General features: G+C 43.0%; 1 protein-coding gene across 2 annotated transcripts; it reads right to left on the bottom strand.

Moving 5' to 3' along the window:
* Window positions 1-13,979: 13,979 nt before the first annotated feature.
* Window positions 13,980-117,712, bottom strand: LOC121545086 (glypican-4-like). 2 transcript variants are annotated; one of them, XM_041855480.2, is made up of 9 exons: window positions 116,893-117,712; window positions 58,851-59,009; window positions 27,680-28,077; window positions 18,372-18,537; window positions 17,807-17,937; window positions 17,513-17,659; window positions 17,250-17,374; window positions 16,824-16,996; window positions 13,980-15,595 (listed from the first exon to the last, which is right to left on the bottom strand). In XM_041855480.2, exons 1-9 carry the CDS (start codon window positions 117,038-117,040, stop codon window positions 15,369-15,371), a joined length of 1,674 nt encoding a protein of 557 aa, XP_041711414.1. In that variant the 5' UTR covers window positions 117,041-117,712; the 3' UTR covers window positions 13,980-15,368. The 2 variants fall into 2 exon arrangements, with proteins under 2 accessions (XP_041711414.1, XP_041711407.1); XM_041855473.2 differs by having other exon boundaries at window positions 16,815-16,996.
* Between the last annotated feature and the right edge of the window lie 13,329 nt (window positions 117,713-131,041).

A 131,041-nucleotide genomic window follows, 5' to 3' on the forward strand; every position in this document is an offset into this window, starting at 1 on the left:
GTGGGAGACTCCTCAAACATATGGAAGAAGGTACTCTGGTGAGATGAGACAAAAATTTAGCTTTTTGGCCATCAAGGAAAATGTCTGGGGCAAACCCAACACCTCTCATCACTCCGAGAACACCATCCCCACCGTGAAGCATGGTGGTGGCAGCATCATGCTGTGGGGAAGTTTTTAATCGGCAGGGACTGGGAAACTGGTTAGAATTTAAGGAACGATGGATGGCGCTAAATACAGGGACATTTTTGAAGGAAACCTGTTTCAGTCTTCCAGAGATTTGAGACTGGGACGGAGATTCACCTTCCAGCAGGACAATGACCCTAAGCATACTGCTAAAGCAACACTCAAGGGGTTTAAGGGGAAATATTTAAATGTCTTGGAATGGCCTAGTCAAAGCAAGACCTCAATCCAATTGAGAATCTGTGGTATGACTTAAAGATTGCTGTACACCAGCAGAACCCATCCAACTTGAAGTAGCTGGATCAGTTTTGCCTTGAAGAATGGGCACAAATCCCAGTGGCTAGAAGTGCCAAGCTTATAGAGACATACCCCAATATACTTGCAGCTGTACTTGCTGCAAAAGGTGGCTCTACAAAGTATTGACTTTGGGGGGGTGAATAGTTATGCACGCTCAAGTTTTCTGTATTTTTGTCTTATTTCTTGTTTGTTTCACAAGAAAAAATATTTTGCATCTTCAAAGTGGTAGGCATGTTGTATAAATCAAATGATACAACCCCCCCCCCAAAATCAATTTTAATTCCAGGTTGTAAGGCAACAAAATAGGAAAACTGCCAAGGGGGGTGAATACTTTCGCAAGGCACTGTATCTCTATTCCACTGCTCCTGCCATCTCTGCACCATCACTGTCCATATCAGGCTTTTCACCCTTTGATTTGCTCATTGAAACTACAACATCAACATCCCCACTAATAAGTGCTTGTTTAGCCAGTACATCAACTGCCTCGTTCCCCTCCACCCCCACATGGGCTGGGACCCAAGTAAATCTTATCTGTATACCCATCTGTCTAATCCTGCCATGGGTTTGTAGCACCTCATAAAGCAGGTCTTGTCTGCTACGTGAGCTAAAGGACTGGAGACTCATTAACACTGCACATGAATCAGAGTAAATAACAACTCTGTCTGGCTTAACTTCCTCCACCTACTGCAAGAACAACAGTATGGCCATCAGCTCCGCCGTATATGCAGCCAGATGATCTGTAATACGTTTCCTGACTTCCACCCCACATTCCTGCCCTACAAATGCTGACCCAGTACGTCCTGTCATTGGATCTTTTGAACCATCTGTGTAACTGGCCACAAAATCCTGATACACAGTATCCAGACGTCTCTTAAACAAATCAGGTGGATCAACACTCTCCCTATCTTTCTGTAGTCTCTCCAACACTTCTAGATCAACTACTGGAGGCAGGAGTAGCCATGGTGGATTTACAGGAATAGCTACCGTTGGACTAAACTCCCTTCCATACAGTCCCATCTCCTTCGCCTGGGTATTAGCCACCCACCCAATGCTTGTGTTCTGTCTTTGCTCATGTTCCCAGCATGCCTGTAAAATGTATTTCGCAGGATAAGACACCCCATGTCCCTGTAGGTTGAACAATAATTCATTGCCAGCTGCTGTCTCCTAATCTGCAATGGCATATCCCCCATCTCCACCTGTAATGCAGCCACTGGGGACGTCCGAAACGCCCCACTACATATTCTGAGTCCTTGCCCCTGTATGACATCTAGCCTTTCCAATGAGGTCCGGGCTGCCGAATCATACGCTATACTGCCATAGTCTACTACAGATCGGATCAATGCAACATACATGGTCTTCAATGAGGAATGCCCAGCCCCCCACTACTTCCCCGTCAGACAGTGCATCACATTTAGCACCTTCTTACACTTTCCCACCACTCTCTCAATGTGTTCTGCCCAGGTCAGTCTAGTGTCAAAGTATACCCCAAGGAACCTGAAGGCCCCCACCCTCTCCAAGTTTCTCCCATATAACCTCAAGCATTCCTCATCCCCCACTTTCCTCCTGGTAAAGAACACTGTCTGAGTTTTCTATACAGAGAACCTGAATCCCCACATTAATGCCCACCGCTCTACCTCATCAATTGCTTCCTGTACCTTCCTGACTATATATGGCACATTTCTTCCCCTCTTCCATAAGGCCCCATCATCTGCAAATAACGACCTCCCAATATCCGGCTGTACCTGAGAGTAAACATAATTGATCATGATTGAGAACAACAGAGGACTAATCACGCCCCCCTGTGGTGTACCGTTATCCACCAGGTATCTGCCTGATAGAGACTCCCCACCCTCACCTGGATAGACCTTCCAAACAGGAAATCCTTTATCCAGTTTTACGTTCTTCCTCCTACCCCATAATATCAAGTTTGATTAACAACCCCTCCTTCCACATAATATCATACGCCTTCTCCACATCAAAAAAGACAGCTACAACAGTCTCCTTGTTCACCTGAGCCTTCCTGACCTCTGCTTCTAAGCAGAGCACTGGGTGCATAGTTCCCCTACCCTTCCTGAACCCACTCTGATATGGCGATACTAGCCCTCTGCTCTCCAGGAAGTAAGTTAGCCTCTCCGTAATCATACGTTCGATAATCTTACATACATGTGATGTTAAAGCTATTGGCCGATAGCTTGTTTGCCTCGTTGGATCCTTCCCAGGCTTCCGGATTGGTACCACTACTGCCTCCTTCCAACTGCCTGGTACTTTCCCCTCCTCCCACATTCTGTTGTACAACACCAATACCTTATCCAGTGCCTCATCATTAAGATGGGCCAACATAACATACCACACCTCATCTTTCCCAGGTGTAGTTAACCCAGCCTTACCTATTGCTCTTTTCACCTCTGCCATGGTAAATGGTGAATTCAACGCCTCATTTACATCCTTCCTCCTATCTAGCACTCCAGGATGCCCCTCCTCTGACAAATTTGCCGAGCTATGCACTTGGACAAATGCTTTGGCCATCATCTCTGCATCCTCCCCACTCGTCAACACTGGATAATCCCACTCCCTTCTGACCCCACTCATCCTCTTAATCATCCCCCACACTTCTCCCACAGGTGTCGCCCTTCCAATGGTGTCACAGAACCGATGCCAACATGACCTCTTCGCCTGACGGATAGTTCTCCTCACCAGGGCCTGGGCCTGCTTATACTGAATCAGATGTTGGAAGTTTTGTGTCCTTTTCAGTACTCTAAATGCCCTGTTCCTACTCCTCACCATTGCCCCACACACCTCTGTCCACCATGGGACTGCTTTCTTCCTCCTCCTCCCTGAATTCTTAGGTATAGCCTCAGTCGCTGCCCCCACTAATGCTGTTCTCACCCAGTTATTCATACTATCCACATCCCCTCTCATATCCACCCGAGCCATTACCTGCTCACTCAGCTTCTGAAGCTGATCCCACTTTGCCCTTCCAAACACCCACCTCCGGCCTACTGTGCATACTATGGGGTAATGATCACTCCCTACTGTCGACTCCTCCTATATCTCCCACTCACAGATTCCTGCCATCGCACTAGATACTAGAGTGAGGTCCAAGGCAGACTATTTCCCTGTGGCTACCTCAATCCTGGTCCCTCGGCTATCATTCAGGCACACCAGATCTTTCATTTCTATCAGATTTTCCATCACTTGGCCTCTGATGTGAGCCAATCCATAAAGATGTATAGGTAGCATGCTGCCCAGATTTGATATTATGACTGTATGACTTTGTAGATGCATACAACATTGTCAGAGTTTACAGAACCATACAGATTATTTTAAATTAAGCTATCCCGCATCTAGGATAGGACTGCCGAAATAGCTCAGTTGGGAGACCGTTAAACTGAAGATCTAAATGTCCCTGGTTCGATGCAAGGTTTCACTTTTTTTTGACTGAATTGTTGGAGGCTGCTTATATAACATTAGGATATCCAATGTGCCATGGGTTGAGAAACGAATACTGAAATCAGAGTCAACATGGGCTTCCTCTTTCTATGCAATGTACTGATGTGAAAGAACTGTAAGCCTACAGATGTTGGCAGGTTACAGGCACCATAGCATCACCTACCCCTTTGTATTTGTATTTATTATGGCTGCCAAGGCAGCAGCTACTCTTCCTGGGGTCCAGCAAAATTAAGGCAGTCATACAATTTTAAAAACATTACAACACATTAAGTGTGTGCCCTCAGGCCACTACTCCACATACAGTGGGGAAAAAAAGTATTTAGTCAGCCACCAATTGTGCAAGTTCTCCCACTTAAAAAGATGAGAGAGGCCTGTAAATTTCATCATAGGTACACGTCAACTATGACAGACAAAATGAGAAAAAAAAATCCAGAAAATCACATTGTAGGATTTTTAATGAATTTATTTGCATATGATGGTGGAAAATAAGTATTTGGTCAATAACAAAAGTTTATCAATACTTTGTTATATACCCTTTGTTGGCAATGACACAGGTCAAACGTTTTCTGTAAGACTTCACAAGGTTTTCACACACTGTTGCTGGTATTTTGGCCCATTCCTCCATGCAGATCTCCTCTAGAGCAGTGATGTTTTGGGGCTGTCGCTGGGCAACACGGACTTTCAACTCCCTCCAAAGATTTTCTATGGGGTTGAGATCTGGAGACTGGCTAGGCCACTCCAGGACCTTGAAATGCTTCTTACGAAGCCACTCCTTCGTTGCCCGGGCGGTGTGTTTGGGATCATTGTCATGCTGAAAGACCCAGCCACGTTTCATCTTCAATGCCCTTGCTGATGGAAGGAGGTTTTCACTAAAAATCTCACGATACATGGCCCCATTCATTCTTTCCTTTACACGAATCAGTCGTCCTGGTCCCTTTGCAGAAAAACAGCCCCAAAGCATGATGTTTCCACCCCCATGCTTCACAGTAGGTATGGTGTTCTTTGGATGCAACTCAGCATTCTTTGTCCTCCAAACACGACGAGTTGAGTTTTTACCAAAAAGTTCTATTTTGGTTTCATATGACATTCTCCCAATCCTCTTCTGGATCATCCAAATGCACTCTAGCAAACTTCAGACGGGCCTGGACATGTACTGGCTTAAGCAGGGGGACACGTCTGGCACTGCATGATTTGAGTCCCTGGCGGCGTAGTGTGTTACTGATGGTAGGCTTTGTTACTTTGGTCCCAGCTCTCTGCAGGTCATTCACTAGGTCCCCCGTGTGGTTCTGGGATTTTTGCTCACCGTTCTTGTGATCATTTTGACCCCACGGGGTGAGATCTTGCGTGGAGCCCCCAGATCGAGGGAGATTATCAGTGGTCTTCTATGTCTTCCATTTCCTAATAATTGCTCCCACAGTTGATTTCTTCAAACCAAGCTGCTTACCTATTGCAGATTCAGTCTTCCCAGCCTGGTGCAGGTCTACAATTTTGTTTCTGGTGTCCTTTGACAGCTCTTTGGTCTTGGCCATAGTGGAGTTTGGAGTGTGACTGTTTGAGGTTGTGGACAGGTGTCTTTTATACTGATAACAAGTTCAAACAGGTGCCATTAATACAGGTAACAAGTGGAGGACAGAAGAGCCTCTTAAAGAAGAAGTTACAGGTCTGTGAGAGCCAGAAATCTTGCTTGTTTGTAGGTGACCAAATACTTATTTTCCACCATAATTTGCAAATAAATTCATTAAAAATCCTACAATGTGATTTTCTGGAATTTGTTTTCTCAATTTGTCTGTCATAGTTGACGTGTACCTATGATGAAAATTACAGGCCTCTCTCATCTTTTTAAGTGGGAGAACTTGCACAATTGGTGGCTGACTAAATACTATTTTCCCCCACTGTATCTACAACACAAAATCCTTCCCTATAAGCGTGCTTAAAGTCTGTCGTCAATTTGTTTACTGTAAAATAGCATTGTATCTGGTCAAACAATTTCTTCCAAAAGTTTACTAGGGGTTGGTAACAGGCTGATTGGTCGGCTATTTGAGCCAGTTAAGGGGGCTTTACTATTCTTAGGTAGCGGAATGACTTTTGCTTCCCTCCTGGCCTGAAGGCACACACTTTCTAGTAGACTTAAATTGAAGACATGGCAAATAGGAGTGGCAATATCGTCCGCTATTATCCTCAGTAATTTTCCATCCAAGTTGTCAGACCCCGGTGGCTTGTCATTGTTGATAGACAACAATAATTGTGAAGGAGAGTAGACAAGACCTGTAGTCTCTACACACAAAGGCATGTGCATGATTGAATATTCATAAGTATTATGGGTTTAATTTGTCAAAGTGCATATTTTTAAATAGGAAGAGGTTTAATTGTTTGGGTAAACTAGCCAGTATTTAGAGGACCATCATGTCAGTAAATCAGAAAAGAAAACATTCAAGACCATGTAAATATCTGTCTTTATTTAATCAAGACCAGGAAATGTTGTTTAATATACCTTTTACAATGTAGCATCTATCTCATCTTGTTTTTCTCATAACATTTAGGAGATACTCTTGAGTAAAAATCTGATGGATTGTTACGGCCTCTTTGCAAAGACATCTAAAACGGCTGCTCGTTATTAACACAGTTTTAACTTGACTCTTGTCAGTCCCTCACTTCTGCGTCCCAAATGGCATTCTAGTATTCCCTATGTAGTGCACTACTTTTGACCAGGGCTATGAAGGGAATAGGGTATCATTTGGGACGTAGTCATACTCTCCTCAGGCGTCATAAAGATGACTTCATGCTGTTTTTGTGGGCCAAAGACAGATGGGGGTGTGTCGTCATATATCCATCTCCTCAACTATCAGGCTGTGTCTGAAATGGAACCCTATTCCCTATATAGTGCACTTCTTTTGATCAGGGCCCATAGGACTCTGGTCAAAATTTGTGCACTATGGTGGGAAAAGGGGGCAATTCCAGACGCACCTCACCGAGGTTGTTCCATGGATCAGATAAAAGGAGAACCCTACCCCATATCACTGTAAGGTAGACTAACACACCACTGCCGTGCCTACTAGAATAGCTGCTGCCATGGCCCTCAAGCAAAGACATTTGCGATAACTGGCCCACAACATTGATTTACCATTTGCGATAACTGCCCCACAACATTGATTTACCATTTGCGATAACTGCCCCACAACATTGATTTACCATTTGCGATTGAGATGGAAAATAGTGTTTGATGATTACTTTCCCCACATGACACAAAAACAAGCAGCACAACCCTTTGCAAATACATACAGTACCAGTCAAAAGTTTGGACATACCTACTCATTCCAGGGTTTTTCTATATGTTTACTATTTTCTACATTGTAGAATAAGACTTCAAAACTATGAAATAACACACATGGAATCATGTAGTAACCAAAAAAGTGTTAAACAAATCAAAATAAATGTTATATTTGAGATTATTCAAATAGCCACCCTTTGCCTTGATGACAGCTTTGCTCACACTTGGCATTCTCTCAACCAGCTTCACCTGGAATGCTTTCCCAACAGTCTTGAAGGAGTTCCCACATATGCTTAGCACTTGTTGGCTGCTTTTCCTTCACTCTGCTGTCCGACTAATCCCAAACCATCTCAACTGGGTTGAGGTTGGGGGATTGTGGAGGCCAGGTCATCTGATGCATCACTCCATCGGTCTCCTTCTTGGTAAAATAGCCCTTACACAGCCTGGAGGTGTGTTGGGTCATTGTCCTGTTGAAAAACAAATGATAGTCCCACTAAGCCCAAACCAGCTGGGATGACGTATCACTGCAGAATGCTGTGGTAGTCATGCTGGTTAAGTGTGCATTAAATTCTAAATAAATCACAGATAGTGTCACCAGCAAAGCACCCCGAACCATAACACCTCCTCCTCCATGATTTATGGTGGGAAATACACATGCGGAGATCATCCGTTCACCCACACCGCGTCTCACAAAGCCACGGCGCTTGGAACCATAAATCTCCAATTTGGACTCCAGACCAAAGGACACATTTCCACCGGTCTAATGTCCATTGCTCGTGTTTCTTGGCACAAGCAAGTCTCTTCTTCTTATTGGTGTCCTTTAGTAGTGGTTTCTTTGCAGCAATTCGACCATGGAGGCCTGATTCACACAGTCTCCTCTGAACAGTTGATGTTGAGATGTGTCTGTTACTTGAACTCTGTGAAGAATTTATTTGGGCTGCAATTTCTGAGGTTGGTAACTCTAATTAATTTATCCTCTGCAGCAGAGGTAACTCTGGGTCTTCCATTCCTGTGGTGGTCCTCATAAGAGCCAGTTTCATAATAGCGCTTGATGGTGTTTGCGACTGCACTTGAAGAAACTTTCAAAGTTCTTGACATTTTACGTATTAACTGACCTTCATGTCTTAAAGTAATGATGGACTGTTGTTTCTCTTTGCTTATTTGAGCTGTTCTTGGCATAACATGGACTTGGTCTTTTACCAAATAGGGCTATCTTCTGTATACCACCCCTACCTTGTCACAACACAACTGATTGGCTCAAATTCATTAAGGAAAGAAATTCCACAAATGAACTCTTAAGGCACACCTGTTAATTGAAATGCATTCCAGGTGACTATCTCATGAAGCTGGTTGAGAGAATGCCAAGAGTGTGCAAAGCTGTCACCAAGGCAAAGGGTGGCTACTTTGAAGAATCAATAATATAAAATATATTTTGATTTGTTTAACTTTTTTGGTTACTACATGATTCCATGTGTTCTTTCATAGTTTTGATGTCTTCACTATTATTCTACAATGTAGAAAATAGTGAAAATAAAGAAAAAACATGGAATGAGTAGGTGTGTTCAAACCTTTGACTGGTACTGTAGATGGTGGTAACCTACAATTCACAACATAGGGACTGCACTATTAAAAGGCAATGATAGTTGAGTGTGGAAGGGCAGCATAGATATTTCCTCTTCAAGGGCTACATAGATGTTTTCGCTGCATGACAATGTCCTGTCGGCCATCCAAGCATAATCCTTGGGGACATTAAGGTTTTAGGGAACAAATATCTCATGTGGTTTCAATGTACAATCAACTTGATAAATTAAATGGAGCTTCCAGCACCAGGGGGGACGCAAGAGGCACAAAATGCCTTGAGCAAACAGCCCTGTCCAGGCATCATCACCATTCATCATACATCAGCCAATCACATTAGAAGACTTGACAGACAACTGCAACATGCAAATCAGTTTTTTTCTATACAGAATGTAAAATAGGACATCTGAAACCAATACAAACACCTTCAGTTAATTTGCTAAATTAATATATTTTCATCTACAAAATATATCAATACATTCTGTATACTGTATTTTTTGAAAGCATGTTTGTAAATGCTTTAAAAGAAACATGCAATTAAATAATTTACTGTACAAGAGCAACCAGTGGATAATGTGAGAGGTGAAACTATCAGGTGACGTGACTTGGAGTTGACCAGGACTTCAAATTCAAACAATAACTAATATTGTGCTTGTCAGTCATCCAATTCAACAAATTCAGGGACATTGTTCTGTCTTGAGACATACAGTAAAGTACAACAGATACAATTTACTGTTTCGAGAAGTAGTTACTAACGTACCGAGGTTTCATTTTCCATGCAAGACAGAATATATAAAATGTAGTTGCACTCGAGGAAACAGTTGAACTTGGATGGTGAGGGGATACATGTAGGTCAGACAGAGATGCCTCAACTCATACAGATGAAGACTATAATGAAAGCAGAAGTAAATGTCTGTATGGGGTGCAAACAAGCGCCCAAAAACATAATCTGTGCACACAGCCACTCCCACCAGCTCCTACAACTAGCAGTAAAATTCACTGTTGTACCTAATATATATATATATATATATATATATTGTGATGTCACGAGAGGCTACACAGCTTTTAGCGGGATTGCTCAAGTAGTGCAAGGAGACCAGGTTCAACCAAAACAAGGATTTTATTAAAGGTCTTGGGAAACTAACGAAAGTATAACACAATTCTGTTCTCTGGTGGCTCTTTAAGGGTTAACAGTTCAGGGATGTCTCTTCCACATCCAAAATCATAACTCTCCCTCGCTCAAATAACTTTTCCCCAGTCTTACTGTATTCCACGTTGCAGCTAGTGGCCAACCCAGCAAAACGTCCTTCCAAATGTCCCACACGTATTTCCACAGGTGCATATATCCAAAGGTGAGTATTTCCCCAAAGGTAAGTATCTCCAAATCCTTATATTCCTCATGGAAGTGGACGTGCAGCACTCTTGTCCTCCAGAGAGCCCAGCTTGGAGACCGTGTCTCTTCCCTTCCCAAACCTTCAGCTCATCAGCTCCTCATTTGTTTCAGCTGCGTGGGAAGATTGGCCATAGAGGGGTGGAGTTCCCCGACCATACCAGCAGATGGAGCCATAGCTGTCTGGGTTTGCAGCCACCTCAGGGGGATGTAACGTCCCTCCAGGACACAGCCTCTCGTGACATCACACATCCCCCTCCTCGGGACCGACGTCCTCGTCGGGTAAAGGCAGCGAAGAAGGCATCACGCCGGGAGAGGGCGTCCGCATTGCCGTGGTGCTTGCCAGACTGCTCTCTCTTCAACTCCTCCAACTCTAGGACCCGGGACTCAGCCTCCTGTTGTCTCTCCTTGAGTTTCTTACTGAACGCATCAGCCTTGGTTTTAGCAGAGTTTAGCTTCTGTTGAGCAGCTTTCAGTTCCTTCTCTCTCTCTGCCTCCGCATTCTTCATCTTGTTCTCCAACACCTTGTACTTCTCCTCTGCCTTCTTCTGGACCTCCTTACTACTGCGCAGGGTCTCCTCACACTCCTCGATGGTCCTGCGCAGCCTCTCCAGCTCCTCCTGTTGCTTAGGGAAGGAGCTCTGTTGGAGTTTAGCCTGGAGGATATCTAACTCTTCTGTCTTCATGTCTAACTGTTGCTTTAACAAACGATACCTCTCAGCGGTCCCCTTCAGACCAGACAGTTCTTTGTCCAGATTCTGTAGCTCCGTCTCTGTGTCGGTCTGGGCACCTGCCATCCCTATCAGAGCCCGGGCGGGAGTGAGTAACTCGGAGGATTGCACCGGAGCCTTCCCAGGATGAGTCTTGCCTCTCCGTTTCCGAGGTACTCGGGTTATCCTCTCCTGAGACTCTCTCCAGAGTGGGTAAAAGGCTGGGCAGTCTCGTCCAATTAGGACAGGGACGGGGAGGGAATCAACCACCCCCGCCGTCGTGTGTATGGTTCCCCGTGTGCTGGTCATTGTAAGTTCAGTAATGGGGTATTCTCTGGTGTCCCCATGGACACAGGAAACTGGGAGGACTTTCCCCGGGGTCAGACACGTTGGGCCCACCAAATCCTTACGCACCAGGGTGGCCCGGCTACCAGAATCCAGTAAGGCCTCCACATCATGGTGATTCACAGTTACCGGGCAGGTGGGGGGTCGATCTGGGCCGCCATCTACGACTCCCAAGAGCGAGGCAAAACGATGTGTGGGTGCTGAGCTGGAGGACTCCGCAGTGGGCATAGGTTCCTCGGCTGGTTTCCCACACTGCCAGGAGATATGTCCCATCTCCCCACACCGGTAACACTGTCGAGGTTCCCCATCCTGGTGTACTCTTCTTGGACCCGCCTGGTTTCTGGCTCCCCCTGGAGCCGGGATAAGTCCTGACGCGGCGGGGTTCGAGACCTTGGGGTCCTTTGGACGGGTTTTTCCCCATTTGTGGTGGGGCCGCACTCCTGGGGTCTTTTCGGGAAGCATTCAGCATCTCCGCTGTGGCCTGGTACTTTTCCACAGCTTCCACGGTCAGATCAGCCGTGGTCAAGGCCTGTTGACTGATGAACCGTTTTGCCTCATAAGGCAGGGGCGCGTGAGGTAACGATCCACCACAACGGCCTCCCACCACCGCCGCTGCTGTATTCCTCTGCGGATCCAGCCATTTCCTTGCGATTCGGACAAGTTCATGCATCTGCGCCCGAGGAGGTTGGTCTGGTTGGAAGGTCCAACTGTGAAAGCGCTGGGCCATACCAAACTTTGTGAGTCCATATCTGCTGAGGATCTCAGACTTCAGGGCATCATAGTCAGTAACCTGGTCAGGGCCCAGGTCCCGGACAGCATTCAGCGCTTCCCCGGTTAGAAAGGGGGCTAACAGACCAACCCACTGTTGCTTGGGCCAGGCTTCAATAGTGGCCGTGGCCTCAAATGCATGCAGGTATGCCTCAATGTCATCGGTAGCTCCCATCTTAGATATAAAGTCACTTGCCTTTATTGGGCGGGTATTTTGGACCACCCTCTGTCTCTGCAACTGCAATTCCTCTGCCTTCAGAAGGTTGGCTTTCTTTTGCTCCTCCAAGAGAGCCACGTTTGCTTGCATCTGGGCTTGCTGGCCAGCAACAAGGGCTTTCAATATGTCCTCCATTTCAGTCGGCGGGGAGCCTACGGCCAACTTGGAAAACTGGGTGATCAAACCTTCGGTATCCTCCTCTGACATGCACTATTAACGCTTGAGCGTGCCCGTATTCTCCACCATCTGTGATGTCACGAGAGGCTACACAGCTTTTAGCGGGATTGCTCAAGTAGTGCAAGGAGACCAGGTTCAACCAAAACAAGGATTTTATTAAAGGTCTTGGGAAACTAACGAAAGTATAACACAATTCTGTTCTCTGGTGGCTCTTTAAGGGTTAACAGTTCAGGGATGTCTCTTCCACATCCAAAATCATAACTCTCCCTCGCTCAAATAACTTTTCCCCAGTCTTACTGTATTCCACGTTGCAGCTAGTGGCCAACCCAGCAAAACGTCCTTCCAAATGTCCCACACGTATTTCCACAGGTGCATATATCCAAAGGTGAGTATTTCCCCAAAGGTAAGTATCTCCAAATCCTTATATTCCTCATGGAAGTGGACGTGCAGCACTCTTGTCCTCCAGAGAGCCCAGCTTGGAGACCGTGTCTCTTCCCTTCCCAAACCTTCAGCTCATCAGCTCCTCATTTGTTTCAGCTGCGTGGGAAGATTGGCCATAGAGGGGTGGAGTTCCCGACCATACCAGCAGATGGAGCCATAGCTGTCTGGGTTTGCAGCCACCTCAGGGGGATGTAACGTCCCTCCAGGACACAGCCTCTCGTGACATCACAAAATATATATATATATATATATATATATATATACATATACACACACACTACCAGTCAAAAGTTCAGAGGTTTTTCTTTATTTTTACATTGCAGAATAATAGTGAAGACATCAAAACTATGAAATAACACATATGGAATCATGTAGTAACCAGAAAAGTGTTAAACAAATCAAAATATATTTTATATTTGAGATTCTTCAAATAGCCACCCTTTGTCTTTGTGAGACGCGGTGTGGGTGAATGGATGATCTCCGCCTGTGTAGTTCCCACCATAAAGCATGGAGGAGGAGGTGTTATGGTGTGGGGGTGCTTTGCTGGTGACACTGTCTGTGATTTATTTAGAATTCAAGGCACACTTAACCAGCATGGCTACCACAGCATTCTGCAGCGATACACCATCCCATCTGGTTTGGGCTTAGTGGGACTATCATTTGGTTTTTCTACAGGACAATGACCCAACACACCTCCAGGCTATGTAAGGGCTATTTTACCAAGAAGGAGAGTGATGGAGTGCTGCATCAGATGACCTGGCCTCCACAACCCCCCGACCTCAACCCATTTGAGATGGTTTGGGATGAGTCGGACGGCAGAGTGAAGGAAAAGCAGCCAACAAGTGCTAAGCATATGTGGGAACTCCTTCAAGACTGTTGGAAAAGCATTCCAGGTGAAGCTGGTTGAGAGAATGCCAAGAGTGTGCAAAGCTGTCATCAAGGCAAAGAGTGGCTATTTGAAGAATCTCAAATATAAAATATATTTTGATTTTCTTAACACTTTTTTGGTTACTACATGATTCCATAGGTGTTATTTCATAGTTTTGAAATCTTCACTATTATTCTACAATGTAGAAAATAGTAAAAAATAAAGAAAAATCCTTAAATGAGTAGGTGTGTCCAAACTTTTGACTGGTACTGTGTGTGTGTGTGTGTGTGTGTGTGTGTGTGTGTGTGTGTGTGTGTATACATATATATATATATATATATATACACACACACATACCAAAAAATGACAAACAATTAGAACACTTCCTCAATATAAAACCCTGTGTTACAATTTCATCATACTCATTCTCCACGTTTCTCTCATCTCCGATTCAATTCGCAAAGTCACTCAACTGTTTCTTGGTTTCTCTTTTCTGCTACATCTCAAACATTTGGACATACAAGCTACTCCCTGTCAAGATCATGTCATTTTATCATATGTAAGACAGACTGTGCAGAGTCTGAGTCTGCTCTGAACTGAATAGACTCTCTGCCCCAGGACACTGAGGACTGCTCTTTGTCAGCTCTGCCTTCTATAGGGGAATGACAGGGAGGGGGGTCCCTCCTCTCAAGTCACCAGCTTTCTCTTCTAGCCTACATCAGGACCTCCCCCCTCCATCAGACACTTTCAATTTCAACACTGCTTGTGTATAATGATGATTCAGAGAACACACGAGGTATGATCTCAGTGGACTGGTTTTGTATTTGAGAGTGTCGTTTGGGATGTGGTACTCCTTCCACATTATGGATGCACACCTGGGCACACAGAATCCCCCAGAACCCCTCGCCAGCTAGTTCAATCTCCTATCGAACCATCTAAACATCAGCCCTGTAACTTCTTAGTATTTTCCCACAGAACTACTGTACTCTTAGCTCAGAGCCAGTCTAGAGCTTCAACATGTAACCAAGATGTTCTCTTTTCTGGCATAGCCACATTCATCCCTGGCCAGCCCGAAGATACTGCCAATATATCTAAAAAGGAAGCACTCTCACTCATACACACAAACAAGCACACAAACAGAAAAACCAATATGGACACACATACACTGACAAACCAGGAATACTTGCTACATTGATCCTTAGTTGTTTTCTTGGTAAGGGGAATGCATTGGTGAATAGAGGGCTTAATTTTTATAACACACTACAAAACACAGAAACACACAAACCATATCCTGCTTCGAATTTGACTAACTCTCAGATACATGGACAACAAAAATTTGAATAATGGGATAAAATGGAAGAACTCAAAACACTGTTGGTGATGTGGCGGGAGGGATTCTAGCTCAAAGGTGCCACAAGCAGTGAATCAGTTAATCAGGACAACAAAAAAAAAAAAAAAAAAAAAGTGGTGAACATTTTTGAAGAAAATCGCTGTACACTATTGTCCATTTTTATAAAAACAAACAAAAAATTAAAAGTTATATAATAACTCAAGAGTCTTCCACATGATGGCGGGCAGACCGAGGTCCTGAAGGCAGTCTTTTTAAAAGTCTCTGACAGTTTTTCCCCTTCTCTCCGTCTTACTTTCTCACTCTCTCTCCCTTTCCCTCCCTTGGCCGTTTATCTCCAGTGGGGGGCGAGCAGGGCCAGGGTGAGCACACAGAGTGCCAGTGCCATGCTCCCATGTGCCACACTGCCTCCACCAGTCGTTTCCTGGTGCACCACCTTGACCACGCGGGGGTTGATGGGGATGGGTGGGGTGGAGAAGTAGATGTCCCGGTCCGCCTCACAGGACGGAGAGTCACAGCCGCTGCTGCCGCTCTCCTCTCCTCCGCTACCATCCTCATCTGAGAGAGAGAGAGAGAGAGAGAGAGAGAGAGAGAGAGAGAGAGAGAGAGAGAGAGAGAGAGAGAGAGAGAGAGAGAGAGAGAGAGAGAGAGAGAGAGAGAGAGAGAGAGAGAGAGAGAGAGAGAGAGAGAGAGAGAGAGAGAGAGAGAGAGAGAGAGAGAGAGAGAGAGAGAGAGAGAGAGAGAGAGAGAGAGAGAGAGAGAGAGAGAGAGAGAGAGAGAGAGAGAGAAGATTTCAGGAGGCAAAAAATGGGAGCAGGTTGATGAGGCCATGAACACAGGAATAGACACAGCATTCAGGGGATGAAAATAGAACTCTTCAAGTCTGTTGTGACATTTTTATGGTAACACCAAAGGTTGTGGTCCTCTCTAGCTCAGCTGGTAGAGCATGGCGCTTGCATCGGCAGGATAGTGGGTTCAATTCCCGGGACCACCCATACGTAAAAAATGTAAGCACGCTTGACTAAGTCGCTTTGAATAAAAGTGTCTGCTAAATGGCATATAAGGTTCCTTCTCTAACAGGGAGGCAATGTTCGTCAAACAGAAGACATGAGCAGAATATCTAGACCAGCTAATCTATAGACAGGTGGGGTGTTTACCAACAATCAAAGGATTATTGACAACTTGTAAGCGAAATTTCGTATGCAAATGTTTATTGAAAACATAAATATATTTGCCCAATAAGTACTTTACTCTCAAATACATTGTTACAGTTGTTGGTTAGTTAGCTTGCTAATTTTTGCCATATTATCATAGATGTGACATGAGTCAAAACACGTCAACATGTCAAAACAAGATACAAATAGTTGTCATCTACAATTTACATTTACGTCATTTAGCAGACGCTCTTATCAAGAGCAACTTACAGTTAGTGAGTGCATACATTTTCATACTGACCCCCCGTGGGAATCGAACCCACAACACTGGCGTTGCAAGCGCCATGCTCTACCAACTGAGCTACACGGGACTATTCACCACACATCAGCTTCTTGTCATTGTTGCTAGCTATCTGACTGTTCAGAAAACAACAACACACAGCCTTTTACCTCAGAGTTACGCGCACATCATTGTCATGATGTTGTCAACACACCAGTCTATTGAAATGGAGAAGATTGCCAAAGGTTTAGTTCCCTGTAGAGGGTGCCAATCAGGTGTCCAACCCAGATACTCTGCATGGGGCAATGGGCCTCAGTAAGTAAGTTAATCTGTTAGTTCTTACCATCCTCACCTTGGTTGATGGAGATGTCATTGCCGCTTTGGGCAGCCTTCAGCCAGCTGGTCATTTCCTTCAACACTGCGATCTGACTGCGAATCACCACGTCTGGCTTTGTAATGTCCACTTCCACATCCGGGTTGGACACCTGATTGGCCAATCCGTTGCCCATGACAACAGACTCGTACCTATGGCAGAAGGTCAAGAATGAATGTGGAGATCCTACCAAGCACATACTGTTAGTTCACCATCTGCAGCAACCTTACTTTATGCCTTCAGAATGTTGGCTTTATTCCAAATGGTACCCTATTCCCTAAATAGTGTACTACGTTTGAAAAGTAGTGCACTAAATTGAGAATAAGGTCTCATTTGGGACGCAGACACTGTTGGTTGGTGTCTGTGTCAAGGGAGTGACCTGAGAAAACAACCTGCCAAACTAACCTGCTCGTTGCTGTTCCGTTCCAACAGTCATCCCTCGACATAATCCTCTCCCCAGTACACACGGTCTCTGGCAGCGTGGACCAGAACTTCTTAGCATGCTTCAGCCTTTTCTTCACGTCTGTCGTCTGGGCAGAAGGAGGGAGGCAGGCAAACAGAGATGGATCATTCATTTATGCCAAGTCCATTTGAAAGACTTTGGATTCTCACGTGAAAACTCTTGAATGTATGCTGACAGTTGGGCCAGATGGCTGACAATGCCTTACCAGTCTGTCCAGGCTGGTGCCAGCAGCAGTAGTGGGCCGTGCGTCGGGGCTGTAGGGACGAAAGCGACCAGTGAATCCTGTCTCCTTGACTGAGCGACGCGACCGGAAACCTTTACTTGGTTTAGGCTGACCACACCCCTGGAACACCTGGAGGGGTGGAGAGGCAAGTGAGTGGCATGTACAGACATACAGAGACAGATAGACACAGGCTACCAGGCAGGCACACAGACAGACAGGTTGGCGAATACAGACACTAACACACAGTCAAAGACAAACAGACAGGAAGTGACTGACCTTCTGTGACACCTGCATGCTGTTCTCCTGCATGTTCATGATGGCCTCAGAGATCTTAACGTCAATGGGGTCCATCACAGACTCAAAATTGAAGGGCCCCTCCAGCCTCTCAGCCAGACTCAACATGGCATCTGATAACACACAACTCAGTTAGTCATGGACACAATAACTGCAACCCCGCAATAACTGCAAACAAACACCCCCAAAACCAAACGAATTATGTGAATTAAAGAAGTGCAAAAATCTTTTTTGGCCTAGATTTTGTCTGCCATTTTCACCATGGGGTGATTTGGCCTGTTTTTACCAACAGGGCGACGCACACCGCAGAGAGTCAGAATGTTGTGATCCTAAGTTTACTTAGAGCACTCAGAGCAGGGGGTTGTTAAACAGTTTGAGGACTTAACAAGGCGCCCAAAGTAAGACCCAGTAAAGCTGCCACACAGGGAGGGGGCAGCAGACCCCAGTAAGGGGTAGAGTGTCAGAAGCCACACACACTCTCTCTCTCCCACTCACTCACTCATTGGAGAATGTTTAACTGGTCCTTGTTGGATATGAAAGCCCTTACCCAGGAAGTTGTTCCACTCTGTGTCGAGGTCGGCCTGGTTGGCCAGACAGCCACGCATCACGTTGAGACAGTAGTTCTGGCAAGGCTTGAGGGCCACCTGGCCTTTGCAGTAGGGACAGTACAACATCTTCATGGCTGCCCGCACACAGCTAGGGGATGCACTGACCTGAGGGGGGAGGGCAGAGGGAGTTAGTGACCAATCAACTGCCTTGGCACAGCCTGGACCACCGCGGCCCCCCTCTGCTGGGCCGTGCTCTCTGGATCAGAGCTCTGTCCCCTTGGCTGTTGTGGCCTGCACACAGCCGGCATCTCAGCAGCCCTCTTCTCAGGTTCTGTGGCTCTGGCCTCGCAATCTGCTTCGAGACACGGGAGAGGCCGGATCATTCCGGCGATTGTGATAGGGAGGTCGATAGTGAGGCATATATCTGTACCTGGGGAAAAGTTCAGCATATCACCAGGTTGCTTCCCGAGGCTGAGTCAGTCATCGGGGGCTGATACTGTCATGGTTCATGTGGGGTCAAATGACATTATGAAGGGCAGCTCAGAACAAGTGAAGATGGATTTTAAAGAACTGATTGGGTCTCTACTTGATACCAACAAATGCCCCATAATATCTGGCCCTCTGCCCTCCCTAAAACGTGGCATTGAACGGTTCAGCAGACTTTTAGCCCTCCATAACTGGCTACGAGACTATTGCAGCTCTGTGGGTGTAACATTTATTGACAATTTTGATACCTTCTGGAAACAAAGCTTGTATTATAAGGAGGATGGGTTCCACCCAAATCATTTGGGTTCCTGGATCCTTTCACAGCATTATAAGGCTGTGTTCAGACAATGACTTATCAATGACCCAAGTCCAGCTCATTTAATCCCTACCATTGTGTCGCTGAGTTGTCATAATGCTTCAGCAAATGTACATTATCCTAGGGGCATTGGAAGATACAATGCCTCTGCTGATCCTACAGCTATTGTATGCAGTAATCATATGCCTATGAACCAGAGTAATACTGTTAGCACTGAGGTGGTGCGCCCTAGTAGGAAGTCAACTGTGTGCCGCTCACCCTGCACTAATAAAAATAACCTGTGCATGTCTACCTCTGCTAAGCTTCCCAGTAAAGCAAGAAAAACAATCAAGCATCCCTGAAAAGTGTTAAAAATAGCCCACGTTAACACATATAGCTTAAGAAACAAGGTTCATGAAATCTGCTAGTAACAGATGACATTCATATTCTGACCTAGGAGTGGGCGATATACCGGTTTGATAGTAAAAACCGGTATTGTGCCGCGCCATGATATGGATTTAGCAATATCATGGATACCGCGATTTATTCAGAATTCATAAATTCGAATTTTGCATCAATATTTTTTTGTTCCAAATTTCAACTGAGTGATAGTACTAAGTAGCTACATCTTTTTTTTTTTTTTTTTTATCCAACCTTTCTTGGTTCTTACGAATAAAAGAATGTATGTTAATATGTTGACCTATTTTTATGAGCGCACGTCGCATGCACTTGTTGCACGCATGTAGTGCTAGCAACAAAGAAGTGTGCAGGCAGCTGCAGTTAGGAGGCAGGTTAACTATTGGGGGAAAACTTTACAATCCAGGATGAGCGAAAACACAGAAATTGATGTTGCTCAAGAGCAGGAGGATAAATTGGTTAAGAAGAAAGGGGGCACCTCTGTTGTTTGGAACTGGTTTGGCTTTTAAAATCTCCGACCCCGACCAAAACACTACCCTATGCAAGTTGTGTCGTCGTGTTGTCTTAGCAAAAGGTGGAAACACGACCAACCTGTTCAATCACTTAAAAACATACATGTCCGTGAGTATGAACAATGCACCAGAATGCGTGAGACAGTAAGCCCAGGAGCTCGCCCGAAGACAAGCCAGACTCGCACTCAACAATCAATTATATCATCATTTGCTGCCGGTACTTGCTATGAGAAGACGAGCAAAAAATGGATAGACATCACAGCTGCGATTACAAATCACATAGCGAAGGACATGGTACCGATTCAAACTGTGGAGAAAGAGGGGTTCAGAAAGTTGATTCAAACTCTGGACCCAAGATATGAGATCCCGAGCCGCAAATATTTTAGCCAAAAATGCCTGCCACAGCTTTACACAGAATGCTGGGACAGAGTTTACAGTGAGATAAATAACATTCCATTCTTCTCCACTACTGCCGATCTATGGTCAAGTCGTACCACAGAACCTTATATAAGCCTCACAATCCATTACATAGACGGTGACTGGAAACTGAAAAGTAAGTGCCTACAGACGTCTTATTTCCCAGACGACCACACCGGGGAAATAATTGCAGGTGGGCTGAGGGACATACTGTCGTCCTGGGGATTAAAAGAGTCGCGTCAAGTTTGTATGACGACCGACAGCGGATCGAACATGATCAAGGCATTGCAGCTGAACAAGTGGGCAAACCTTGGATGTTTCGGACACAGGCTGCACAATGCTATTGGTAAGTTTCAGGACTGTAGCCTAGGCCTACCCTGTATGATGCTTATTATTAAGAAAAAATACAGCTCACATCAGCCATGTACCGTAGGCTAAATCTAAGCACATCAGATTTGTAAAATGTGTAACAGTTGAATGTAAATGCCGTAAATCCTCAAACAAAGATTAAAAGTTATATTGTATTGTGATTTCTATATAAAAATGCATTATTATTAATTATTATTGTATTGTGATTCGATTATTTTTCACCCTATTATTTTGATTTCTTATTCCCAATTTCCAGAGAGGAGTGTCCAAAACGCTCCCGGGCCACAGGGGTGTGCGATTTCCCGGGCCACAGGGGTTTGCAAAAAGGTGGTTAGCACGTTCTCATACAGCTGGAAAAAGCAGAAGGCCCTGATGACAGCACAGAATGAACTAAGCCTGCCCCTGCACAAGCTCATCACAGAATCTCCGACAAGGTGGGGGATCTCGTCTGAAAATGATGGAAAGAGTCCTGGAGCAGGAAAAGGCCATTACACAGGTCCTGGCAGGGGACAAAAGACACGGCACCTTGTACCTACCTGGCAAGACATCCAGGTCTTGGAATCAGTCACAGCAGCACTGAAGCCACTCCAGGACTTTACAGATGCCCTGTCAGGAGAAGCGTATGTGAGCGTGTCCTATTTGAAGCCTGTCATCAATCTGTTAAATGCAGAGGTTCTAAATCTGAGCAAGGACGATACAGAACTGACCAAAGAGATCAAGATCAAGGTTCTTGATTACTTGAATAACAAGTACACTGACCCTGCAACAGATGAGCTGCTCTCCATGGCTACCTTTCTAGATCCAAGGTTCAAGACCAGGTACATGTCCGCTGAGAAACTGGAGGACATTAAGGTATTTATTCATTTGTTCTTGTTTTATTGCTTCAAATGTAAAGCACTTTGGGCTGCATTTATGTATGAAAGGTGCTATACAAATAAAGTTTAATTATTTTCATTTTTTAAGGTGAGAGCTGCCTCAGAGACCGAAGCCCTCCTGGTGGAGAACACAGCCCTGGGAAAATCGTCTCTTGCAGAGGATCACACTGACAGGGAGAAAGAAGCTTCCACTGCTCATCAATCAGGCAAGAAGCCCAAGAAGAGCCTTGGGAGCTTCTTTAAGCAGACCAGCAGTGCACCTGCCTCATGTTCAGAGAGGCAGATCATTGAGCAAGAGCTGAATAGCTACATTCTGGCAACGGCAGCAGACAGCGAGTCTGATCCTTTGGAGTGGTGGCGATTTCACGGATCTAATTTTCCACGTGTGAGTTGTCTGGCAAAGAAATACTTATGCATCCCTGCCACAAGTGCCCCCTCTGAGAGGGCATTCAGCACTGGGGGGCAATGTGGTGACATGTCACAGGGCAGCACTAAAGCCAGAAACAGTCAACATGCTGGTATTCCTGGCACGGAACTTGTGAAGAAAGTTCTAGTGAAGATTTGTTGATATTGTTGATAATTGATGGTTGAGGCTTGAAAGGTTTAGTTTCAAACGGTTAGTTTTTTACATATCTACGGACCGTAGCCAAAACAAACACACGTATTTGAATTTGTAATTACCTTATTTTCTTTATCTCCTGTTATTTTTTATTTAATTTTACTTAATATCTAATTTATATATATATATATATATATATATAGGCCTACCTACCTCATGTTTACGGAATGCATGTTTGCACAATACAAATAAAAACTTTTCAGGTCCATACGGTCCAATGCCTCACTCTTTCTGGTTATATAAGGTTCAAATACATATTTTTCCTTAACTAATATAATTTAACCAAGAAGGGATATTAAAATGTGATTCATATTTTTTTACGTCATATATCGTGATATCATATCGATATCGTCTGGACAGTGGAAAATATCGTGATATGAATTTTAGCTCATATCGCCCACCCCTATTCTGACCATCTCTGAAACTCACTTAGATAATACCTTTGATGATACAGTGGTAGCAATACATGGTTATGAGATCCACAGAAAAGACAGAAATGCCAAAAGGTGGAGGTGTGGTTGTTTATATTCAGAACCACATTCCTGTAAAGCTTAGAGAGGATCTCATGTTAAATACTGTTGAAGTAATATGGCTACGGATTCATCTGCCTCACCGAAAGCCCATTCTGGTGGGAAGCTGCTATAGACCAAGTGCTAACAGTCAGTATCTGGATAACATGTGTGAAATGCTTGATAATGTATGTGATATCAATAGAGGTGTATACTTTCTGGGTGATTTAAATATTGAATGGCTTTCATCAGGCTGCCCACTCAAGAGAAAGCTTCAAACTGTAACTTGTACCTGCAACCTGGTTCAGGTTATCAATCAACCTACCAGGGTAGTTACAAACAGTACAGGAATGAAATCATCAACATATATTGATCACATCTTTACAAATACTGCAGAAATGTGTTTGAAAGCAGTATCCAAATCCATCGGACATAGTGATAACAATATAGTAGCCATATCTAGGAAAACCAATGTTCAAAAGGCTGGGCCTAATATTGTGTATAAGATGTCATGCAAAACGTTTTGTAGTGATTCCTATGTTGTTGATGTGAAGAATATCTGTTGGTCCGTGGTGTGTAATGACGAGCAACCAGACGCTGCACTTGACACATTTATGAAATTGCTTATCCCAGTTACTAATAAACATGCACACATTAAGAAAATGACTGTAAAAACGGTTAAATCCCTGTGGATTGATGAAGAATTGAAAAATTGTATGGTTGAGAGGGATGAGGCAAAAGAGATGTAGAAAAGACAAGCATTGTAATTTTGAATTCCGTAAAGCAAGTGTGGAAGAGGTGAAGAAATTATTGTTGTCTATCAACAATGACAAGCCACCAGGGTCTGACAACTTGGATGGAACATTACTGAGGATAATAGCAGACGAAATTGCCACTCCTATTTGCCATATCTTCAATTTAAGCCTACTAAAAAGTGTGTGCCCTCAGGCCTGGAGGGAAGCAAAAGTTATTCCCCTACCTAAGAATAGTAAAGCCCCCTTAACTGGCTCAAATAGTTGACCAATCAGCCTGTTACCAACCCTTAGTAAACTTTTGGAAAATATGGTGTGTTATAACTTATGTGTTATGGCTTTACACCCCCTGCTATATTGTGGATAAAGAGTTAACTGTCTAACAGAACACAGAAGGTGTTCTTTAATGGAACAAAATCCAGGTAGAATCAGGAATTCCCCATGGCAGCAGTCTAGGCCCCTTACTTTTTTCAATCTTTACTAACGACACGCCACTGGCTTGAGTAAAGCCAATGTGTTAATGTATGCGGATGACTCAACACTATACACGTCAGCTACTACAGCGACTGAAATGACAGCAACACTAAACAAAGAGCTGCAGTTAGTTTCAGAATGGGTGGCAAGGAATAAGTTAGTCCTAAATATTTAAAAAACGTAAAAGCATTGTATTTGGGACAAATCATTCACTAAATCCTAAACCTCAACTAAATAGTCATGAATCATGCGGAAATTGAGCAAGTTGAGGAGAATAAACTGCTTGGAGTAACCCTGGATTGTAAACTGTCATGTTCAAAACATATTTATACAACAGTAGCTAGGAAGAGGAGAAGACTGTCTATAATAAAGTGCTGCTCTGCATTCTTAACAACACTATCAACAAGGCAGGTTCTACAGGCCCTAGTTTTGTCGCACCTGGACTACTGTTCAGTCATGTGGTCAGGTGCCACAAAGAGGGACTTAGGAAAATTGCAATTGGCTCAGAACAGGACAACATGGCTAGCCCATCGATGTACACAGAGAGCTAACATTAATGATATGCATGTCAATCTCTCCTGGCTCAAAGTGGAGGAGAGATTGACTTCATCACTACTTGTATTTGTGAGAGGTATTGACATGTTGAATGCACCGAGCTGTTTGTTTGAACTACTGGCACACAGCTAGGACACCCATGCATACCCCACAAGACATGCCACCAGAGGTCTCATCACAGTCCAAAACAGACTATGGGAGGCGTACAGTACTACATAGAGCCATGCCTACATGGAACTCTATTCCACATCAAGTAACTCATGCCAGCAGTAAAAGTAGATTTTAAAAAACAAATAAAAATACACCTTATGGAACAGCGGGGACTGTGAAGCAACACAAACATAGACACATGCATACAAACACACAATAACATACGCACTATACACATGTACACATGGATTTTGTGTTATAGATAAGTGGAAGTAGAGTAGAGGCCTGAGGGCACACACTTAATGTTGTGAAATCTGTTATGAATGTATTGTAATGTTTTTAAAATGTATAACTGCCTTAAAATGTATAACTGCCAGGAAGAGTAGCTAATGGGGATCCATAGTAAATACAAATACAAATGCATTTCAGACAGACACTTAGACTATATACAGTGCGGTCCGAAATGATTGACACCTTTGATAAATATGACAAAAAATGACTGTATAAAATAAATAATGTCAATACTATGCTCAAATTTTGGGGGGAATTATATTATATTATTTTATACTAATACAATTGCTCATAGAAAGAGATTTGGTTTAACAAGTAATAAAAAAAATTCTCAAAAGGGTAGGGGTCAAAATGATTGACACCCCTGTTTACAATACCTCACCTTGCGAGGATAACGGCACTGAGCCTTTTTCTAAAATGTTTTATGAGTTGGAGAACACATTGGGAGGGATCTTAGACCATTCCTCCATACAGAATCTTTCCAGATCCTTGATATCCTTTGTCTGCTCTTATGGACTGTCCTCTTCAATTCAAACCACAGGTTTTCAATGGGTTTTAAGTCTAGAGACTGAGATGGCCATTGCAAAATGTTGATTTTGTGGCCAATTAATCATTTCTTTGTGGATTTTGATGTATGCTTGGGGTTATTGTCTTGCTGGAAGATCTATTTGCAGACAAGTTTCAGTTTCCTGGCAGAGGCAACCAGATTTTTGGCAAACATTTGATGACGTTGACCTTAACAAGGGCCCCAGGACCAGTGGAAGCAAAATAGTCCCATAACATCAAAGATAACCAACCATATTTTACAGTAGGTATGCAGTTATTTTCTGCTTATGTATTCTCATTTCAACGCCAAACCCACCACTTGTGTCCGTGGCCAAAGAGCTCTATTTTCATATCATCTGACCAAAGCAACGGTTCAAATCCAAGTGCTCCGTACTCCTGAGTGGCGCAGTGGTCTAAGGCACTGCATCGCAGTGCTAACTGTGCCACTAGAGATCCTGGTTCGAATCCAGGCTCTGTCGCAGCCGGCCGCGACCGGGAGACTCATGGGCGGCGCACAATTGGCCCAGCGTCGTCCAGGGTAGGGGAGGGAATGGCCGGCAGGGATGTAGCTCAGTTGATAGAGCATGGCGTTTGCAACGCCAGGGTTGTGGGTTCGTTTCCCACGGGGGGCCAGTAAAAAAAAATATATATATATATACACTAACTGTAAGTCGCTCTGGATAAGAGTGTCTGCTAAATGACTAAAATGTAAATGTAAGTGCCAATGCCGTTTAGCAAACTCCAGGTGGATCACATGAAAATATAGTTATTTGACCACGCACACCAGTGGTGGGTTTTGCGTCTAAATGAGAATGCATGAGCAGAAAATAATCCATCTTTGATGTTATGGGGCTATTTTGATCTATTTTCATGTCATCTGACCAAAGCAATAGTTCAAATCCAAGTGCCAATGTCATTTAGCAAACTCCAGGCATTTACATTGGTTGGATCACATTAAAATATAGTTATTTGACCACGCACACCAGTGGTGGGCTTTGCGTCTAAATGAGAAAGCATGAGCAAAAAAGAACCCCCTACCTACTGTAAAATATGGTGGTGGATCTTTGATGTTATGGGCTATTTTGCTTCCACTGGTCCTGGGGCCCTTGTTCAGGTCAACTTGGTTGCCTCTGCTAGGAGGCTGAAACTTGGCCGCAAGTGGATCTTCCAGCAAGACAATAACCCCAAGCACATATCAAAATCCACAAAGAAATGGTTAATTGGCCACCAAATCTATAATTCAACTAATATAATGTTCTATATGTAATTCTATGCATCAACATCTCTCTCTTTCTTAGGGTTGCAAAGGAAGGGTAAATTACTGGTAACTTTCAAAGTTTACCAGTAAACTACCAGAATTTTGGTAACTTTCAAGAATGTTATGGAATTGTATCACATGACATCTAGTGACCGTATGGGTACTTCAGATTACCACAGGAGTCTAATTATCTCTCGCCCTCCATGTGGCCTTATCACATGGAAAATATATTTTAAAAGATGGTTTTAAAATACAAAATAGAATGACAAAACTGTAGAACATTATCCTAAATATAACCCGTCAACTTAGTGAATATCATATTAATGATATGAGGGTTTCAGCATTAAATATAATTTATATATATATATATATATATATATATATATATATATATATATATATATATATATATATATAATTTATTTTTTTTATTACCATGTCAATATTTTGTTGTCAATGTTTTGTTGCCAAACCGGTGGAAGTTGTGAAAAAAGTCAATCATTGGAAGAGTTGCAGGATTAATTGAAAATAATGGCATTGTTGATTAGATGCTTTTTTCTTTAATTAGGCTTTTTCTTGAACCATATGCTCTATCCACAATAAACTTGTGGATTAATAAAAAAGTAATACTATATATGAATACTTAAAAATAAAAAAAATTCAAGTATACATTCCCAGAGTTACATAGATTGCCATAGATTACCGGTTAATTACCAAAATTACGAAACATTTCTATCTTTGGTAAATTACCAGTAGTTTTGCAACCCTACTCTTCCACTTACCGTGGAGACTTTGTTGACCACCTCGGGCATGAGAGCCAGTCCGCGGGTGAAGGTGCGTGCCGCAACAAAGGCCCGTGTCAGCTGGAGGCGGAGCTTGCGCGGCACGTCACCAAACGGTTTCAGTTGCTCGGTGTGGCGGCTGACGCACTCCATGTAGGCGTCACTGAACTCGTACTGGACGTTGACCAATTGGAACATCCTCTCCAGGAGGTCTTCCCAGAAGTCAGACAGCATGGAGTCCAGGTTGACCGCCCCGCTGCCCGACATGTAGTAGCGCTTCAGCTCCTGGAAGAAGTGCTTGAATAGCTCGGCATTATGCACGTACATCAGGCCGTACGTGCGCACGAACATGTCGTTGAGCGAGTGTTCCGCGTTGTCCAGCAACTCACGGAAGAACTCTGCAGACGGGAAAGAGAAGAGAAAGTGTAAGTACGATGATAGCGCATAGCTAAAACTTTTAATATCAACATCAGAGTTTTGTAATGGTAGCCTATTGTTATGTCTTTTCATAGTGTTGTGGGAACAAGCTTAAATCTATTAGATAGGTGACTCTTGGTGCCACAGAGTCTGAATGCCAGGGATTCCAGTATGTCGAGGGAGCTTACTGGGGTTTATCTTAGAATGATTGATAGATAGAATATACTGACTTGGGTACAAGCTGGTATCATCAGAGTGGGGAGTGCCCACTGATGGTTACCTGATGTTGTTGAAGAAACGTGTAACATGAAGTATATAAACAGAGATTTCCTTTGTCCAGAGTTCGGATGACAAGAGGCAAAGCATGTGCCGTTTGTTAAACAAACCTGGTACCGTGTCTATTAAATACTTTGTATCAACTCTCCATATAATTGTTTAAGTATATTCTTTCATCCTGAACTTCTCGATACCAGAAACCCATCATAACAGATTGGCGCCTGAACGAACAGGATGCAGTTTACAGCCGAACTAACAGGTAAGCAGACTTTATTTATTTTTTTATTGTCAAATTATCTGTGGTAAAGCTGAGCTGTAACGAATGTTTAAAATTCAATATTTTTAAAGGGGGACGATGAGTGGTGTTGAGTTGTGTAGAAGGGATGTAAGGAGAATGATCAAATTAGACAATAACATGGTGCTTTGATTCTAAGAAGGGTTTGTTCAGAGTAATGACTAAAAACAACAGAGGAGAAGGAGAATGGGTTGAACAAGATTGGGCATAGGTTCAAGTCCTGTGATGAAAGAATAAACATTGTTCATAGGTTCAAGTCCTGTGACGAAATAATAAACATTGTTCATCGGTTCAAGTCCTCAAGGAAACAGAATAAAGAGACAGATGTGAAGAGGTTCAAGGCCTCAACCGTGTTTTAAAAGCCCTCTGAGAAAATTAATCCTTTGTGAAGTTACTCAAAACGGTCAGGAAAGAGGGAGAGAACAATAACTCATACTGCGTAAAGAATGAGAGCAGATACAATTGAGCGTGTTGAATCATGGCACCAATGACAAAATAGGCAAACAAAATTTTAATAAAGATCAAGTTGGGGATTTGATTCAAGTATGTGCTTACTAACATTGCATGAACTAATTGAAGTAATGGATGGCCAGCATAGCAGACCGGTATCTGGAAAAACAGTCACCATTAAGAGTAAATCAGAGCTTCATTTACCTCGGAGAGAGAAAGGAAATGACGAAATTATTACAGACAAATCAAGTCTCTTTTAAAAGTATTGAAAATCAGACAATGCGCGAATGAATGTTAAGTAAATTAGGATTTTTCTATGGGGAACAATTTCTCAGTGATGTATCAGCATGGACAGATGATGAGTATCCTCAAGAAGGTGTTTTTAAAAGGGATAAGTTACAGATAGTGCGAAAATATATCACTGACAATATCGTCGTAAGCAACACAAAATGGGATTTAGATTACATGAAAGAGGCATATAAAGCATGTGATTTAATGAGTGCACGATGACAAGGAAATATAATTAATAAGGAGAAAAAGTCAGCTAACGAAGTTAAGTAATTGAATGGAACAACATGGGCTATCTTATGAACAAAGAGCAGAAAGTAATTAGAATCTGAAGGATGCATAATAAGTTATAGAAATGGATATGATAATTTGATATAAGTTTGGATAAGAAGTTTCGATATATAACAGAATTAGGTCATAGAATATTAATGAGTGGTATGGAGATTGTGATGCTGTTTTAGAGAGTAGCGGAAAAGTCTGTATTTTCTGGGAGGATCCCATGACAGGCAGGGCAGTGTCCTGGAAACTACAGTCTGTTTTTTGGTTCCGCTGGGAGTATGTTTGTAGAAGTTGATTAGTGTCGATTGAGAATCGTTAAAAACACGAAGGGATTGTTTGTTGTGAGTACCTAGGAGTTCTAACGTTCTAGGTGGATTATGTGAATATATGAAAATATAATGATGTGTTTAAGCGATTACTCGATATTTGATAAAGTAATAATTGGAAGATTATTAGTATACAATATGTTAACCCCAAAACGTAGACGTACGTCAGGGGTGGGAAACGATAAATACAAGTTTTCGGAGTTGGTGCCGTTTATGGATCATGTGATAGAGATAAGGTTTAAGGAATAAACTGCCCATAAGGACTGGAATTTATAGACATAACTTATAACCTAGTACAAAGCCAATTTAGGGTTTTCTGCGTCATTTCAATAGCATTGGGGCAATGGCATAGAGTAAACAAATCTGGGTTTCTGAGTGTAATTCTACTGTTGGTATGTGTTGCTTAGACAGATACTACAAAGTATTTGGTTTGGTGATGTAGAATGAAAGATTGATCAGCGTGCTTGGTTCAAATTGAATGACCATAATTTAATAGGAATATGAGACGATTTCGAGGTAGTCATTTTTTGGGGGGTTGCATAATGGTGTGCTAGATTAAACGATTGAGAATGGTGGCGTAATGTCTATCAATAAATTGGATATTGATAATATGGATATCAATTCAATATATGCTTGTCAACTACAGCAAGTGTTCAGTTTGTTATTTGTTGCCTACTTGGGAAGGACAGTTACCCAGATCTGCTGACTTCTAGTAATGGCGGATTGGTATTATCTTCGTTGATAAAGGGGATAATAATAGTATAGGGACGATGCACAGAGAAGTGAATGTCTTATCTTCATGGGAAGTGAAGCAAGGGGACAAAGAGAATAAAAAGAGTATTAACAAAACACCAGGGATTATGAAGCAGTGTTGGAAGGGAGAAGAGTATAAAAGATAACATTATGAGGAATATAGGAACTTGTAGCTGAGGTCACTACAGAAATATTACTGACACAATATTGTAACAGATTAATTGAACCAAACATGAAGCTACTGCAGCAATCGATTGTTAAAGTTGTCAAGTTAGTTTTTAAACCAATGATAGAGGTAAACGCAGAACGCTGTTTGAGAATGGGTTTTAATTTTGTCTACTAGTAAGAATAGAAGAGTTTCCATGTTTTTGTCTGCGGTGTTAGCGACTGGGGCTCGCTGAACTCGAGTGGGCTGTAAGGCACATATGGGTTAAGTTTGGTGTATTGGGATCAATGGTTGCTGCAGAAAAGGAGGAGGTCAAAGGGGGGTGAGTGTTACCAGTGGGATATAGCTAGCTAGTTAGTGGTGTTAACTAGTAGCGTTTAGATTGGTGACGTAACTTGCTCTGCGACCTTGAAGTAGTTCCGCGGCTTTTGTGGAGCGATGGGTAACGGTGCTTCGAGGGTGACTGTTGTCGATGTGTGCAGAGGGTCCCTGGTTCAAGCCCATGTAGAGAAGGAAGCAAAACTGTTACATTGATGCTGTTGACCTGAATCACTGGTTCAATTGATAAGATTATACGAAAGAGATTGTCTTACCAAACCATGGCGGATAGGATAACATAGTAATTAAAGTTGCATCCCTGTGAATAGAGGTTTTAGTTTGTTTTGACTATAACTTAAAAATAATTTGTAACATGCTAAAGTACCGTTAGATGGAAAGAGAGGTAGAGGATAATAGAGATTGTAGAGGGTTTTCTGAGTTAAAAGGAAAGTAGGTTAATTGGGAGATGAGACATGTTACATTGGATTGTTTGAGTAGACTGGTATTAAAATAATTATTTATAGTAAGGTCAATGAAAATATGTTATTAGGTAGTAGTGGTTTGTGGATATACTTTACTAATGCCATGATTTAATAAACGGGTGAAAGAGAGTCGTGCTAGTTGTGCTATATCGGGATGTAAAGGACGCAGAGGGTAATGTGAAGCACATATCTAGATAGTTGAATATAGAATGTTCTTTGACAATTTCTAATTATTATTATTACATTTTATAGTTTGTTTAAACACCAGTGAGTTACGCAGAAAGTTTAATTCTTAAAACGATAATCTGTTTCTGGTACGTTGAACAATGGGAGGTCGTTTTTACTATTAGGCTGATGAAGTAGTAAACATTTTTGTAAGTTCTGAAGTTTTTAAACAATAGGTTGTTATTTTAAAACATCAATGCAACAAGTGGAGATGATTACATTACCAAAAAGGGTTTATAGGTTTAGAGAGAAGGTGTAGTCAACTCAATGAAACGTGGTATATTAAGGAAGGCGTAGGAGATGGTCTCAAACAACTTTTTAATAGACACTTGGAATATCATTGATTCTTTACGCGTAGTAAGTGATTATATTTGTGAATGTCTCAAATAGATTGTTCCTGTCACCCCTCTAAACGTACTAAGGGGTAAGTCATCCAGCAACGATACCATGATGATTTGATATGGGATAAAATTAAGCTGATTTTGGAGGTGATAATCATTGTGAGACTTAAAAAGAATGAGGTATAAAGAGTAATCATTTAAAAAATACTTCTTGTAAACTCAAAGAACCTCGAGTGCTTTTCATCTTTTGAGAGATTGTATGTAATCTTCTTCTGGAGTAGTTATGAGAGATTAGATTGATGAAATGATTGATGTGAGGTAGGACAGGGTATATCTGCATCATGTTTTGTGTGAAATTAATATTTTTGGATTGCTGATTATAATTGAATGTTAATGAAATGTATACTTTCTCTTCGAGGAAAATGGGGATTTCCTTATCTCTCATTGGGATGTTTCAAAAGTCTGTGGGCTAGGTGGAGCAGTGAGTAAAATCTGGCATTCTTATAATTAGGTCTTAAGAGGGAGCTACCGAATTAAATAAGGTCTGGCCATTTTTGTTTGTTGTATTCCAATAGGGTTTCTCAAATAACCACACACAACCCACATAAAATAATTGTTATATAGAGTGTTATTTTCATTTTAGGGGGTTTTAACGGGTCAAATATGTTAAGTCTTAAAGGGCACACACAGAATTTTCGGATGTTTTTGTTCTCTGAGTGAGTTTTGGGTAAACACGTGATTTAAAAAAAAATCACATTGTAGGATTTTTAATGAATTTATTTGCTAATTATGGTGGAAAATAAGTATTTGGTCACCTACAAACAAGCAAGATTTCTGGCTCTCACAGACCTGTAACTTCTTCTTTAAGAGGCTCCTCTGTCCTCCACTCGTTACCTGTATTAATGGCACCTGTTTGAACTTGTTATCAGTATAAAAGACACCTGTCCACAACCTCAAACAAACAGTCACACTCCAAACTCCACTATGGCCAAGACCAAAGAGCTGTCAAAGGACACCAGAAACAAAATTGTAGACCTGCAACAGGCTGGGAAGACTGAATCTGCAATAGGTAAGCAGCTTGGTTTGAAGAAATCAACTGTGGGAGCAATTATTAGGAAATGGAAGACATACAAGACCACTGATAATCTCCCTCGATCTGGGGCTCCACTCAAGATCTCACCCCGTGGGGTCAAAATGATCACAAGAACGGTGAGCAAAATCCCAGAACCACACGGGGGGACCTAGTGAATGACCTGCAGAGAGCTGGGACCAAAGTAACAAAGCCTACCATCAGTAACACACTACGCCGCCAGGGACTCAAATCATGCAGTGCCAGACGTGTCCCCCTGCTTAAGCCAGTACATGTCCAGGCCCGTCTGAAGTTTGCTAGAGTGCATTTGGATGATCCAGAAGAGGATTGGGAGAATGTCATATGGTCAGATGAAACCAAAATATAACTTTTTGGTAAAAACTCAACTCGTCGTGTTTGGAGGACAAAGAATGCTGAGTTGCATCCAAAGAACACCATACCTACTGTGAAGCATGGGGGTGGAAACATCATGCTTTGGGGCTGTTTTTCTGCAAAGGGACCAGGACGACTGATCCGTGTAAAGGAAAGAATGAATGGGGCCATGTATTGTGAGATTTTGAGTGAAAAACCTCCTTCCATCAGCAAGGGCATTGAAGATGAAAACGTGGCTGGGTCTTTCAGCATGACAATGATCCCAAACACACCGCCCGGGCAACGAAGGAGTGGCTTCGTAAGAAGCATTTCAAGGTCCTGGAGTGGCCTAGCCAGTCTCCAGATCTCAACCCCATAGAAAATCTTTGGAGGGAGTTGAAAGTCTGTGTTGCCCAGCGACAGCCCCAAAACATCACTGCTCTAGAGATCTGCATGGAGGAATGGGCCAAAATACCAGCAAGTGTGTGAAAACCTTGTGAAGACTTACAGAAAACGTTTGACCTGTGTCATTGCCAACAAAGGGTATATAACGAAGTATTGAGAAACTTTTGTTATTGACCAAATACTTATTTTCTACCATAATTTGCAAATACATTCATAAAAAATCCTACAATATGATTTTCTGGAAAAAAAAATCTCATTTTGTCTGTCATAGTTGACGTGTACCTATGATGAAAATTACAGGCCTCTCTCATCTTTTTAAGTGGGAGAACTTGCACAATTGGTGGCTGACTAAATACTTTTTTCCCCCACTGTATATTGATTGGCAAATGGACAAGACACAATGAGGTTGTAGAGATGGTGGTGACTCGATGAGACATTTCAGTTGGGACATTGTCATGAGCAAGTCATTTTGAACTATGAAGCTGTCTGAAGAACATAATGAAGAGACACCAGAAGATTTAAGTGCCGGGGAAGGAAGAGGTTGGTTAGCTGTGGTAATAATTTTTTGGGGGATGTATCTAAATTTGCTAATTTGGGTAGGAGGTATATACACACTGCTAAATTAATAGTACTAGGAATGAATTGAGAGGATGATCTGTATTTATTCTCAGAATGTGGAAGGTCATAATAGAATTATGGATATTTATACTGTATGTTAATATAAGTGCACATTCTGACAGTTGTAATGGGTGCTAAAGTTGAGGGTTTTAATTTTGAATGATAGGACCAATGTAATCACTAAGAATTGTCATTCTAAATTTGGTTGAGATAAGTAATTCGGTTTTGGTTATAATTCATAAGATGACTGAGTGATTTAAGTAAATCATTAGTATAACTATTTTTAGCATGAAGGGTATTGCTTGTACAATTGAGATAACTGTCTTATTTAGATATTATGGTTAAAACAGCGATACATTATGGTAATGTCTTAGGATACACATATATGATGTATTTCGAGTAGACATTTTGAATCTTAATGTTTGAAACATGTAAGTTAATGTGAGGATTGTGACTGATCATGAACATGTTGGTTATTAAGTTACCGTATTCACATATTAGTCACTATATACATTTAAAGTATTGGGTGGTATTGATCTGGTTGTTTAGAGTGGTACATATCTCTGTTGCTAGGCAATAACTTAATTGGTTCCTATCATGGGGTTTTGGTATTTGAGACATATGAATGTTTATGCTATTTTCATCTGATCTGACTTTTGGTTGAATTCCTCAATCCTAAATAGTCCAAGGCTGTACTGATTTAATAGGGACTGAAACCAGAGTGTTATCCTGTGCATCTCTCCTCAGGCATATTATCAGAACAGAGTCATGGTTGAAAAGAGTTGATATTAGATATAGATATTACCTATTAAAAGTATTGGATTTTCAAGCAATTGGGTCTGAGAGGTCACTCATTGAACAATACACAAGTGATAATCGCATAGCATTGGATGCTATGACAGTAGATAAAGGGGGATGTATGCGATTATAGGGGAGATGCATGTTGTACATACTTGCCATCAATATATATTAGAGAAAGACAGGAGTGGAAATGTGGAAACAAGACTACCTCTTCGATCAGATAGCGCCCCAAATAACCAGAGAAACGCTTGGGGTTCCTCTGAATGAACATGGATGAAGAAGACTGATGATATTTTTATTGAGATATATTCTTCTGAAGATATTATAATCTCCATGTAACTTAGAAAGTGTCATGTATCATTGTATTCGTGTGGAGGATGTCATGATGTTAAGAATGTATTTCTATGTATGTTTTTCTTGGTAACATGTCTAAGAGGATGGGTATATTTGTAAATAATGCATTTTTATTTTTAAATTTTTTTATTTCACCTTTATTTAACCAGGTAAGCCAGTTGAGAACAAGTTCTCATTTACAACTGCGACCTGGCCAAGATAAAGCAAAGCAGTGCGAGTTACATATGGGGTAAAACAAAACATAAAGTCAAAAATACAACAGAAAATATATATACAGTGTGTGCAAATGTAGCAAGTTATGGAGGTAAGGCAATAAATAGGCTATAGTGCAAAATAATTACAATTAGTATTAACACTTGAATGATAGATGTGCAAGAGATGATGTGCAAATAGAGATACTGGGGTGCAAATGAGCAAAATAAATAACAATATGGGGATGAGGTAGTTGGGTGGGCTAATTTCAGATGGGCTGTGTACAGGTGCAGTGATCGGTAAGGTGCTCTGACAACTGATGCTTAAAGTTAGTGAGGGAGATAAGAGTCTCCAGCTTCAAAGATTTTTGCAATTCGTTCCAGTCATTGGCAGCAATGGCGGCCAAAGGAGGTGTTGGCTTTGGGGATGACCAGTGAGATACCTGCTGGAGCACATACTACGGGTGGGTGTTGCTATGGTGACCAATGAGCTAAGATAAGGCGGGAATTTGCCTAGCAGTGATTTATAGATGGCCTGGAGCCAGTGGGTTTGGCGACAAATATGTAGTGAGGACCAGCCAACAAGAGCGTACAGGTCACAGTGGTGGGTAGTATATGGGGCTTTGGTGACAAAACAGATGGCACTGTGATAGACTACATCCAATTTGCTGAGTAGAGTGCTGGCTATTTTGTAAATGACATCGCCGAAGTCAAGGATCAGTAGGATAGTCAGTTTTACGAGGGCATGTTTGGCAGCATGAGCGAAGGAGGCTTTGTTGCGAAATAGGAAGCCGATTCTAGATTTAACTTTGGATTGGAGATGCTTAATGTGAGTCTGGAAGGAGAGTTTACAGTCTAACCAGACACCTAGGTATTTGTAATTGTCCACATACTCTAGGTCAAACCCGTCGAGAGTAGTGATTCTAGTCGGGTGGGCGGGTGCCAGCAGCGTTCGATTGAAGAGCATGCATTTAGTTTTACTAGTGTTTAAGAGCTGAAGGAGTGTTGTATGGCATTGAAGCTCGTTTGGAGGTTTGTTAACACAGTGTCCAATGAAGGGCCAGATGTATACAAAATGGTGTCGTCTGCGTAGAGGTGGATCTGAGAGTCACCAGCAGCAAGAGCGACATCATTGATATACACGGAGAAAAGAGTCGGCCCAAGATTTGAACCCTGTGGCACGCCCATAGAGACTGCCATAGGTCCAGACAACAGGCCCTCCGATTTGACACATTGACTCTATCTGAGAAGTAGTTGGTGAACCAGGCGAGGCAGTCATTTGAGAAACCAAGGCTATTTAGTCTGCCAATAAGAATGCGGTGGTTGACAGAGTCAAAAGCCTTGGCCAGGTCGATGAAGACGGCTGCACAGTACTGTCTATTATCGATCGCGGTTATAATATCGTTTAGGACCTTGAGCGTGGCTGAGGTGCACCCATGACCAGCTCGGAAACCGGGATTCGAAATGGTCGGTGATCTGTTTGTTAACTTGGCTTTCAAAAACTTTCGAAAGGCAGGGCAGGATGGATATAGGTCTGTAACAGTTTGGATCTAGAGTGTCACCCCATTTGAAGAGGGGGATGACCGCGGCAGCTTTCCAATCTCTGGGGATCTCAGACGTTATGAAAGAGAGGTTGAACAGGCTAGTAATAGGGGTTGCGACAATTTCGGCGGCTAGTTTTAGAAAGAAAGGGTCCAGATTGTCTAGCCCAGATGCTAGATTATCTGTGGGGTCCAGATTTTGCAGCTCTTTCAGAACATCAGCTGTATGAATTTGTGTGAAGGAGAAGCGGGGGAGGGGGGGGGGTATGGGCAAGTTGCAGTGGAGGGTGCAGAGCTGGTGGCCGGGGTAGTGGTAGCCAGGTGGAAAGCATGGCCAGCCGTAGCAAAATGCTTGTTGAGTTCTTGATTATTGTAGATTTATCGGTGGTGATAGTGTTTCCTAGCCTCAGTGCAGTGGGCAGCTGGGAGAAAGTGCTCTTATTCTCCATGGACTTTACAGTGTCCCAAAACTTTTTGGAGTTAGTGCTACAGGATGCACATCTCTGTTTGAAAAAGTTAGCTTTTGCTTTCCTAACTGCTTGGGTATATTGGTTCCTAACTTCCCTGAAAAGTTGCATATCGCAGGGGCTATTTGATGCTAATGCAGTACGCCACAGGATGTTTTTGTGCTGGTCAAGGGCAGTCAAGTCTGAGGAGAACCAGGGGCTATATCTGTTCTTAGTTCTGTATTTTTTGAATGGGTAATGTTTATTTAAGATTGAGAGGAAATTACTTTTAAAGAACAACCAGGCATCATCTACTGACGGAATTAGATCTATATCCATCCAGGATACCTGGGCCAGGTCAATTAGGAAGGCCTGCTCGCTAAAGTGTTTTAGGGAGCGTTTGACAGTGATGAGGGGTGGTCGTTTGATCGCGGACCCGTTACGGACGCAGGCAATAAGGCAGTGATCGCTGAGATCCTGGTTGAAGACAGCGGAGGTGTATTTAGAGGGTAAGTTAGTCAGGATGATATCCATGAGGGTACCCATGTTTACGGATTTAGGGTTGTACCTGGTAGGTTCGTTGATAATTTGTGTGAGATTGAGGGCATCTAGTTTGGATTGTAGGATGGCTGGGGTGTTAAGCCTATCCCAATTTAGGTCACCAAGCAGTACGAACTCTGAGGATAAATGGGGGGCAATCAATTCACATATGCTGTCCAGGGCACAGCTGGGGGCTGAGGGGGGTCTGTAGCAAGCGGCAACAGTGAGAGACTTATTTCTGTAAAGGTGGATTTTTAGAAGTAGAAGCTCAAACTGTTTGGGCACAGACCTGGATAGTATGATAGCCTGCAGGCTATATCTACAGTAGATTGCAACTCCACCCCCCTTTGGCAGTTCTATCTAGACAGAAAATGTTGTAGTTGGGGATGGACATTTCTGAATTTTTGGTGGCCTTCCTAAGCCAGGATTCAGACACTGCTAGAACATCAGGTGCCATTTGTTAAACGAACCTGGTACCGTGTCTATTAAATACTTTGTATCAACTCTCCATATAATTGTTCATGTATATTCTTTCATCCTGAACTTCTCGATACCAGAAACTCAACATAACAGCTATATTTGTGATCTAATAGAATATTAATATAGAGAGGTTATTATTATTATTAAAGTGACTTGTTATTCATGTAATTGTATTTGCGGCATAATGGAGTGCTTCCAAAACATGTGGACGGGGGGCAGATTTTATATACGCTTATGTCAATACCATATTTATTCTGTCTGGGCCAAAGAGGATCAAACTATGTACGTATTCTAATAAGATCTGTTAGTCTTAAAAAAAAACATACATTCAGTGCCTTCAGAAAGTATTCATACCCCTTGACATATTCCACATTTAGTTGTATTACAGCCTGAATTCAAAATGGATTAATTAAATGCAAAATCTCACCCATGTGCACACAATACCCCATAATGATGAAGTGAACACATGTTAATAGATATTTTAGCAAATGTATCAAATGAAATACAGAAATATTTAATTTACATTCAGTACCAGTCAAAGGATTGGACACACCTACTCATTCCATGGTTTTTCTTTATTTTTAGTATTTTCTACATTGTAGAATAATAGTAAAGACATCAGAACTATGACATAACATATATGGAACCATGTAGTAACCAAAAAAGTTAAACAAATCAAAATATAGTTTATATTTTAGATTCTTCAAAGTAGCCACCCTTTGCATTGACGACAGCTTTCCACACTCTTGGCATTCTCTCAACCAGCTTCACTTGGAATGATTTTCCAACAGTCTTGAAGGAGTTCCCACATATGCTTAGCACTTGTTGGCTGCTTTTCCTTCACTCTGCGGTCCAACTCATCCAAAACCATCTCAATTTGGTTGAGGTAGGGGGATTGTGGAGGCCAGGTCATCTGATGCAGTACTCCATCACTCTCCTTCTTGGTCAAATAGCCCTTACACAGCCTGGGAGGTGTGTTGTGTCATTGTCCTGTTGAAAAACAAATGATAGTCACACTAAGCGCAAAACAGAAGGGATGGCGTATCACTGCAGAATGCTGTGGTAGCCATGCTGTTTAAGTGTCCCTTGAATTCTAAATAAATCACAGACAGTGTCACCAGCAAAGCACCCCCACACCATCACACCTCCTCCTCCATGCTTCACGGTGGGAGCCACACATGCAGAGATTATCCGTTCACCTACTCTGCGTCTCACAAAGACACGGCGGTTGGAACCAAAAATCTCAAATTTGGACTCCAGACCTAAGGACACATTACCACCAGTCTAATGTCCATTGCTCGTGTTTCTTGGCCCACGCAACTCTCTTCTTATTATTGGTGTCCTTTAGTAGTGGTTTCTTTGCAGCAATTCGGCCATGAAGGTCTGATTCATGCAGTCTCCTCTGAACAGTTGATGTTGAGATGTGTCTGTTACTTGAACTCTGTGAAGCATTTATTTGGGCTGCAATTTCTGAGGTGCATTTAACTCTAATGAACTTATCCTCTGCAGCAGAGGTAACTCTGGGTCTTCCTTTCCTGTGGCGGTATTCATGAGAGCCAGTTTCATCATAGCGCTTGATGGTTTTTGCGACTGCACTTGAAGAAACTTTCAAAGTTCTTGACATTTTCCGGATTGACTGACCTTCATGTCTTAAAGTAATGATGGACTGTCATTTCTCTTTTCTTATTTGAGCTGTTCTTGCCATAATATGAACTTGGTATTTTACCAAATAGGGCTATCTTCTGTACACCACCCCTACCTTGTCACAACACAACAGATTGGCTCAAAATTTTTACAAGTGTCGTGATGTGCCTTTCATTATTGTATTTCCCACGGGGGGCCAGTATAAAAAAATATATATATATGTATTCACTATCTGTAAGTCGCTCTGGATAAGAGCGTCTGCTAAATGACTAAAAATGTAAATGTAAAAAATTATTGTGATGACTATTATTTATCGACTACTATGTTTAATTGTTACTAGATTAAATTAATCATATAACAATGAACTCATTAGGTATTTGGGGCAACACGGGAAAAGTTGTTTAACGAGTTACCATTTCCCAAATTAACTCTAAAGATATCTAGATATCTCATATCATTTAACAGTCATTTATTAATAATTTACCTCATATCAGTCTCATTCTGAAAGTCGTAGGCTCTTTAAGTCTGCACGAACCCGGGTCTTACTGATCATTCCATACCACACAAATTGATGTAATTATTTATTTACTAACTAATTAAAATGATAACACAAGATACAAACACATACACAGTATATGTAGGGATTAGAAACTTCATGCAATGAAAATGGGTCCCAAGCGGACTAACACAATATGACACTTACAAAAGATGGCGAGAGAGAGAGAGAGAGAGAGAGAGAGAGAGAGAGAGAGAGAGAGAGAGAGAGAGAGAGAGAGAGAGAGAGAGAGAGAGAGAGAGAGAGAGAGAGAGAGAGAGAGAGAGAGAGAGAGAGAGAGAGAGAGAGAGAGAGAGAGAGAGAGAGAGAGAGAGAGAGAGAGAGAGAGAGAGAGAGAGAGAAACACTTGGATACACATGGACCTACGCTCATAGTAATCCTAATACTTTGCCCAGAACTGCCGCCCGTTTGGTAAGAAGTAATGCATGTATTTACGTGTTTGTCTTCGTCGTCTCTGTTGGACCTAGGCCTTCGTGGGAAGGGTCGATTGGGCCTTCTCTTTTCGGATGGCCTTTTAGATGTAAGGCTCAGATGGTCCACAAGAGGTCACAATGTCCTTCTTCTTAGTCATCTGTTTACTTTCACTCGTTCTGGAAGTGGTCTTCTGAGGACGGCTAATCAGCCGTGTCGATGATCCCCTATGGGGTGATAAGAGCAGTGTAGTAGATGATGGTTTGAAGAGAGTAACAGGATGGTCCCACTTAAATTCACCTTCTTAGATACAGTACTTAGAACAGCTACTCAGCTGTAACATTGATTGTTAGTGAAGGCAACTTTGTCGTCTTCACCTCGTGTTGATTTTCAGGGTCGGGAACAATATGGACAAAAGCTGCAGCTTGAGGTCCGTCTAGTCTGATCTGATCATTCTTATCTCAGTCTTTTATGCACTCTGGAAAAGAGCGGCGTTTCCGTCATACTGACACGCTCTCTGAGCTCCCTCGGGCGTGGCTAGTTACGAGGCAAAAGTATTATTATCACTGATTTTGTTAGAAAGCTAAAATCACATTCCAATTTTCACAAAAACATTGTCTTCCTCCTTGATATTTTCTACACAATGTAAAGGATGTAAACTTGATATACACAGTGTTAAAGCTCTTCAAGTCACACTGTTTTCGTTCTAATGCCTTTATACAATTTGTTATGACATCACAAAATCGACATTCATTTTCCATATTCCATTACTCATCATTCCAAACGTTTGGATGTTGAAATATATTGTCCCAATGTTCATTGTTGGACGTTGAAGTTTTTGGGCGGCAAAAGTCTCTGAAACAAAGGACATTCCTTTCACCATACTAGAGGGCCAGAGATAGATTATCCTATCTCTAATTTATGGCAGTATTAAGGTGTCAAGACCAGCACACCCTCAACACACAATACCCCATAATGACAAAGCGAAAACTGGTTTAGAAATGTTTGCTAATTTATTAAAAAACGGAAATATGACATTTGAATAAGTATTCAGATCCTTTCCTCAATACTTTGTTGAAGCACCTTTGGCAGCGACTACAGCCTCGAGTCTTCTTGGGTATGACGCTACAAGCTTGACACCTATATTTGGGGAGTTTCTCCCATTCTTCTTTGCAGATCCTCTCAAGCTCTGTCAGGTTGGATGGGGAGCATCGCTGCACAGCTTTCTTTCAGGTCTCTCCAAAGATGTTCGATGGGGTTCAAGTCCGGGCTCTGGCTGGGCCACTCAAGGACATTCAGAAACTTGTCCCGAAGCCACTCCTGCGTTGTCATCTTGGCTTGGAAGGTGAACCTTCGCCCAGTCTGAGGTCCAGAGCACTCTGGAGCAGTTTTTCATCAAGGATCTCCCTGTACTTTGGTCCATTCATCTTTTCCTCGATCCTGACTAGTCTCCCAGTCCCTGCTGCTGAAAAACATCCACACAGCATGATGCTGCCACCACCATGCTGGTGGTGCCAGGTTTCCTCCAGACGTGATGCTTGGCATTCAGGCCAAAGCATTCAATCTAAGTTTCATCAGACCAGAGAATCTTGTTTCTCATGGTCTGAGAGTCTTTAGGTGCCTTTTGGCAAACCCAAGCGGGCTGTCATGTGCCTTTTACTGAGAATTGGCTTCCGCCGTCTGGCCACTCTACCATAAAGGCCTGATTGGTGGAGTGCTGCAGAGATGGTTGTCCTTCTGGAAGGTTCTCCCATCTCCACAGAGGAACTCAAGAGCTCTGTCAGAGTGACCATCGGGTTCTTGGTCACCTCCCTGACCAAGGCCCTTCTCCCCCGACTGCTCAGTTTGGCCGGGTGGCCAGCTCTAGGAAGAGTCTTGGTGGTTCCAAACTTCTTCCATTTAAGAATTATGGAGGCCACTGTGTTCTTGGGGACCTTCAATGTTGCCGACATTTTTTGGTACCATTCTCCAGATCTGTGCCTCAACACAATCCTGTCTCGGAGCTCTTCGGACAATGCCTTTGACGTCATGGCTTGGTTTTTGCTCTGACATGCACTGTCAACTGTGGGACCTTATATAGACAGGTGTGTGCCTTTCCAAATCATGTCCAATCCATTGAATTTACCACAGGTGGACTCCAATCAAGTTGTAGAAACATCTCAAGGATGATCAATGGAAACAGGAAGCACCTGAGCTCAATTTCGAGTTTCATAGCGAAGTGACAGAATATTTATGTAAATAAGGTATCTGTTTTCTATTTTTAATAAATGTGCAAACATTTCTAAAAACCTGTTTTTGCTTTGTCATTATGGGGTATTGTGTGTATATTGCTGAGGACGTTTTTTTATTTAATCCATTTTAGAATAAGCCTGTAACTTAACAAAATGTGGAAAAAGTCAAGGGGTCTGAATCTTTTCCGAAGGCAGTATATATCTGGGGAAGGGCATAGAACCATTTCTAAAGTCTTGAACATTTCCAAGACCACAGTGGTTTCCATCATTGGGAGATTGAAAAAATATGGAACTTCCCAGACTCTGCCTAGAGCTGGCCATCCGACCAAACTGAGCAACCGGGCAAGAAGGACCTGGGTCAGGGAGGTGACCGAAAACCCAATGACAGAACTACAGAGTTCCTTGGCTGAGATGGAAGAATGGCTGCCAGCTGGACAACAGTCTCCACAGCACTTCACCAATCAGGGCTTCATGGGAGAGTGGCCAGACGGAAACCACATGACAGCACATCTGGAGTATGCAAAAAAGGCACATTAAAGACTCCGAATAATTTAACTCTTTGGCCTGAATGCAAAGCGCTATGTCTGGAGAAAACCAGGCACAGCTCATTTCCCATCTAACACCATCCCTACCATGAAGTATGGTGGTGGTAGCATCATGCTATGGGGATGCTTTTCAACAGCAGGGACTGAGAGACTGGGGCAAAAATGTACGTTCTAACAGGACAATGACCCCAAGCATACAGCCAAAGCAACGCTGGAATGGCTTCAGAACAAGAATGTGAAAGTCCTTGAGTTGCCCAGCCAAAGCCCACACTTGAATCCCATTGAAAATCTGTGGAAAGACTTGAAGATTGCTGTTCACCACCACTCCCCATCTAACTTAACAGAGCTTGAGAAAATCTGCAATGAAGAATGGGAGGAAATCCCCAAATCCAGATGTGCAAAGTTGATAGAGACATACCCAAGACGACTGACTCACAGCTGTAATTTCTGCCAAAGGTGATTCTAAAATGTAAATGTACTTATGTAAATTGAATATTTCTGTATTTCATTTTCAATAAATGTGCAAAAATGTCTAAAAACATGTTTTCACTGTCATTATGGGGTATTGTGTGTAGATGGGTGAGAGAAAAATCAATTTAAGCTATTTTGAATTCAAGCTGTAACAACAAAATGTGGAGTAAGTCAAGGGGTATGAATACTTTCTGAAGGCACGTGAAGCATACATCAATCCCAGTTCCGTACACTGCATAATATTAGACTGAAAACGTTATAAATCAAAATAAAGAATATACTGTACGTTAACCAGAGGTTCTTTCAATGTTTCCCTCTCATCTGATTCTCAGAGACACTAACATCGTAGTGTACATTTCCACAACCAGATTGAAAGTGTCCTCAATGTTTTTGGCGGCGTGTCATTAGACAGAGAGACAGATTTAGTAGGTCTACACACAACCAGCAGTAGTACATAAAATCACTCAGGAAAAAAAACTGCATGGGAAGAGAAACGGTTGGAAATTGAGTGAGAAGAGTAAAAGAGTGAGGGGGGATGAGAGGTGGAGTTAGATTTTCTTTGAGGCAGAGAGAGGCAGAGCAAGAGAGTGGCAGAGGGAGAGAGAGAGTGGCAGAGGGAGAGAGAGATGCAGAGCGAGGGAGAGACGGCGCGAAGGAGAGACGGAGCGAGGGAGAGACGGGGCGAGGGAGAGACGGAGCGAGGGAGAGACGGAGCGAGGGAGAGACGGAGCGAGGGAGAGACGGAGCGAGGGAGAGACGGGGCGAGGGAGAGACGGGGCGAGGGAGAGACGAGGCGAGGGAGAGCGAGGGAGAGACGGAGCGAGGGAGAGACGGCACGAAGGAGAGACGGAGAGAGGGAGAGACGGGGCGAGGGAGAGACGGGGCGAGGGAGAGACGGGGCGAGGGAGAGACGGAGCGAGGGAGAGACGGGGCGAGGGAGAGACGGGGCGAGGGAGAGACGGGGCGAGGGAGAGACGGAGCGAGGGAGAGACGGAGCGAGGGAGAGACGGAGCGAGGGAGAGACGGAGCGAGGGAGAGACGGGGCGAGGGAGAGACGGGGCGAGGGAGAGACGGAGCGAGGGAGAGACTGAGCGAGGGAGAGACGGAGCGAGGGAGAGACGGCACGAAGGAGAGACGGAGAGAGGGAGAGACGGAGAGAGGGAGAGACGGAGCGAGGGAGAGACGGGGCGAGGGAGAGACGGGGCGAGGGAGAGACGGGGCGAGGGAGAGACGGAGCGAGGGAGAGACGGGGCGAGGGAGAGACGGGGCGAGGGAGAGACGGGGCGAGGGAGAGACGGAGCGAGGGAGAGACGGAGCGAGAGAGAGACGGAGAGAGGGAGAGACGGAGCGAGGGAGAGACGGAGCGAGGGAGAGACGGAGCGAGGGAGAGACGGAGCGAGGGAGAGACGGAGCGAGGGAGAGAGAGCGAGACAGAGAGAGCGAGACAGAGAGAGCGAGACAGAGAGAGCGAGACAGAGAGAGCGAGACAGAGGGCGAGACGGAGAGCAGAGAACACTCGGCCATTCAACAGAAACGTCTCTCCACATCAAGCCGCTGACCACCAATGGCATTTTCAGTTGACACATTCCATTCGTTTTCCTTTCTCCCTGCTCCTCTTTCAATAGCATTACTGCCCACCCCTCCTCTCCCTCCCCTTCCATATAGGGACCTGTATCCCCCTCCATTCCCACATCTCTCTCTCTCACTCCAATGCTTTCAATTCGTCAGTTCCTTCAGAAGGCTCTCTTCAGTAGAGACAGGAAACAACAACCTACTGAGGAATATTCATCACCCCCCAAAAAATTATACAGCACCCCTCTCCCACGAACCCCCTCGCTCGCTCCAAATCCCTACTGTGTCGCCAAGGATACCGGAAACACTGCAGCCCTTCCATTTACCTCCCAGCATGGTCACACACCCCACACAAAGGCAGGGGAGAGGGCACCAAGCTCCACTGACAGAGATTCAAACTAAATGTTATCCTGCACTGCCTCACCCCCCTGGCCCCAAATGAATATACTTGGTTCAGAGTTCGTTTTGATATTTCAACCAACATGTCCTGATCGCGTCTGGCGTGGATGGCCAAAATCAACATGCGCGCAATGGCAGACTCATGCGCGTGTCCGGTCTAGTCAGCATGTAACAGTGAAATGCTTACTTACGGGCCCTTCCCAACAATGCAGAGAGAAAGAAAATAGAGAAATAATAGAAAAGTTAAACACGTAATAATAAAAAGTAATAAAATATACACAATGAGTATTGATAACTTGTACCGAGTACCACTACTTCACACCCAATCGATTCTCCCTGGCAAAGATGTATATGCTACTGGGGAATAGAGTATCAGGAGGTAGCACAAAACTCCCTTCTAGTTGTAACTTCTGGTACTTTTTAAAGATCGATTAGAGTTGAGAGGGTTTCTCAGGCTGAAGCTAAGGCCTTTAGTATGAAAGCAGCATTACACAGGCATCTTGCTTCGTCATTAAAAAACGGTTTATGACATACAGCCAGCAGTCAGCCAACAGCTAAGCCGTGGAGCAGCACACACACACTCCCTTCAAAAAAATGTGCCTGCTGCTCAGCCATTGGTTAAGTAAAATGTAGGTGAAAGGTTACAGGAGAGAGAGCATAGTGTGTAGGGAAACACTAAGGACGTATGAGGCAGTATAGACCCTTAGCCTATATGTGTGTATGTTTGTGTGAGAATCTGAATGTAGATCCTGTCAGCAAGAATCTTGTTAGACAAAGAGGGCCTGGAAGAATGTTCTCCTTCCTCTGTGAAGTAGGGCTTTCTTATACCTCAGTGACTCGCTTTGTTGGCATTTCCATATGTTCCTCCTGACATCCCTGAAGTATGAAGCACTGATGTTGGGCCCAATCCTTCACCTCAAGAGGAGCTGACCAATCCCCTTTGCACGCCTCCCTCCCCTTCATCCTATTAGGACAACTGGATATCCCACCTTCCCTCCCACCCCACTAAACCCTGCCCCTCCATGTCCCAGCCCAGGCAGTAATTGCACCCTATTTGTGCCAATTAGTCTTTGCAGGGGGAGAGAGGGAAGGGGAGAGTGAGGGAGAGCGAGAAAGAGAGAAAGAGCGCAAGGGAGGGAGAGAGCGAGAGAGAGGATAAGAGAGAGAGTGAGAGAAATGTCTATTATTTTGGAACTTTTGTGAGTGTAATGTTTACTGTACATTTTTTGTATTGTTTATTTCACTTTTGTTTATTATCTATTTCACTTGCTTTGGCAATGTAAACATGTGTTTCCCATGCCAATTAAGCCCTTAAATTGAATTGAAATATCAAGAGGGGGAGAGGGAAGAGAGAGCGAGCGAGAGTGGGGGAGGGAGCGGCGAGAGGGAGGGAGGGGGGAAGAGAGAGCGAGAGGGGGAGAGAGGTAGGGAGAGGCGTGAGAGGGAGAGGAGGGGGAGATAGATCAAGAGAGGGGAGGGGGAGAGAGAGAGCGAGAGGGGGGGAGGGAGCGGCGAGAGGGAGGGAAGGGGGGAAGAGAGAGCGAGAGGGGGGAGAGAGGTAGGGAGAGAGCGTGAGAGGGAGAGGAGGGGGAGATAGATCAAGAGAGAGGGGAAGGGGGAGAGAGAGAGCGAGAGGGAGAGGAGGGGGAGATAGATCAAGAGAGAGGGGAGGGGGGAGAGAGAGAGCGAGAGGGAGAGAGTGATTGAGAGAGGGAGGGAGAGCTAAAGAGAGAGAGTGAGGGGGAGAGAGAGCCAGAGAGGGGGAGGGAGAGCCAGAGAGAGGGAGGGAGAGCCAGAGAGAGGGAGGGAGAGCAAGAGATGGCGAGCGATTGAGAGAGCGTGAGGGAGGAAGAGAGCGTGAGGGATGGAGAGAGAGAGATCAAGAGAGAGGGAGTGGGGAGAGAGAGGGAGGGGGAGAGAGAGGGAGGGGGAAGAGCGAGAGAGAGAGCGAGGTAGGGAGAGAGCGAGAGAGAGGGGGAAAGCGAGGGGGATAAGAGAGCGCGAGAGAGGGAGGGGGAGAGAGAGATCGAGAGAGAGAGGGAGAGGGGAGAGAGAGCGAGAGGGAGTATTGGAAGAAACACAAAATAACTGTCAATCTCCCTCAGCCTGGGGCTCCATGCAAGATCTCACCATGCAAGATCTCACCTCGTGGAGTTGCAATGATCATGATAGCGGTGAGGAATCAGCCCAGAACTACACAGGAGGATCTTGTCAATGATCTCAAGGCAGCAGGGACCATAGTCCAAGAAAACAATTGGTAACACACTACGCCGTGAAGGACTGAAATCCTGCAGTGCCCGCAAGGTCCCCCTGCTCAAGAAAGCACATATACAGGGCCTGAAGTTTGCCAATGAACATCTGAATGATTCAGAGGAGAACTGGGTGAAAGTGTTGTGGTCAGACGAGACCAAAATGGAGCTCTTTGGCATCAACTCAACTCGCCGTGTTTGGAGGAGGAGGAATGATGCCTATGACCCCAAGAACACCATCCCCACCGTCAAACATGGAGGAGGAAACATTATGCTTTGGGGGTGTTTTTCTGCTAAGGGGACAGGACAACTTCAACGCATCAAAGGGACGATGGACGGGGGCCATGTACCGTCAAATCTCGGGTGAGAACCTCCTTCCCTCAGCCAGGACATTGAAAATGGGTCGTGGATGGGTATTCCAGCATGACAATGGCCCAAAACACACAGCCAAGGCAACAAAGGAGTGGCTCAAGAATAAGCATATTAAGGACCTGGAGTGGCCTAGCCAGTCTCCAGACCTTAATCCCATAGAAAATCTGTGGAGGGAGCTGAAGGTTCGAGTTGCCAAACGTCAGCCTCGAAACCTTAATGACTTGGAGAAGATCTGCAAAGAGGAGTGGAACAAAATTCCTCCTGAGATGTGTGCAAACCTGGTGGCCAACTACAAGAAATGTCTGACCTCTGTGATCGCCAACAAGGGGGTATGGGCAAGTTGCAGCGGAGGGTGCAGAGCTGGTGGCCGGGGTAGTGGTAGCCAGGTGGAAAGCATGGCCAGCCGTAGCAAAATACTTGTTGAAATTCTCGATTATTGTAGATTTATCGGTGGTGACAGTGTTCCCTAGCCTCAGTGCAGTGGGCAGTTGGGAGGAGGTGCTCTTATTTTCCATGGACTTTACAGTGTCCCAAAACTTTTTGGAGTTAGTGCTACAGGATGCACATCTCTGTTTGAAAAAGCTAGCCTTTGCTTTCCTAACTGATTGTGTATATTGGTTCCTGACTTCCCTAAAAAGTTGCATATCGCGGGGGCTGTTTGATGCTAATGCAGTACGCCACAGGATGTTTTTGTGCTGGTCAAGGGCAGTCAAGTCTGAGGAGAACCAGGGGCTATATCTGTTCTTAGTTCTGAATTTTTTGAATGGGGCATGCTTATTTAAGATTGAGAGGAAAGCACTTTTAAAGAACAACCAGGCATCCTCTGACGGAATGAGGTCAATATCCATCCAGGATACCCGGGCCAGGTCAATTAGGAAGGCCTGCTCGCTAAAGTGTTTTAGGGAGCGTTTGACAGTGATGAGGGGTGGACGTTTGATCGCGGACCCATTACGGACGCAGGCAATAAGGCAGTGATCGCTGAGATCCTGGTTGAAGACAGCGGAGGTGTATTTAGAGGGTACATTTGTCAGGATGATATCTATGAGGGTGCCCATGTTTACAGATTTAGGGTTGTACCTGGTAGGTTTGTTGATAATTTGTGTGAGATTGAGGGCATCTAGTTTAGATTGTAGGTTGGCCGGGGTGTTAAGCATATCCCAGTTTAGGTCACCAAGCAGTACGAACTCTGAAGATAGATGGGGGGCAATCAGTTCACATATGGTGTCCAGGGCACAGCTCGGGGCTGAGGGGGGTCTGTAGCAAGCGGCAACAGTGAGAGACTTATTTCTGGAAAGGTGGATTTTTAGCAGTAGAAGCTCAAACTGTTTGGGCACAGACCTGGATAGTACGATAGAGCTCTGCAGTAGATTGAAACCCCACCCCCTTTGGCAGTTCTATCGAGACGGAAAATGTTGTAGATGGGGATGGAAATTTCTGAATTTTTGGTGGCCTTCCTAAGCCAGGATTCAGACACTGCTAGAACATCAGGGTTGCCGGAGTGTGCTAGCGCAGTGAATAACTCAAACTTAGGAAGGAGGCTTCGGATATTAACGTGCAAGAAACCAAGGCTTTTACGATTACAGAAGTCAACAAATGATAACGTCTGGGGAGTAGGAGTGATACTGGGGGCTACAGGGCCTGGGTTAACCTCTACATCACCAGAGGAACAGAGGAGGAGTAGAATAAGGATATGGCTAAAGGCTTTAAGTACTGGTCTTCTAGTGCGTTGGGTACAGAGAAAAAAAGGGGCAGGTTTCCGGCCGTTGTAGAATAGATTCAGGGCATTATGTACAGAACAGGATATGGAAGGATAGGAGTACAGTGGAGGTAAACCTAAGCGTTGGGTAACGATGAAGGAGATAGCATCACTGGAGGCACCGATTGAGTCGGTCTCTGCGTGTATGGGGGGTGGGACAAAAGAGCTATCTAAGGCAGGTTTAGCTGGGCTGGGGGATCTACTGTGAAATAGTATAATAAGAAATAAGCGAAACAGCAATAAGCAAGGCATATTGACATGGGAGAGAGGCATAAAGCAATCACAGGTGTAATTCGAGAGAGCTAAGACAACAGCTGGTAATGTCGACAAAGTTTGGGCTGAGGCAAAAAATAAACAGGATGCGGTACCGTAAAATGGAACAGTCCAGCAGGCATCAGCTGTATAGCTGAGTTATCATAAGGTCCGGTGAACAGCAATAGGAGAGTTCGGAGGAAGTTCGGGGGCTGCTACAGCACTAGCTAGCAAGAGGCCACGGCTAGCGTGTGCTAGCGGGCCGGGGCTAGCAGATGGATCTTCATGGTCGACGTCGTAACGGGAAGCCTGTTGTAACCACATCAGACGATTTCGTCGGCAGACCAGTCGTGTTGGATCGGCAGGGCTCCGTGTCGACACTAGGAGGTCCTGTCCGGTTGACAAGGAGGTAGATAGCCGGAAGATGGGCCTGGCTCAAGGCTAACTCAGGGCTGATTAGCCAACCACAAAACGTCCATTTGGTTGCAGCTAGCTAGTAGTGATGAATCCGGTGTTAATGGTTCAGTGATTCCAGCAGAAAAAACGATATGTTCAGGGTCGATAACGCGCTGTGCAGACTGGCCGAATAATAGTCCAGGCTAGAGCTGGCTGGCAGGTATGTATTGCAGGCCACTGCCACGGACAATGGTGAAGACCGCTAAACGGTGGCTAATAGCAAGTAGCTAGTTAGCTGGCTAGCTGGCTAGTTTCAGCCAGAGGTTCTGGATAAAAATGTATGAAGAAACAACAGAATCCGTTCCACATTGGGTGAGGCGGGTTGCAGGAAATTATATTTAGTTAAAGGATGGAAAGTGAGATTGAAAAATATATAAAAAAATAATAATAAAAAAAAACAGGCTATTTACATAAAGGACACTACAGAAAACACGACCGCACTGCTATGCCTTCTTGGATGTGTGCAGCACGCGTGTGATAAATAATCGACATAACGAACGAACAGCTTCGGGAATCCATCTGGTTTTTTTAATCAATCAAATAGCCTAGATTAAAAATGGCATTATTACAATCTTTTTTTCACTGACCTAAGCAGGCCACTGACGGGGATGATAGACTTTCCAAAACCTCCCCTGTATGTCGAGCCCCGACACACAGACAGGGGCATTCCCATGCTGTTGTTGCCTCTTCAGAAAGTTGGTTTATTTTTGGTCAATTGCACATTATTGTTTGAATAAATCATGATGATAAAAAAGTACATTGTGAACCAAAAACTAACATGACCAGGTAAATTGTTTTCATTGGCACCCTTACGACCAATTCAAAATGTGTGTCGCACAGCCAATTCAAACAGTTGCAAATGCGACTGTTTTGGTCGCAGTTTCGAACCCTGCAGAGACATGAGAAGAGTGAAAATGGGACAAAGGGCAGTGAGAGTGAGAGTGAGTGAGTGAGTGAGTGAGTGAGTGAGTGAGTGAGTGAGTGAGTGAGTGAGTGAGTGAGAGGAGCTAAAGCAGCCACCACATTCCGACACGTCAAATTCCTGTTCACATCTGGCTGCAATTCACATGCTTCCTGTTACCAACTATCCCACACACACACACATGCAAAACGCACACACACGCACATGCAGAGTGGAATGTTTACATATTCTACGCCGGTGGCTGGACGGCGTTCGCGCATGTTGGATGCATCTCTGCCTTGTCGTTTGTCGTTATCCAACTGGCCGGTGTTGCCTGGCGCTCCTCCATCTGATAGCGAAGTCAAAGGAGCACAGCAAGAGGAGCAAGGCAATCAACGATGGTCACATGTCAAAAGCCATGGAAGCCGAAGACAGCGGTCTCCCGCAAAGCAGTCTAGCCTCCCAACGAGAGGCCTGGAGCGGATATAAACGGCGAAAAGTTTTGCCGTCCTGGAGCCTGATCTTCCTGCACCTTCGTCGCTTTATAAGGAGGATGGGATCCACCTAAATCATTTGGGTTCCTGGATCCTTTCACAGCATTATAATGCTGCGACACAATGACTTATCAATGACCCAAGCCCAGCTCAGCTAACCCCTACCATTGTGATGCGGAGTTGTCATAATGCTTCAGCAAATGTACAGTGGGGAAAAAAAGTATTTAGTCAGCCACCAATTGTGCAAGTTCTCCCACTTAAAAAGATGAGAGAGGCCTGTAATTTTCATCATAGGTACACGTCAACTATGACAGACAAAAATCCAGAAAATCACATTGTCGGATTTTTAATGAATTTATTTGCAAATTATGGTGGAAAATAAGTATTTGGTCAATAACAAAAGTTTCTCAATACTTTGTTATATACCCTTTGTTGGCAATGACACAGGTCAAACGTTTTCTGTAAGTCTTCACAAGGTTTTCACACACTGTTGCTGGTATTTTGGCCCATTCCTCCATGTTTTGGGGCTGTCGCTGGGCAACACGGACTTTCAACTCCCTCCAAAGATTTTCTATGGGGTTGAGATCTGGAGACTGGCTAGGCCACGCCAGGACCTTGAAATGCTTCTTACGAAGCCACTCCTTCGTTGCCCGGGCGGTGTGTTTGAGATCATTGTCATGCTGAAAGACCCAGCCACGTTTCATCTTCAATGCCCTTGCTGATGGAAGGAGGTTTTCACTCAAAATCTCATGATACATGGCCCCATTCATTCTTTCCTTTACATGGATCAGTCGTCCTGGTCCCTTTGCAGAAAAACAGCCCCAAAGCATGATGTTTCCACCCCCATGCTTCACAGTAGGTATGGTGTTCTTTGGATGCAACTCAGCATTCTTTGTCCTCCAAACACGACGAGTTGAGTTTTTACCAAAAAGTGCCTGCAATCTGGTGCAGGTTATCAGTCAACCTACCAGGGTAGTTACAAACAGCACAGGAATGAAATCATCAACATGTATTGATCAAATATTTACTAATGCTGCAGAAATTTGCTTGAAAGCAGTATCCAGATCCATCGGATGTAGTGACCACAATATAGTAGCCATATCTAAGAAAACCAAAGTTTCAAAGGCTGGCCCCTAATATAGTGTATAAGAGGTCATACAAGAAGTTGTGCAGTTATTCCTATGTTGTTGAATATTTGTTGGTCCGTGGTGTGTAATGAGGAGCAAACAGACGCTGCACTTGACACATTTACAGTGGGGAAAAAAAGTATTTAGTCAGCCACCAATTGTGCAAGTTCTCCCACTTAAAAAGATGAGAGAGGCCTGTAATTTTCATCATAGGTACACGTCAACTATGACAGACAAAATGAGAAAAAAAAATCCAGAAAATCACATTGTAGGATTTTTAATGAATTTATTGGCATATGATGGTGGAAAATAAGTATTTGGTCAATAACAAAAGTTTCTCAATACTTTGTTATATACCCTTTGTTGGCAATGACACAGGTCAAACGTTTTCTGTAAGTCTTCACAAGGTTTTCACACACTGTTGCTGGTATTTTGGCCCATTCCTCCATGCAGATCTCCTCTAGAGCAGTGATGTTTTGGGGCTGTCGCTGGGCAACACAGACTTTCAACTCCCTCCAAAGATTTTCTATGGGGTTGAGATCTGGAGACTGGCTAGGCCACTCCAGGACCTTGAAATGCTTCTTACGAAGACACTCCTTCGTTGCCCGGGCGGTGTGTTTGGGATCATTGTCATGCTGAAAGACCCAGCCACGTTTCATCTTCAATGCCCTTGCTGATGGAAGGAGGGTTTCACTCAAAATCTCACGATACATGGCCCCATTCATTCTTTCCTTTACACGGATCAGTCGTCCTGGTCCCTTTGCAGAAAAACAGCCCCAAAGCATGATGTTTCCAACACCATGCTTCACAGTAGGTATGGTGTTCTTTGGATGCAACTCAGCATTCTTTGTCCTCCAAACATGACGAGTTGAGTTTTTACCAAAAAGTTATATTTTGGTTTCATCTGACCATATGACATTCTCCCAATCCTCTTCTGGATCATCCAAATGCACTTCAGACGGGCCTGGACATGTACTGGCTTAAGCAGGGGGGACACGTCTCGCACTGCAGGATTTGAGTCCCTGGCGGCGTAGTGTGTTACTGATGGTTGGCTTTGTTACTTTGGTCCCAGCTCTCTGCAGGTCATTCACTAGGTCCCCCGTGTGGTTCTGGGATTTTTGCTCACCGTTCTTGTGATCATTTTGACCCCACGGGGTGAGATCTTGCGTGGAGCCCCAGATCGAGGGAGATTATCAGTGGTCTTGTATGTCTTCCATTTCCTAATAATTGCTCCCACAATTGATTTCTTCAAACCAAGCTGCTTACCTATTGCAGATTCAGTCTTCCCAGCCTGGTGCAGGTCTACAATTTTGTTTTTGGTGTCCTTTGACAGCTCTTTGGTCTTGGCCATTGTGAAGTTTGGAGTGTGACTGTTTGAGGTTGTGGACAGGTGTCTTTTATACTGATAACAAGTTCAAACAGGTGCCATTAATACAGGTAACGAGTGGAGGACAGAGGAGCCTCTTAAAGAAGAAGTTACAGGTCTGTGAGAGCCAGAAATCTTGCTTGTTTGTAGGTGACCAAATACTTATTTTCCACCATAATTTGCAAATAAATTCATTAAAAATCCTACAATGGGATTTTCTGGATTTTTTTCTCTCAATTTGTCTGTCATAGTTGACGTGTACCTATGATGAAAATTACAGGCCTCTCTCATCTTTTTAAGTGGGAGAACTTGCACAATTGGTGGCTGACTAAATACTTTTTTTCCCCACTGTATGAAATTGCTTATTTCAGTTACTAATAAGTATGCACCCATTAAGAAAATGACTGTAAGAACTGTTAAATCCCTGTGGATTGATGAGGAATTGAGAAATTGTATGGTTGAGAGGGATGAGGCAAAAGGAATGGCAAATAAGTCTGGCAGCATAACCGATTGGCAAACATATAGCAAATTGAGAAATCATGAGACTAGACTGAATAAAAAGAAGTAACTACACTATGGAAAGATAAATGACAAAGAATGATAGTAAAAAAAAGCTTTGGAGCACCTTAAATGAAATTTGGGGAAAAAGGGCAAACTCCGCTCCATCATTCATTGAATCAGATGGCTCATTCATCACAAAACCAACTGATATTGCCAAGTACCTTTATGATTTTTTAATTGGCAAGATTAAAAAACTTAGGCATGACATGCCAGAAACAAACTCTGACACTGCACATCCAAGTATATCTGACCAAATCATGAAAGACAAGCATTGTAATTTTGAATTTCGTAAAATGAGTGTGAAAGAGGTGAAACAATTATTGTTGTCTATCAACAATGACAAGCCACCGGGGTCAGACAACCTGGATGGAAACTTACTGAGGATAATAGTGGACGATATTGCCACTCCTATTTGCCATATCTTCAATTTAAGCCTACTAGAAAGTGTGTGCCCCCAGGCTTGGAGGGAAGCAAAAGTCATTCCGCTACCTAAGAATAGAAAAGCCCCCTTTCCTGGCTCAAATAGCCGACCTAGCATCCTGTTACTAGTAAACTTTTGGAAATAATTGTGTTTGACCAGATTCAATGCTATTTTTATAGTAAACAAATTGACAAACTTTTAGCATGCTTATAGGGAAGGACATTCAACAAGAACAGCACTTACACAAATGACTGATGATTGGCTGAGAGAAATTGATGATACAAAGATTGTGGGGTCTGTTTTGTTAGACTTCATTGTGGTTTTTGACATTATCGATCATAGTCTGTTGCTGGAAAACTTGTGTTACGGCTTTACACCCCCTGCTATATTGTGGATAAAGAGTTACCTGTCTAACAGAACACAGAGGGTGTTCTTTAATGGAAGCCTCACCAACATAATCCAGGTAGAATCAGGAATTCCTCAGGGCAGCTGTCTAGGCCCCTTACAATATTTACTAACGACATGCCACTGGCTTTGAGTAATGCCAGTGTGTCTATGTATGTGTATGACTCAACACTATACATGTCAGCTACTACAGTGACTGAAATGACTGCAACACTTAAAGAACTGCAGTTAGTTTCAGAGTGGGTGTCAAGGAATAAGTTAGTCCTAAATATTTCTAACTGAAAGCATTGTATTGGGACAAATCATTCACTAAACCCTAAATCTCAACTAAATATTGTAATAACTTATGTGGAAATTGAGCAAGTTGAGGTGACTAAACTGCTTGGAGTAACCTTGGATTGTAAACTGTCATGGTCCAAACATATTGATACAACAGTAGCTAAGATGGGGAGAAGTTGGTCCATAATAAAGCGCTGCTCTACCTTCTTAACAGGACTATCAACAAGGCAGGTCCTACAGGCCCTAGTCTTGTCGCACCTGGACTACTGTTCAGTCGTGTGGTCAGGTGCCACAAAAAGGGACTCAGGAAAATTGCAATTGGCTCAGAACAGGGCAGCACAGCTGGCACTTGGATGTACACAGAGAGCTAATATTAATAATATGCATGTCAATCTCTCCTGGCTCAAAATGAAGGAGAGATTGACTTCATCACTACTCATATTCATGAGAGGTATTGACATGTTGAATGCACCGAGCTGTCTGTTTGAACTACTGGTGCACAGCTCTGATACCCATGCATACCCCACAAGAGGTCTCTTCACAGTCCCCAAGACTATGGGAGGCGCACAGTACTACATTGAACCATGACTACATGGAACTCTATTCCACATCAAGTAACTGATGCAAGCAGTAAAATTAGATTTAAAAAACAGATAAAACATTTTGGAACAGCGGGGTCTGTGAAGCAACACAAACATAGGCACAGACACACGATAACATACGCACTATACACACACGTACACATGGGTTCTGTATTGTAGATATGTGGTAGTGGTGGAGTAGGGGCCTGAGGGCACACAGTGTGTTGTGAAATCTGTGGATATGTTGTAAAGTTTTTAAAATTGTAGAACTGCCTTAATTTTGCTGGACCCCAGGATAAATACAAATACAAAACTGTCCCGTTTTAATTCGTCAGTGACTCAGCATTGTCACATGTAGGGCAGGTAGTGGAAACCCGATCTGGATATTTATTCACACACAGAGAGAGAACAGTACGTGTGTTAAGGGAAAGAAGACTGGTTCTGGGTGCGTGTGTGGTCTGTCTGGGAGCATGTGTGCCTCTCTCTCCCCAGAGCGTAGTGCAAGGCAGGGGAGAGGGGATTGGCCAGAGAGGGGCAGTGACAGACGTTGAGAGACAGGTGGACAGGCCACAGACAGGTAGACTCGGTGTCTCTGCTGCAGGCAGCCAGTGCACAGGCAGGTGGGACATAAATGGACTGATACATTAGGAAGGTAGGTGTGTGGGCATGCGTCTCGATCTCTCCCTTACGGTCAAAGTGTCTGTGCCTCTGTTTGAAGATGCTCTGTAGGTTGGAGCTGAGCTGGGAGACGGGGGCCTTCAGGTCTGAGTGGCTCTGCTGGCTCAGCTTTTCCTCCATCTCCAGGGTACAGCATGAGTAGCCCTGGGGACACACCTTTAGGGGGGCTCCTACAAGCACAGACAGGGAAGAGAAAACACTGTTACACACTATAGATACACACAAACCAATACCAACCATCGTTAAAACAGTTCATACACCCCACATAATTACACAATATGAAAAACTAACCTACTTCTGTTTCCTGTAAATTAAAGGTTGAGTAAGTAAGAATTATGTCCACAAATGTACCAACATTTCTATTAGTGGGACAAAAATTGATTTGTCATTTTTTGTCAACAATCTTCACAAAATACTCTAATGTCAAAGTGGAAGAAAAATTCAAACTTTTTAATTTGTTAATGGAAAATAAAACACTAATATATGTTGATTAGATAAGTATTCAACCCCCCGAGTCAATACATGTTAGAATCACCTTTGGCAGCGATTACAATTTAGTTTTTCGAAGCGCTTTGCACACCGGGACTGTACACTATTTGCCCAATATTCTTAAAACAATTCATCAAGTTGGTTGTTGATCATTGCTAGACAGCCATTTTTAAGTCTTGCCATTGATTTTCAAGCTGTTTTAAGTCAAAACTTTCACTAGGCCAACAGGAACATTCAATGTCGTCTTGGTAAGCAACTTCAGTGTATATTTGGCATTGTGTTTTAGGTTACTTTCCTGCTGAAAGGTGAATTTGTCTCCCAGTGTCTGTTGGAAAGCAGACTGAACCAGGTTTTCCTTGCCAATGACAAGCATACCCATAACATGATGCACCCACCACCATGCTTGAAAATATTAAGAGTGGTACTCAGCGATGTGTTGTGCAAGATTTGCCCCTAAAATAACGTTTTCTAGTCAGGACAAAAACATTCATTTGTTTGCCACATTTTTTGCAGTATTATTTAGTGCCTTATTGCAAACAGGATGCATGTTTTTATTTTACCCATCTACCAATACGTGCCCTTCTTTGCGAACCATTGGAAAACCTCCCTGGTCTTTGTGGTTAAATCTGTTATTGAAATGTACAGTACCAGTCAAAAGTTTGAACACACCAACTCATTAAAGGGTTTTTCTTTATTTTTACTATTTTCTACATTGTAGAATAATAGTGAAGACATCAAAACTATGACATGACACATATTGCATCATGTAGTAAACAAAAAAAGTTTTAAACAAATCACAATAGGTTATATTTGAGATTCTTCAAAGTAGCCACCCTTTGCCTTGATGACAGCTTTGCACACTCTTGGCATTCTCTCAACCAGCTTCATGAGGTAGTCACCTGGAATGCATTTTAATTAACAGGTGTGCCTTCTTAAAAGTTAATTTGTGGAATTTATTTCCTTCTTAATGCGTTTGAGCCAATCAGTTGTATTGTGATAAGGTGTGTGTGTGTGTGTGTGTGTGTGTGTGTGTGTGTGTGTGTGTGTGTGTGTGTGTGTGTGTGTGGGAGGGTATACAGAAGATAGCCCTATTTGGTAAAATGGACCAAGTCCATATTATGGAAAGAACAGCTCAAATAAGCAAAGAGAAATGACAGTCCATCATTACTTTAAAGACATGAAGGACAGTCAAGCACCCCCACACCATAACACCACCTCCTCCATGCTTTACGGTGGGAAATACACAAGGATATCTTCCATTCACCTACACCGCGTCTCACAAAGACACGGCGGTTGGAACCAAAAATCTCCAATTTGGACTCCAGACCAAAGGACACATTTCCACCGGTCTAATGTCCATTGTTCGTGTTTCTTGGCCCAAGCAGGTCTCTTCTTATTATTTGTCCTTTAGTAGTGGTTTCTTTGCAGCAGTTTGACCATGAAGGCCTGATTCACACAGTCTCATCTGAACAGTTGATGTTGAGATGTGTCTGTTACTTGAACTCTGTGAAGCAGTTATTTGGGCTGCAATTTCTGAGGCTGGTAACTCTGATGAACTTATCCTCTGCAGCAGAGGTAACTCTGGGTCTTCCTTTCCTGTGGCGGTCCTCATGAGAGCCAGTTACATCATAGCACTTGATGGTTTTTGCGACTGCACTTAAATCAACTTTCAAAGTTCTTGAAATGTTCCGTATTGACTGACCTTCATGTCTTAAAGTAATGATGGACTGTCGTTTCTCTTTGCTTATTTGAGCTGTTCTTGCCATAATATGGACTTGGTCTTTTACCAAATAGGGCCATCTTCTGTATACCTTGTCACAACACAACTGATTGGCTCAAACACATTAAGAAACGCATTTAAATTCCACAAATTTACTTTTAAGAAGGCACACCTGTTAATTGATATGCATTCCAGGTGACTACCTCATGAAGCTGGTTGAGAGAATGCCAAGTGTGTGTAAAGCTGTCATCGAAGCAAAGGGTGGCTATTTGAAGAATCTCAAATATAAAATATATTTTGATTTGTTTAACACATTTTTGGTGTCTTCACTATTATTCTACAATGTAGAAAATAGTAAAAATAAAGAAAAACCCTTGAATGAGTAGGCGTTCTAAAACTTTTGACCGGTAGTGTATATGGGAAGCAGGCAAATGTCTTTCACTGAGCTGTGTAAAGACAGACTGACAGGGGTGAGAAAATTAATTTAAATGTATTTTAAATGTTATTTTGTTGTTGTTTGCAGGTGCACTATCCTTCTGACCCTATGCAGCCAGGTCCCATCTACTTTTTAACTCCTCGCAAGTGTGGCTTGTTTGGTGTCTACTGTGAAGGAATACCACAACAAGTCAACTACTTGATTGATGAAGGCATGTCATTCAGCAGCAGCGCAGTCATCAACTACATGCACCAGCACTTCAGGTGAATATCATTTTCATTGCATTGTAGCAGGTTATTCTTCTTATCTAAACTTGGGAGGTGAATTGATGTTATGCAAGGTTGTAATGTCTTCAATTATTTTTGTCATTTCCTGTTTTACAGCTTCGATGCTCTGGTGTTGTCGCCAAGGAGCGTTCGGACTCAGTCGGGACCAGGTTTCAGCTGCTGCGCAATGCTGACATCTTTCCTCCCATAGATGGTCTGCCTGTACAAGCACCACCTGGACTGGACACAGCTAGACAAACGTATATTTTTGAGAAGATCAGGGAGTTTTGCGACAAAGAGGCTATGGACATCACATGCCTTGCAAAGTCAAGGGCAGGACAGAAACATTTCCCAGTCATCAGCACTAGCTGCAGTGCCTCTATTCAAATGACTCTCTCCTAATATGTTGCTGCTACTATTCATTTTTTTATCCTGCTGCTCAGCCACTTTACCCCTGATTGTATGCATATAAGTATTTTTTTTTTTTTTTTTTTACATTTTAGTCATTTAGCAGACGCTCTTATCCAGAGCGACTTCCAGTTAGTGAGTGCATACATTACTTTTTTTTGTTTGTTTTTCATACTGGCCCCCCGTGGGAATCGAACCCACAACCCTGGCGTTGCCGAATCAAGGCGGTCGGTCACAAATGTGTAGAATTGCAGCAAACTTGCTTTAAAACTTTTTTTTTCTCCTCACGGCTGTCAAGAGGGCAGATGCTAAAATGCTTTGCTCGCAAGGTGAGAACAAAAATTCTCATATATGTTTCTAAACACTTCTACATTAATGTGGATGCTACTATGATTACGGATGATCCTGAATTAAATCGTGAATAAACATTTGTGAGAAAGTTACAGGCATAAATATCATACATCCCCCCTCCCCCCAAAAAAAAGAAATTATACAAAAATGCTAACCTCCCCTGTTATTGTAATGTGTGTCTAACATTCTCTCTCATCATTATTCACGATTCATTCAGGATTATCTGTAATCATGGTAGCATCCACATTAATGTAGAAGTGTTTAGAAACATTATATTCTTATTTACAATAAAAGTTAATCCAAAATGACACAATACATTATTTACCACTCATTTCTATTGGGCACAAAATAAAACCGATAACACATCTACAAGTTTGTAGAGTAAAAAGCTTGATGTAATCATTGCGTGCTAGGAATATGGGACCAAATAATAAACTACTTTAATACACTACCGTTCAAAAGTTTGGGGGCACTTTGAAATGTCCTTGTTTTCCATGAAAACCTACATGAAATGAGTTTGAATAGGAAATATAGCAAAATGCATAGGAAATGTAGTCATTGACAAGGTTAGAAATAATGATTTTTAATTGAAATAATAATTGTGTCCTTCAAACTTTGCTTTCGTCAAAGAATCCTCCATTTGCAGCAATTACAACCTTGCAGACCTTTGTCCTGTTGTAGGAGGAAATTGGCTCCAATCAAGCGCCGTCCACAGGGTATGGCATGGCGTTGCAAAATGGAGTGATAGCCTTCCTTCTTCAAGATCCCTTTTACCCTGTACAAATCTCCCACTTTACCACCACCAAAGCACCCCCAGACCATCACATTGCCCCCACCATGCTTGACAGATGGCATCAAGCACTCCTCCTGCATCTTTTCATTTGGTCTGCGTCTCACAAATATTCTTCTTTGTGATACAAACACCTCAAACTTCGATTAGTCTGTCCATAACACTTTTTTCCAATCTTCCTCTGTCCAGTGTATGTTCTTTTGCCCATCTTAATCTTTTATTTTCATTGGTCAGTCTGAGATATGGGTTTTTCTTTGCAACTCTGCCTAGAAGGTCAGTATCCCGGAGTCGCCTCTTCACTGTTGACGTCGAGACTGGTGTTTTGCGGGTACTATTTAATGAAGCTGCCAGTTGAGGACCTATGAGGCGTCTGTTTCTCAAACTAGACACTAATGTATTCGTCCTCTTGCTCACTTGTGCACCGGGGCCTCCACTCCTCTTTCTATTCTGGTTAGAGCCAGTTTGTGCTGTTCTGTGAAGGGAGTAGTACACAGCGTTGTACGAGATTCAGTTTCTTGGCAATTCCTCACTTGGAATAGCCTTCATTTCTCAGAACAAGAATAGACTGATGAGTTTCAGAAGAAAGTTATTTGTTTCTGGCCATTTTGAGCCTGTAATCGAACCCACAATTGCTGATGCGCCAGATACTCAACTATTCTCAAAGAGGCCAGTTTTATTGCTTCTTTAAATCAGCACAACAGTTTTCAGCTGTGCTAACATAATTGCAAAATGGTTTTCTAATGATCAATTAGCCTTTTAAAATGATAAACTTGGATTAGCAAACACAACGTGCCATTGGAACACAGGACTGATGGTTGCTGATAATGGGCCTCTGTACACCTATGTAGATATTCCATTTTAAAAAAAATCAGCCGTTTCGAGCGACAATAGACATTTACAACATTAACAATGTCTCCACTGTATTTCTGATCAATTTTATGTTCTTTTAATGGACCAAAAAATTGCTTTTCTTTCAAAAACAAGGAAAGTGACCCCAAACTTTTGAACAGTAGTGTAAGTGAATTTGTCCCAATACTTTTGGTCCCCTAAAATGGGGGGACTATGTACAAAAAGTGTTGTAATTTCTAAAACGGTTAACCCGAACTGGATGAAAATACCTTTAAATTAAAGCTTACAGGATGCACTTCACCCTCAGTCATTGTACTATTTCAAATCCAAAGTGCTGTAGTACAGAGCCCAAAAAATTATAATTGTGTCACTGTCCCTATACTTTTGGCGCTCACTGTATCTCAAGTGCTATTGAGGGAATAATCTTACAATGTTGCTGTCCAGAAATGAGAGCATTACCATCTATGTCAAAAACCTGGGCCTCTTACGGAGACTGTAGAACTGTCATCAACACATGCTTCAGCATTCCCCCTTTGCTCTAGGAGCATTTGTGTGCCCAGGCCCCATAAGCGTATCGAAAGGATCCCACCCTGCTCACCAATGTGCCTTAGCAGAATGCAATCTAAAGCTTGTGTGGTCCAGAAACGAGAACTCTACCATCTATGGCAAAAGCCTGGCTCCTGACGGGGACAATAGAATTTTCACCACGGCAAGTTACAATAGTAAAATAATCTGTTTGTCACCTGTCAAACTGATTCTATATTGAATATAGTATTTGAGATGCTCAAACAAGCACATGTATCTGTAGTTGGTGTTTTTCAACTCTAAAATGCACCAGACTGTGTAAGACAAAACCAACAAAGAAAAGACAACAAACAAATGCATATGTGGTCCCAATGTCTAAATAGCTACAGCAGGGCCAGTTCAAGCTGCAGTAGGATGGTTCTCCTCACAGGTGAGTGAATCAGCCCATGCCTGGTGAATAGCACTTGATTTATCTCTGGGAGCAGGACACAGAAGAGCTGAATAGATCATGTGAGACAAAGGTGAGTGACAATAATTAATAAAATAAATCATCACAGCAAAGGAATGTAGTTTGTGAGCTAGAAAATGAACATCCTGACAGTCTGGGTGCTCTGCAATAATCCTACTCCAACTATTGACAGGGATAATGTGGCATTTCTTATTTGTCAGTATAAATGAAATGAATGGATCCTGCCTTGATGACTGTTTTAGCTTTACACTGCTTGTCCTATAGATTTGTGTATTCTTAAATGATTACTTGGAATAAACTGATAGCTAAAACGCTCCTTGTCCCGGAATGACATGCTAGCTAGTGATAAAGCCATGTGCTCCTGCTAGCTAGCAACATATCTACTTGTTGTAACTAGCTTGCTAACTAGCAAGCTAGCTACATTACTAAGGTTGCTGCGTTCTAAGTTGGGAGTCATTTTACAGCTTGCATTGATGGCATCATGTTTCTATAACTAAATAGATTATTTTTCTTTTTTAAAATCTCTCTCTCAAGCTGCCATCAGCTGTGTACTACCTTAGGTACGGATAACGTGATTGACAGACGTGATCAGCAGAGATAGCCCCAATCCAAATCGACGGGACTGCAGTAGAGAGAGTCAGCAGTTTTAAGTTCCTCGGCGTCCACATAACGAGGACTTGACATGGACCAACACCACCACCACTCTTGTCAAGAGGGCGCAACAGTGTCTACTTCCTAAGGCAGCTGAAGATATTCGGCATGCCATCCCAGGTCCTCTCCAAATACTACTGCTCACCATCAAGAGCATCCTGACCGGTTGCATCATGGCCTGGTACGGGAACTGCTCCATCCACGACCTTAAGGCCCACCATCGGGCAGACCAAAATGCACAGAGATAGAAACTATCTACAAGCCATCAGACTGCTGAACCATTGAGCTGGACCTGCACTGACTCTCCGCACCGTAGCACACATGCACTCAAGCATCCACACACACATATACATTCATGCCACACACACACCACAACTGCTGCTACCAGACTCTAATTATTATTGCTAAATACTGCACAATTTAAAACACTTTCCCCCAATCCCCCTTCCCCAAAACACATGTAAATATTGGACTATAAAAATGGTGCCTTCCTGTATTATACTTATGCAAACATTTCTAGTAGTTGAAATTTGGTCAGTCTGCACTGGCCAGACCAAATCTGAACTAATCATAGACGTCTATGTTTCACAAGTTTGGACAGCACAGTACAGTAGAGCAGGGGTCCCCAAACTATGAGTCTATTCTACTGAGCCATTTACTTTATGTTCATATTCTTATCTTTTATTATTTCTTAATGTTGTTGCATTGTCGAGAAGGAACCCGCAAGTAAGCATTTCATTGGACGGTGTATACCATGTATATCTCGCACATATGACTAATACAACTTGAAACTTTGTACCATGGATAGTACACAAGTTTTGATTGGTTGACAGTTTAGTACTTCGTGGCATTTGCCTGTCCAGCTAATGAACGTACACATTTTCTTTAAACATTTGCAAGAATTGACATTGCCAACAAACGGAAACGTTTTCAGATGAAATAAATATACACAATGTGTAAAAATCAGCTCCTTCCTCGACAGATATGGAGCATATCAAACTAAAGCAGATAGCTTGCTATGCCCCCACCGCCTAGAAGGCATGTGTACATTTTTCAACCATTTTCCATCCAAAAAATTAGGAATAAGCAAGGCCATTGATTTCTGGTCAAACAGATGGAAAATTAATCTTAGACAACATCTAACAGAAAAAGTCTTAAAAAGGTATTAGTAATACATGCAAACACAATAACGGTGAAGTAAAGACCCCTGCCAATTAATATAAACACATATTTAGTTTTGGATAAATTATTAGCTTTCTGTAAGTTTAAAGAAACATTGCCTTGTAATTCCGTTACCAAAAACCCACATATCTTTAAGATATTCTCTCATCTCTCTCCCTCATGAGGAGGGTGGACAATGAAAGTTCACAGAAGTAACAGGTAAAGGTAGACCTACCAATTAGTTCGTGTTTTTACTGATATCAAGTTTGTTTATGATTTATTAATGGATTAAAACTCTATTAAAATTATATTACCAAATTACCTCCCTTCCACTGGCATACTGTTATGTTCAGCTCATAACTGTTTTTTCTCTTTCTGTCGTCTAGTGGTAAAAGCAAGACTGTGAAAACAGTCTGGACAACCCCTCCATTTCACTCTCCAGTTAACGCCACCTCTCTCTTACAGACACCTACCACCTACTCTCTTTTCCATTTACGGTAACAAGCATCCTCACCCACTGAGCACTGACCAACACCGGACGTTCATGGATGCTGAAAAGCAGTTGAAATTTGGTTAGTCCATCCTGGCTGGACCAAATCTGAACCAATCAAGTTTGGACAGCACAGTACAGTGGAGCAGGGGTTCCCAAACTTTTTCCACTCAGGCCCGCCTTCCAGCATTGGGGAACATCTCTCCTCTCTCCAGCGTCCAGACAGGCTACTTTAGGAAACTTTCTGAATGGACATATAGGCCTATAGAGAGAGAATCTGCGTACTCACATGCACACCCCCGTAAATGCACCCGTCAATCAAAGCCACCAGTATATTTCAAACACAAGAGCAAATATTTATCCTTTCCTTAAAACGTATTTAAAAAACTTTCCGAAAGTAGGCTATAAGATAATGAATTGACAAGGAAAGTATGAAGGGGACAGCTATGCTATAGTATGAAGATGAAATTGACAATCATTAAAATATAAACAAATACGCGCAACATGTCCATAGCCTATTTATCTGCAACTGTGATTATTCTATAGCACTCTACACCCACACACATCTAGCGGATTAGCTGCTTGAGCATCAAAGGACAGTTAGTGAACACTCCCGTTATTTTTTGTCACTGGCCAACACACAATAGACAATAATTATGTTTTTTCAAAATGTTTACAAATCAATAAAAAATGAAAAGCTGAAATGTCTTGAGTCAATAAGTATTCAACCCTTTCGTTATGGCAAGCCTAAATAAATTCAGAGTAAACATTTGCTTAACAAGTCACATAATATGTTGCATGGACTCTGTGTGCAATAGTGTTTAAACATGATTTTTTACTGACTACATCATCTCTGTACCCCACACATACAATTATCTGTAAGGTCCCTCAGTTGAGCAGGGAATTTCAAACAGATTAAACCACAAAGACCAGGGAGGTTTTCCAGTGGTCCTCTGTAGCTCAGCTGGTAGAGCACGGCGCTTGTAACGCCAGGGTAGTGGGTTCGATCCCCGGGACAAAAATGTATGCACGCATGACTGTAAGTCGCTTTGGATAAAAGCGTGTGCTAAGTGGCATATTATATTATAAAGAAGAGCCCCTATTGGTAGATTTAAAAAATATATATATAATAAAAATAAATACATTGAATATCCCTTTGAGTGTGGTAAAGTTATTAATTATACTTTGGATAGAGTATCAATACACCCAGTCACTACAAAGACACAGGTGTCCTTCCTAACTCAGTTGCCGGAGAGGAAGGAAACACCTCAGGGGTTTCACCATGAGGCCAATGGCGACTTTAAAACAGTTAAAATGGCTGTGATAGGAGAAAACTGAGGATGGATCAACAACATTGTAGTTACTCCACAACACTAACCTAATTGACAGAGTGAAAAGAAGGAAGTCTGTACAGAATAACAATATTCCAAAACATGCATCCTGTTCGCAACAAGGCACTAAAGTAATACTGCAAAAGATTGTGGCAAAGCAATTAACTTTCGGTCCTGAATACAAAGTGTTATGTTTGGTGGCTGCATCATGTTATTGGTATGCTTGTAATCGTTAAGGACTGGGGAGTTTTTCAGGATAAAAAAAAAATGGAAATGAGCTAAGCACAGGAAAAATCCTTGAGGAAAACCTTGTTCAGTCTGCTTTCCACCAGACACTGGGAGATTAATTCACCTTTCGGCAAGACAATAAGCTTAAAACACAAGGCCAAATCTACACCGGAGTTGTTTACCAAGAAGACAGTGAATGCTCCCGAGTGGCTGAGTTACAGTTTTGACTTACATCTGCTTGAAAATCTATGACATGACTTGAAAATGGTTGTCTAGCAATGATCAACATCCAATTTGACAAAGCTTGAAGAACTTTGAAAAGAATAAAGGGCAAATATTGTACAATCCAGAGACTTACCCAGAAAGACTCACAGCTGTAAATCGCTGCCAAGGGGTATGAACACTTTCTGAAGGCACTGTATATGGGGACTAACTACCTTTGTAAAACAGCTAGGGCTGTGTGTGTGTACGTATACATATAGGATCTTTATTTTTTAGGGGGTAGATCAGCTTTAATATTGCAGATAGATTGTAACTTCCATCAATGTAATTGTCTCTCGCATATATACTTTTAATGGTAGGTTTATTTGAACAGTGAGAGACAGAATAACAACAACAAAATCCAGAAAAACTGTTATAAATTGATTTGCATTTTAAATGAGGGAAATAAGTATTTGACCCCCTCTCAATCAGAAAGATTTCTGGCTCCCAGGTGTCTTTTATACAGGTAACGAGCTGAGATTAGGAGCACACTCTTAAAGGGAGTGCTCCTAATCTCAGTTTGTTACCTGTATAAAAGACACCTGTCCACAGAAGCAATCAATCAATCAGATTCCAAACTCTCCACCATGGCCAAGACCAAAGAGCTCTCCAAGGATGTCAGGGACAAGATTGTAGACCTACACAAGGCTGGAATGGGCTACAAGACCATCGCCAAGCAGCTTGGTGAGAAGGTGACAACAGTTGGTGCGATTATTCGCAAATGGAAGAAACACAAAAGAACTGTCAATCTCCCTCGGCCTGGGGCTCCATGTAAGATCTCACCTCGTGGAGTTGCAATGATCATGAGAATGGTGAGGAATCAACCCAGAACTACACGGGAGGATCTTGTCAATGATCTCAAGGCAGCTGGGAGCAAAGTCACCAAGAAAACAATTGGTAACTCACTACGCCGTGAAGGACTGAAATCCTGCAGCGCCCGCAAGGTCCCCCTGCTCAAGAAAGCACATATGCCCGTCTGAAGTTTGCCAATAAACATCTGAATGATTCAGAGGAGAACTGGGTGAAAGTGTTGTGGTCAGATGAGACCAAAATCGAGCTCTTTGGCATCAACTCAACTCGCCGTGTTTGGAGGAATGCTGCCTATGACCCCAAGAACACTATCCCCACTGTCAAACATGGAAGTAGAAACATTATGCTTTGGGGTGTTTTTCTGCTAAGGGGACAGGACAACTTCACCGCATCAGAGGGACGATGGACGGGGCCATGTACCGTCAAATCTTGGGTGAGAACCTCCTTCCCTCAGCCAGGGCATTGAAAATGGGTCATGGATGGGTATTCCAGCATGACAATGACCCAAAACACACGGCCAAGGCAACAAAGGAGTGGCTCAAGAAGAAGCACATTAAGGTCCTGGAGTGGCCTTAGCCAGTCTCCAGACCTTAATCCCATAGAAAATCTGTGGAGGGAGCTGAAGGTTCGAGTTGCCAAACGTCAGCCTCGAAACCTTAATGACTTGGAGAAAATCTGCAAAGAGTGGGACAAAATCCCTCCTGAGATGTGTGCAAACCTGGTGGCCAACTACAAGAAACGTCTGACCTCTGATTGCCAACAAGGGTTTTGCCACCAAGTACTAAGTCATGTTTTGCAGAGGGGTCAAATACTTATTTCCCTCATCTGACTGATTGATTGCTTCTGTGGACAGGTGTCTTTTATGAGTGTGCTCCTAATCTCAGCTCATTACCTGTATAAAAGACACCTGGGAGCCAGAAATCTTTCTGATTGAGAGGGGGTCAAATACTTATTTCCCTCATTAAAATGCAAATCAATTTATAACAGTTTATCTGGATTTTTTTGTTGTTATTCTGTCTCTCACTGTTCAAATAAACCTACCATTAAAATGATATATATGCGAGAGACAATTACATTGATGGAAGTTACAATCTATCTGCAATATTAAAGCTGATCTACCCCCTAAATAAACCTACCATTAAAATTATAGACTGATAATTTTTTTTGTCAGTGGGCAAATGTACAAAATCAGTAGGGGATCAAATACTTTTTTCCCCCTCACTGTACATACTATATACATTTTATGGACACAGTCAATTTTACAATAATTATATTTTGTTTGTTTTTACTGCTTAACTTCCTCTACCCTCAACCTCTCTGATCATTTTCATGATGTCCATCAGGTTTGCTTCTATATGCCATATCTTTCTAACTGTGCTCTTTCACAAAAGCTCTCAACCTATAACCTATATACTTATTATGGACACAGTATGCTTACATTAGTTATCTTGTTGTTAGTTGTTATTAGTCCCATCCTTCAACTCCATTCAACACCACCCCTCCATCTCTTAACACCATCCATATTGGATTTCTATTTGCCATATATTTTTCAACTGTACTGTGATGTTTTACAAAAGTTCTGAACCTTTCTATACTCATTGTTTCTATAGATTGTAAATTGAAAATAAACATTTTTGCTAAAAGTATTATTACATTATTGATCGATTGACTGACTTTTTCAGATCACCCAACAATTGGCCCAGTGTCATCCGGGTTTGGCCGGTGTAGGCCGTCATTGTAAATAATAATTTGTTCTTAACTGACTTGCCTAGTTAAATAAAAGTAAAATAAAAAATAAAAATAAATAATGCTATCTGCAGGGTTAGCTCCAGGTAAATATTGCAATCCTTTAGCCATTCCTGGACCTGTGTCCAAAAACAAGCTACAAATGGACAGTACCAAAACAAATGATCTAATGATTCTGTCTCTTCGCAGCAAAAATCAGCAGAGCTGGGAAGATTGTATCCCCCATATATATAACATTCTATATGTAGCAATAATTTTATATAATAATTTAAATTAAAAAATGATACACTTTGAATCCGGCGTCGTTTTGCGTATCAGTTCATAAACACTATGCCATGGGATCGGTACATCAAAAATCTCTTCCCAACTATTTTGCAATCTATATGGGACGGCTGTCAATCCTTTGGTCCTTAAATAAAACTGGTATACTTTTTTTTTTTATCACAGTTTTCTTTAACTAATTATGTTCATTAATGCAAGGCCGACAGACAAGTTCCTTACTTTTTCCCCCTTCCACTTTCCTCTTCCATTTTTGCGGTAATGCTGCAATTATTTGGTTGTAATTTTGGGTAGAGCAGATATTTCCATATGTTTTTGTTAGCTGCATGTGCGAAATTACTCCACCAGTCCTACCGATGATATAATTTACGAAGATTATACATTTTTTAAACATTGTCCAAAAAAACGTTTTTTAAAATTAATTAGTATATTTGAGTTTAACCACAATATTTGTTGCATTTTTGTTCTGTCGTTTCTGGAGGATTAAATTGAAATTGCAACCAACTTTCTTTGGCTTGTTTTAGAAATAGTGATATTTGGGAGATGATTTCCTTTTCAAATAACTGAAAGTGAGAGGTTATAATCTGAATAAAGAGAAAAAGGCCATTCTTGAACATTGGGTGAGACAATCTTACTAATTTGCTAGAGAACCAGTTCAGATTTAAGTATAACTTTTGTATGGTAGCAAGATGTTCACCACTCTTTGAAGTCTGTTTACAGTTTCTCAGGCCGTCTAGACTTGACAGTTCATGCAGCTTTAGTATTCTCATCATAGAGTTCTGATCATGGAATTCCCAATGTGTCATGCATCTACACCTACGGATTCCCTTTTTCCGGGCTATATTGAAATGCCAATATGCATTCTACAAACGGTGGAATAGGCCAGTCCGCAAGCTAGCAAGCAATGCTAAAGGGATTGCAAACAGGTTAGCGTAACTCTTGTTTTTCTAAATATTTGCCAGCTGGTTAGCATTTATGAGGCCAGCAAACACGTTCCTCACACGCTAGGAACGTATTTCCTCCAACATTATAATGAAAAGGTGCCTCTCGGAGACTTGTGGGAGGAGTGCTGATGATGTCACCCACTGCGCCTTCGGTAGCCTGATTGCGTCCAGACTGAGGAGAAATCTGCACACAATGCATCCCTGACCACCTCCTGATGTGTTCAGCCAGATCTGAACACAATCAGACCGCAAAGCGACTTTTGTGCGTATAGACCCGTCTTTTCAATGTGATCTTCATATTCTGATAGCAGAAGTCGCATGTAAGTGTCAAGTGTAGACAAGACCTCAGTGTTGCATGAAAAAGTTAAACAATTCAGTCTTGTATTCAACTCAGGCTGTATGATTTAAAGGTGCAATATGCAGAAATCGCGCTGCCATTTCCTGGTTGCAAAAATTCTAATAGTTCGCCTAATTTCAGTTTGTGACAAAACAAGTATAGAGAAGTAAAAGTCGCAAAAACAAAACTAAGAACAGGAAGCATAGAAACAGTGCACATAGAACAGATCTACTGCGTAACTCACATTTCTAAGTGAATTTGGTCGGTTCGCCCAGAAAGTTCCATATTGCAGCTTTAAAGGAAGTTAAAGAGTAGCAGAAAAACGACATCTGTCTCAGTTCTTTATTTTAGTCTCCCTGATTCATGTCAGGACCATCACACCTTCTTGTCCTCTCTGTGAACAGTCCCTCTTCTCCTGCTCCGCCCTCCTCTGGCCATCTCTGGTGGCTTCTGGTTTATCCCACTGAACCAGCCAACTTGGCTGTTGCCACTGCCTCCTATCAACCCATTAAGGCTCTTGTCTGTCTGCTGATATGATCTGGCCTTTGTTTGGAGGTTACTGCTTTTAATGACTGCAGCTGCTCGCATTTTCAATCTCCTGACATACACCCACCGCTCAGAGCAACAGAGTTGTGTACCTTCTGAAAGCTTCGGTCTCTGATCCTGTCTGTTTAAGACTAGTGTGACTTTACTAGTGACGGGGGGAAAAAATGGATACGGTTACACACCGGGATACCGTACCGTATCATTTTGACAATATCGTAATATTTTTGCGCTAGTTGGCTGTACCTGCACCAACTCCAGTCTTTTCCTTCATAGCTTGTTCTCCATCTTCTTTTTAAATAGGGAGCCAATTTGTTTTCAGCACTTATTTCCATGACTGAACAAAACACTCTCTTGTCCCTCTGCAGCAGACATATGGTGAGCAATATGTTTGGAACAATAAAATTGCTGTATCGAATCGCAGTACATATAGAATTGTGAGAATCCCAGTACATATCATATCGGCACCTAAGTATCTAGATAATATCATATCGTGAGTTCTCTGGCAATTTGAAACCCTAGACTTTACTGAGTGTTAAGGCTTTAGGGAACGTGTTAATTGGGCATGTTTTGGGATCTGCATGCGTTTGGCCGTGCAGAGTTCAGTATACATGGACCGTCATTGTTCTGTGAGTCTAGAACTGCGTCACGTTTTGAGGCTGTAGACATTTCTGAATTTGCCACAGCCACTTTGCATTTAGTCCCTCAGAAACCTCCCTCCGATTTCGGAGAGTGAGGCAGTCTGAGACCGTTGTAAGGGTCACTCTTTGTTTAATAAACAGGCTGGGTTTAATAGAGATGCAGGACGTAGAGCAGCTTGGCTGACACAGATCAGCATTTTGGGGAGGTGAGGGTGCTCAGCTTTTTCATTGTCAGCTGCAGAGAAACAGCCTATCCCACTAGGGTGGTGCTGCTGTGGTTTTAAAGGCTTCTGTGTAGTACAGTAACACAGAATTCATAATGGTGTAGGCCTATGTTTAAAGAATGCACAATGACTCACATTGGTGTCAAATTATTACACTGCAATCAATGTCAAGAAAATAGCTGAGAGGAGAGCGTTATTAGATTATGAAATAATTATTATGTTACAGCTGGAGGATGTTGCAGGCAGCAGAACGTTCTCCACGGCGTCTCCAGACTCTGTCACGTCTGTCACATGTGCTCAGTGTGAACCTGCTTTCATCTGTGCAGAGCACAGGGCGCCAGTGGCGAATTTGCCAATCTTGGTGTTCTCTGGCAAATGCCAAACGTCCTGCACGGTGTTGGGCTGTAAGCACCACCCCCACCTGTGGACGTTGGGCCCTCATACCACCCTCATGGAGTCTGTTTCTGACCGTTTGAGCAGACACATGCACATTTGTGGCCTGCTGGAGGTCATTTTGCAGGGCTCTGGCAGTGCTCCTCCTGCTCCTCCTTGCACAAAGGCGGAGGTAGCAGTCTTGCTGCTGGGTTGTTGCCCTCCTACGGCCTCCTCCACGTCTCCTGATGTACTGGCCTGTCTCCTGGTAGCGCCTCCATGCTCTGGACACTACGCTGACAGACACAGCAAACCTTCTTGCCACAGCTCGCATTGATGTGCCATCCTGGATGAGCTGCACTACCTGAGCCACTTGTGTTGGTTGTAGACTCCGTCTCATGCTACCACTAGAGTGAAAGCACCGTCAGCATTTAAAAGTGAGCAAAACATCAGCCAGGAAAGCATAGGAACTGAGAAGTGGTCTGTGGTCACCACCTGCAAAACCAGTCCTTTATTGGGGGTGTCTTGCTAATTGCCTATATAATTTCCACCTGTTGTCTATTCCATTTGCACAACAGCATGTGACATTTATTGTCAATCAGTGTTGCTTCCTAAGTGGACAGTTTGATTTCACAGAAGTGTGATTGACTTGGAGTTACATCTTGTTGTTTAAGTGTTCCCTTTATTTATTTTTAGCAGTATATATATATATATATATATATATATATATATATATATATATATATATATCACATACATACACACACACACACACACACACATATATATATATATATACACACACACACACACACACACACACACACACATACATACACTACCAGTCAAAAGTTTGGACACACCTACTCATTCAAGGGTTTTTCTTTAATTTTTACTATTTTTTACATTGTAGAATAATAGTGAAGACATCAAAACTATTAAAGAACACATATGGATTCATGTAGTAACCCTTTGCCTTGATGACAGCTTTGCATACTCTTGGCATTCTCTCAATCAGCTTCATGAGGTAGTCACCTGGAATGCATTTCAATTACAGGTGTGCCTTCTTAAAAGTTCATTTGAGGAATTTCTTTCCTTCTTAATGCGTTTGAGCCAATCAGTTGTGTTGTGACAAGGTAGGGTTGGTATACAGAAGATAGCACTATTTGGTAAAAGACCAAGTCCATATTATGGAAAGAACAGCTCAAATAAGCAAAGAGAAACGACAATCCATCATTACTTTAAGACATAAAGGTCAGTCAATATGGAACATTTCAAGAACTTTGAAAGTTTCTTCAAGTGCAGTCGCAAAAACCATCAAGTGCTATGATGAAACTTGCTCTCAGAAATGGAAGACCCAGAGTTACCTCTACTGCAGAGGATAAGTTCATTAGAGTTACCAGCCTCAGAAATTGCAGCCCAAATAAATGCTTCACAGAGTTCAAGTCACAGACACATCTCAACATCAACTGTTTGCTGCAAAGAAACCACTACTTAAGGACACCAATAAGAAGAAGAGACTTGCTTGGGCCAAGAAACACGAGCAATGGACAATAGACCGGTGGAAATTTGTCCTTTGGTCTGGAGTCCAAATTTCAGATTTTTGGTTCCAACCGCCGTGTCTTTGTGAGACGCGGTGTGGGTGAACGGATGATCTCCGCATGTGTAGTTCCCACCGTAAAGCATGGAGGAAAAGGTGTTATGGTGTGGGGGTGCTTTGCTGGTGACACTGACTTTGATTTATTTAGAATTCAAGGCACACTTAACCAGCATAGCTACCACAGCATTCTGCAGCGATACGCCATCCCATCTGGTTACGCCATCCCATATGTGTGTATGTACAGTGAGGGGAAAAAGTATTTGATCCCCTGCTGATTTTGTACATTTGCCCACTGACAAAGAAATGATCAGTCTATAATTTTAATGGTAGGTTTATTTGAACAGTGAGAGACAGAATAACAACAAACAAATCCAGAAAAATGCATGTCAGAAATGTTATAAATTGATATACATTTGAATGAGGGAAATAAGTATTTGACCCCCTCTCAATCAGAAAGATTTCTGGCTCCCAGGTGTCTTTTATACAGGTAACGCGCTGAGATTAGGAGCACACTCTTAAAGGGAGTGCTCCTAATCTCAGTTTGTTATCTGTATAAAAGACACCTGTCCACAGAGGCAATCAATCAGATTCCAAACTCTCCACCATGGCCAAGACCAAAGAGCTCTCCAAGGATGTCAGGGACAAGATTGTAGACCTACACAAGGCTGGAATGGGCTAATAATAATAATAATAATATGCCATTTAGCAGACGCTTTTATCCAAAGCGACTTACAGTCATGCGTGCATATTTTTTTTTTGTGTATGGGTGGTCGCGGGGATCGAACCCACTACCTTGGCGTTACAAGCGCCGTGCTCTACCTGCTGAGAAGACCATCGCCAAGCAGCTTGGTGAGAAGGTGACAACAGTTGGTGCGATTATTCGCAAATGGAAGAAACACAAAATAACTGTCAATCTCCCTCGGCCTGGGGCTCCATGCAAGATCTCACCTCGCGTCAGTTAAACTGCAGTACCGACGCAAAACTGTAGGAGCAGTCAGAACCGTGCTTCTAGACCGGAACCAAAGACAGTACAGCATGAAGATGGGCAGAAGCTGTTTCTCCAATAGAAATCCCAGATCACGCTTGTAGGCGATGTGATAGCGACGTTGGCTAGCTAAGCTCATGCGCAGAAAGACGTTATCGGGTGTAAGGGTCGTCTCGCACCGAACTGCACATGTGCAGGCTGTCAAATCAAAGTCACGCCTTCGAAATACAGTTGTTTTTGACAAATGAAAATGTGTCAGTTTGTCACTTTCTCGTGGTAGGAGTAATAATAACATGTTCAACTACTAAAGACATTGGATCGAATCTAGGAATGTTTCACCTCTCTCATTGACTTCTTAAACCCCAAACACCGGCCTGGTCTGCATGGTCTGCTTCACACGTGTTCCCGGAAGTCTCGCCATGTTGCGCCTCTGGGTTTAGAAACTCTATGCCTGAACTCTGGCCCCTTTGATCGAGCAGCCCTGGGCAGAGCATTGCACCCTGGGAGATTAAATGTACTCTGGAAATTGTAGTATGCTGTGTAAAATTCATTGTATTTCTATGGTGTGTAGACTATTACAATATAGAAGCTTCAGAAATGAATTGTTTGGAACAAAACGATTCATTTAATACATTAAAATATTTAGCTGTAATGATTAATGAATAATTGGTCAAATGAATGTCACTTGACCCAATATTATGGCCATAGATGAGCAAATAACCCTGATGGATAAGAGCGTCTGCTAAATGACTAAAATGTATGACTGAAGCTTCTAGTGATACTGTCCCCTATCAACACTTGTTTTACTTTTGGTGCCAACGAGAATGAGATAAGAAAGAAGTCAAGACGACTAGCTTGATTCAGTCTCCGCAATGTATATCTCACTAGATCAGGATATTTAAGCCTCCATATATCTTCTAGTTCAATTGTATCCAAGACATTCACGATTTCCTTAAGAGCATGATGGTGATTGTTTGTAGTGTGATTTCCTTTATGGGCCATTGAGCTATTTAAAAACGGTAATATAATCTCCCACCATAATAATAGAGTCTTGAATTGCTTGCAGGGTTGATAATGTATTATATATATTGTCAAAGAAGTGCGGATCATCATTATTCGGTCCGCAAAGGTTAATGAGCCATATCTGTTTATGGTCCAATAACATATTTAAAATAATCCATCTACCTTGCGTATCGGTTTGGACAATTTGCACATTCGGATCGAAATTACTGTTAATATCATCACCCCTTTTGAGTTTCTTTGCCCATGGGAGAAGTATATTTCACCCCCCCCCTGTCTTTTTCCACGCAACTTCATCTAGAATTGTTGAATGAGTTTCCTGTAAACAATAGATATTATATTCCTTCTCTTTGAGCATTTAGGATCTTAAATTGGATCACTCTTTTGTTGCTGAGAATGTATATATTTATTATTATTATTTTCTATTTTTATTCAGGGAAAACCCATTTAGACCATGGTGTCATTCTCAAGGGTGCCGTGATCACAGTAATTCAACAATCAAATACAAAAGTGAAACAAAACAGCAATCAATACAATGTCAAATAACATTTAAATACAGCACAACACAAAATGTAAGAAAAACAGTTACATTCCTCAGCTACTAGGTCCTCAATCAACACTTTAACACCAGAGCAGGCACCAGAACATCCAATTGTAATGAGTTTTGTAAATTGTTCCAGCAGTGAGGTGCATTAAAATTCAGTGGATTTATGTAATTTGGTGGAGAAACGCAGAAACTTGTATTGTATAAGGTTTAAAAAGGCTTCTGAAGTTTGTAATTTCCACTTTTAAATTTCAGTCCTTATGAAAAATGTATCAACCCCTACAAAAATGTCCATTAATTATAATCCACATCATTTACATTTCCTGTTGCTGCAGGATTGCTCCCTGCTGTAGCAAACAGGCTCAAGTTTTGATTCTACATCTGTAGCTATCTCAGCAGCACTCGGCACACACACATCAGAACTGTGGTGTGGCCAAGAGAGCAGTGTGGCCTTGACCACACTAAATAAGTACTATGGATGTGAAGGAGCACACACACACACACACTACACACTCATGCATAGTGCACACTAAGATTCACACAAACTCGGTACCGGTACCCCCTGTATATAGCCTCGCCATTGTTATTTTACGGCTGCTCTTTAATTATTATTATTATTATTAATTTATTTGGTATTCTTTCTTAAAATTGCATTGTTGGTTAAGGGCTTGTAAGTAAGTATTCGGTGCATGTGACAAATAAAATTTGATTTGACAAACACAAAATACTTTTCCACAACACCTTACATGATTCACATGGTTTAGACAATGTTGCCACAACCCTTAGGTTGAAGTACAGTGCATTCGGAAAGTATTCAGACCCCTTGACTTTTTCCACTTTGTTACGTTACAGCCTTATTCTAAAATTGATTGTTTTATTTCCTCAATCTACACACAATACCCCACAATGACAAAGCAAAAACTGGTTCAGACATTTTTGCAAATGTATTAAAAATAAAAACTGAAATTTAACATTTAACAAGCTTGGCACAACTGTATTTGGAGAGTTTCATTCTTCTCTGCATATCCTCTCAAGCTCTGTCAGGTTGGATTTGTAGTGTCGCTGCACACCTATTTTCAGGTCTCTCCAGAGATATTTGGTTGTTACAAACTTCTTCCAGTTAAGAATGATGGAGGCCACTGTGTTCTTGGGGACCTTCAATGCTGCAGACATTGTTTGGTACCCTTCTCCAGATCTGTGCCTCGACACAATCTTGTCTCGGAGCTCTACGGACAATTCCTTCGACCTCACAGCTTGGTTTTTTCTCTGACATGCACTGTCAACTGTGGGACCTTATGTAGACAAGTGTGTGTCTTTCCAAACCATGTCCAATCAATTGAATTTACCACAGTTGTAGAATCAAGTTGTAGAAACATCTCAAGGATGATCAATGGAAACAGGATACACCTGAGCACAATTTCGAGTCTCATAGCAAATGGTCTGAATACTTATGTAAATAAGGTATATGTTTGCTATTTTTAAAAACCTGTTTTTGCTTTGTCATTATGGAGTATTATGGTGTAGATTGAAGAGGATTTGTATTTATTTAATCAATTTTAGAATAAGGCTGTAACGTAACAAAATGTGGAAAAAGGGAAGGGGTCTGAATACTTTCCGAATGCACTGCATAGGTAGCAAGCCAGAACCCAACCACAGACTAACGACCATCCTGCACTAGGACCCACAATAAACTCAACCAAGGCACAAAACTCACCAGCATAAAAACAGCAAGGAGAGAATGGTGATTTACTCAATGCGATTAAATTCCGGGGACCATCAAAACGGCAACGCAACGGAGGCCGTGTTACCAGTATGACAACCAGGACAGAAGCACCTTTCCAGTAGAGGCCGGTGGGTGGCAAGCGCTACATCGGGCCATGGGAGAATCAAAAAATAGCAACAATAGGCAGGTGTCTGCTCAGATAATACCCCAGTGCAGGCCACAGTGCAGAGTAGGGTGCCCAGATATATCCAAGTAGGCCTCAAGCGTTTCAGCAGACCTGTTTTGTATGTCTCCTTAAAAATGCAATATTGCACTATTGTCCAATGTGTTCACAGCCAGATGAAACAAAGGTAAATGGAGACAAAAATCCTGTGAAAGCTTTTCAGCACTGACCAGACAAAAAAAGACATGCTTGTCGCCATCTTGAAAGGTGGGTGTGACCTAAGCAATAAAACACATCTTTCACAGGAATGTCTGTACAAATGTCACATTGTTAGCCCACGGGCTAAAGTCTCCGAAAACGTTCTCGTATTATTAGTTAATCCATACTTAGGGAAAACATTAGGCCGGCCAATTTCTCCAACTGTTGCACAGAAACAGGACGTACAGTTGGGACAAGAGTAGATGGTTCAAAGAAAAAAGCTTAGATGCATCCCAAATGGCACCATACTCCCTTTATAATGCACTACTTTTGACCAGAGACATGGACCCTGGTCAAAAGTAGTGTACTATAGGGAATAGGGTGCCATCTGAGAGGAAACACTTGACTGCACTACCTAAAGTTTATAGTTTCTAAAAGGTATGATCCCACATTAATATGGAGGCGAAAGAAACGCACACCTGTTTAGGCGAGGTGCTGGCTAGCGGAGTACAACACTTGAAAAATGAAAGGAGAGCCGCACACTAGGAGCTCAGATGCAATAATTTAATAACCTAATAACCAACGTTGACAGACAAGCTGCCTTCATCAGGGTATAATGACAAACACTGCGGGTCACTAGTTTATATAGTGTCAAACGACACACACAGGCGCCTGTAATCATGGCCGGGTGTGGCCTGATATCATTGGTTATTTCACAGATAAACAGAACATTTAAAAAACCATGGATAGCATACGATCATATATACAACTTGGCTACATAGGCCCACAAATATTTACAATGAATAGCAAAATCACAATAAATCACAAGAATGGCTTCAAATCAAAGTCTACGTTGAGACTGAAGGGAGCAAGGGTCTTTAAAATAAAGATCCAAGCAGCCTCTCGTTTTAACAATAAGTTGCCGAGGTCACCCTCTGTCCTAGGGAGGGTGACATGTTCGATGCCGATATAACGTAGGGACGAAATCGAGTGGTTCGCTTCCAAAAAGTGGGCAGCGACTGGGTATGTCGAGTTTTTGCACCTAATTGTGCTACGATGCTCCGAGATTCTTACTTTTAATTTGCGCTTCGTTTTACCCACATCATTTTTACCACAAGGACAAGTTATAAGATAAATAACTGCCTTAGTGGATCGCGTAATAACACCTTTGATTGGGATCTATTTCCCTGTTTGGGGGTGTTTGAAGGATCTACATTTGTAAGTGCCATTGCATTGAGCGCAGCCATTACACTTGTAGTTTCCATCCGGTAGAGGCGCAAATAGACATTGTGCAGGGATATTTAGGGGTGGTAAATCAGAGATTACCAATTGATCACTGAGATTTCTGCCCCGCGAGAATACAACCAAGGGAGGGTCCGAAAACACATTACCGATACCGTCATCGGATCTTAGAATGTGCCAATGTTTGTGAACGATTCTCTTAATTTTTTTCAGAGCACTTTGAATAGCGTGTTGTTAGAACGCAAGAATGCTTCTTTTTGCGAGACCGTCCTTGAAAGAGATCAGGTCTTGATTTATTTAGAATTTTCTCAATTGCAGTATTAATCTGACCATTTTTGTACACCCTCTCCTTGAATTTTCTTTGCGTCTCAGCCATATTTCTGTCAAAATCGGATAGTTTTTTGCAAATTATTTTGATTCGACAAAATTGGCTGTAGGGCAAACTGTTTTTCAAGGGAAGCGGGTGACAACTATCAGCCCTCAACAAACTGTTACGATCAGTAGGTTTCCTGTAAAGATCAGTGTATAGAACATTATCCTCACACAAAATCAGAAGATCAAGGAAACTGATTAGACGTGTGTCAGATTGTATAGTAAATCTCATGTGCTCAGAACAAGAGTTAAGAAAAGCATGGAATGCCTGGAGCTGTTTTGAATCACCCCTCCATAGAACAAAAATATCATCAATGTACTGTTTCCAAATAATAATGTTAGGCAAGAAAACATTTTTGAGAGGATTGAAAATTGACAGTTTCTCCATTTTTAAGTAACCCACATTCAAATTAGCGTAGTTAGGAGCCATAGGGGATCCCATAGCAGTACCCTTCGTCTGAATAAAGAAATCATTTAGAAACATGAAGTAGTTATGTGTGAGTACTATTTCAGCCAATGTTATAACGCATGCACTGGAAGGTAGTTCATTTGGGTCACGTTGCAGAACGCATGTTCCATGGCTTCAATAACGCCCTCGTGTGGAATATGTGTATAACAACAACATCAAAAGTAACTAACAAGGTATTATCAGGGAGAGGATCAAGAGATTCAATAATAGAGATCATACTGCTGGTGTCCTTTACAAAAGGAGGGGAGCTGTTCTGCGAGAGGTCTAATAAAAAAGTCAACAAAGGTCGATAAAGGGGCTGTTACTGCATCAATGCCTGCTACAATAGGGCGCCCTGGAGGTTTTGTAACATTCTTGTGTAATTTCGGCAAAGTATAGAAAGTGGCAATTTTAGGGTGTTGAATAGCCAAAAAGTTGTTATTTTTTGGTGATTTGACCAGAACTGAAATACCCATCTAGGACAGTAAAGATAGTGTTCTGAAATTGGGAAGTGGGGTCACTTCTGAGTTTCTTGTAAAAGGTGTTGTCAAGCAGTTGTCTATGACACTAATTTACATAAACTGTCCTATCCATGAGTACAACCGACCCACCCTTATCAGCAGGGCGGGTAAAGACTGACGTATCGGATTGTAAATCATGCAAAGCTTGTTTTTCATCCTTAAGGTAAATTATGGAAAGATATGTACTCCTGTTTGTTCTTAAGGAGATTACCAACATATTTTTCAACGAGTCTGCAATATGTCTCAGAGTGATTGCGATTGGCTGGTGGTACAAAATAACTCTTACTTCTGAAAGGAGTCAGTATGTGCAGGTGAGCCACCTACATGTTCAGTTTAAATATCACGATTAGGGGAGCTAAAGTATTCCCTTCAACGGATGTTTCTAAAAAACTTAAACATGTCTACAGTTGTAGGCACAAAATATAACCTTTTATTAAGCAAGGATACATGGGCAGGACTCAATATCTTGCTTGATAAATTAAAAGACACTCAGTCCCGTGGTTTCTGGGACCGTATGAACGGTCCCCTCTGCCTCTCGTAGTCTTTTCTTCTTACCCCGTCAGGTACGGCATCTCATCGGTACGCGTGACCGCGGCCACCTCCGCGCTTCCGTCGGCCCAGTCTCTCGTTGGATAAAAAACTGGCACTGGAAGCAGATGAGGCGCTGGTTGTAGAGCGTTGGTCAGACAGGAGTGGAGAGAAGTTAGCGTCCTCCCTCCTGCATCTATCATGGAGAGGAGGAGCAGGACCTCTTTTGTCAGGGTTTCTCCAGAAGTAGACTCTGTCCTCAGCCTCATCTTTTTTTTCTTGGTTGAATTTCTTGATTTTAAGCTCCTTTATTTCTGTAGACAACTTGTCCTGGAGCGCTTGGTTAGTTTATCAGTTCAAGAATATGCCATCATCATTAACAGCTCTTTGCAGAGCTGTACATTTCTCTTCAATCGTGGTATTCAATAAAAATCATTTTTCAACTGGTAAACAATTAAATGGTCATTAAATCAATAGAGCATTTGTTCAGCATGGCACATCAGCGCTCACAGAAATCATCTGTCCCAAATATGGTTATTTTTTGTCCACGTGGAGTAATACCTTGACGCACATGAATCACTAAGAGTGACTATATTTAGATGCATTCTCATCTGGCGCTTAGATAAGTTTAACAGTTCTTTCGAGAGGTCAGAATTACCCCCCGGGCATGTCAAAAAGGGACTCCGATACAATTATCTTATCACGTTCCCTTTGGCTATATTCAAAGACGTCTTGTTTGGGTCTTTGACCAGTGTCAGGAAAATAATTATAATTCGGCATCATTTTAGAGCTTTTTGGCGGTAGGGTGCTGTTTACTGGGGAACAGATTAATATGGAGGCGAAAGAAACGCACACCTGTTTAGGCGAGGTGCTGGCTAGCGGAGTACAACACTTGAAAAAGAAAAGGAGAGCCGCACACTCTAGGAGCTCAGATGCAATCATTTAATAACCTAATAACCAACGTTTCGACAGACAAGCTATCTTCATCACGGTATAATGACAAACACTGTGGGTCACTAGTTTATATAGTGTCATCTAAGTATTCATTGTAAATGTTTGTAGGCCTATGTAGCCAAGTTGTATATACGATCGTATGCTATCTATTCATGTTTTTTGTATGTTCTGTTTATCTGTGAATTAACCAATGATATCAGGCCACACCCGGCCATGATTACAGACACCTGTGTGTGTCCTTTGACACTATATAAACAGTGTTTGTCATTATACCCTGATGAAGACAGCTTGTCTGTCGAAACATTGGTTATTAAATGATTGCATCTGAGCTCCTAGAGTGTGCGGCTCTCCTTTTTCAAATGATCCCACATTAAACATTTTATTCACCACAAGTCTAAGTATGAAAATAAAATGCATTTCTGATTCATCAGCAGAAAGTCGTCAATAGTTAGCAAAAGTCCAAAAACAGTTGAGTCAGGGGTGAGGGACAACGGTCAACTAAAGAAACTACAATTCTCCCTTACCCTCACATAATTAGAGTTCCTTCTGCCTCATCTCTAGTCAAAACCCTGTATTTTTGATGGATGAATATCCTCCATACAGGGTTCTAGCTAAGGAAGGGTTATTGGACACATTTTCAACCTACCTTTACTTGGCGGTACTTCCTTAGTGTCTTAAATACTCCTGTTTCTAGTTGCAGGTTGAACTCTGATAACGAGGAAATGTTCAGAAAGACATTAAATACACTTTCTGTGCAGAGTGAGAAATGCCTCTCGCATGTGTGTAAATCTTTGGGTTGTTTGGGTGACACTGTGTGATGCGGTGTCATCTTATGTCATCACATGTTGGGAAATACGAGATGTTGAGAAATGCAAGATGTCCGGCAGCAAAAATGGCGAGAGAACTGCTCACTTGAAGCAGAAAATGTGGATTTAATATTTTGGGGAATATTATGTTTTTTGGCGTTCCACCTGCAACTGAAAACAGCAGTTTATAAGACACTGGTGCCTTCCAAAATGAGAATGAAGGAAGTATCGGCAAATAAAGGTTGGATGAGAATTTGTTCACCATATTGTCAATGGACCAGAAGCTCGACCTCAAGCACAAGCTTTAGCTATGCTGCTGGAGGTTCGAGTCTGCTTGGCTACATACAACTCAACTCCCAATTAATTGGGAATCCCAACAAATAACGAGTGGGCACATTGTTTAGCTTGTCAATCATAAGGGAAAAAAGGAGGGTTATTTACAGCAGTCAAAACATGGGAGCAGCTAATAAACAAACATGATATTGTGTGTCATGGCATTCATTAGCAGTCCACTGCTTTCTGCTTCTTCTTTGTGGTTCGACCACCATCCTCTTTAAACGGCTCATAAATAAAGTAACTTCCCTTTGACGTTCCCCTGCCTGCCCCTCACACTGGGTTCTCTGGTGACGAGGAGGAGGGGTGGGGGAGGTGAAAATGCCTTGTGGACAAAACCCAGATTAGACACCACATCAACCCCTCTCCTCTGCCTGGCCTGCCTGCATCATGTGGCCCAGGACCAGACTTCAGAGCAGATACTTCCCACCCCTCCTCTAACACCACCACCACCCTGCAGGCTTAACCAGTGGGGTCAAAGGCTAACAGCCTCTCCTCAGAGGTCCTGTCCTCTGACCCCTCTGTCCACCAGCCAACACCTTCACCACACAAACAGCCTTTAAAAGACACACACACACACACACCTAACACCAACAATCATAGATCCACATACAAACACACATTAACAGCCATACTTACCAAACACACTACCCATCCACATACACACAAACATTAACAACCACACACACACCATGAGTCAAAAGTAATACATTCCCCAGAAGATGATTTCCGTCCGTACCCTGCTGAACTCCAGTGACCACAGAGAGAGACCGCTAACAGAGAACCATGGAGGAGGGCAGGGGGCCCTGGGGTGACCCCGGCCCCGAGCGGTGTCTGTCACTAATGGAACACAGCTACAATGAGCCGTGGTTCTCTCCAAGGCTGCGTCCCCAAATAGCAACATATCCCCTATATAGTCTACTACCTTTGACTGGTCTGTTTTCTCACCACGTCTTCTAGCGGCTCTGGTAGGAAGTAAACATTTCTCATCTCATCCCCACCTAGCTGGGATCAGTTCGGCTGGTTGAGCTGGAGGTCTGCTGAGGACTCAAGGAGTGCGTCCTTCATACTACACTACTTTTGACCTGACCTCTATGGGCCTTGGTCAAAAGTAGTGCACTATATAGGGAATAGGGTGCCATTTGGGACACAACCAAGGCTGCTTTGGGTTCAGATAGAATGAGGCTTAAATAATATGCTTGTACTATTCCATTGTAAAAAGTCCCAACTTTTACCAAATTAAAATGTGAATGATATTCTGAAGTGTTTCGCGAGGAGAAATTAAAAAGGGGATGAAAGCGAATGCCAATTGAGGGGGAAGATAAAAGGCAGCAAACGACTAGACAGCAATTAACTTTAAGCGTCCTCCTCTTATCTAGTTTATGTCACGTCGCGGCATGTTGTCAGGTACTCCCCCCTCTCATCTCATCCGTCCCTCAACTAGCACCTGCCATCTTCTCTCCTATCTCTCCCTGTCTGTCTCTGGCTGGCTGTCTGCTAACACTCAAGCTATTGTGGTCTTCCCGGTGTGAGGTTGGAAATATTGTGTGCACCTCTAATCCATAACTACAAGGAAAACAGTTTATTTATGGGGCGCTTGATGTCATATGATGTCTATGGACAGCACCATTTGGGTTTCTAGGGGTTTTAAAAGCATGATCAGGAACCAGGAACCACAACCACTCATACAGAAACAGCTGGACAACTATTAATACACTCATTTTATGTGAAGGTATGAGAGCACGTGTACACACACACTCTCTCCATCTATCACACACACACACACACACGCACACTGACACACACCAAGGTCATCACCGCAAGTGGGGAAATGTTCAACAGGGTTTCTCTGTAACCGGAAACCATTATTAGAGCTTCAACTTACTTTCTTCTCCTCCTACTCTCCTCCACTTCAGCACTTTTCAAAATACTGGCGTGACACGTTTACAGCACTTTTGCCGACTCCAATAATGCTTTTCAGGTCTAACTTACAAAAGAAGAGAGTTAAACCAGCTTCATTGGAGTGACAGGGGCGCCCGGCATTAGCCAGGTGATTCTGAACAAAATGCACTCTGCAGTTTTCTCCATTTCCTTTTTAAGAGTAAAGGCAACGGTCACTGCATATCTCAGCTGACAGGATACATTGTTACAAGGTTATAGCTTCTGAATTCAGACTATTTCTGAACTATTTTTCAAATACACTAGATTTGAAATTTTTCCACAAATGTCTGAGAGATAATGAAAACTGTCAGACATATCAGATCAGTATTCAATGGGTTTCTGAGACGGTCTTTGACACCAAACACTCATTTCAACCTAGGTGACCATCCACTATTGACCCCTACTTTATGACCCTGGCAGTATTAATGCCCACCATGATGCGAGAGGTCAGCAGGCAAATGATTGGCCAGACAGACATCCCCTCTCTCCCTGACAGGGAGGGCGGGTGCTGTGTTAACGAGGAAGTGTGCTAACGAGCAGGATATCCCACGCCGCATAAACATGCTGACCCTAGCAGGCGGCCGGCTGGCAGGAAGCCGCTTTCAGCACACAGACAACCCAGCCAGCTGAATGTACCGAGCTGTCTGTTTAAACTACTAGCACACAGCTCAGACACCCATGCATACCCCCACAAGGCATGCCATCAGAGGTCTGTTCACAATCCCCAAGTTCAGAACAGACTATGGGAGGAGCACAGTACAAGGCTCTGGTCAAAAGTAGTGCACTATAAAGGGAATAGGGTGCCATTTGGGACACAGCCCTACTCTACCCTGCTCTGGCTTTGCTCATCCCCCTATAGGAACTCAGTCCTCTACTCCACAGGTCCCACTGCAGTTGCCATTCATTACCATTGGAGTCAGCAACCAATCAGCTCCAATTAGCATCATACATTGGTATCTAAATTAGGACTGACCCCATTTAGTCGACTGGTCGATTGTTTGGGCGATAGGTTGTTGGTCGACCGAGATTTCTTTAGTCGAGCAGTAGCAAAAAATATTAATAATGTCATGGTGTACAAAACACCTGTCTGATTGGCTCCTGTCTGACTGGACTGATCCATGGTGGAGGCCGTGGGGATGGCAGTCCATCACTAAGACGTGCTACTGAAATTGTATATGGTTGTATTACCTAAGAACAGTGGTGCAACACAAATATTTTTTATTATTTTTTTAATAGCTTTCTCCCGCGTTGGATAGCGGTCGCTGTCCACGGTTCTGAAACAACAGTGCACTGATGAATTGGCGCCTTTTCCTAGACCATGTTGCTATGTGTATAATAGCAAAGTTAATCAGTATATTGGTTTTGAGATTAATGTGGAGGCGGCAGCAATGGCGTTAGGAGAAGAGAAAACAGCACTTGCCTTAATTGTCTAAGAAAAGTGAGGAGAGGAAACGCCAACTTAATTAGGTCTATAATCAATAGCCTAACTTAAATGTGCATGTTAAATAAACGGTTCCATTTTGGAAATTGCTTTCACAAATGAATGCGACTGTTTAGTCTTTGTTGTAATAAAGGCTTTACAACAGACTCTCTGGTACGCTTATAATGTATTTAGTGCTGTTTACATTGTTCCAAAAAAGTATATTGTTTGGCACACATAATATGCATGCAGCGCTTGCTCCTTACCTTATTTTTCTTGCTCCCCAGTATTTTCCACAACTAGTCACATTTAATCCACACATCCTACTTCCCCTTTACCTCCTGAGCACCCAGTAAACATTCCCCCGTTTTGAGTTTATTTGTCACGTCCTTTGTATCCACACGTGTTCGGAGTTTGTAATAACCAATTTATTGATGTGATTATGATATGCTATGCTATAGGTCAGGACCTATTGGTCACGTGCATGGATACATGTGTCAAGTAAAGAGAGCAAGGGATGAGGGAATAGGGACTGTTTTTCTTAAACAAATTAGGGATTTTGGTAATAGAACTTTTCAGTCAGAAATGGGTGTAATTATGTTGCAGCTTCAACAACATGGACAGCGCGATAAAAAGTGTTGAAGTGCTGTAGTGGTCGCTGCAGCATGGAGGAGAGAAAAGACAACGGGTGCTAGTCACACAGTCACTCGCTGTCATTTTTGTAACACAGTGCAGCAAGTCTGAGCACAATCAAATCAATTGCGGTCGGACTCCCTCTAGTTATTTGTGTGTCAATTATTTAATCAAACAGTGCGCTTAAAGCATTAGACAAGCTCAGTGCATATAGTTGATTTGATTAAAACACATAGGATGTGTCTATATATGGAAAGATACATCTTTTACAATTTCAACCAATCAATTGGTCGAAAGAACAGACAACTCTCGACAAATATGTTTTGGGTCGGGGACAGCCCTAATCTAAACATATGGATGAAGCAAACAACTACACCATAACTGAAGTTGTATGATGTCTTGGTAGTGGGCAAAAAAAATAAAAATATGTAAATTATTCATATCGGGTCCACAGGGAGATTCATTGATTGATTGAAATCTTTCTTGTAAAAAAGAAATATGGTTTTGACTGACCCTCTTTAATCCATTTAAAAGAATGCTCAACCTTCCCTTATGAGATCAGGAGCTTTGGTTAAGGAGAATCCCATTTGGATAGGGAGATATTTTACAGTTAAGCAGCCAGCCGCAAGACTTTTGAAAGCGTCGGTGCAAAATTATGATTAAAATCTCCTCCAAAACACAGCTGTCAAAACACCAAAGTGCCAAGATGTACTTTTCGGATGACACGACATCGAAAAAATTGAGACATGTACGCTGAGGTCAGGGTGGAACTTCAATAACTTTTCTGTTTAACAGCACCTTAACATGGCACTGACACAGTAATAGGCATTGTAACAGGTTAAAACAGGACTGCAAACAGCCATGGCATTTCCTAAGGCAGGCTAATATATTATCCTGAATTGTTGACATACGGCTAGAGTTCAAGAAAACAACCCTCAAATGTAAATTAATCCATTCTAACAAACACACACACACAGAGAGTTACACAAACAAGTACACGCACGGCGACACATAAATCCTAACCCCCTGCCACCGGAGAGAGTCCATCTCTGATGGCTAAACCAGTCGGGGCCTTTGGCCAATTAAAACTATCCATTTGTGAACATTCCAAAATGCTGTCATCCATGAACATTTACCCAGAAGCCCCTGGGGTAGATTCCACAACATGGCCCTGGCCTCTCGCTCTGTGTCCGTTTCCTTCTCCCTCCCTAGCTCAGCCCACTGTTTCTGCCTTTGTCTCCCCACACAAAAGCTCCCTGCTACACTATTTCCCAGGTCAGTGCTTTGTCAATGCTTTAACTAGCTCCTGCACTTCCACACACATACGTTTCAATAGAAAGTCAGCTAGCTACCAACACTTACTACAGGGACTACTCGGTCACATCAAACTATTATAGGGAAATAGTTGGAAACTATCAGTGTCTGTCCCATGTTTATAATTGTATCAATGTCTCAATGGGCAACTAATATGGGAGGGGCGATCTTTGTATCTGTGACCTGTGAATGTAAAGCAGTGTGGTGTATATATAGCTCCATATTAGTGCATTACTATGCAGCGTGGAACACATTTACCTGAAGTTTCTGAACTGACTCCCAAATAGCACCCTATTCCCAATAGAGTGCACTACTTTTGAAAATAGTAGTAGGCGAGACAGTGCAATCATACTTGGCCAATGTTAACAATGGTATTAATCATAGTAGTCTAAGTACTCTTTAGTAGTAGCAGTAGTAGAGAAACTAGCAGGAGCTCTGGCTGCTGCAAGGCCCAGGGCCAACAAATACACACACACACACACACACACACACACACACAGGGGTGGGCAAAGCAATGCCATCAGTTTAAAATAAAGAGTCAAAACCCTCAGCAGCTAGTTAAGCAACAAACATCCGTTGTATCCTTGGGAGAGTGGGAGGACACACACAATTTGCTAAACTAAGAGTTAATCCAACATTCCGCGTCTTTCTTCCAGGTATGTGCTCTTTATGAGCCGTTGAGTTCTCTGTCTGCGTTGGATTCCACCTTTAAGATCTGGGCGTGTGCTAAAGAGTGTGTGGATGTGTGTATGTCCATTATCTCCCCAGATTTGCAGAGAACAGGTTACAGCACAGCGTGATTATCACATGGAAAGAGAGAGGGGCGGAGGAGGAGAAAAAAAACAGGCACAAAATACCTTCCTGACTCGTCCCTCCACCCGCCCTCCCTCCCTCTTTCCACTGACTCACAGCACACAAATGAGACATTAAAAGGAGAAAAACACTTTACTTAAGGTCATGTGCTTTACCATGGGAGCCTTACACAAACACCATGTTGTACTGTCCGTCAGAATCACATGAAAGGTTTAAAAATGTTACCACAAACAATACATTTTATCCTTGTCATTAAAATATTAAAAATGGGCCGGCTCGCCCCTACCAGGGGATAGGCAGCCCCTGTGACAATGTTTATAACAGACGTCCAAAAGCAGCTGAACGGAGGTCCACCAGATGTTGGGGCAGGAACAAGACAGGGCCCGGCCACTGCGGCCACCCGGGAAAAGCCCCCCAGGCTGAATGAGGTCAGGTACAAGATCAGGTTTCTGGGCACTCAAAGCAACAAAAGGGCAACAATGATTCTGATATACCTGCTGGGCTTTGGGAAACTGGAAACTGGACACCAGCCAGGACGGTGGGAAGAAAATCACTCATAGCCAACTGTCAAACAGAGTTTGGGAAAGACTCAACCTAAATGCAAAATGGTTTATTGGGCTTTAGTCATGGCTAACCAACTCTGGAGAGGATGTGTCAATAAATCACTGACTATCAGATGGGTCTAGGTTTCCCAACAATGTAACATGGTTTCTGTCCCAAATGGCAGTCTCCAGTTCTCAGAAAGCCTAGTCTTTTTTTCAGGGAGAACCACCACCCTCAAACCTACCGACCAAATGTTTTGTAGATTTTCAAGCCTATATTTAAAAAGCATTGGAGCCTTTGATTAGCCTTTTTTCTAATTTAATTTCAAATTCTCAACTTTTTCTATTTTATGTACTAAAATTATTCTTGTATAACAAAAAGTGCTTTACAAATGTAATAAAGTATTATCCTAGGGAGGATGAAAACAAAATCCTGTCAAAACAAATCAGGAGGCGAATCAGTCTAAACAACAGTAATAAAAAGCATGAGCTGGGCACACCCAGAGAAAATTATGTGTAGAGGTGCTGACTAACGGCGAATACACTGTAAGCTATAAAAATAAATAAAAGAGAGTCGCACACTCATATATATATATATATATATATATATATAAACTCGCAGAAATGTATTGGGAAAAACACCAACGTTTCGGCATCACTGTGCCTTCTTAAGGTTTAATATTTTTTATTTAAACCAAATCAAAAAGTGCTGAGGCAAATGACAGCACACCACATGTTTGCCTGCTGTGCTGACCTCTGCAACGTGGAAAGATGGAAATCGCCACACAATGCTACAAATGAAGAAACATACATATAGAACATACAGTGCATTCGGAAAGTATTCAGACCCCTTGACTTCTTCCACATTGTTACATTACAGCCTTATTATAAAATTGATTAAATTGTTTATTTATTTTTTCCTCATCGATCTACACACAATACCGCAGAATGACAAAGAAAAAACAGGTTTTTAGAAATGTTTGCAAATGTAAAAATAGAAAAAAACTGAAATATCATATTAAGTATTCAGACCATTTACTCAGTACTTTGTTGAAGCACCTTTGGCAGCGAATACAGCCTCAAGTCTTCTTGGGTATGACGCTACAAGCTTGGCACACCTGTATTTGGGGAGTTTCTCCCATTCTTCTCTGCAGAGCCTCTCAAGCGCTGTCTGGTTGGATGGGGAGCGTCGCTGCAAAGCTATTTTCAGGTCTCTCCAGAGATGTTCGGCCTCTGCTGGGCCACTCAAGGACATTCAGAGACTTGTCCCGAAGCCACTCCTGCGTTGTCTTGGCTGTGTGCTTAGGGTCGTTGTCCTGTTGGAAGGTGATCCTTCGCCCCAATCTGAGGTCTTGAGCGCTCTGGAGCAGGTTTTCATCAAGGATCTCTCTGTACTATGCTCCGTTCAACTTTCCCTCGATCCTGACTAGTCTCCCAGTCCCTACTGCTGAAAAACATCCCTACAGCATGATGCTGCCACCACCATGCTTCACCATAGGGATGGTGCCAGGTTTCCTCCAGACGTGACGCTTGGCATTCAGGCCAAAGAGTTCGATCTTGGTTTCATCAGACCAGAGAATCTTGTTTCTCATGGTCTGTGAGTCTTTCGGTGCCTTTTGGCAAACTCCAAGCGGGCTGTCATGTGCCTTTTACTGAGGATTGGCTTCCGGCTGGCCACTCTACCATAAAGGCCTGTTTGGTGGAGTGCTGCAGAGATGGTTGTCCATCTGAAAAGGTTCTCCCATCTCCATAGAGGAACTCTGTCAGAGTGACCATCGGGTTCTTGGTCACCTCCCTGACCAAGGCCCTTCTCCCCGATAGCTCAGTTTGGCCGGGCGGCAAGCTCTAGGAAGAGTCTTGGTGGTTCCAAACTTCTTCCATTTAAGAATGATGGAGGCCACTGTGTTCTTGGGGACCTTCAATGCTGCAGACATTTTATGTTACCCTTACGCAGATCTGTGCCTCGACACAATCCTATCTCTGAGCTCTACGGACAATTCCTTCGACCTCATGGCTTGGGACCTTATATAGACAGGTGTGTGCCTTTCCAAATCATGTCCAGTCAATTGAATTTACCATAGGAGGACTCCAATCAAGTTGTAGAAACATCTCAAGGATGATCAATGGAAACAGGATGCACCTGAGCTCAATTTCGAGTCTCATAGCAAAGGGTCTGAATACGTATGTAAATAAGGTAATTCTGTTTTATATTTTTTATACATTTCCATAAACGTGTTTTCACTTGGTCATTATGGGATATTTGTGTAGATTGATGAGAATTTGTATTTACTTAATCAATTTTAGAATAAGGCTATAACATAACAAAATGTGTAAAAAAAAATCAAGGTGTCTGAATACCTTCCAAATGCACTGTAAAATGGCGAAAATGGCCTTCCATATAAAACATCTCAACTCCCCGGTGAATTATACCCACGTGTTCAGTCGCAAGTTGCTTTTACCACATGTAGCCCAATGATTTGCATGACATTTATGAAAATGAAGCATGGTTTGTTGTAATGTTGTAAGGTAGGCCTACTGTACTTTTATATTCTTATTAGAGGGGTAATCATTCATTTCTGATAGGCTAACGTTAATTGATGAAGATGTTGTTAGCTTTGGTTAGCAGTAACTCTGTGCTTTCGCCTTGAAGCTAAAATGTAGTGAGTGTACAGACGAGCAACTAAACCCTTTAATTGTCTGCACATGCTTGTGAATTGTTGCATTATTCAAGAGTGTAATATGATTTTGTTGCAATAATTAAGAGTGTAGGCCTAATATAGTTTGCAATGCTTAGCCTCCTGACTAGGGGCTACTGTTACATTTACAGTATTTTTGAGCTGTGAAGCAAGAACGTCAACCAAACCCTCTCTCGGCTCGTGACATTCTCTTCGTTAATGTGAATTGAAAAGTGTATGTACATACAGTAGTATGTAAATTGAAATGTCGTCCCGATAACTCTATTCAGTGAGAATAAGCCCTAAGTGTCAGTGGGAACCTCATTGGTGGGAGTCTTGATGCAGGCTTTGGGAGTAATTGGCAGGGATTACAGCTCATCTGGCCTGGACCCAGCACTGGGGTTCCAGCCCAAACACGGAGTTGAGTCCCTGGCTTCAGGCCCTCACTCACCCTGCTCCCCTATTCCCAAACCACAGAGGCCTCTGGCAAATACAAGACAATCCTAATCATCAACATGATCAAAGCCAGTACATTTTCATAACAATCCATACATTTGCATTTTAGTCATTTAGCAGACGCTCTTATCCAGAGTGACTTACAGTAGTGAGTGCATCCATTTTTCTAACTTTTTTGCACTGGTCACCCGTGGCGTGGGAATCAAACCCACAACCCTGGCATTGAAAGCGGCATGCTTTACCAACTGAGCCACATGGGCCCCCTTGGGACCTCGACTGATTGCACGGGACCTTGACTGATTGCACCTTCCTGTATGGAACTTCATTACAGCTTCATGGTCTTGGTCTCTCCCTGGCGCTCACATTAGGGTTGGGCGTAGGGCTGAATGCTTTATGGGTAATCTCTGATGTTAGGATGGCAACAAATTAATTTTTGGTGGTTTTAATGGGCTTTCTGCATTCAAATTGTTGTATACTGGTCAACCAAACTTCAACCAAAAATACTAGGGGCGGCAGGTAGCCTAGTGGTTAAGAGTGTTGGGCCAGCAACCGAAAGGTTGCTTGTTCGAATCCCCCGAGCCGACTAGGTGTAAAATCTGTCGGTCTGCCTACTGTCCTTGAGCAAGGCACTTAACCCTATTGCTCCTGTGAGTCACTCTGGATAAGAGTCTGCTAAATGACTAAAATGTAATACCTGACAGTGAAGTAGTCAGTCCTATTTGTAGAACATTTCATAGTCATTGGTTCAAGCTTGCTCCTATCCAGGTCTAATGACGACATGCTCATCAATGCTTGACTGCCGTTTGACAAATAAAAATATTCAATGAAAATCTGTCGGCAAATGAATGTAAACCTAGCATGTACAATTTTGATGGGGGTGGGGGCCACAAAATCTGAACTCATCATGAGGGGCCACAGTGGCTTGTGTGTCTGCATACCCACACCAGCCTTTTGGGGGCACCCCTCCCCACCTTGCGAGCAAAACATTTTAGCATAACCCCTCTTGACAGCGGAGAGAAAAATTACACGTTTTAGAGTTCATTTCCTACAATTCTACACATTTTGCCATAGGGTGGAGAGAAATGTTTGCTGTTTTTAATATGATATCCGAGTGAGAGTGACCAACAAACTCAATGGGAGCCCCTCGGTCGGTAATTCGACCATGATTACTACAGGTTTAGATAGCTGGCCGCTAAGACTAATTTACCAATCTAAAAAAACAGGGGCTAAATGAGTGACGGTCAGTGACTGACATAAGAAAAAAAACTGCTGATGCACAACCACATTTTGAAATTGCACCTTGTGTATTCTACTATTCTAACTCAACAGTAAGTTGAGACCCCGACTGAGTTAATAAAATGGGGCCGCCAGTTGCCCATCCCTGCTCCAATTTTTATTTTTTGGGAAGAAAATAAACATTTCCTTTACGCTCCCAAAGTTGTAGACTTGCTGTGGTAAAGAATCCTCCATAAACTCTGGCTATCAGCTTTTAGTAGTCTCTTATGCTACTGGCAGTAAAAACAGATGATTGCCATCATTTTTATTGTGCAGGCCTCCCTTGTAAAAGAGACATTGGTCTTAATGGGACTAAATTAAAATATAGAAGGTTCAGTAAAAATCCACATCGGTAAGGTGAATCAATACTGGTATATAGTCAAATACGATATACCTCCTAGCCCTAGTTGGCTGGTATCCAGATGTTCATACCTTTATACCGTCATTGTCCCATACCGGGGTACAAGGTATTACCGGCGGTGCACACAAGATGGCATTATTTTCTCGAACGCAAAAAAAATAAAAATAGAGCCTGTTACCAGAATGCTAGCATATGCTAACAAGTACTAACGAATTCCCATAGCGGATGCTAGCTAAATATTAACGAGTGCAACCGAACATAAACAAATTACAGTATCTCAAAGTAACTCAAGTATATCAAAAGGCTACTCACAGTTTACTGCATGTACAAACAAATATTATACAGCAGGGATCTTGATCCAGGAGAGAGAGTTCTCTGCTGTTTTTGTCAATCTTGCAAGCTAGCCACTTAGCTGACTACACTGTGGACACCGCTTCAAATTAGTGGATTCGACAATTTCAGCCACACACGTTGCTGACAGGTGTATAGAATCAAACACACAGACATGTAATCTCCATAGACAAACACTGGCAGTAGAATGGCCTGTACTGAAGGGCTCAATTACTTTCAATGTGGCACTGTCATAGGATGCAACCTTTCCAACAAGTCAGTTTATCACATTTCTGCCCTGCTAGAGCTGCCCCAGTCAACCTTAAGTGCTGTTATTGTGAAGTGGAAATGTCTAGGAGCAACAACGACTCAGCCACGAAGTAGTAGGCCACACAAGCTCACAGGACGGGTCTGCAGAGTGCTGAAGCGCGTAAAAATCTTCTGTCCTCGTTTGCAACACTCACGACCGAGTTCCAAACTGCATCTGGAAGCAATGTCAGCACAATAACTGTTCGTTGGGGGCTTCATGAAATGGGTTTCAACGGCCAAGCAGCCGCACACAAACCATAGGCAATGCCAAGCTTCGGCTGGAGTGATGTAAAGCTTGCCGCCATTGGACTCTGGAGCAGTGGAAAAGCGTTCTCTGGAGTGATGATTCACACTTCACCATCTGGCAGTCCGACGGACAAATCTGGGTTTGGCGGATGCCAGGAGAACGCTACCTGCCCCAATGCATAGTGACAACTGTAAAGTTTGGTGGAGGAGGAATAATGGTCTGGGGTTGTTTTCCATGGTTCGGGCTAGGACCCTTAGTTCCAGTGAAGGGAAATCTTAACACTACAGCATACAATGACATTCTAGATGATTCTGTGCTTCCAACTTTGTGGCAACAGTTTGGGGAAGGTCCTTTCCTGTTTCAGCATGACAATGCCCCCGTGCACAAAGCGAGGTCCATACAGAAATGGTTTGTTGAGATCGGTGTGGAAGAACTTGACTGGCCTGCACAGAGCCCTGACATCAACCCCATCGAACACCTTTGGGATGAATTGGAACGTTGACTGCGAGCCAGGCCAAATCGTCCAACATCAGTGCCCGACCTCACTAATGCTTGTGGCTGAATGGAAGCAAGTCCCCGCAGCAATGTTCCAACATCTAGTGGAAAGCCTTCCCAGAAGAGTGGAGGTTGTTATAGCAGCAAAGGGGGGACCAACACCATATTAATGCCCATGATTTTGGAATGAGATGTTCGACGAGCATACTTTTGGCCATGTAGTGTAGATAATGGCAAAAGAGCTCTATGTTCACGTCATCTGACCAAAGCGCCGGTTCCAGCACCAATGCCGTTTATCAAACTCCAGGTGTTTACATTTGTTGGATGACAGGAAAATAGAGCTCTTTGGCCACGCACACCAGTGGTAGGTTTGGTGTCAAAATGAGAATGCATAAGCAGAAAATAACCCCCTACCTACTATAAAATATGGTGGTGGAGCTTTAATGCTATGGGGCTATTTTGCTTCCACTGGTCCAACTTTACCCAGTACCAGGACATTCAGCCAAAAACCAGGTTGACTTTGCCAGGAGGCTGAAACTTGGCAGCAAGTGGATCTTCCAACAAGACAATAACCACAAGCACACATCAACATCCACAAAGAAAATGGTTAATTGGCAACAAAAGAAACATTATGCAATGGCCATCTCAGTCACCAGACTTGAAACCCATTAGAAACTTGTGGTGTGAATTGAAGAGGGTAACCCATAAGTGCAGAGGAAGGATATCAAGGATCTGGAAGGATTTTGTATGGAGGAATAGGCTAAGATCCCTCCAAATGCGTTTTCCAACTCGTAAGTATTGAAAAGTATTGAAAACAGGGGTGTCAATCATTTTGGAGAATTGTTTTATTACTTGTTCAACCAAATCTCTTTCTCTGAGCAATTGTATAAAATCATTTCAAAAATTTATTTGGCATACCATACAGCTCAGTATTTGAATTATTGATTTAATACAATCATTTTTGCTCATCTTTATCAAAGGGTGTCAGGAGGAAGAAAGGAAAGACTAAAATAATGAAATAAACCCCCCCTCCAGATTTGTTACAGAGCAGGTCCTATGAGCTGAGCGGGACGAGAGAAAGTCAGGGAAACATGAACTGATATGTCAGCCGGAACGAGGGGGGAAAGAGACTGCCGACTTAACAGCATGCAAACAGGACGTGTTAACAAGGAGTTTGAGGGGGCACTCCTGCCCCTGAGGGGGTGAAAGTGTGGAAAGCCACAAACCCAGCTCCAGATTTCTCACAGCGCTCCCCAGAAAGAGGCGCGGGCCCATAACCATAGAAATACAACACCTTCCATGGCTGGATTCAAACTCTCTCTCTCAGCAACACTAGAGAAAAAACTACAGAGCAACGAGCCAAACTGGGAGAGACACATGAGTGTTCGATTAAGGCCATGGTATATAGAGAGCAACATGCTAGTTTATATGTCCGTGCTTGTGTATGTAGCCTATATTTGTGTTTGTTTGCATATTTACATTTTAGTCATTTAGCAGATGCTCTTATCCAGAGCGACTTACAGTTAGTGCATTCATCTTAAGATAGCTAGGTGGGACAACCACACATCTCAGTCATAGTAAGTACATTTTTCCGTAATAAAGTAGCTATCAGGAAAGTCAGTGCTAGTAGGGGGGAAAAAGTCAAGTGCGAGTGTTAGTTCATCAAAGGCAATACATTTTTTATAACGAGAGAGCGAGCGAGAGCGAGATTAAGCACATATTCTGTCAAACCTGGGCCCTGACAGTAAATCACAGTAAGACAAAAATAATGGTGTTCGAAAAAAGGTCAAGTTGCCAGGACCACAAATACAAATTCCATCTAGACACTGTTACCCTAGAGCACATAAACAACTATACATACCTTGGCCTAAACATCAGAGCCACAGGTAACTTCCACAAAGCTGTGAACGATCTGAGAGACTAGGCAAGAAGGGCCTTTATGCCTTCAAAGGGAACATAAAATTCAACATACCAATTAGGATCTGGCTAAAAATACTTCAATCAGTTATAAAACCCATTGCCCTTTATAGTTCTGACGACTGGGGTCCGCTCACCAACCAAGAATTCACAAAATTGGCCAAACACCAAATTGAGACTCTGCATGCAGAATTCTGCTAAAATATCCTCTGTGTACAACGTAAAACACCAAATAATGCATGCAAAGCAGAATTAGGCCGATATCCGCTAATTATCAAAATCCAGAAAAGAGCCGTTAAATTCTACAACCACCTAAAAGGAAGCGATTCCCAAACCTTCCATAACAAAGCCATCACCTACAGAGAGATGAACCTGGAGAAGAGTCCCCTAAGCAAGCTGGTCCTGGGGCTCTGTTCATGAATTCAAACAGACCCCACAGAGCCCCAGGACAGCAACACAATTAGACCCAACCAAATCATGAGAAAAAAAGAGATGATTCTTTCCAATGTGTCAAGTAATTAACAAAAAAACAGCGCAAACTAGAATGCTATTTGGCCCTAAACAGCGAGTACACTGGCAGAATACCTGACCTCTGTGACTGACCCAAACCTAAGGAGAGCTTTGACTAAGTACAGACTCAGTGAGGCAAACCTGGCTCTCAAAAGAAGACAGGCTATATGCACACAGCCCACAAAATGAGGTGGAAACTGATCTGCACTTCCTAACCTCCTGCCAAATGTATGACCATATTAGAGAAACATACAGTGGGGAGAACAAGTATTTGATACACTGCAGATTTTCCTACTTACAAAGCATGTAATTTTTATCATAGGTACACTTCAACTGTGAGAGACGGAATCTAAAACAAAAATCCAGAAAATCACATTGTATGATTTTTAAGTAATTAATTTGCATTTTATTGCATGACATAAGTATTTGATACATCAGAAAAGCAGAACTTAATATTTGGTACAGAAACCTTTGTTTGCAATTACAGAGATCATACGTTTCCTGTAGGTCTTGACCAGGTTTGCACACACTGCAGCAGGGATTTTGGCCCACTCCTCCATACAGACCTTCTCCAGAACCTTCAGGTTTCAGGGCTGTCGCTGGGCAATACGGACTTTCAGCTAGCTCCCTCCAAAGATTTTCTATTGGGTTCAGGTCTGGAGACTGGCTAGGCCACTCCAGGACCTTGAGATGCTTCTTACGGAGCCACTCCTTAGTTGCCCTGGCTGTGTGTTCCGGGTCGTTGTCATGCTGGAAGACCCAGCCACGACCCATCTTCAATGCCCTTACTGAGGGAAGGAGGTTGTTGGCCAAGATCTCGCGATACATGGCCCCATCCATCCTCCCCTCAATGCGGTGCAGTCGTCCTGTCCCCTTTGCAGAAAAGCATCACCAAAGAATGATGTTTCCACCTCCATGCTTCAAGGTTGGGATGGTGTTCTTGGGGGTTGTACTCATCCTTCTTCTTCCTCCAAACACAGCGAGTGGAGTTTAGACCAAAAAGCTCTATTTTTGTCTCATCAGACCACATGACCTTCTCCCATTCCTCCTCTGGATCATCCAGATGGTCATTGGCAAACATCAGACGGGCCTGGACATGCGCTGGCTTGAGCAGGGGGACCTTGCGTGCGCTGCAGGATTTTAATCCATGACGGCGTAGTGTGTACGAATGGTTTTCTTTGAGACTGTGGTCCCAGCTCTCTTCAGGTCATTGACCAGGTCCTGCCGGGTAGTTCTGGGCTGATCCCTCACCTTCCTCATGATCATTGATGCCCCACGAGGTGAGATCTTGCATGGAGCCCCAGACAGAGTGTGATTGACCATCATCTTAAACTTCTTCCATTTTCTAATAATTGCGCCAACAGTTGTTGCCTTCTCACCAAGCTGCTTGCCTATTGTCCTGTAGCCCATCCCAGCCTTGGGCAGGTCTACAATTGTATCCCTGATGTCCTTACACAGCTCTCTGGTCTTGGCCATTGTGGAGAGGTTGGAGTCTGTTTGATTGAGTGTGTGGACAGGTGTCTTTTATACAGGTAACTAGTTCAAACAGGTGCAGTTAATACAGGTAATGAGTGGAGAACAGGAGGGCTTCTTAAAGAAAAACTAACAGGTCTGTGAGAGCCGGAATTCTTACTGGTTGGTAGGTGATCAAATACTTATGTCATGCAATAAAATGCAAATTAATTACTTAAAAATCATACAATGTGATTTTCTGGATTTTTGTTTTAGATTCCGTCTCTCACAGTTGAAGTGTACCTATGATAAAAATTACAGACCTACATGCTTTGTAAGTAGGAAAACCTGCAAAATCAGCAGTGTATCAAATACTTGTTCTCCCCACTGTATTTCCCTCATATTACACAGACCCACAAAGAAATCGAAAACAAACACAATCTTGATAAACTCCCATATCTATTGGGTGAAATACCACAGTGTGCCATCACAGGCAGCAATATTTGTGACCCGTTGCCACAAGAAAAGGGCAACCAGTGAAGAACAAACACTATTGTAAATACAACCCATATTTATGTTGATTTATTTTCCCTGTGAATGTGGATAAGGCAGCGAGCGGTTGGAAGCAGTAAAGCAACGGGTGCCAGGAGGATCACTGGTCACAGCGCTGCCGCCCCGCCCGGTCGCCACGGGACAGGAAGCTGATAAGGCTGCTGCTACACCACTGAGCCAGCAGGCATGTGCACCAGCCCCCCAGCCTACCCCAGGCCAGGCAAGCCAGTCACACACACACACACAAACCTCCTCTTCAGGATCACAAGACCTCTTCCTCCGGATATATACACTACCGGTCAAAAGTTTTAGAACACCTACTCATTCCATGTTTTTACTATGTTCTACATTGTGAAATAACACATATGGAATCATGTAATAACCAAAAAAGTTTTTGTTAAATCAAAATATATTTTATATTTGAGATTCTTCAAATAGCCACCCTTTGCCTTGATGACAGGTTTGCACACTCTTGGCATTCTCTAAACCTGCTTCATGAGGTAGTCACCTTCTTAAAAGTTAATTTGTGGAATTTATTTCCTTCTTAATGCGTTTGAGCCAATCAGTTGTGTTGTGACAAGGTAGGGGGGGTATACAGAAAATAGCCCTATTTGGTAAAAGACCAAGTCCATAAAGAGAAACGACAGTCCATCATTACTTTAAGACATGAAGGTCAGTCAATACGGAACATTTCAAGAACTTTGAAAGTTTCTTCAAGTGCAGTTGCAAAAACCATCAAGCGCTATGATGAAACTGGCTCTCATGAGGACCACCACATGAATGGAAGACCCAGAGTTACCTCTGGTGCAGAGGATAAGTTCATTAAAGTTACCAGCCTCAGAAATTGCAGCCCAAATAAATGCTTCACAGAGTTCAAGTAACAGACATCTCAACATCAACTGTTCAGAGGAGACTGTGTGAATCAGGCCTTCATGGTCGAATTGCTGCAACGAAACCACTACTAAAGGACACCAATAAGAAGAAGAGACTTGATTGGGCCAAGAAAGACGAGCAATGGACATTAGACCGGTGGAAACCTGTCCTTTGGTCTGGAGTCCAATTTGGAGATTTTTGGTTCCAACTGCCGTGTCTTTGTGAGACGCAGAGTAGGTGAACGGATGATCGCTGCATGTGTGGTTCCCACCGTGAAGCATGGAGGAGGAGGTGTGATGGTGCTTTGCTGATGACACTTTCTGTGATTTATTTAGAATTCAAGGCACACTTAACCATCATGGCTACCACAGCATTCTGCAGCAAAACGCCATCCCATCTGGTTTGGGCTTAGTGGGACTATCATTTGTTTTCCAACCGGACAATGACCCAACACACCTCCAGGCTGTGTAAGGGCTATTTTATCAAGAAGGAGAGTGATGGAGTGCTGCATCAGATGACCTGGCCTCCACAATCCAAACTGAGATGGTTTGGAAAGAGTCGTACCGCAGTGTTTAACACTTTGTTTTTGTTACTACATGATTCCATATGTGCTATTTCATAGTTTTGATGTCTTCACTATTATTCTACAATGTAGAAAATAGTAAAAAATAAAGAAAAACCCTTGAATGAGTAGGTGTGTCCAAAATTTTGACTGGTACTGTATATATATACACAAACACACTTCGGACTCCGACATTGTTCGTCCTAATATTTCTTAATTCCATTAGTTTACTTTTTAGATGTGTGTGTATTGTTAGATGTTACTGCACTGTTGGAGCTAGGAACACAAGCATTTTGCTACATCAGCAATAACATCTGCTAAATATGTGTATGCGACCAATAACATTTGATTTGAGTATGTCCCAGTTCCCCTAGCCTACTCGTATCTGCTGAATGTCATCGCAATAACACAACCTGCTATTAACAAAACCTTAAATGCAGAGCCCACAGTCACCAGCAAAGAAGGGGACGGCTCCCCCTCCACCCCTAAGCGTCTTCAGCTCACTCACTGACTCACTCACAGGCCAATGTGCTGAGGTCATAGTTGCTTTGAGCTTCAGTCATAATGCACCGGACTGATTAAGAGCGCAATGTTCCTGCAGCAGAAAGGAGGGAGGGAAAATGACCCTTCTCCCGTTAGTCTTTGATCCTTGCCATTGGCCCATTCCTGAGGCATGACATCAGGCCCAACCGCCAGTGTAAACCAAAACAGATTTTTCACTTGATTCCCGGATGGAATGAGGAGCTGTTGACATGGTTGATACCAATCTGGTCAGTGTTAACCGCTCTGTTTTCTGCCTCTTTTGAAAAGCGGGTCCCTCCTGCCACCGTGCAGCAAAGCACTTGACACACATTTTCTGTTGCCACTGATCGAGCGCCACTGCCAGTGATGTATTTGCCCCCCCCCCCAGTTACCATGTGAAGGTTGTAAAAGACAGACCATGGGACCAAGAAACCATTTAACAATCGACTCTGTTACTCCACATCTGTCAATGCTTGAGCATTGATGAGTTTTCCATTACAGTTTGATTACATTAAAACATCTATATTGAATCTTAGTCAGTGTGGATTCCAACTAAGCTGTCGGCTCTAATTTGCATGGTTACAAACATTGTTAACTCCGTAACAAAAGGTGCTTGTGGTTGGAGGAAAGCGATGTTAAGGGCTACATGTGCAATAAGCAGTGAATTCCACCAATCGCTGAATTATGGCCATAATATCAGAGGCGACAACAGATAAATAAACACTGCTATTTCAGTGACGCAGAGCCTTTTAGGGGCTTTTGGAATGGCCTGGAATGTAGTATAGGAAGAATTTAAGTGTACTTAAATCATAATAATACCCTTGCTGATTAATCGCTGGGAGGGAAGGGGTAGTTGAATTGGCAACAATGAGACATAATTTCATGCATACGTCGTCTGTGTGTGTGTGTGTATATACCATGTCCAATGTGCTGCCTGGAACGATTCAGAAATAGACCGTTTTAAAGTGGACCGAGGAGAATAAATGTTTTGACTCACTGCAAGGTGAAGTGCAGCAGAACTCTGAAAGCCCAGAATGGAGGGGAGCTCAATTAGATTTCACCTCTGAGGCATTTTCTCCCTAGCAACACGAGAGAAAAAAATTCCTAGAAGCAAGGCAGGGGCTTTTGTGTTCCCCTCTGCTTTTTCAGAGCCCCAACCCTATTTGACTACAGTAGACCTTGTCACACTCCCTGGATAAATTCTCTCAGCCTCTATCGATGACAGAGGTGCTCGTTGAAGTTGGCCCTGCATTGGGGCCAGGCGTACATATTGGGATACTTTTTGTGTATGCGTGCAACACACAAACCTGCACAACAGAACTGCCTTTTATAATCTCCCTCATTTGAAACTATCACAACAATTCACAGATATCACACACAATACACCACAATAAATGCAGACATGTTGGCGAACACTCAATTATGTTTTTCATGATGATGATAGACAACCAAAGACAAAGAGCCTGGAAAGCAATCAAGGCCTACAATTAACACCTGACGCCTGCCAAATACGGGTCGATTTTGGCAGCCAGAGTGGCGGGTGGTCAGGGCTCCACAGTGTGACCATTTCACTCGCATTTGTGAATAAAAATAGTCAAGTATGATCACATTCATAGTCAAATGCTGCAGTAGCAGTTTTCAAAGTATTTCTGCCATTTTGTTTCATAGCTGGTAAATTAATCGCACAAAGTCAAAGAACGATGAATCCTAGCCTATCCCACCTCGCGCTGCAACACTGCCTGGTTGGGGGTTGTGCGCATGTGAAGCGCTGAGTGAAACATTCATTGTTAGAAGTGCTGCGCACAGACATAAAAGTTGGTCTAATTTACTTGAAACGAAAGTCTACTGAAGTGAGACTTTACATTGTTTTGTTCACAATCTAGGTTGTTTTTCAATATTTGAGTTTCAACTGCTAGAGAAGAGAAAACAACGCTGCTACTAGTCAGACTAACATGCTGACCACACCTCCCGCGTTGCGTGCGCCGCAAAATAAATGTACACATACTTGTTATTCAATAATTTCATCCAAACTGCTCGCGAACATCTGTGTAGCCAAGCGCTAAAATAGCGCCTGGTTCTATTTCTGACGCATGACGCGCTGCAAGTCCCGCCTCTACCATCACCTCATTGGTTTTTAGGAGCATATACCCACATGGGTGATTGAAAGATGAACTGACGTCCACACTCCAGTCCAGTTGGTGGTGGTAATGCACCTTAAAGTTGGTCCACAGAAGAAGACTAAGAAGACTGAAGGAGGAGAGATTCCTAGAAACTAACTAGGTTTCCCCTTTTATCTGTGGATTAATTTTCGGAGTAGAGAACACACGATTTTGTGTGACTCAAAATGGGTCAAACTTCTACAAAGATCCAGAAAAAAAGGACCTTGTGTATTTCAGGTAAAATAACAACCCAATGTTTATATCCCAGGACAAATTAGCTAGCAACAGCAAGCTAGCTAAATGTCCATGAATGTTTCATGTGTTTCGACCTGTCCCCAAATTAATATAGTTGGTTCAGAATTCGTTTTGATATATCAACCTGCGTGTCCTGATCACGTCTGGTGTGGATGGACAAAATCAACATGTGCGCGATGGGTGTTAATCTTACAAGGCATGACTCAAGTCGCGTTACCACGGTAACCTCCCACCGTTAAAGGGGAAGGTGAAAATGTGTCTCATTGTGATATTTTGGTTAAAAAACAGGTCACAAAAAGAATTATGAAATTAAACAATATACCACATTACTTCTTACTAGTAATACATTTGTTTTAGAAAGATTACAAAGCATGCTCATCTGTTTTTCTGTGTTTTGTTAGAGTAATTTTAGCGTAAAAAAAAACACAGTGGCTGGTGGACCAAAAAGTTAATTTTAGGCCCTGAAAGCAATCTATGGTACACCCTGATACAGATCCATACAACTCAGATTCTAATGAGCCAATCTAGGCCTCAGCAAAGGGAACCTGAAAACTCTGTCATTCACTGTGAACAGATGCATGGCAGTGGTAAAATAAACTAGTGGCAAGGATGTCACTATGAATGAGAGTATAAAAGTGGATCTGTCAGTCAAATCAACAGCATTTATTCTCTAAACATGTCACCTTATCTGTTTTTGACCAGACATCTACCAAATCAAGGCGCTAACAGGACAACTTTGTTTAGTTCCTTTAAGGCCTGGGGTGAAGGAATAACACTTCGGTGAAAGGCTAGTTAGTTACAAAACTGGGATGCCTATAAGGCACATGAAGAGGGAATCCTACTAATAGGTGATGCAAAGAACCAACATGCTGATGACCATAGAGATCCTATGAAACTATTCAAATTCCTAATTCTATGCTGATGACCATGTCTGTTAAAAGTTAAGATATGGATAATATGACATCATGATCTATAGAAAAGGAGACCAAAACCACATTCAACATATTATCCATGCAGCACTGAATCTAATCAATCAATCAATTTTATTTTATATAGCCCTTCTTACATCAGCTAATATCTCGAAGTGCTGTACAGAAACCCAGCCTAAAACCCCAAACAGCTAGTAATGCAGGTGTAGAAGCACGGTGGCTAGGAAAAACTCCCTAGAAAGGCGAAAGCCTAGGAAGAAACCTAGAGAGGAACCAGGCTATGAGGGGTGGCCAGTCCTCTTCTGGCTGTGCCGGGTGGAGATTATAACAGAACCATGCCAAGATGTTCAAAAATGTTCATAAGTGACAAGCATGGTCAAATAATAATCAGGAATAAATCTCAGTTGGCTTTTCATAGCCGATCATTAAGAGTTGAAAACAGCAGGTCTGGGACAGGTAGGGGTTCCATAACCGCAGGCAGAACAGTTGAAACTGGAATAGCAGCAAGGCCAGGCGGACTGGGGACAGCAAGGAGTCACCACGGCCGGTAGTCCCGACGTATGGTCCTAGGGCTCAGGTCTCTCAGTTGGCTTTTCATAGCCGATCATTAAAGAGTTGAAAACAGCAGGTCTGGGACAGGTAGGGGTTTCGTGAGCCGCAGGCAGAACAGTTGAAACTGGAATAGCAGCAAGGCCAGGCGGACTGGGGACAGCAAGGTGTCATCATGCCCGGTAGTCCTGACGTATGGTCCTAGGGCTCAGGTTCTCAGAGAGAAAGAGAGAACGAGAGAATTAGAGAGAGCATACTTAAATTCACACAGGACACTGGATAAGACAGGAGAAGTACTCCAGGTATAACCAACTAACCCCAGCCCCCCGACACATAAACTACTGCAGCATAAATACTGGAGGCTGAGACAGGAGCGGTCCGGAGACACTGTGGCCCCATCCGAAGAAACCCCGGACAGGGCCAAACAGGAAGGATATAACCCCACCCACTCCGCCAAAGCACAGCCCCGCACCACTAGAGGGATATCCCCAACCACCAACTTACAATCCTGAGACAAGGCCGAGTATAGCCCACAGAGGTCTCCACCACAGCACAAACCAAGGGGGGGCGCCAACCCAGACAGGAAGATCACGTCAGTAACTCAACCCACTCAAGTGACGCACCCCTCCCAGGGGACGGCATGAAAGAGCACCAGCAAGCCAGTGACTCAGCCCCTGCAACAGGGTTAGAGGCAGAGAACCCCAGTGGAGAGGGGAACCGGCCCGGCAGAGACAGCAAGGGCTGTTCGTTGCTCCAGCCTTTCCGTTCACCTTCACACTCCTGGGCCAGACTACACTCAATCATATGACCTACTGAAGAGATAAGTCTTCAGTAAAGACTTAAAGGTTGAGACCGAGTCTGCGTCTCTCACATGGGTAGGCAGACTGTTCCATAAAAATGGAGATCTATAGGAGAAAGCCCTGCCTCCCGCTGTTTGCTTAGAAATTCTAGGGACAATTAGGAGGCCTGCGTCTTGTGACCGTAGCGTACGTATTGGTATGTACGGCAGGACCAACTCGGAAAGATAGGTAGGAGCAAGCCCATGTAACGCTTTATAGGTTAACAGTAAAACCTTGAAATCAGCCCTTGCCTTAACAGGAAGCCAGTGTAGGGAAGCTAGCACTGGAGTAATATGATCAAATTTCTTGGTTCTAGTCAGGATTCTAGCAGCCGTATTTAGCACTAACTGAAGTTTATTTAGTGCTTTATCCGGGTAGCCGGAAAATAGAGCATTGCAGTAGTCTAACCTAGAAGTAACAAATGCATGGATTAATTTTTCTGCATCATTTTTGGACAGAAAATTTCTGATTTTTGCAATGTTACGTAGATGGAAAAAAGCTGTCCTTGAAACAGTCTTGATATGTTCGTCAAAAGAGAGATCAGGGTCAAGAGTAACACCGAGGTCCTTCACAGTTTTATTTGAGACGACTTTACAACCATCTAGATGAATTGTCAGATTTAACAGAAGATCTCTTTGTTTCTTGGGACCTAGAACAAGCATCTCTGTTTTGTCCGAGTTTAAAAGTAAAAAGTTTTCAGCCATCCACTTCCTTATGTCTGAAACACAGGCTTCTAGCGAGGGCAATTTTGGGGCTTCACCATGTTTCATTGAAATGTACAGCTGTGTGTCATCCGCATAGCAGTGAAAGTTAACATTATGTTTTCGAATAACATCCCCAAGAGGTAAAATATATAGTGAAAACAATAGTGGTCCTAAAACGGAACCTTGAGGAACACCGAAATGTACAGTTGATTTGTCGGAGGACAGACCATTCACAGAGACAAACTGATATCTTTCCGACAGGTAGGATCTAAACCAGGCCAGAACTTGTCCGTGTAGACCAATTTGGGTTTCCAGTCTCTCCAAAAGAATGTGGTGATCGATGGTGTCAAAGGCAGCACTAAGGTCTAGTAGCACGAGGACAGATGCAGAGCCTCGGTCTGACGCCATTAAAAGGTCATTTACCACCTTCACAAGTGCAGTCTCAGTGCTATGATGGGGTCTAAAACCAGACTGAAGCATTTCGTATACATTGTTTGTCTTCAGAAAGGCAGTGAGTTGCTGCGCAACAGCTTTTTCTAAAATTTTTGAGAGGAATGGAAGATTCGATATAGGCCGATAGTTTTTTATATTTTCCGGGTCAAGGTTTGGCTTTTTCAAGAGAGGCTTTATCACTGCCACTTTTAGTGAGTTTGGTACACATCCGGTGGATAGAGAGCTGTTTATTATGTTCAACATAGGAGGGCCAAGCACAGGAAGCAGCTCCTTCAGCAGTTTAGTAGGAATAGGATCCAGTATGCAGCTTGAAGGTTTAGAGGCCATGATTATTTTCATCATTGTGTCAAGAGATATAGTACTAAAACACTTAAGTGTCTCTCCCGATCCCAGGCCCTCGCAGAGCTGTGCAGATCCAGGACAGCTAAGCCCTGGAGGAATACGCAGATTCAAAGAGGAGTCCGTAATTTGCTTTCTAATGGTCATGATCTTTTCCTCAAAGAAGTTCATGAATTTATCACTGCTGAAGTGAAAGCCATCCTCTCTTGGGGAATGCTGCTTTTTAGTTAGCTTTGCAACAGTATCAAAAAGAAATTTTGGATTGTTCTTATTTTCCTCAATTAAGTTGGAAAAGTAGGATGATCGAGCAGCAGTGAGGGCTCTTCGGTACTGCACGGTACTGTCTTTCCAAGCTAGTCGGAAGACTTCCAGTTTGGTGTGGCGCCATTTCCGTTCCAATTTCCTGGAAGCTTGCTTCAAAGCTCGGGTATTTTCTGTATACCAGGGAGCTAGTTTCTTATGACAAATGTTTTTCGTTTTTAGGGGTGCAACTGCATCTAGGGTATTGCGCAAGGTTAAATTGAGTTCCTCAGTTAAGTGGTTAACTGATTTTTGTCCTCTGACGTCCTTGGGTAGGCAGAAGGAGTCTGGAAGGGCATCAATGAATTTTTGTGTTGTTTGAGAATTTATAGCACGACTTTTGATGCTCCTTGGTTGGGGTCTGAGCAGATTATTTGTTGCGATTGCAAATGTAATAAAATGGTGGTCCGATAGTCCAGGATTTTGTGGAAAAACATTAAGATCTACAACATTTATTCCATGGGACAAAACTAGGTCCAGAGTATGACTGTGGCAGTGAGTAGGTCCAGAGACATGTTGGACAAAACCCACTGAGTCGATAATGGCTCCGAAAGACTTTTGGAGTGGGTCTGTGGACTTCTCCATGTGAATATTAAAATCACCAAAAATTAGAATATGATCTGCTATGACTACAAGGTCTGATAGGAATTCAGGAAACTCAGAGAGGAACGCTGTATATGGCCCAGGAGGCCTGTAAACAGTAGCTATAAAAAGTGATTGAGTAGGCTGCATAGATTTCATGACTAGAAGCTCAAAAGATGAAAACGCCATTTTTTTTTTTGTAAATTGAAATTTGCTATCGTAAATGTTAGCAACACCTCCGCCTTTGCGGGATGCACGGGGAATATGGTCACTAGTGTAACCAGGAGGTGAGGCCTCATTTAACACAGCAAATTCATCAGGCTTAAGCCATGTTTCAGTCAGGCCAATCACATCGAGATTATGATCAGTGATTAGTTCATTGACTAGGACTGCCTTTGAAGTGAGGGATCTAACATTAAGTAACCCTATTTTGAGATGTGAGGTATCACGATCTCTTTCAATAATGGCAGGAATGGAGGAGGTCTTTATCCTAATAAGATTGCTAGGGTGAACACCGCCATGTTTAGTTTTGCCCAACCTAGGTCGAGGCACAGACACAGTCTCAATGGGTATGGCTGAGCTGACTACACTGACTGTGCTATTGGCAGACTCCACTAAGCTGGCAGGTTGGCTAACAGCCTGCTGCCTGGCCTGCACCCTATTTCACTGTGGGGCTAGAGGAGTTAGAGCCCTATCTATGTTGGTAGATAAGAGGAGAGCACCCCTCCAGCTAGGATGGAGTCCGTCACTCCTCAGCAGGTCAGGCTTGGTCCTGTTTGTGGGTGAGTCCCAGAAAGAGGGCCAATTATCCACAAATGTTATCTTTTGGGAGGGGCAGAAAACAGTTTTCAACCAGCGATTAAGTGCTGAGACTCTGCTGTAGAGCTCGTCACTTCCCCTAACTGGGAGGGGGCCAGAGACAATTACTCGATGCCGACACATCTTTCTAGCTGATTTACAAGCTGAAGCTATGTTGCACTTGGTGACCTCTGACTGTTTCATCCTAACATCGTTGGTGCCGACGTGGATAACAATATCTCTATACTCTCTACACTCGCCAGTTTTAGCTTTAGCCAGCACCATCTTTAGATTAGCCTTAACGTCGGTAGCCCTGCCCCCTGGTAAACAGTGTATGATCGCTGGGTGATTCGTTTTAAGTCTAATACTGCGGGTAATGGAGTCGCCAATGACTAGGGTTTTCAATTTGTCAGAGCTAATGGTGGGAGCCTTCAAGCGCTCAGACCCGTAACGGGAGGAGTAGAGACTAGAGAAGACTCAGACTCAGACTCCGACTCGCTACATAATGGGGAAAACCGGTTGAAGGTTTCTGTCGGCTGAATGAGCGACACCGGTTGAGCATTCCGACAGTATTTCCCTCCAGAAGCCATGAGAAAGTTGTCCGCTCGCGGGGACTGTGCGGGGGGATTTATACTAACGTTACTGTCTGTACTTACTGGTGGCACAGACGCTGTTTCTTCCTTTCCTACACTGAGATTACCCTTGCCTAACGATTGCGTCTGAAGCTGGGCTTGTAGCACAGCTATTCTCGCCGTAAGGCGATCGTTCTCCTGTATATTATGAGTACAGCGACTGCAATTAGAAGACATCATGTTAATGTTACTACTTAGCTTCGGCTGTTGAAGATGTTGATGAACCATGTCCAGATAAAGCGTCCGGAGTGAAAAAGTTGAATAAGGGAAAAAAAGTTGCGATGGAAAAAAGGAAAATAACGTAAAGTTGGCAGCTAAAACGCACAGGAAAATGACTCTTCTGTCTCGGGATAAACGTCCGGGGTGAAAAAGTTTAACGAAAAAAGATGAGTGAGGACAAAACTAAAAAGTTGGTAAATTTGTTGAACACAAAGATTGATTAAACGTTTATTAAAAGTAAAACGTGAATAGTTTGGCAGGTAGCCAAGTAGCAACAAACAGCACAGCAGTACGGAGACAATATGTCCTAAAAGTTCCAACACGTTGGTAAAACCTGAAATTGACCAAAAACTGAAAAGGGATAAGGACGAGAGGAGGGTGGGATTTAAAGTATGTGGGGCTCAGGGAATAATTTATTGCCCCCCCCCCATTCCCACCACCGCTGCTCTCGGCTCCCCTGTACAGCCATTTAGAATTTCCCCCGAAATGTGCATTACTTCCAAAAGGAATTGAAACTATACGATTATTAACTAAATGTGTAGCCTATTGAGGGTTCACTTTGGCTGGGGGCTGTGCGCACGTGGGACCGATCATATTCCGACCCGAAAAAGACTCACCGAGGAAAATAAATTGCTCCTGTTGTGGACAACACATGGGGCATTAAGGATATGGACCTTGTTCGTCCAACTGACTTTTCATCTGGGATTTAGAGCAGTAAATGACTTGTAACTGGAAAGTTAAACTCAAACTTTTTTTAACTCAAAATGTAGCAGATATTATGTTCTTCTCTAGCTTTGAGAAATATTATGATTTCTTTGAGAAAGTTGCATAAATAATACGATGTAATAATATTTAAAAAGATGTATGGTTTTTGTTTCCCCAAAACGTCTAGTCTTAAAAGTACCTGTCTATCTTACAAACAAATAAAAACATCAAACAGACTATTACACTAGAGACTGTATGGCATGCTCTAAATTGACTTCTAACGTCAAATACATGTCCACGTTTTCCTCCAAACCACTGCAGGTAATAAGGGCCGCAAAGACACTACTTCGGAAGTCGGGGTATAAAGTACTGGACTGAAGAGTTTGTATATTGCTTTAGTTTCTGTTGTTGTATATCAGGGAAAAATGTTTCCTAAATGAAGGAGGCAAGTATTTGCTGTTTATTTTTGCTGTGGAATATAGTAAAAACAAAAGTAATGCTGCGTTTAGATGGTATGATGTAGACCAGGGTTCTTCAATTCCGGTCCTGGAGGGCCGAAACACTGTTTTTTATTTCTACCTGGTAGTTAATTGCACTCACCTGGTGTCCCAGGTCTGAATTAGCCCCTGATTAGAAGGAGATGATGAAAAACAGAGGTGTTTCGGCCCTCCAGGACCGGAATTGAAGAACCCTGATGTAGACGGTAAACCAGATGTCATTGTTTTCAATGAGAGCAATAAGGTAAATGCCATTGAGGCTGGGGGTGAAATGTGTCAGCCGCCACGGTATACGGGTTTAGCAGCCAGAGTTAAAATATTTAAACTTTTGCCGTCCGCCATAGCGTTGTTTTCTACCGGATGTTGATTTGCACTGTTTGTTTACTGAAATCACCACAGCAACGCATACAGTCTTGCTGGCTTGCTTTTTGCCGTCGCTGTCTTTCTTGTTTTCCCGCCAACTGGTATAACGTTTTTTGCGTCCCTCGTCTAAATGCAGCATAAGGCAACAACAGCCATGCAAGTTTAGCCCAGGGGTGTCAAACTAATTTGCTCCGGAGGTCGTATTCAGTCTTAAACGAGGTCCGAAGGGACACACTGAAAATGTCAATGCTCCCCCCTTTAGCTTTAATTTCGGTGATTATCGAGCTGGACAGTCAAGAAACTGTCCAGTCCCCCCTTAATAAATGTTTTACTCAAACTACCGATTTGATAACTATGGGGGGGAGTTCAGTTATTTTAAGCCAAGTGGGCTATTCATTAATGATTAATGTCATAAGATCTGTCATATGAATACTAGGACCACTTTTTGTTAATGTCAATCATCCAACTTCGGTAGAAGATTGTAGAACGATAGCTTTAGGCTATGTTAAACTTGCCTATCAAATTATTTTCAGATGTGTGTTACTTTAAACTCACAAACGTTACATGATAACGTTACAAGTGATCTTGATTGTAACATTGTAGCTTTATAAATGTGACAATTCGCGCGTCAATCATCTTCATGGAAAGCCTTAACAGACAAGCACACCTACATGACGGAACAAACACACTTAACACTAACATTATATTGTTCTGGCCTAAATGAAATAGAAAACGTTGAAATTACTAATGAACAAGATTTAAGGCAAACTTACCGTGCACCCCTTTGTTTGGAACGTCATTGACATTGAAGCCTTTGGAACTGTATGCAGCCCTAACTTCATTGCAGCTTTTCGAGTTGGGCTCAGCCTTCGTCGAAACAAAAAGCACGGCCAATGTGTAAACCGTTGAGAACACTAACATCGTGTTTATTGAATCCGTTAAATAAGTGTATTATGGGCACACAAAAACACGAGAAAAGCGTTCAGTTCTATTAGGTTACTAGGACAGTTTCAACTCGCACGTTGGGATTTCCACATGGAGACGGGGATTTCCTTGCACTTCGCTGGCTACTAGCTAAAGCTCTTAACAGTTGCAAATTGGTTGACTAGCTAACCGGATTCTAAATTCACAACCGTGCTTGGGCCACCTTAAAACTATACATATAGAAAAAAAGGCAATGTTGTAAAAAAAAAAAAAAAGTCTCGGTTTTTGTCTTCAGAATGTATTTCGAGTTCCAGACTCTCCCATAGAAACACAAAGCAAGCAAAAAAAACATTGGTTTCAAACTTAAGGTTAACGTTACCACTTTCCTAAAATAGGCAACCAAACGAAAACAGCCAAACTTATTTTTACAATGTCCGTCTGTAAAGTTGCATCCACCTCGACTTCGGTTCCAACGAAGGACAATGATGGGCGAAAAGAAAAAAAAAAACTGAAAGTTGACCAAACGTTTTTGCAACCTTCAGCGAGCTACAGTTTTTTGACAGACAGGACACTAGACTGTATTCTATGCGTGCTGAAGTCCAGAGGCTAAGCGCCTAGCTAAATCCTTGTGGATAGCTAGAATTGCGAGTTCCGGACAAAGACTTGGCAACACAAAATGCCCGGAATGGAGCATGGACCGGACCTTACGCCTCGATCACACCGACAGTTTGGGTGTATTTGAATTTAGGTACATCAGAAGGACGCAGCATAGCCTTGCAGAGGCAATTGTAGTAGGTTCTGTGTGGTGCATACATCCAACGAATGCGTCCAATTGTATGCATAGACGGCTTGACAGAAATGGTAGCAGAAGGTGAATGTTAAACTTTTGTTGCACACATATCCAGATGATTCTGCATACTATTTTGAGCTAATCACTATCGGTGTGATCGAGGCATATCGCTACCTTCTGCTACCATTTCCTTCAAGCCTTCTACACATATAACTTGATGCATACCTTCGATAAATCCAACATATGTGCCACACAGGATGCACTGCAACTGCAACACAATGCTACAAGGCAAACGCAGTGTTCCATTGGAAATTAATGTACTTCTGGTGTACGAGAACGCAAAACACTGTCGGTGTAATCGAGACAGCATCATTGCGTTTTGGTACACCAGAAGTACAATAATTTCCAACTGCCTACTCATTTGAAGTATTACTGAACAAAAATATAAACTTAACATTAAACAATTTCAAAGATTTTACTGAGTTACAGTTCATAGAAGGAAATTAGCCCTAATCTATGGATTTCACATGTCTGGGCAGGGGCGCAGCCATTGGTGGGCCTGGGAGGGCATAGACCCACCCACTTGGGAGCCAGGCCCACCCACTGGGGAGCCAGGCCCAGCCAATCAGAAAACGTTTTTCCCCACAAAAGGGATTTATTACAGACAGAAATACTCATCAACTGGCTTTTCTGATGTTTCATCAACTGGCCGGGTGGCTGGTCTCAGACAATCTCGCAGGTGAAGAAGCCAGATGTGGAGGTCCTGAGCTGGCGTGGTTACACGTGGTCTGCGGTTGTGAGGCCGGTTGGACGTACTGCCAAATTCTCTAAAACGACGTTGGTAGAGAAATTAACATTCAATTCACTGGCAACCGCTCTGGTGGAAATTCCTGCAGTCAGCATGCCAATTGCATGCTCCCTAAAAACTTGAGACATCTGTGGCATTGTGTTGTGTGACAAAACTGCACATTTTAGAGTGGCCTTTTATTGTCCCAGCACAGGGTGCACCTGTGTAAGGATCATGCTGTTTAATCAGCTTCTTGATATGCCACACCTGTCAGGTGGATGGATTATTTTGACAAATGAGAAATACTCACTAACAGGGATGTAAACAAATCTGTGCACAATTATTTTTATTTCAGCTCATGAAACATGTTGCGTTTATATTTTTGTTCAGTATACAGTTGAAGTCGGAAGTTTACATACACTTAAGTTGGAGTCATTAAAACTCGTTTTTCAACCACTCCACAAATTCATGCACAAGAATCATGCTGTGGGGGTGCTTTGCTGCAGGAGGGCCTGGTGCACTTCACAAAATAGATGGCATCATGAGGAAGGAAAATTATGTGGATATATTGAAGCAACATCTCAAGACATCAGTCAGGAAGTTAAAGCTTGGTTGCAAATGGGTCTTCCAAATGAACAATGACCCCAAGCATACTTCCAAAGTTGTGGCAAAATGGCTTAAGGACAACAAAGTCAAGGTATTGGAGTGGCCATCACAAAGCCCTGACCTCAATCCTATATAAAATGTGTGGGCAGAACTGAAAAAGTGTGTGCGAGCAAGGAGGCCTACAAACCTGACTCAGTTACACCAGCTCTGTCAGGAGGAATGGGCCAAAATCCACCCAACATATTGTGGAAGGCTACCTGAAACGTTTGACCCAAGTTAAACAATTTAAAGGCAATGCTACCAAATACTAATTGAGTGTATGTAAACTTCTGACCCACTGGGAATGTGATGAAAGAAAGAAAAGCTGACATGAATCATTCTCTCCTATTATTCTTAAAATAAAGTGGTGATCCTGACTGACCTAAGACAGGGAATTATTACTAGGATTAAATGTCAGGAATTGTGAAAAACTGAGTTTAAATGTATTTGGCTAAGGTGAATGTAAAATTCCGACTTCAACTGTATATTGGTCAAGGGTGGATTGGCCATCTGGTAATTCTGGCAAATGCCAGATGGGCTGGAGCATTTTTTGGTAGGTGGGGCTGGTCGAAATGGAAACAGAAACATTTACAAATACAACAATGAAAAAGGTGACATGGCTGGCGGCCCATGGGCCTGTTAAGATATATATTTTTTTGATTTTTATGCAATTTCTCTGTTATACTAATCTATAATGAGCCTTTGGCTGATCAGTGGGCAATGGCCGCCCCCTCTACCAAGATGGGCCAGCCCGGTTTTCTGGCTGAGCTGAGGTCACGCAAACTCACATTCAAAGTCAAACAGGGCATTAGGTAAGAGACCTGCTCTGACTGTCATCAGTTAGACAGCCAAAATGATTTAGTCAAACAGTAAAGTGCATTATCCTCATGATTCCTGTAATTTAAATGTCTGACCTCACTGGGGCCTGCTGATGTGATGAGAAAGCCACTCTCCTCTCCCCCAAAACGTATAACAAGCTTCGTCCCCTTGTCCCTGTCAAAGAGAGGAGGGTCACAGCTTTCTGTACGTATAATGATTTATTTCTCAACTCTCAATATTCAGCTCAATAACAACTATTTTACAACCAAGATATTTGATATGGCTTTGAGATATGGAGTGGTGCGCGCACGGAATGGGCACCGGCCATTACGAGGCCTATAGGTCTCATGGGTAGTAGCCTACAAACTCCAATTGTTTTTTAGAACATAACATTTACTGTTGGATGAATACATGGCTACTAGCAGTGTGTATTATATTTAGAGTTAGCAATCTAGTAAATGTGTTTTTAGTTTCCACTTCAGGTGTTGAAGCCCAAATTATTTAGCTTATGATATTAGTTAGTGCACATAAAGATGTTGAAGTGAACTGGCGATCCAGCGACCTCCATCAAAAAAAAAATGTGTTGTCTTATCATCAGATAATGCCAAGTAGAAGTAATCCACATTTTAAAATAAATAGATTTGGTAGACAATTGTATTATTTTGACCTCCCCACAGTTCATTGGAAGAGGAAGAGTAAACTCTAACATAGTCTATTAGCTAGAAAGGTATCTTGGCGGCGTAGAGAAAATGTTGCTGTTGTAAAGTACATTTTCTGCAATACATATTTTTCCATTGATCTGAGAGAAAATGTTGCAGTCTTAAAGCTAGTTTCCAGCATTTTGCCATGGCTGTGTTCCTCTGCTCAAACATAACAAAATCAATGGGCATATTCCCTGAATGCCTGATTTTTGGGGGAATTTTCAATTCTCCCTGACTGTGCAGCTTTTATTTGATTGTTTCTCAAAGATGGTATTATTTCAAATATATATACAGTGGGGGAGAACAAGTATTTGATACACTGCCGATTTTGCAGGTTTTCCTACTTACAAAGCATGTAGAGGTCTGTAACTTTTATCATAGGTACACTTCAACTGAGAGAGACGGAATCTAAAACAAAAATCCAGAAAATCACATTGTATGATTTTTAAGTAATTAATTTGCATTTTATTGCATGACATAAGTATTTGATCACCTACCAACCAGTAAGAATTCCAGCTCTCACAGACCTGTTAGTTTTTCTTTAAGAAGCCCTCCTGTTCTCCACTCATTACCTGTATTAACTGCACCTGTTTGAACTCGTTACCTGCATACAAGACACCTGTCCACACACTCAATCAAACAGACTCCAACCTCTCCACAATGGCCAAGACCAGAGAGCTGTGTAAGGACATCAGGGATAAAATTGTAGACCTGCACAAGGCTGGGATGGGCTACAGGACAATATGCAAGCAGCTTGGTGAGAAGGCAACAACTGTTGGCGCAATTATTAGAAAATGGAAGAAGTTCAAGATGACGGTCAATCACCCTCGGTCTGGGGCTCCATGCAAGATCTCACCTCATGGGGCATCAATGAACATGAGGAAGGTGAGGGATGAGCCCAGAACTACATGGCAGGACCTGGTCAATGACCTGAAGAGAGCTGGGACCACAGTCTCAAAGAAAACCATTAGTAACACACTACGCCGTCATGGATTAAAATCCTGCAGCGCAGGCAAGGTCCCCCTGCTCAAGCCAGCGCATGTCCAGGCCAGTCTGAAGTTTGCCAATGACCATCTGGATGATCCAGAGGAGGAATGGGAAAAGGTCATGTGGTCTGATGAGACAAAAATAGAGCTTTTTGGTCTAAACTCCTCTCGCCATGTTTGGAGGAAGAAGAAGGATGAGTACAACCCCAAGATCACCATCCCAACCGTGAAGCATGGAGGTGGAAACATCATTCTTTGGGGATGCTTTTCTGCAAAGGGGACAGGACGACTGCACCGTATTGAGGGGAGGATGGATGGGGCCATGTATCGCGAGATCTTGGCCAACAACCTCCTTCCCTCAGTAAGAGCATTGAAGATGGGTCATGGCTGGGTCTTCCAGCATGACAACGACCGAAACACACAGCCAGGGCAACTAAGGAGTGGCTCCGTAAGAAGCATCTCAAGGTCCTGGAGTGGCCTAGCCAGTCTCCAGACCTGAACCCAATAGAACATCTTTGGAGGGAGCTGAAAGTCCGTATTGCCCAGCGACAGCCCCGAAACCTGAAGGATCTGGAGAAGGTCTGTATGGAGGAGTGGGCCAAAATCCCTGCTGCAGTGTGTGCAAAACCTGGTCAAGACCTACAGGAAACGTATGATCTCTGTAATTGCAAACAAAGGTTTCTGTACCAAATATTCAGTTTTGCTTTTCTGATGTATCAAATACTTATGTCATGCAATAAAATGCAAATGAATTACTTAAAAATCATACAATGTGATTTTCTGAAGTTTTGTTTTAGATTCCGTCTCTCACAGTTGAAGTGTACCTATGATAAAAATTACAGACCTCTACATGCTTTGTAAGTAGGAAAACCTGCAAAATCGGCAGTGTATCAAATACTTGTTCTCCCCACTGTATATAGTTCAATATCTTTTCTGCATGCTTTCTATCTGGTTTTGGTCGTTTAAGTTGACACTGAAACTGTTTTTCCATCTCGAAAGTGACCACTTTGACGGCCCGCCTAAGAATTTACTATACAGAAAAAACCCTGTGATTAACTCCAATGACTGTATTTTCCTCCATTTTAAAGAAGTAGTTTGAAATTTGGCAATGAAGCCATTTATCTACTTCCCCAGTGCCGGATGAACAGGAACAGCTAGCATAATAACTGTTCCTCTAGACTTCCAGTCATTGCACTAACGCTAGTTAGCATTGGCTCTAACTTCCTTCATACTGGACGCAGAGACATCCACGATGGTATTCTGTTGCAGCTAGCGATATTCATCAAATGTAAATGTTTCACATAAATCACAGCCACAGCAGCACTGCTGTCTGTCAGATGCTTCATAATTAAAGGAGAGATTAGCCATCACCAGTGTTATAGTCCGGTCTCCAGACCACATATTGAGTGTCTAGGTCTTGTCTCAGTGTCGGATAAATGTTTGCTGCAACCTGGACTTAGGGGTAATGTAACATAGTAAAGTTAAATCAGGGACACTCCAATTAGTATGGTATGTATTCATTTGTGGATGTCCATCATCCATTTCGTCGCTATGTTACGAATTACAATTTGTATGATATGTTACGAATGCAATTCATAGAATATGTTACGAATTGCAATTCGTACAATATGTTACGAATTTTCTAAAAGTATGATATGTTACGAATTCCAATTAGTTGTCACTAACGTTAGCTAGGTGGCTAGGTGGCTAACGCAAACGCTAGCTAGGTGGCTAATGTTAGCTAGGCTAGGGGTTATGGTTAAGGTTAGGGTTACGAGAAGGGTTAGCTAAAGTGCTAAGTAGTTGCAAAGTAGTTAAAAATTAGTAAGTAGTTGCAAAGTTGCTAAAGTTGTCCGAGATGAGATTCGAAAACGCAACCTTTGGGTTGCTAGATGTTTGCGTTGTACACCGACCCATCCACCCCAACCAACAACCCTGTCTTATGTAACCATACCAAATGTAACATATTATACTAATTTGAGTGTTTACAGGCTGTTTTACTCGTTCTTGACTACGTCTCTGACAATGATGACTTGTAATTTCTTGCCAAGTCCAACAGAGGCCAGCGGAGTGGAGAGACATTTTTTCATTTTTAAAGCTAATTTCCTGCAATTCTGCAACTTTTGCCATGACTTATGCCATGTTAATTATATCTGAGTGAGATTGTGTATTCTACTATTCGACCTCTCAGCCTGAAGAGGGTTTGCGGGCCCCATGCGACCGCTTATGTCACTTATGCCTGGAGCCAGCCCTGATTATCAGCTCCCATTCAGTCAGCCCATAGAACTGCTTTGCCAGGTGAAATATTCTCACTCCTTTCATGACACCTTAATATCTTATCGCCTATTGAAACCTGGTCTTCCTACTTTACTCATAACACTACTGTCCTTTACTTTCGTTGAAAAATATCCTCAAACTTCAGGATTTCCTGATGGTAGGGAGGAGTGGGGGACATTGTTTGAAAGTTGCATGCTAATTCCCCACTATTAGTAAGGGGAGACTTAGGGAAGTTGTAACATATTTTGTCTTTTTATCTATTATAGACCAGTTTGAGTTAGTGCTCATTTCTATTCGCCCTCAGCATGCATTTTATCACCATTCTGAATGTCTAAACAAATCCATATTTTACACTCCGCTGTCCTGGCTTCGTGGGGGAGCTTGTTCCACCATTGGGGTGCCAGAGCAGCGAATAGCTTTGACTGGACTGAGCGGGAACTGTGCTTCCGTAGAGATAGGGGGGCTAGCAGGCCAGAGATGGATGAACGTAGTGCCCTCGTTTGGGTGTAGGGTCTGATCAGAGCCTGAAGGTAAGGACGTGCCATTCCCCTCACAGCTCCATAGGCATGTCTTGTAGTAGATGTGAGCCTCAACTGGAAGCCAGTGGAGTGTGCGGAGGAGCGGGGTGACATGAGAGAACTTGGGAAGGTTGAACACCAGATGGGCTGCAGCGTTCTGGATAAGTTGTAGGGGTTTAATGGCACAGGCAGGGAGCCCAGCCAACAGCGAGTTGCAGTAATCCAGACGGGAGATGACAAGTGCCTGGATTAGGACCTGTGCCGCTTTCTGTGTAAGGTAGGATCGTACTCTGCGAATGCTGTAGAGCAGGGGTGTCAAACGTCCGGCCCACGGGCCGGATCAGGCCCGCAAACGGGTTTAATCCGGCCCGCGAGATGATTTTGTAAAGTATAAAAATGAGCTGCAATTTTTCAATAAAATAAACTGCTGTTCCAATTGTGTCCACTCGATGGCGCAATAGTAATTGTGTTAAGCAAGCAAACTGTTTATACCGGGGCAGAGCAAATAGGTCAAGCAAGTGCAGCCAGTCCGGATGAGCTACTTTGTTTTGCCCGCGATATTTATTACGGCTTCTACTTTTAACATTATGTGCTTTGGCACCCTCATTGCCCCAATATGTCTCTGTCAAAAAAGAGAAAAGTGGATGCAGAGTGCAGAGTGTTCCAAGAAAAATTGTCATCCTCCTATTTAATCACGGAATTGAATGGGAAAGCTGTATGTTTGGTGTGTTCACAGCATGTTGCAGTGCTGAAAGAATATAACCTTCGTCGCCACTATGTGAGTCTTCATGCCGACAAATATGACAACTTTCAAGGACAGCGGAGAAGAGAGAAGGTGAATGAACTGTTGGTGGGTCTGAAGAAACAGCAGTCTGTGTTTACTCACAGCCGAGACATCAGTGACGCTGCAGTGAAAGCTAGCTACCTCATTGCTAATGAAATCGCAGTGGCTTCAAAACCATTTAGTGAGGTGAATTTGTAAAAACATGCATGATGAAGGCAGCAGAGATTGTGTGCCCTGAAAAGCACCAGGCTTTTGCAAATATCAGCCTGACAAGAAACACAGTTGCAGACAGGATTTCCGATCTTTCAGTGGATTTGGACAGCCAGTTGAAGCAAAAAGTAAAGTCATTTATTGCGTTTTCGGTTGCAATTGATGAAAGCACGGACATTACAGATGTTGCACAACTGGCCATTTTCATCCGCGGAGTTGATGACACATTGACCGTCACCGAGGAGTTCGTGGAGTTGGTGCCCATGACAGATACAACGACAGCAGCTGATATTTTCACTGCACTCGTCGGCGCGCTGGACAGGGTCGGAGTGGACTGGTCCCGCGCTGTCAGCCTGGCTACAGATGGTGCGCCCTCAATTATCGGGAAAAAAGCAGGCGTTGTGACAAAGTTCAGAGAGAAAGTGCAATCTGCAAATGGAGGACGTGATTTTTGGACTTTTCACTGTATTTTGCACCAGGAGGCTTTGTGTTGCAAGTCATTAAAGATGGATAACGTCATGAATAAAACAAAGCTGCGCTCAAGGCTCACGCACAGGCACTTGAATCACATCCTGAAGTTGACTGCCACTCAGGATGTGACGCCTGATATTGATGCGCTGGTGAAAGCTAAAAGATGCCAGGTATCAGGAGTCAAATAAACTATGCAACCCCACTTAAAGTGCTGCATGAGACACCCTGATATAGTTCTGTGATCTGTGATATACTTCTGTGAATCACTGAGGCATTGTGTGTTGTTTGTCCTCAGAATTTCAAATAACTTGAGGTGTTTTATTATTAATAGTGATGTTGTGCTTTTGGACACACTGTCCTCAGGCTCCAGCTTTATGTTTATATGTTTTTATGTTGATGTGCTATTGTTTTTAATTGATTTTATTTTATTTGTATATTTAACCTATTCTTGACTCTGTGGTTCTTGCACTTGTTTGGGGAACAGGATTTCAGTATTTGTATCTACATTTCTGCCTAAGAAATGACACCCTGATATAGTTATGTGATCTGTGAAACAGTTATGTGAATCACTGAGGCATTGTGTGTTTGTGTGTTCTTTTTCTTTAGAATTTTCAAATAAACTTCAGGTGTTTTATGATTAATCGTGATGTTGTGCTTGTACTATTTTGGACACACTGTCCTCAGGCTCCAGCTTTATGTTTTATGTTGATAGTATTAAAACAAAGAAAACAATCTGAAGTTGTTGTTTTTAAGTTATATATACCATGATTTTACCGGTCCGGCCCACTTGGGAATAGATTTTCCTCCATGTGGCCCCTGAGCTAAAATGAGTTTGACACCCCTGCTGTAGAGCATGAACCTGCAGGATCGGGTCACCGCTTTGATGTTAGCAGAGAACAACAGGGTGTTGTCCAGGGTCACGCCAAGGTTCTTTGCACTCTGGGAGGAGGACACAATGGAGTTGTCAACCGTGATGGCGAGATCATGGAGCGGGCAGTCCTTCCCCGGGAGGAAGAGCAGCTCCGTCTTGCCGAGGTTCAGCTTGAGGTGGTGATCTGACATCCACACTGATATGTCTGCCAGACATGCAGAGATGCGATTCGCCACCTGGTTATCAGTGAATTGTGTGTCGTCTGTGTAGCAATGATAGGAGAGACCATGTGAGGATATGACAGAGCCAAGTGACTTGGTGTATATAGAGAATAGGAGAGGGCCTAGAACTGAGGGACACCAGTGGTGAGAGCACGTGGTGCGGAGACAGATTCTCGCCACGCCACCTGGTAGGAGCGATCTGTCAGGTAGGACACAATCCAAGAGTGAGCAGCGCCGGAGATGCCCAACTCGGAGAGGGTGGAGAGGAGGATCTGATGGTTCACAGTATCAAAGGCAGCAGATAGGTCTAGAAGGATAAGAGCAGAGGAAAGAGAGTTAGCTTTAGCAGTGCGGAGAGCCTCCATGACACAGAGAAGAGCAGTCTCAGTTGAATGACCAGTCTTGAAACCTGACTGGTTTGGATCAAGAAGGTCATTCTGAGAGAGATAGCAGGAGAGTTGGCTAGAGACGGCACGCTCAAGAGTTTTGGAGGGAAAAGAAAGAAGGGATACTGGTCTGTAGTTGTTGACATCGGAGGAATCGAGTGTAGATTTTTTGAAGAGGGGTGCAACTCTCGCTCTCTTGAAGACGGAAGGGACATGGCCAGTGGTCAAGGATGAGTTGATGAGCGAGGTGAGGTAAGGGAGAAGGTCTCCGGAAATGGTCTGGAGAAGAGAGGAGGGGATAGGGTCAAGCGGGCAGGTTGTTGGGCGGGCGGCCATCACAAGTCGCAATATTTCATCTGGAGAGAGAGGGGAGAAAGAAGTCAAAGCATAGGGTAGGGCAGTGTGAGCAGGACCAGCGGTGTCATTTGACTTAATAAATGAGGATCGGATGTCGTCAACCTTCTTTTCAAAATGGTTGAGGAAGTCATCCACAGAGAGGGAGGGGGAGGAGGAGGAGGATTCAGCAGGGAGGAGAAGGTGGCAAAGAGCTTCCTAGGGTTAGAGGCAGAGGCTTGAAATGTAGAGTGGTCGAAAGTGGCTTTAGCAGTGGAAACAAAGGAAGAGAATGTAGAGAGGAGGGAGTGAAAAGATGACAGGTTCGCAGGGAGTCTAGTTTTCCTCCATTTGCGCTTGGCTGCCCAGAGCCCTCTTCTGTGAGCTCGCAATGAGTCGTCAAGCCACGGAGCAGGAGGGGAGGACCGAGCCGGCCGGGAGGATAGGGGACATAGAGAGTCAAAAGATGCAGAAAGGGAGGAGAGGAGGGTTGAGGAGGCAGAATCAGGAGATCGGAGGGAGAAGGATTTAGCAGAGGGAAGAGATGATAGGATGGAAGAGGAGAGAGTAGTGGGAGAGAGAGAGCGAAGGTTGCGACGGCACATTACCATCTGAGTAGGGGCAGAGTGAGTAGTGTCGGAGGAGAGCGAGAGAGAAAAGGATACAAAGTAGTGGTCGGAGACTTGGAGGGGAGTTGCAGTGAGATTAGTAGAACAACAGCATCTATTAAAGATGAGGTCAAGCGTATTGCCTGCCTTGTGAGTAGGGGGGGACGGTGAGAGGGTGAGGTCAAAAGAGGAAAGGAGTGGAAAGAAGGAGGCAGAGAGAAATGAGTCAAAGGCAAACGTAGGGAGGTTAAAGTCACCCAGAACTGTGAGGGGTGAGCCATCCTCAGGAAAGGAACTTATCAAGGCGATGAACTCTCCAAGGGAACCTGGAGGGCGATAAATGACAAGGATGTTAAGCTTGAATGGGCTAGTGACTGTGACAGCATGGAGTTCAAATGAGGAGATAGACAGATGGGTCAGGGGAAAAAGAGAGAATGTCCACTTGGGAGAGATGAGGATTCCTGTGCCACCGCCGCGCTGACCAGATGCTCTCGGGGTATGCGAGAACACATGTTCAGACAAGGAAAGAGCAGTAGGAGTAGCAGTGTTGTCTGTGATAATCCATGTTTCCGTCAGCGCCAAGAAGTCGAGGGACTGGAGGGTAGCATAGGCTGAGATGAACTCTGCCTTGTTGGCCGCAGAACGGCAGTTCCAGAGGCTGCCGGAGACCTGGAACTCCACGTGGGTCGTGCGCGCAGGGACCACCAGATTAGAGTGGCAGCAGCCACGCAGTGTGAAGCGTTTGTATGGCCTGTGCAGAGAGGAGAGAACAGGGATAGATAGACACATAGTTGACAGGCTACAGAAAAGTCTACAATAATGCAAAGGAGATCAGAATGTAATTAACTAAACATCTGGGAAAGCGAGAGAGCGGGGCCTCCCTCACTTACATTTCACTGAAACACTCAAATATAACTCTTCCAACTTCCACTTTAGAAATTATAATTGTTGTAAACTACAGCGGTTCAATGTTTTCTTCTGAAATATGAACACAGAAATACTGGACATTTTGAGCTCTTATTATTGTGGCGAATTGGCACATTTACAACCATGGTCTTGAATTGGACTCAATATTCTCTGGTCTCTGTCCCTCCTCGGAACCCTCGCCCCCCCTACCCGTCTCGGTCTTGACTCGGTCTCGCCCCAGTCTTGGTCTTGATTGAGACTTGATTTACTCCAGTCTTGGTCTTAAAACGCCCAACACGCTTAGATCATGCCAGATGAAGGAGTGTGTGTGTGTGTGACTGCTCGGCCGATGGCTGACATATAGACAGTATAGGCCTATTAAGGGCACGTTTCAAAGAAAAAGCAGCTGTTTAAATAAAAGTTATTCCCTCTCTTTACTCATGATCAGGAGAATCTGTCTCTGCTCTTCCTCATGCAAAATCCCTAACAGATATCCCATAGTTAACCAGAGGCCATTTTGGTCTTTATCTGTTGGTCAAGTGAGTCTCAGAATACAACAGGGCATCTCATCCAGTAAAAACAACCCAGTATCTTAAACCCACAACAATAGATATCCTATACGTACTTCTATGCTCCCAACAATATAGCCCTGTTCCCTACTATTAAATGTAATGAAAAATGTAATATCAAACCTTCTTAATGTGCCCCAAGTGTTTTAACATGTCTGGACCTGTGGGGGGAGTGTGTTTGTGTGTGTGTGTGGGTGTGTGCGTGATTGCGAGTGCGTACGTGCATGCGCACATTGGGTTTGGGGGGTTGTACTCTGCAAAATGACATTCCTCCTTGCATGAGGGCTCTGGTCAAATGTAGTGCACTACATAGGGAATAGGGTGCCATTTGGGACGCACACGAGGTGCAGGAGGAGGATGCTGGGCATAGGAGAGCTTTAAGCACTTGATCCTCTCAATGGGATAACAAATGGTAAGAAAATTGTCCACTGCCAAGGTGATTAAATGTGAATAAGCATTGATCGAGGTGACATGTTTCCAGCTTCTCTTTATATGATGAATTTCAACATCTAGCTGCTCGGCTGAATTGGAGAGGAGAGGATAGAAGACTATATATATATATATATATATATATATATATATATATATATATATATATATATAAAGTAAACAGTATAAATGTGAAAGCATGAATTGAAATACGTTATTTGAATTTTAATAATACACTGTTTGATTTCCTCTCAAGCATATAAAGGTGCTTTAGAGTCCAATATCTGATACCACAATGGAAAACATGCTGTCCCATGCATGTGTGTGCATGAGTATATGAGTATATTCATACATGAAGATGGAGTCAGTCAGTCACTAAAGCAGAAAATCAAACTATTCCTGATTGTGGGGGGCTACTCCCACTGTTCCCGCTGACTAACATCAAATTGACCTTTCACTCTGACAATGTAGGCCGTTTCTAAATTGGCCCAACATTACCCTAAGAAAACATCCAGGCTCTGCATTTCAATGGGACTGTTTGCCCTTTCTCTAGCCTCTCATTAGCATTCAGAGTATAGCGCAGCAGCTTGGGTCAGCTGCCTGGCTTTTCTCGCTGCTCTCCCTCTCTCTCCCTGCAGCCACCGTTTGCTCACCTCCTGATAACCAGCCTCTCTTTTTCCATGTTAA

The sequence above is a fragment of the Coregonus clupeaformis genome, chromosome 3, assembly GCF_020615455.1.
Source record: "Coregonus clupeaformis isolate EN_2021a chromosome 3, ASM2061545v1, whole genome shotgun sequence".
NCBI lineage: Eukaryota > Metazoa > Chordata > Actinopteri > Salmoniformes > Salmonidae > Coregonus > Coregonus clupeaformis.

Coding starts and splice junctions, on each gene's coding strand:
- LOC121545086 (XM_041855473.2), bottom strand. CDS start 117,040: ATGTTAGTGTTCTCAACGGTTTACACATTGGCCGTGCTTTTTGTTTCG. Junction 17,660..17,806: donor GCATGCAGGTGTCACAGAAG/GTCAGTCACTTC, acceptor CCACCCCTCCAG/GTGTTCCAGGGGTGTGGTCA. Junction 16,997..17,249: donor AACGGAACAGCAACGAGCAG/GTTAGTTTGGCA, acceptor CTTCTGCCATAG/GTACGAGTCTGTTGTCATGG.